This window comes from Bos indicus, chromosome 5, assembly GCF_029378745.1.
Source record: "Bos indicus isolate NIAB-ARS_2022 breed Sahiwal x Tharparkar chromosome 5, NIAB-ARS_B.indTharparkar_mat_pri_1.0, whole genome shotgun sequence".
NCBI classification, from domain to species: domain Eukaryota; kingdom Metazoa; phylum Chordata; class Mammalia; order Artiodactyla; family Bovidae; genus Bos; species Bos indicus.
Window position 1 is genome coordinate 19173436 of NC_091764.1, and position 121896 is coordinate 19295331.

Here is a 121896-nt window from a genome sequence, read left to right on the forward strand (position 1 = left end):
CAATAATCAGTTTAGTGCTTCAAATGATCTCCCTCTGTCCTTTGACCTAATCTTCTACTCCCACTTCAAAACCTGGATTGGACAACACAATTTTTTTTCTTAGTGGAACTAATTAGGGAATATTTTTAGACAAAATGGAGAAGGAAATGGTAGCCCACTCCAGTATACTTGCCTGGAGAATACCAGGAACAGAGCAGCCTGATGGGCTACAGTCCATGGGGTCGCACAGAGTCAGACAGGACTGAGTGACTAACACTTTAGACAAAATATACCCAGTGTAAAAGAGATAAGCAGTAAGAATATATTATATGGCACAGGTTATTGTACCATTGTCTTGTAAATAGATTTAATGGCATATAACCTGCAAAAATACTGAATTACTATGCTTGAATACTTGAAACTAATATAATCTTGTAAATCAACTAAACCTCCATTTAAAAAAATCCACTAAAACATATAAAGATTCTATAGATGCAAGCTATAAACATTCAAAGAAAACAATGAAATGAAATGCTGTATTACCCATTTGTAGGTATAGTTTTAAGCAGCCCACAAAGTAATTAAGTTTGGTAAAGTTTTATAAAAACCCTGAGTGATTGACATCTCCAGGAGTAAAGCCATCTTCAGAGAATCCAGAACCATGAAACTAAGAAATTCTCTTTTTCTGGGCACTAAATACTTCTGGATTTAACCCAAAGCTGGCACTGAGTCATAAGTAATCTGCACTTTCAAAAGAAACTAGTTACATTATTTCTACTTTGAAACTCTGGTGTGGGGCATGAATGTAATGGGGAGTAAGTCTTTCTCTTTTGTTTTTCATCTCATCATGAAATGTATTTCCTCCCACAATAAAGGTTAAAATTTTAACCAAAGACCTAGTTATAAATTTATACCATCAACTATAAGTTAATCAATTATAATTATGTAAGTTGACAAGTTTTTCAGATCCAGCCTCGACTAAAATTTCTCTTTTTTATATCTTATACTCCCATTTTATATTCTATAATGAGGATCACTGGAAGGACTGATGCTAAAGCTGAAGCTCCAATATTTTGGCCACCTGATGCAAAGAGCCAATTCATTGGAAAAGACCCTGATCCTGGGAAAGATTGAGAGCAGGAGGAGAAGGGGGTGACAGAGGATGAGATGGTTGGATGGCATCACTGACTCAATGGACATGAGTTTGAGCAAACTCTGGGAGATAGTGAAGGATAAGAAGCCTGGCGTGCTACAGTCCATGGGATCACAAAGAGTCAGACACGACTTAGCGACTGAACAACAACAGCAATGAGAATATATTCTTTCATCCCCCCAGCACCTTTTCTTTTTGGTGAGCTCCACCCTCACTCCTGTCTCTAGTTTCTTTCAGGAAATATTCTTCCCCTGATCCCCTACACGGTCCAGACGACAGCTGCCAGTTACAGCACTGCATCCACTGGTCAGAGACTGTGTATGACCTGACCTGAACCTTCCCCAAACTTCTACAAATTAGGAATTAACCAAAAGGGACAATCTCTGTTTGGTATCAAGGCTTAGGGGCTGAGACTGAGAGCGTGATGACCTCATAGAGGAGGCCTGTAGGAAAACATGTGAAAAGGAGTGCAAATGAAAGCTAGAAGAGAGACTTGAAGAAACCTGAGTACTTGTTTCCAGTGATCCTGGAAACCCAGTTATATCCTTGCCCTTCCCTTTTGCTTAGTTAGTTCAGGTTACATTTCTGTTGTTTGTGTTCTAAGTTGCTTCAGTCATATCTGACTCTTTGCAACCCCTGGACTGTAGCCCACCAGGCTCCTCTGTCCTTGGGATTCTCCAGGCAAGAATACTGGAGTGGGTTGCCATTTCCTTCTCCAGGAGATCTTCCCAATGCAGGGTTGGAAATGGTGTCTCTTACCTCTCCTGCGTTGCCAGCAGATTCTTTACCACTAGTGCCACCTGGAAAGCATTTCTGTTACTTGTTTGCAAAGGTCTTACTTCATATGCACCCTCTCATAATTCCGCCATTAATAAGGGTGGAATAATCTTGTCCATTTATCATGTGACTGGCAAATCTGGTTTAAAAAAAAAAAAAAAGTTTACTTCTGGAAGAATCTGAGCCATCAACTAATTGAAATTGAGGGCCAAGAGGGGGCCAGGGAAAGCATCCATACACTTCTGTGGCATCATTGCAATGACATCATGGCATCCTGTGTTCAGCGTTGTGAGCGCTCATGGGCAGATCCTCACATGCTAAAGCTCTTCCCTGCTCTTCTGGCTTCTGAATCTAGATGAGGTCACCAGTGTGATCTCACTTTGGAGAGCATTCAGATGAAAGGAAGTGTGGCGTAGGTGAGTCAAGAGGGGAGACTCCCTCCTCCCAAGTCAAGTTTCCAGGCAGAGAAAGGCAAAGAGCACAAAAATTCCAAAACCAGCTCACTCTTTAAGCTGGTAGCCAATGATCTTCCTCCCCGTAGAAGGAAGATGAGCCTTGAGGCCCCAAAGCCAGCTCCACAAACAGCTCAGCCACTCCCAACAGTGCTTAGGTTTTCATGCTTCCATAACAGCCACTCCTTTCTCTGGTTTGGGTCCAAAAAACATCCCTCCCTTCTCCTTTAATACCAGCCTCTCTATAGTGAGCTCATGTCCCCGCCTCTCCACCTCCTCTCCCTCTGACTCACAGTGCTCAAAGCTTTAAGAAATAAAAACCTGTTAGATCAGTCAGACTAGAACTCTGCAAGTGCCAGCCCTTCCGTGAAAGGGAATCTCACTTTCATTGTTAGCACTAAAGCTCTGAGTTACTTAACTTGGTCATAAAAAACCCAGAACTCCACTCATTCTTCACCAGCAAAAACAATCCTGTTCCATGTCTTTTAAAGGAAAAGAAAATATACCTGTAATAAACAAAATGTTTGTCATTTTAACATCTCAAAAGAGACATCATCCATGGAGTTTAAACATTAGACAAAGAGGTGATCCCTTTACCTTGATTCCTGTTTTTGAACATAGTTTTTTGACTAAGATGCAAAATGATTTAAGGAAGCAAAATCCAGAAAAGTCTCCTCAATAGGGGACTTGCATGTGACTTGATCACATTCATTTTTATACAAGAAGCACCAAGAACAATGCCTGAATCTTTTAATTTTTCAACAGATATTTATAGAATTTATCTTCAAGTGATTTGAAGTAAGAATCACAAATAAATTTGAGTTATCAAATATTTTGAGAGTAAGGAGTCACCATTGTCCAAATCAGAAAACAATTTGCTAGATCTGAAAATTTTCAGAATTTTTCCTGAAAACTTGTATTTTTAATCACCTTTGCAGAAACAAAGAAAAAGATTTCGTCTTAGGTATAAGACAAATGGAAAATATTTTATAAAGGAGCCTTTCTCCCTCGTCTCTAAGCAGTATTCTTAAAATCAAATTGTTGTTTTACAGCCTGCCTCTCCCAGACCAGAGCTGATAAAATCAATCAATTCTCAACAAAGACCAAGGTCAAGCTCATTTTCTTTCCAACTCAACTATGTTCTTTCTCTGAGCCTTGGTACATTCCTCTTGTGCTAAATACCCTTAGATTTGAGCAAGAGAGCAAACGAAAAGAATTTGTTGGGAAAAAATAAACCCTGGCCCTGCATTTGAACCTGAACTAACCACAGGCAGTCTATAAAACAAGGTGTAATCAAATAAATTCAGGATAGCAGTATTTTTAGCATTATTATCCTAACTGGCCAGTGAGCTTCGTGGATGGTTTTAAGTGGTTTGGCTGGTTTTTTTCTGGGGAGTAGTTATCCATGAAAAGATGATTAGCTTTCAATTACATGTAATGAATATTCTCTTGGGTTTCTTTGCCCTACCCCTTTGTCTCTTTGGGGCGAAACATACTCAACCTTTCAGACAATTAACTCTCTATGAACTACTCCAGTATTCCACCAAAAGAATAATGACCAGGAAACACAATCATAGGGCCGGTTCTATTGGTCTTTTGCTGAGTTCCTGGGAAAATGATTCGTACTATGATAGATCTTTTTATTGAAATTGCCCTGGAAACTGTCAGCCAAAGAAAGATCCAGAGAAATTTTATGGTTCACATCATAACCTGAGCCCCCAAATAAAGACACTGTAGAAACATGCTCAGTGAGTTTGCTGAGGGCTCGGTTTTCTTGCCTGTGAAATGAGAAGCTCTTGAATCATCTTTAGCTCTTACTTTAAAATTCACTGGCATAGTTCTGTCTGAGATGGTTCGCTTTTGATGATGCTGCTTATAAAGACAAAACAAGCAAGATCAAAACTGAGAATCAGAGATGTTAGTGTTCCTAAGATTGCACAGTTAGCAATGACAGAGATTGGATTTTAAATCGACATTATTTTGCTGTCTCACCTCTCAAGAGAAAATGTGAATAAAATGCATATATAAATTTTCTAAATATTTGTTGCCCGCGATACATTTTTAAAAAAAGATTAATGAGTATTTCCACACCCAGTGCTCCATGTTTAAATCAAGATCACAGGGCAACCCTTTAGAAGGACCCAAGCAAATGAGTTCCTAACTTGTCCTGGGTCATTCAACTCTCAATTCTCCATAACAAGCTAAAGTGGCAAAAGTCTGGGAGTTTTTTCTTTTTGCTTCTGGAATGTGTTATTGTATTTAGGGAACAAGTACTTCTCAGGTTCCAGTAATTCACACCATCTCAAATGTTTTCAATGAAGCCAAGCTGTGAAGGAACTCAAGAGGAAGTTAAAAACACAAAAACTGCCCGTGATCGCTCCCAGCTCATCCCTGTCACTCCATCTCACAAAGATCTGGCCTGAACATGAAACACTATTTCAAACTTAGTATAAAATTCATTTTAAAGAGCCTTCCCTGACTTCTAATCTGGCTGTATAACAATACAGGCTCTAATTTCCGTTTCTGAAGTTTGACACCATCCAAAAATTAAATCAAAATGTTGCTTCAGAATCTCCCTGGTCTCTTTTTTCATTTGATGAAGCTAGCAGCTTGTGTCCACTCACCAAAGTGGCTAAAACAAGACAGGAAATGATTCTAATGACTATGGATACATAGCATCTCAACATGAGTTATGTCTTCTAGGTCAACTGAAAAGGGTGCAATCTTGATAAAGCATTTACAAGTGTCAGCTGCTTTCAGACTTCCCAATAAAAGTTTTCTGTATGTGATTGTCTTTTGAAGAGAAAGAAAGGGAGCAATTCAATCCCAAGAAAGCATTAAAACATTTGCATACAACATTCTAAGAGGTTCTATTAACAAAAGTTGACGCTAGAATAGTATGCAACAATAAAAGGAACAAACTGTGGATAAAGCAATCACATGTAAGAATCATACAGTCATTTTGCTAAGGGAAAGAAGCCGGAGACAATAAAGTATATGTTACGAGATTCCATGTATACGTATTCACACATGGAACTCAAGACAATGATTATCTGGGAGGAGGATTAACTAGGAAAGGACAGAAAAAACTTCTGGGTGCCAAAAGTGTTCAGTGTTCAATCTGGGTGGTGGATAAGCAGGTACACGTGTACCTGTGAAAAACCACTGGGCTCTGTGCTTAAAAGCAGTGTTTGTCAAGTCCTTCCTCGATGTACGTTAAATTTATTCTTCAATAAAAAAAATTTTTTTTAAGTTTAGCCCAGTTGTATAGATGAGAGAAAAGTTATATAATTCATCCCTTGAATATTACTGATAATTCTGTTTCTGTAGTTCACAAACATTTTTTAATGCTACTTATACCACACAATTCCTTATCTGCAGTGATGAAATGCAAAAAAACTATGAAAACTGAAGTTTTTCAACTGACTTGAACTGAAGTGAAGCTATTTACACCTTTATTCATTTCACCTTCTACCTAGTGTAAAAATATTCACCCGCGTTTCTGTGGATGTGTTTTTTGATTACGGGATGTCACCCACACCCCTCTGTGATGGTTAGAGAACATGCAGTACGCGCCTTATGACCTTTGTGAAACCTACAAATGTTCGACATTTCTAAACACTGCTGGACCCAGCAGTTTCAGGTAAGATACTGTTAAGCTTTATTTATTTGAGGATACATTTGAAGAGTTTTAACCAGCACCCTAGACCTGTGATGTCAGAGATACTTTATTGCTTAAGATGAAAGTGTTAGTCACTCAGTCATGTCCGACTCTTTGCAACCCCATGGATGGTAGCCCACCAGGCTCCTCTGTCAATGGGATTCTCCAGGCAAGAATACTGGAGAGGGTAGCCATTCCCTTCTCCAGGGCATCTTCCCGACCTAGGGATCGAACCTGGGTCTCCCGCATTGCAGGCAGATTTTTCACTATCTGAGCCACCTGGGAAACAAGTTTAAGATGAGGCTGAATTTATTTAAGTAAACTGTGGGCTGAATTATTTTAGTAAATATAAGGTAAATAATAAGGTGGCTCACAACCAAAATTGTAAAAGTGGCATGGAAATGACTTAAATTTAAGGAACATCTTTCCGGCATGCTCAGAAAGATGTTAATATGTCCATACAGAACACCAAGTTGCCTACATAAGACAAAGGGTGGGGAGAGGGGCTTTCTTTACATCTTCCCCAGCCAGCACCCAGCAGGAACTTGCATTCGCTATCCCTCAACAAAAGCTTGTTAGATTGAACCGAATCTCCAGCATTCCTCATCCTTTGATTTCTGTTACCCACCATCCCTGAAAAGAAAAACTAAATGCATTTTTTTAATAAAATAAAGTTTAAGGCCTTAGGGAAATAGTGCTTTGGTTCCTTTTGGTTGATTGGAAGAATTGATTGAACCGCACCTTGGTTTGTACCTTTTAACTTTAGGATGTGTCTCTACTGGAAGCCCTCAAAGACTCAAATCAATCACTAAGTCCCCGCTCTTTATTCTGTGCATCCAAGGACAGAAATCTCACAACCCAAACCACATGAAATTCATCACTGACTGCAGGAAAAGATTTACTCTTTCTGTGCTGACTCGCCTTGGTACCATTGCTCCTGAACAGCTGCTTTCACATTTCTTCACTTTATTCCTCTATATTTTCCCCAAGGAAAAGAACTCATCATAAGGATCCTGCCCAAATATATTCCGGAAGCACTGTAAGTGTTTGCCTCATGCTTCTGTATCAGTTTCAGGACCATCGTAAATCAACAGTTGGCGGATGGAGGTGCTCAGACCAGAAATCATGGCTTTGAAAACACAGCATCATTCTCCTCGAGCAGCTGCAGCCTTTTATTAATGGCTCAGGAGGCTTTCACACCTCCTTTTAAATCCAGTGCATTTGAAGTAATAAAACAGGGAGCAGTTTATAGGCAGGAAATATTAAAATGTTTAATTGCTTTTTTTCCCCTTGGCACAAGGCAGACCGCCTCAAGCATTCTCTAACACATGAAGAAAAAGACACCTGTCCATGCTTGAATGGACATGAAACAGGGGATTGGCAAATTGAACACATCTGTGACCAAACCGCCTTTAAACCCACATCAAGCCTTTTTTTTTTTTTTTTTTTTGCTAGTTCTAACCATTTCCTTCCAACTACTTTTCATTTTCTTCCTTCTCCTTGTCTAATTACAATAAAACACAGAGGAGAATAAACTGATATCAAGTCCAAAATGATTCCCTAATGTATCTCAAAGAGAGACTGAGCACCAATTGAACCTGAACATCTTTCCAACTGTCCAGTCCTATACTTTATCATCAAAACCCTTGAACCCTTCTCAGAGAAAATGGGATCTGAAAGTGTGAGTACGAATGGGATCACTAAACTTTTGACAAGTCTATCTATATGATGGACTAAGGCAACCCGAGATCAAGCTCCAGCTCAGCCAACTGCTGGTTGAATGACTTTGGACAGGCTGGTACCTTCTCTGAGTTTCAGTTGGCTCATGTGTAAAATAAGGATGATCAATAGTGCCACTCACTTGAGGTGGTTGTGGGCATTAAATGAGATGTCCATTGTTATTTATTATAATTCATTCTAAAGAGAATTGTTTCTAACACAAAAGAAGATATGGCTAACACTCTTCCATGAACAACTGACCTTAGTACAAGAGTATCTTGCTGAGATTTGTATTGGTTATCTACTGTATAACAAATTTTCACAAACTTAACTGTTTAAAACATCCCTTTATTAGTGCACAGCTGTGCCATCAGAGGGGCTTCCCAGGTAGTGGTAAAGAATCTGCCTGCCAATGCAGGAGACACTAAAGACATGGGTTTGATCCCTGGGTGGGGAAGATCCCCTGGAGGAGGGCATGGCAACCCACTCCAGTATTCTTGCCTGGAGAGTCCCCACGGACAGAGGAGCCTGGCGGGCTACAGTCCATGGAGTCGCACAGGGCTGGAGAGGACTGAAGCCCCTTGGCACGCATGAAATCAGAAGTCCCTCACGGCACGATTGGGTCCACTTCTTCTGTATCACAGACTGAAATCCAAGGGTAGACCAGGTTGAGTTCTTATTTAGAAATTCTAAGGAGCAACCACGTCCATGCTTGCACGGGCGCTGACCGAGTTATTTTCTTGTAGTTGTAGTTCTGAGATCCTGTTTCCTTGCTGGCTCTCAGCAAGGAACCTCTCTTAGCATTTAGAGCGTGCACTCAGCTCAGACAGTTCCTCCATCTCTAAAGTCAACAGCAGAGGGTTTCCTTCACACCAAATCCCTCTAAATGCTTCAATTCACTCTGACTTCTGCAACCAGCCAGGGAAAAGTCCGCTTTTAAAGAGGTCATCCAATTGAGTTACTCCAGCCCACATATTTCCCTATTCTAAGGGAAACTGATAAGCTTAATTTCACTAACAAAAATCCTTTTTTGTCATGCATTGCTACATAATCATGAAGTATTGTAACACCAGGGAGCTGAGGACCTGGGGGCCATGGAAGGATTCTACCGTAAAAATTTAAGATTAGTAGTTGGGATGAAAACCATGTGTTATATTTTAAAGCAGAACCAGAAAGCAATGTGCAGCCTCCTAACCACTTTTTCTGCTCTCCATTTATATATATATATATATATATATATATATATATATATATATATGTATGTATTTGGCTGTGCCAGGTCTTAGCAACATGTGGGAAACCTGGTTCCCTGACCAGGGATTGAACTTGGGGCCCCTGCATTAGAAACACAGAGCCCTAGCCATGGGACCACCAGGGAAGTCTCTGGTCTCCATTCCTGCTACCTTCAAATTCAATCTTCATAGAGCTGCCTGGACTAAATATCCAAAGGCAAAACTTGTAAGCTCCTCATTGCCTACAAGAGCAAATCTAAACCTCTTAACTAGGCCCACAAACCCTCCATAATTTTTTTGGTATCTCAAAACTACCTCTGAAACTCCATGCTGCTGCTGGCTGCTAAGTCGCTTCAGTTGTGTCCGACTCTGCAACCCCATAGATGGCAGCCCACTAGGCTCCCCCATCCCTGGGATTCTCCAGGCAAGAACACTGGAGTAGGTTGCCATTTCTTTCTCCAATGCATGAAAGTGAAAAGTGAAAGTGAAGTCGCTCAGTCGTGCCCGACTCTTAGTGACCCCATGGACTGCAGCCTACCAGGCTCCTCCATCCATGGGATTCTCCAGGCAAGAGTACTGGAGTGGGGTGCCATCGTCTTTTCCTCTGAAGCTCCATACTAATTCCATAATCATGTAATGAAATACCGAACTGCTTAGTTTCCTTTATCCACCATGATGTTGCTCACTTGCGTCTTTATTCAAGCTGTCCTCTCAGCCCAGAACAATCTCTCTGTTTTCACCACCCCTTTGTGGTGGTGAAATTAAAGAATGAATAGCTCTTATTCATCCTTTAATTTTGCTTATCACTTACCTTATTCATTCATCCAATAAATAACTTCCAAATATCTACTCTATGACAGAGATAAGGCTATAGTGATAAAATAGACTCATGCAGTCTCTACTTCACAGAACAGACACTGTCTTTGGGGAAAAAGCACTTAAACAAGTACAGCCCAGTGACTGGAGGAGGGCTGATGCACCCAACAAAGACACTTGACCAAAGTCAGAAGTTTCTGGAGGAAGTGACATCCAAGTCAAGACTCTGAGTATGAGTAGGAGTTAAATGGGAGTAAGCAATGGGAGTGTGGAAGGGGAAAAAGCTCCAAAGGCAATAGCATGAAAACATACAGGTATATACACATTAGAAAGAACACGGTTCCTTTGAGAGACCAAAATATCTCCATTTCACTGAAGTATGGAGTTCTGGGGCCAGTACAGGAGTTGTGCTAGGGTAATGAGGAAGCATTGAAGCTTAAGACTAGATTTCTGTTTAGTGACATCTCCCTAGCTGGCCCTACAGATAGAGGATGGGCTAACAAGAGAGAGGAAACTGGAAGGGAGTTCAGAGCAGTCATCCAGACCAAACATGACCGGAAGTGATTTTATGTAGAGGCAGAAGGGATCAAGGGAAATGGAGAGACCTGAGAGATGATGCCACCTACAGAAACTTGGTGATGAATCTGCTACTGGGGATGAGGGAGGGTGATGCCCTTGTCTCTGGCCTGGGAAACAGGGTGGATGTGAGAGCCTGTCACAGTCAGCGGGAAGATGGGTGGAGAAGCGGTTTTGTGGGGGAAGATAATTGTTTCCAAATGGCTTCTGGGATAGCCAGCAATTTACAGAGACTATTTTAATTCTTCCTAGCCCACCTGTATGATTCAGCTACATTAAGCAAGAAAAGGTCATCTGTTGAGTATAAGGGGAAGAAGGGAAAATATAGAAGTGACACTAAGTCACTTGTTCCCCCCAATTATCCCCCTCTAGTCCCAGGGTAGAAGAGTCTCATCATCTGGGATTTCTTACTCATTCTAGGTAAAGATGATGGAGAATGATTGTAATGATCTTCCCTCTGATGTTGAGCTCTTCCCCAAATATCTGCGTGGCTCACCCTTGCCCTCTCTTAATCTGAATCTCTACTTCACTGTCATCTGATTAAAGGGGGCTTGCTGATCGCCCTTCATAAAGAGCAAAATCTCCTATTCACACTCCAGCACTTGCTAGCTTGCTTTTACTCTATAGCACTTTTGACAGAATGTGTGCGTTTGTGTATAAGTGAATCGTCTCTTTTAGTAGAGTATAAGTACCACAAAGGCAAAGACTTTGGTCCATTTGTTTGCTGTTGAATCTCTCTTTCTAGAACAGTGTTTGGACACAGTGGGCACCAGTAAATAATTGTTGGGTAGATGAATAAATGTAGGAATGAAAGTCTTTGTTCAGAAGACTAACCTTGGCTGGAGAAAATCACATGGGAATCTTCAGGATAGAAACAGTATTAGAACCATATGAGTAGATAAATTTTCTCAAGAAGAGAATACAGAGTTAGGAAAGATCTCTGAGAAATTCCAACATTTACCAACCTTTAAACAATAACCTGTAAGAAGAGGCAGTCAGGAAAGCCAAAGAAAAACCAGGATTTGGGGATTGAGAGATGCCGAGGAGGAGGAGGATCATAAAAGAGGTGTCAATCGTGTGGCAAATGCAACCAAGAAGATAAATAAGAGTTCTAGAACATCTACATTGGGTTCTTCAACCCAGATGCCATTTGTGGCCCTTACTGAGAACAACTTGAGAGAAAGGTGAAGAGGAGGGCCAGAATTCAGTCAGCTTGGAAGTAAAAGATAAGAGAGAAAGGATAAAAGTAGTTGAGAGAAGAACTAGAGGGATGCTGGAGAGATGCCCAGGAGAGTTGCTTTTCAAGATTAAACAAGATTCAAGGTTGGTGGGAAAGAGACAGCAAAGAGGAAGAGGTTTAAGATAAGAGAGAACAAGATAATAATAATAATAGTCAATACCTGGAGATCTCTGCAGTACAGGAAGTGAGGCTTCCTTCTTCTGGAACCCTCCTCTGACCTCTCCCTGCCCCTCCTCTCCCTCCCTGCTACAGCCTGTGTCAACTGTGCTGTTATTAATAACAGCCTGTGTCTGTTATTAAGCTTATCCAGTGAAATTGTAACTCTGCTTATGTTACTGTTGGGTCACTAGTTTATGAGCTTCATTAGGGAAGGGACAACTTCTGATTCATCTTTTTATCCTCATGAACTGGCACAGAATCTGCTACATAACAAATACTCAGTAAGGTATCCAATGAGAAAATGAACAAAGGAATTGATGGAGTAGACTTCTGACCCGATGGACTCAACAAGTATATGTTGAATCCTCACTCTGCTCCAGGCTCCACTGTGGGCTCTGGTCTTTGAGCAGGAACAAAGCAAAGCCCACGAGCAAGAGAACTGAAGAAAAAATACAAACATGTGGCGAGAGAAATAAAAGTAGACTTGAGGTAAATGAAACATCATGAACCAGCACTTCATATATTCAATAATGTTGATACTTTAGAAGGAACATCATGCCTCTTCACAGCCAATTTTTTCCATGTGTGAGGGGAGGATTTACTTACCATTTATTAGGATTGATTATAGTCTTGCTTCCTCATTTCCTGTTTTTCATGATACTTTTAATCTATGAATCACTTGCCTGAATTTGTCTTTCTCCATAATCTCTCAAAAGTGGATTGAACTGGTTTTCCAACTCTTTACTAAGAGAAAGACCAAGATCCAAGATCACAGAGTACCGTGGGTTAAAGCCTTCACCATGCCTTCTTCCAAAGTACCTTCTCACTCAGGACCACAGTCATCATTATGTTCTTCTACAGGAATTAAATGGAAAACATGAGAAAGAAAGAAAGAAAAAAAAAAGCAGGGCTTTAGGAGATGTTACTCAAACATTCCCAAATGGGAGTGCCTATGTTTGAGTCATTACTGCACTTTTAGGAACACCCTAAGCCTCATAGATAGGAGGAATTGAGGCATGAATACACAACAACATTACTGTGATGCCAACAAGCCATTCTAGATCACTTATGCAAATGATGCAAAAGTTATCCAAACAAACATAAGGGAACATGGCAGTCACTGTGGAACATTTAAGAATCCACAGCCTCAAGGTTCTTGGATATTGGTGTTAATCAAACACTCGTGGCCATATTTTCAAAAGTAAGATTAAAATCCTCCGTTGACTCTTTCTATTCTGAAAACCAGTTTCTAGTCATGGTTGACCCTTTCACCTATTCGCCCAATGATATCATCCAATTGAACAATCACTTCCCCATGGATTGCACCCAATTCTTAAGAAAAGGGCTCAGACTTCCGTTGTAATCTTCTAGCCGGATATCTGGATGTCCCTCCAATATCACAAAACAAACATCTTTAAAACCAAACTCACTCTCTTCCTCTGCAAAACTAGTTCTTCCACCCAACTTCCCAGCTTCCATTAACGATGCCACTGTTCCACTAAATGAAAACCTTCCCTTTATTAACCTTTCCTTCTCTCCCGTTCTTCATTTCTGTTGAGAGATTTTCTAATACCCATTTCCAACATATTATTCCAACCCATCCTCCTTAACATTCAATTCCTTTTATTTTCACTGCATCCAACCTCGTTCAAACTCTTTATCTTCTCACCTGGACTTAGCAAGCACTGTTAGTGGGGCAAGAAACTTTTACCACCAGAAGATTTGTATTCAAATCCTGGTTTCATCTCTTCCTAGTTGTGTGATTTTCAGGATTTTCCCAAACTCTCTAATCCTCAATTTGCTCCCTTAAATTATGGCTCATTTCATGAGAATATAAACAATGTCTGTTAAAGTGCCTGGCACATCACTGCTCAAAGATCAATGACTCTTTTCCTCACTCCCAAAGTGTTCTTGTCGTATTTTTTCCATACTCATAAACTTCAAATGATTTCCCTTTTTCTACAAAACCAAGATCCAGCTACTTATTTGCCCTCCACAATAGCACCCAAGCTACTTTCCCAGCTTCCATTTCCCAAAGTCAGTCTCTCCATCAACCTCAAACATGCTCACACTTTCACAATGCTGATCTTTCCACTGTATTTGACTTTCCCGTTACTCCCCACCAGTCAAAAACCTACCTATCCTTTAAGAAACAACATAAATGCCATCTCCTCCAAAAGGTCTAATTCTGATATTCAAGTATGTGTTCTGGGGGACTTCCCTGGTGGTCCACTGATTAAGAATCTTCCCTTCAATGCAGGAGACATGAATTCAATCCCTGGTTGGAGAACTAAGATCCCGCGTGCCTTGGAGCAACTAAGCCCATGCACCTCAGCTACTGAGACTGCAAGCCATGACTAGAGAGGCTTTGTGCCACAACAAAAGCTCCCGCGTGACTCCACAAAGGTGCTAGATGCCAAAACCCGACACAGCCAAAAATAAATAAATAGATATTTTAAAAACATATGTGTTCTACCTTTGAATGCCCACTTTACTTACTTAATATCTACATTATGGGATTTATCATATTCTGCTTCATACTATGATCTCAAGCATCCATATGTTTGGAAATGTGAAGTAACTTCTTATTCATCTCCAAAGCTACTGCTTTTCACTTATTTGAGACTCAGGAAATGAGCAGAATTGATTGTAAGTACACATCCCTAGAAGAGTTGCTTTTTCAAATTTGATGCAGGCAATCATTTTTGTCTATTTTAACCAATGATATATTCTGATGCCTAGAAGAGTGCTTAAAATAGAGTCAGTGCTCCCAAACTATCTCCTGAATGACTTTAAAATCCAAGATTAGTTTTTGAGCCCCCACAAAAAAAAAAAAAAAATCCCATATAATCCAATTTTTTAAATCATGCCAATGATGAATAGCAACACCTAAGTTCTGCACAGTCTCCTCGTCTCCCACCAAGGACATCCTGTCCTGTGTGATTGACATGAAATGGGTGCCAGCTGTCCACCCAGGGAGAACACACAGAGGAAGAGAGCCTGGTCTCCATGCCCTCAGGTGCCCTTCACTAACCAGGCCTCTAGACAGCTGCCTGGTGACATGCCATTGCTCCACACGCACCTTTCTCTCTGGCCGAGACACCCAGCCTGCCTTTTAGCAGGGCCCATAAATTAAAGCCTGAGAGAACAATCACAGGAACGCTGGCCTCTGAAGTCAAGGCCAGCCAGCAGTATGATTCAGGCGCTGAATGTCGCCACCCTCTGCTTTGGTCAGAATCCCGAGAGAAATCACTTGCCAGCCCAGCCAGTGTCAGAAAAACACCACTGAGCTGCTGGCCAAGCTCCCCCACACACAGGCTGTGGACCCCATCTTGCTAACTGACAAAGCTTTTAGCTGTGCCTGCGGAATCAGCCTGTTTGCTCCCTGCGGTGGAAGGTGGAGGAGGGAGGGAGCGAGGAGACAAAAGCTTTTCAAGTCAGAGAGACCAGGAGGTTCTGAATACTGGCTCCCCCACTGACCCGAAGCACAGCTGTGGGCATTTTATCAGCCTCCTGGACTGCAGATTTCTTATATCTAAAATAACATCTACCTGACAGCACTATTGCAGAAATGAATGGGGATCTATGTAAAGCACCAGGCTCTAGGATTGCTGGTGGTATTATTGCTATTAATAGATTAGAGCATCAGAGAAACAAACCACAGGAGATGAAGCCAACCTTCCTAACACAATCCCAGAAATTCACCTTTACTAATTCACTAGAATATGGCCCATTTTGTCCCTTGGAAGGATAATGACAGATTTCTGAGAAAAATAAGCAAGTATTAATCCTAAGCATTCTGAAACCCAACTGACAAAAACTTGCAGATGGAATTTTGGAACTTAACCTCTGGCAGAAAGTTCACTGGCTTGACCTCATTTTCCCTCAGCCCTGAACCTTAAAACCCAGCGAACAGTGCCCCCGTGCCTCGAAGTCCTGCCACCCACAAAGATCGCCCGCTTCTCAGCAGTTTGCCTGCTCTACTCCCACCCTCTGATCACCCTTTCCTCTCAACCAACACACACACACCAGACCTCCTGGGTCATCCTGACCCATCCTCAGAACTCACATTCACTCTCACCTTCATTCACAGGACTTCGAGGCTCCAGAGAGAGGAAGTGCAGGAGAAGGGACTTTTTTCCACAGCAGCCATAATCTGAGAAACTACCAGCACGTTTGGCAATCACAGGAACTTACTCAACTGTCACTTGTTGTTCTTACTCGTTAGGTAAGTAAAGTCCCTAGGCTGATTGCATCAGGAATACATCCTTTCTAAGGTTTATCTTGTATCCTGCATCTTATACAGGTCTTCAGTGCATGAATCACACAGACTGCTAATGTTTTAAGTCCCTTCTTGTGAGCCATCCTGGGTGATGGAGACATCATGTGCTGCACTGTATGATTTTCTGCTGAGCTCCTTATCTGATTCTGTGATACCCAAACTGACACTAATTCTGGAACTTTCTCCCCACTAGCTAAGGAAGACAACATCTTTACTTTTCAATTGTGGAGCTGGCTCCTGTATCTAAAACTGAAACGGAGGAGTCTTTTGAGAATTACCTTAGGCCCCATGTTCTATGCGCTGTGCTCAGTCTCTGTCGTGTCCAACTCTTTGAGACCCCATGGACTGTAGCCCACTCGGCTCCCCTCTGTGGGGATTCTCCAGGCAAGAATACTGGAGTGGGTTGCTATGCCCTCCTCCAGGGGACCTACCCAACCCAGGGATCAAACCCAGATCTCCTACATTGCAGGCAGATTCTTTACCAACTGAGCCACCAGGGAAGCCCAAGAGTCCTGGAGTGGGTAGCCTATCCCATACTCTATAGCACCCACCTTATTTGCTTATTCTCAACTTTCATGGGGGGTCTTCAAAGTTGCCTAGCTTCATTCAATCATCTCTTCTTCTCCTAGCCTCAGCCCACATCATTTCTCATCTATCTGTTGCAATCATCTATTAACTCTTGTATCTGCCTCCAGGCCAACTCACTTTAGCCCTAGTCTCCTCCTATATCTTCACAGCAGAGTGATCATTCTGGATGGCAGGTCTTCCTAAATTACTACATTGCTCTACGCAGACACTTAAAGGTTCTCATTGCCACAAACAATCCAAACTCCTATGAGTAGCAGGTGAAGCTCTTTATGATCTCATCCCCGCCATCTTATCTCTTGCCACAGGCTTGTTCTGTCCTATGCTAACTACCAAACACATTGCACTGTTTTCCACCTCCATGCCTCCTACTAGGCAGTCCTCTGTGCCAGGGAAAGGAACATCCTTTCCCACCTACCTTCCAAACCTGGAAAGCTCTGAGTCCTCTTTCAAGAATCTGCTGGAAGCAGACCTCACCAGTTAGAGATGCTATCTTCCTCCTTTTCATCCGCACTCTTCCTCATGATCTTATTTGTGCTCCTGTATCTCTCTGGGGCTTCCCAGGTGGCACACTGGTAAAGAAACAGCCTGCAGTGCAGTAGATGCAAAAGACACGGGTTTGATCCCTGGATTGGGAAGATCCACAGGGGTAGGAAATGGCAACCCACTCCAGTATTCTTGCCTGGAGAATTCCATGGACAGAGAATCCTGGCAGGCTACACTCCATGGGATCTCCAAAAGTCAGACACAACTGAGCACACACACAGCAGCTCTCACTCTGAATGAACTTCTTGGTTTGTGCCTCAACTACTAGCCTGCTGCTGCTGCTGCTAAGTCACTTCAGTCGTGTCTGACTCTGTGCAACCCCATAGACGGCAGCCCGCCAGGCTCCACCGTCCCTGGGATTCTCCAGGCAAGAACACTGGTGTGGGTTGCCATTTCCTTCTCCAATGCATGAAAGTGAAAAGTGAGAGTGAAGTCACTCAGTCGTGTCCAACTCTTTGGGACCCCATGGACGGAGGAGCCTACCAGGCTCCTCCGTCCATGGGATTTTCCAGGCAAGATTACTGGAGTGGGGCACCATCGCCTTCTCCGAACTACTAGCCTACAAGCTCTTTAACAGTAAGAATTGCATCTCATTTACCTTTGGCTCCTCAGTGCCATGAAATGTCCAGCACATAGTAGGTGTTCTATAATAATTGATTACATTGACCTTTTCTCATTCCTTTAGCAAATCTTTGGGCAAAATCTATCCTAAAATGACATCAGCTAGAAAAGAGCAATACTGAAAGATTTCTTCCCCGCCCCCCCAATTGGTTGGCATATCATTTCATGTTCCAGGAACACCTTAACCATATTTTCTTTTGATTCAAATAGTTTTTCTTAGAAAGTCATCTTATTTTGCCAGTTTGAACAAGCCTGGAAACTTTGGTGTTTGTTTTAAAACTGAAAAATGCCTTAAGAGGTACTTCGTGCACTTGGACAGGGTTGAGAAGAGACCCACAGAGATGATTAAAGGCTGGAAAACAGACTAAGAGAACTGGAAGGAAAAGCTAAAGGCAATTTAGGAGTCGACGTCAAGCATATGAAGGGCTGTTATTACTGCGGAGACTGACAAGCTCATCGTGTCCGTATCCTCTTGAGGGAAAGCAACAGGAAGTGAGGTGAGCTGCAGCAGAGAAAACATGGGTGAGACAGAGAGGAACATTCCTGGCAGAACATTGCTAAACACTGAAGGATCCAACAGGAATGATACTTCTTAGTCTTTTTTTTCTTCAGAGGTAGAGAGACATAGGAAACGTTCCCAACTGTCTGGAATGTTCCACATACACTATTAACTACATGCAGGGATGGAATGACACTGTTTTAAGGAGTTGCCTCCAGATGGCATATAGATTTCTGGCACTTCAGGTACACGTAGCCTGACAGAGTTTATCCCGCTCTAAAATTTTGGAGGAAGTATCTCAAAGGAACTGAACTCAACTGTCACTTTTTTCCCATTGAACATGTACTAATCCCTTCTCTTCACCTAACACACAGCCAGCCCTTGTGTTAGGTACCATCCAATGACAAAAGACACGTTTTTAATCTGATGGACAAAAGAGCTGTGAAATGGAGTATTTCCTGCCATATCAATAAACAAGGATGTCACAGCCATCAGGGATTCCAACCCTCCAAATGGGAATTTCTGAGCCCAGGAAGAACGCCTGCTACATGACTGCCACCACCCCTATGGTGAGCCGAGAACTAAGGATGTGAACAATCAAATCGTGGGATTTCTGGCCCCAGGTAGAAGAGATGCACGTGAAATGAACAATTTCAGTATGCCCAAACTCTTGCGTCTTCCCATACATAGAATAGTGCTAAGTTCTATTACTTGAAATATCTGGTTTTCCGTAGTTAACAATGATGTTCAGACTACCTGCCCTTTGTTGCAAGCATCTGTATAACCTGACTCTCCCCCTCCCACCCCCCACCTTCTCAGAACAGCTCTCTCAGGGCTACTTGAGAAGAGATGTCTCCCGAGCTTGAAGTCCTAAAAATTCCCACTCCATAAAACATAACCCTCAACTTCGAGGTTGTGATACTTCTTTCATAGGATGTCCCGGCCTCAGCTCTCACCTACACACTACTTAGCAATCACCAAAGCTGCCTGCATTTCTCCAAGTACCAGGTGCCACCAGGTCTCTCAGCCCCAGCCTCGCATATGCCGTTTCCTCTTTGTGTACCTCCCTTCCTCCTCCCGTCCAGCGGAAACCCCTTCTTGTTCTTACGGCACAGCTCAGCTGTTAATTCCCTCCAAGATGTCATTTTGTCAAAGCCACTGTTCCTTTCACTACCATTTTAGATTATGACAATATTTCTTCATTCCTGACTGCATGTATTAGAAACTGGCTCAAATGAATGCTAATAAAGCAGAATTTACTGGAAGTCTATCGGGAGCTCAATAATAGCTGGAGGAACAGGCTTGGAAATGCCCCAATCCAAGGGAGTGAACAGAAAGAAGCAGGGAGTACATTTGATTCTTATCCAAGAATTAAAAAATAATCTTTCCATCCTAGAGTCAAAGTCCTAGAAGAAGGTCTAATTGGCCAAGCCTGAGTCCCAGCTATAGGCCTGAACAGTCTATAGCTGCCCTAGAGTAGGGCAACTACAGAATGGAGAAGGAAATGGCAACCCACTCCAGTGTTCTTGCCTGGAGAATCCTAGGGACAGGGGAGCCTGGTGGGCTTCCGTCTATGGGGTCACACAGAGTTGGACATGACTGAAGTGACTTAGCAGCAGCATAGGAGAATAAAAAACAAGAAAAGTAGTACCATATGGTTGGAAACAAGTTCTAAGTATAATAAAGAACTATCATGAAATAGCATTTGAGTATGTCTATGGTTCACTGGAAGGACTGATGCTGAAGCTGAGACTCCAATACTTTGGCCACCTCATGCAAAGAGTTGACTCATTGGAAAAAACCCTGATGCTGGGAGGGATTGGGGGCAGGAGGAGAAGGGGACGACAGAGGATGAGATGGCTGGATGGCATCACCGACTTGATGGACATGAGTTTGAGTGAACTCCAGGAGTTGGTGATGGACAGGGAGGCCTGGCATGCTGCTATTCATGGGGTCGCAAAGAGTCGGACACAACTGAGAGACTGAACTGAACTGAACTGAACTGATGGTTATCATCAGGCAGGTAAGCGTGACTGGCCTGGTAAATTCATTTCAACACCATTGGAAGTGTCTATGGCCATTCAAGCCTGTGACTTTGCATGACTTGCTTAATCCAATTTCAGTTTCATTTTGAACCATATTTGGCCCTGTACTAAGTTTTGCTTTCATTGAGAAGAATAACTGTATACCTTGCTAAGAAGAAAATAGCCTTTGGGAATTCACTTGCAGGATTTCAAAAGTTTAGGATTAAGATTTTGTAGATGACCAAGAGGTAAGTTTATCTTCCCTTGAAGATACATTGTTATGAACATTGAGAATAATAGTCAGGAGCTTGGCTATGAATCAACAATACATTTTGCCCTTATGTGGTATCTATTGCTTTAGGTTCCAAGTCATCAAGATCATATCAAAGAAAGAAGCTAGTTTTGGACACCAAACTTATATATCTCTACAGAATTGGCTCAGGAATCAGGCATAGGTCCTTCTTCAATAAACCTTTCACACGAAGCTAGCTTATTATTCACATTTTCCACATCACTAAAAAAGGCAAGTCATGTAATAAGAATTCTGCTTAATTCAGTTGGCTGGATTACGTTTAGGTGTCTGGAGAAACAATATCTTCTAATATTAAGCCTTAAGACATTAGCAAGAATGTTACACCAATTCTCATTTTGAAGGGCTTGTCAATTCAGATATATTTTAAATTCAAGTATAAGACTAAACTGGTGTGTGTGTGCAACGTGTGCCTCTTTATAACCGTGATTGCCCCCATCCCACTCCATAGGATTCTGCTTAAAAATCACTGAACACCAAGAGAGTTAGTACTCATTGGTCCAGATCTGGATTTTATGGGTTAGCTGCACTCTGGATATGAAGGACTTGAAAGAAACTACAAACTACCCCCAAAGAACCTTGAAGCTGCCTTTGCTGATGGGAATCTGTGATGGTGGACCAGTACAGCAATCCTGAATTGTTTCTAGTGCAGCTGTGGATTACCTGTGGTTTCAGTGGACTACTGTGTACCCTTTGTTTATTTTATCCCTCCTTCCTGTTGGAAAAACAGCTGGAGAACAGACATCCTGCTGTTCAGAGCCTCAGGTTTTGGAATATTAACAGGAAGCCACAATAAGCATCTTCATTACTTCACCTGTGGCAAAAAGAGCAGAAAGAATGGAGCCCATCAGGAGGAACTGATTTAAAACAGAATGAAGCAGTTTGTGGACCATATGTCTGAACATCCAAGTAACTGCCACTGGCCCAGTAAATCGGCTTCCTTCATGTAGAGTTCAACCAAAAGGAAGAGGAAAAGTCAGTTTCCTATAGAAAGAATAAAGGCAATCCTCGTAGCCTGTAGCAAGAGATGGGGAAAAAAAGTATTTGGTGGTTTAGACCAAGAAGTTGTATCACATAATTTATATCAGTTGCTTTTAACTTTGAACAAAAGGCATGGGAATGGATGGTAGGGGTATGTGGATGGGAGAGGAGGGAGCTAATGACCTTATAAGATACTTTCATGTGTTTTCCATCATGCATAATTACTCATCCTAAGGCAAGAAGGATATTGCTTAAGCATCACTTCAAATATCTTCCAGAGTTTTTTTTTTTTTTTCCAGGATGGGGGAGAGGTACAGAGTTGCACAAAAAGGAGAAGCAAGTATAAAGTGTCTATGACCCTGTTCTCCAAATGAAGAGACAGGGCAGAGAGGTTATATGAGCTAGAGGTCTGTGTAAGGTTTACATCATAATGGGTCAGAAATACTTACTCCTGGAAGTGGAATTCCTGGAGGTGGATTCATCTTCTCCACTGTAGGCTGAGGCTGTGGGGGAAAAAATCATTCCAGAAAAAACCTTTACCCTTTAAGTATAAAAAGGAGCTACTGAACAGAAGGACCAAAGAGGGAATGATAATCTTAACATTGATTACTGAGGACACACTGGAACCCTCCCTCATTACTGTACCTAATAAACATTTATAGGCCTATGGGGCATTAAATTTCTTAGAGCCTTGATATATTCCATCTACCAACTTTGGTAAAAATACAAATAAGAAAGAAAATTTAGAAGCACAAATAGACAGACAACAATCCTCAGAATCAGTTCAGATCAGTTCAGTTGCTCAGTCATCTCCAACTCTTTGCATCCCCATGGACTGCAGCATGCCAGGCTTCTCTGTCCATCACCAACTCCCAGAGCCTGCTCACACTCATGTCCATCTGGTCTATCTCATCCTCTGTCGTCCCCTTCTCCTCCTGCCTTCAATCTTTACAGCATCAGGGTCTTTTCCAATGAGTTGATTCTTTGCATTAGGTGGCTGAAATATTGGAGTTTCAGCTTCAGCATCAGTCCTTCCAATGAATATTCAGGATTGATTTCCTTTAGGATTCACAGGTTTGATCTTCTTGCAGTCCAAGGGACTCTCCAACACCACAGTTTAAAAGCACCAATTCTTCAGTGCTCAGCTTTCTTTACGGTCCAACTCTCACATCCATACATGACTACTGAAAAAACCATAGCTTTGACTAGACAGACCTTTGGCACTAAAGTAATGTCTCTGCTTTTTAATATGCTGTCTAGGTTGGTCATAGCTTTTCTTCCAAGGAGCAAGCATCTTTTAATTTCATGGCTGAAGTCACCATATGCAGTGATTTTGGAGCCCCCAAAAATAAAGTCTGTCACCATTTCCACTGTTTCCCCATCTATTTGCCATGAAGTGATGGGACCAGATCCCATGATCTTAGTTTTTTGAATGCTGAGTTTAAGCCAACTTTTTCACTTTCATCAAGAAGGTCTTTCATTCCTCTCTGCTTTCTGCCATAATGGTCATGTCATCTGCATATCTGAGGTTATTGATATTTCTCCCAGTAATCTTGGTTCCAGCTTTTGCTTCATCCAGCCCAGCAAATTACATGACATACTCTGCATAGAAGTTAAATAAGCAGGGTGACAATATACAGCCTTGATGTACTCCTTTCCCAATTAGAACCAGTCCATTATTCCATATCCGGTTTTACCTGTTGCTTCTTCACCTGCATATGGGTTTATCAGGAGGCAAATAAGGTGGTCTGGTATTCCCATCTCTTGAAGACTTTTCCACAGTTTGTTGTGATCCACACAGCAAAGGCTTTAGCGTAGTCAGTGAAGCAGAAGTAGATGTTTTTCTGGGATTCTTTCTTTTTCTATGATCCAATGGATGATGGCAATTTGATCTCAGGTTCCTCTACCTTTTCTAAATCCAACTTGAACTTCTGGAAGTTCTCAGTTCACGTACTGTTGAAGCCTGGCTTGGAGAATTTTGAGCATTACTTTACTAGCATGTGAGATGAGTGCAATCGTGCAGTAGTTTGAGCATTCTTTGACATTGCCTTTCTTTGGGATTGGAATGAAAATTGACCTTTTCCAGTCCAGTGGCCACTACTCAGTTTTCCAAATTTGCTGGTATATTGAGTGCAGCACTTTCACAGCACCATCTTTTAGGATTTGAAATAGCTCAAGTGAAGTTCCATCACCTCCACTAGCTTTGTTCATAGTGATGCTTCCTAAGGCCCACTGGACTTCAAACTCCAGGATATCTGGCTCTAGGCAAGTTATCACACCATCACAGCTATCTGAGTCATTAAGATCTTTTTTGTATAGTTCTTCTATGTATTCTTGCCACCTCTTCTTAATATCTTCTGCTTCTGTTAGGTCCATACTATCATCAGAGGACAGACAGATTGAAAGCCACAATCACAGAAAACTAACCAAACTGATCACATGGATCACAGCCTTGTCTAACTGCATGAAATGATGAGCCATGCTGAATAGGGCCACCCAAGATGGATGGGTCATGCTGGAGCTGCTGCTGCTGCTGCTACTGTTGCTGCTAAGTCACTTCAGTCATACCCAACTCTGTGCAACCCTGTAGACAGCAACCCACCAGGCTCCCCCATCCCCAGGATTCTCCAGGCAAGAACACTGGAGTGGGTTACCATTTCCTTCTCCAATGCATGAAAGTGAAAAGTGAAAGTGAAGTCACTCAGTCATATCCAACTCTTAGAAACCCCATGGACTGCAGCCTACCTGGGTCCTCCATCCATGGGGATTTTCCAGGGAAGAGTACTGGAGTGGGGTGCCATTGCCTTCCCTGGTCATGTTGGAGAGTTCTGACAAAATGTGGTCCACTGCAGAAGGAAATGGCAAACCACTTCAGTATTCTTGCATTGAGAACCCCATGAACAGTATGAAAAAGCAAAAGGATATGACACTGAAAGATGAATTCCCCAGGTCAGTAAGTGCCCAATATGCTACTGGGGAAGAGTGGAGAAATAGATCCAGAAAGAATGAAGAGGCTGAACCAAAGCAAAAACAATGCCCTGTTGTGGATGTGACTGGTGATGGAAGTAAGGTCTGATGCTATAAAGAACAAGGTTGCATAGGAACCTGGAATGTTATACCCATGAATCAAGATAAATTAGAAATGGTCAAACAGGAGATGGCAAGAGTGAATGTTGACATTTTAGGAATCATGGAACTAAATTGGACTGGAATGGGAGAATTTATTTCAGATGACTGTTATATCTACTACTGTGGGCAAGAATCCCTTAAAAGAAATGGAGTAGCCCTCATACTCGACAAAAGAGTCCAAAATGCAGTATTTGGGTGCAATCTCAAAACCAACTTCCCTGGTGGCTCAGATGGTAAACCATCTGCCTACAATGTGGAAGACCCAGATTCAATCCCTGAGTTGGGAAGATCCTCTGGAGAAGGAAATGGCAACCCACTCCAGTACTCTTGCCTGGAAAATCCGATGGATGGAGGAGCGTGGTAGGCTACAGTCCATGGGGTCACAAAGAGTCGGACATGACTGAATGACTTCACTTTAACTTCAAAAATGACAGAATGATCTCTGTTCGTTTCCAAGGCAAACCATTCAATATCATGGTAATCCAAGTCTATGCCCCGACCAGTAAGGCTGAAGAAGCTGAAGTTGAACAGTTCTACGAAGACCTACAAGACCTTCTAGGACTAACACCCAAAAAAAGATGTCCTTTTCATCATAGGGGACTAGAATGCAAAAGTAGGAAGTCAAGAGATACCTGGAGTAACAGGCAGGTTTGGCCTTGGAGTACAAAATGAAGCAGGGCAAAGGCTAACAGAGTTTTACCAAGAGAACACACTGGTCATAGCAAACACCCTCTTCCAACAACACAAGAGAAGACATGGACATCAGTCTACACATGGACATCACCAGATGGTCAACACCAAAAGATTGATTATATTCTTGCAGCCAAAGATGGAGAAGCTCTATACAGCCAGCAAAAACAAGACTGGGAGCTAATTGTGGCTCAGATCATGAACTCCTTATTGCCAACTTCAGACTTAAATTGAAGAAAGTAGGGGAAACCACTAGACCATTCAGGTATGACCTAAATCAAATCCCTTACGATTATACAGTGGAAGTAAGAAATAGATTGAAGGGATTAACTCTGATAGACAGGTGCTTGATGAACTATGGATGGACAGAGGTTCATAACACGTAGGCCGTGATCAAAAACGTGCCCAAGAAAAAAAACTGCAAAAAGCCAAAATGGTCATCTAAGGCAGCCTTACAAGTAGTTGAGAAAAGAAGAGAGGCGAAAGGCAAGGAAAAAAGGAAAGATATATCCATCTGAATGCAGAGTTTCAAAGAAAAGCAAGGGGAGAAAAGAAAGCCTTCCTCAGTGATCAATCCTCAGAATAGGATTCAGGAAATCCATTATACCACGTAATCACTCTGAGTCCATGAATCAGATTCAAGCACAAACTTTAGCCATTCTACCTTTAGTTACAAGAACTAGGATAATGTACTGTACATTCCTGATTATTAGGCATCCTCCATTCTTCTGAGGAGAAGGTTAAGATATGATGATCTTTTACCTTTACCTGGTTTGTTTCACTTTTTCTATTTCACATTCAATGCTCCCATTTCATTTAGTTTGTGTTTTCCAGTTTCTCCATCTCGTCTTTATTTTTTTTGATGTTCTTTCTCAAGCATTGATCAAACATAGTAGAAAAACTTTTGTATACATATATATAAATAATATGTATAATACATATATTTTAGAAAACTTATGAATTTTTGCCTAACTAAAAAATTTATGACATTTGAGTCTATTTGCTTGACTTAATAGAATGCTAAATTTCTAATAAAAGAAAAAAGATATGCATCAAGCAACAAAGGTTACTGTATAGTACAGGAAACTATAGTCAATATAGTATAATAACGTATAATGGAAAATAATTTCAAATATAATTTATGTGTATATGTATAGCTGAATCACCTTGCTGTGTACCTGAAACATTGTAAGTCAACTATATTTCGATTATATATATATATATATATATATATATATATTAAGGGGAAAAAAGTTTTCTCCCTCTCAGGAGTGTGTAAACTTTTAGAAATATAGATGAAATAATCAAATGTCTGCTTATAATATTTAATGTATTAATTTAGTCATGTTAGTGCTTAAAATCATAGAAACCTCAATTTAGGATTTTTTTTTCCATTCTCATTTTACAAAACAGTTTTCTTCAACTTCTTGATGTACAGGATCAGCATCTGCATCACCACCATTTTTATTTTCTGATGGGCTGTTGGATGCTGTCTTGGAAGAGGAAGTGGCAACCCACTCCAGTATTCTTGCCTGGAGAATCCTATGAGCAGAGGAGTCTGCTGGGCCACAGTCCATGGGGTCACAAACAGTGGGATAACTGAGTGACTGAACATACACACGTGTCATCAGAAATCTTATCCCAAAACACAAATACCCGTGCACATGACATGAAGACAGTTGCTTTGTTCATTCATCCTGCAGGTGAACATGTGTGCTGTTGTGTTCACTTAATGTAGTCTAATACCTGATTTCTTGCTTTTGAAAAGCCTCTTTTTTTTTTTTGAAAGGCCTCTGTTTAAAGGCTGCTTATGATGACATTCAATCCTTGCAATAATGAGGTCACCACTCCACCCACGCCCATCACAAAAAACTGATTAAATCTCTGTTGAATTTCTTTGCCTCCTTTTTTAAGTGTTCTGCAGGTAAGATCTATAAGTTTTGAGACCAAAATTTTCTGAAGTCATGTTAGGCCTATGTGACTTAATTTTGTTCTCATTTATTCTATTATTTTCATTTTTATTATTTTGTATTAATTTTTTGAAGTATAATTGCTTTACAATGTTGTATGAATTCCTTGCTGTACAGCAAAGCGAATCAGTCATATGCATACATGTATCCACTCTTGTCAATTGCCTTCCCATTGAGGTCAACACAGAGCACTGAGTCAAGTTCCCTGTGCTATACAGTAGATTCTCATTGGTTATCTATTTTGTACACAGTGGTGTATATATGTCAGTCCCAACCTCTCAATTCATCCCACATCCTGCTGTCCTCCCTTAAATTTGTTTACCTGTAAATTTGTTCTCTACATCTGTGACAATATTTCTGTTTTGAAAATAACTTCATTTCTACCATAAAATTTTTCTGGATTCCATATAAAAATGATATTTGTTTTCCTCTTTCTGACTGATTTCACTCTGTATGACAGTCTCTAGGTCCAGCATGTCTTTGCAAATGTTACTTTTTAATTCCTTTATATGGCTGAGTAATATTCCATTGTATATATGTGCCACATTTTCTGTATTTCTCTGTTGATGGACATTTAGGCTGCTTCCGTGTCCTGGCTATTGTAAATAGTGCTGCAGTGAGCATCAGCATACATGCATCCTTTCAAATTATGAATTTTCCCTGGATATATGCCTTGGAGTGGGATTGCTGGGTCATATGGTAGTTCTATTTTGTTTTTTTAGGAACTTCTATACTGTTCTCCTGGAGAAGGCAATGGCACCCCACTCCAGTACTCTTGCCTGGAAAATCCCATGGACAGAGGAGCCTGGTGGGCTGCAGTCCATGGGGTCACGAAGAGTCGGACACAACTGATCGACTTCCCTTTCACTTTTCACTTTCATGCATTGGAGAAGGAAATGGCAACCCACTCCAGTGTTCTTGCCTGGAGAATCCCAGGGACGGGGAAGCCTGGTGGGCTGCCATCTATGGGGTCACACAGAGTAGGACACGACTGAAGTGACTTAGCTGCAGAATACTCTTCTCCATAGTGGGTGTGGTAATTTACACAGTGAAGAAGTGTTCCCTTTCCTCCATACTCTTTCCATCACTTATTGTTTGCAGAGTTTTTGGTGATGACCAACTGGCCAGTGTGAGGTGATACCTCATTGTAGTTTTCATTTGCATTTCTCTAATGAGTGAAGTTGAGCATCTTTTCATGTGTTTGTTGCTCATCCATATATCTTCTTTAGAGAAATGTCTATTTAGGTCTTCTGTCCATTTTTTGATTGGGTTTTTTGTGGGGTTTTTTTGTTTTTCTTCTTAGCTGCATGAGCTGTTTGTATGCGTTAGAGATTAGTTCCTTGTCACTTGCTTCATTTGCAAATATTGTCTCCCAATCCAAGTGTTGTCTTTTCATTTTGTTTGTGATTTCCTTTGTCGTGTAAAAGCTTTTAAGTTTAATTAGGTCTTATTTGTTTATTTTTTTTTAATTTTTGTAAAAATAAACAAATGGAACCTAATTAATTTTCATTACTCTAGGCAGTGGCTTGAAAATGAGCTTGCTCTGATTCATGTCAGGCAATATTTTCCTCTAAGAGTTTTATAATGTCCAGCCTTGCATTTAAGTCTTTAATCCATGTCGAGCTTATTTTTGTGTATGGTGTTAGGTATTGTTCTGATTTCTTTCTTCTACATGTAGTTGTCCAGTTTTCCCAGCACCACTTATTATAGAGACTGTCTTTGCTCAGGCCTATGTTACTTTATTTATTTTTTAAAATTTATTTGGCTGCATCGGGTCTTTGTTGCAGTATGTCGGTTTAGTTGTCCCATGGGCACGTGAGATCAGTTTGCTGACCAGGGATGGAACCAGTGTCTCCGGCATTGGAAGGTAGATTCTTAATCACTGGACCACCGCGGAAGTCCCAGGTCTGTGCGACTTTAGAAGCTGAAGAAAAACCACATAATTCAAGAGACTTTTTGAAGACTGAACTAAAGGTGGTCCCCTCCTTTCTGAGGGGTACATTTGCAGATGATCTCCTCTCATATTTTAGCAGATACAGTACTAATATCTGTAAGTGTCTGTTTCCTCCATTATAGAATAGAGCTAATAATATGCTTTGCTCACAGAATGGTGGGGAGGGTTAAACAAGATGGCATACTACCACGACACTTTGCACCATGTAAATACCTAGAAAGTAACAGACATTATCAATTGCTACTGCCCCAGTCTTGGGTTCCACAAATAAAAAATGCAAAATTTGAAGAGTTATGTCCAAACAAACCCATAAAGATCCAAGATGAAGAAAATGAGGACAGGTTAAAGGAACTTGGATTATTATGCCAAAAGAGAGGAAAGGGGTGATGTAACAAATAAATTTCTAAAACAGAAAGGACTCTCAAAGAGCAGTAAGTATTTCTGCTCTTCCTTGCTCTGTAATATGGTCACGGGATGCATCCAAATTACATCATAAAGAACTCATGTCACATCGAAGGAAGAATTTCTATTCAGTGAAGTCAGTGAAAGAATTGAATCACTCTGCTAAGGACTGAATCATTTGGTATAGTACTGTCTAAAGGCAGTGTTATTAAAGGAATGATATTGCAACAGCCTAATTAGCCCCATGTTTCTAAAAATCAAGACGAGCTAATCTATGAAAATAAAGTATAGTGGTACTTCCCTGGCAGTTTAGCATTAAAACCCCACGCTTCCATTGCAAGGGGCCATGAGTTCGATCCCTGACTGGGGAACTAAGATCTCACATGACACACAGTGTGACCAAAAAAAAAAGAAAGCATAAGAGTGGGACACCAGTAGGAGAGCATATAAACCAGGCAGCAGTGGAGACCAAAGAAATAACACTTTTTGCTGAGTTCCTGGGGATATGCAAACTTATTTTTTAATATCTCTAATCAGGGGCTTTCTTTCCTTCCATAGACTGCCACTACTATTAGAAAAAGCATTTCCTTGGACCTCTAAAGTCTTGACTTCAAGTCTCAGCTTTTCTTCTTACCATGTAACTTTGAATGAGCTTCTCAATTTTTTGGACAGTATGTTTCATCATCTGCAAACAATGAATGAAAACATCAGTTAGCGGGGATTCAGTGAAACCTTTACGAAATGGCTACTACGCTTGGCATTTGGTACCCCCTGGCTACTTTGTTCTTTAAATGTTCATTTATTCATTGTGGCACACAGACTCTCCAGTTGTGGGCTTAGTTGCTCCAGGGCATGTGGGCTCTTAGTTCCCTGATCAGGGATCAAACCCAGATTGTAAGGCAAATTCGTAACTACTGGACCACCAGGGAAGTTCCTGTGTTGGCTACTTTATTTTTTTTTTTAACTTTTTATTTTGTATTGGGGTGTACCCAATTAACAAAAAATGTTATGATGGTTGAACTCTTCTCAGGTGAACAGTGAAGGGACTCAGCCATATATATATACATGTATCCATTCTCCCCCAAACTCCCATTCCATCCTCTCCCATGGCTACTTTAGATATTGATTTTCCTCACCCCCAAATCACTTCTAAACATATACCAGTTTCAGAAGCCATTACAGTATCATCAGCTGAGAGGCTTACAGCCTGAGGAAATACTTAGGCCTGGTTTACTTTAGGTAACAAATTCCTTGACTTAGTGACTAAAGAGCAAGATCAAATTCCTCAAAGACAGACCTGGAGAGAGGTGAACTTCTGGGAGTGTGTGGAGTTGTTATCCGGTTTCCCATTCAGCAGTTGTGCTGGGAACAACTGTGTCTTGTAGATATCCTCTTCAAGGGTACTTTATTTTTCCTTATTGTTGCTACAAATGTTTCCACAGCCTCCTATTCATTCAGGCATAAATGGTTTGAAATGGTTTTAAACACTCTAACAAGATTTATTTGGAGAAGGCACTGGCAACCCACTCTGGTGTTCTTGCCTGGAGGATCCCATGGATGGGGGAGCCTGGTAGGCTGCAGTCCATGGGGTCGCTAAGGGTTGGACACGACTGAGCGACTTCACTTTCACTTTTCACTTTTATGCATTGGAGAAGGAAATGACAACCCACTCCAGTGTTCTTGCCTGGAGAATCCCAGGGACGGGGGAGCCTGGTGGCTGCTGTCTATGGGGTCGCACAGAGTCGGACACACCTGAAGCGACTTAGCAGCAGCAACAAGGTTTATTAATTCAGTTCAGTTCAGTCGCTCAGTCGTGTCCAACTCTTTGTGACCCCAAGGACTATAGCACGCCAAGCCTCCCTGTTCCATCACCGACTCCCGGAACTTGCTCAAACTCACGTCCATTGAGTCAGTGGTGCCACCCAACCATCTCATTCTCTGTCGTCCCCTTCTCCTCCCGCCTTCAATCATCCCAAGCATCAGGGTCTTTTCCAATGTGTCAGTTCTTTGCATCAGGTGGCCAAAGTATTGGAGTTTCAGCTTCAGCATCAGTCCTTCCAGTAAATATTCAGGACTGATCTCTCTTATGATTGACTGGTTTGATCTCCTTGCAGTCCAAGGGACTCTCAACAGTCTTCTCCAACACCACAGTTCAAAAGCATCAATTCTTCAGCGCTCAGCTTTCTTTATAGTCCAACTCTCACATCCATACATGACTACTGGAAAAACCGTAGCTTTGACTAGATGGACCTTTGTCGGCAAAATAATGTCTGTGCTTTTTAATATGCTGTCTAGGTTTGTCATAGCTCTTCTTCCAAGGAACAAACGTCTTTTAATTTAATGGCTGCAGTCACCGTCTACAGTGATTTGGGAGCCCAAGAAAATAAAGTCTGTCACTGCTTCCATTGTTTGCCCATCTATTTGCCATGATGGGACCAGAAGCCATGTTCTTAGCGATCCCCAGGAACAGTATGAAAAGGTACATTAATTAGGACAAGGCTTAGCTGACATAACAAAAATATACAGTGACTTAAATAAGACAGAAATCATCTCTTTTCTCACTTAGTAGTTTGGAGGGAGATGGGGCAGGGCTGACAGAACAGCTCGGCCTTCATCATCAAGACATAGCTTCTGCCTCTGAGTTCTGGGCAATATCCACGCAGTGAGAAGGGCAGGGCAGGGAACACACCAGACTCCTTTGAGTTGCAAAACTCATCAGTCATACATTCTTCAGATCACAGCTCATTAGCCAAATTTAGTCACATGGTCAGACCAGCTAGAAGGGAGACTGGGAAATGCAGCCTCGTCCTGGAAGCCACGTGTCCAATAAAAGCGTGGGAAGAGAGAAATAGTGAATATAAGGCAGGCCCACTAGCAACGTGTGCTCCACAAAATTGAGGAGGGAAAGCTGTCCAGACAGTTTGCCTCTTTATTCAGAGGCCAGCTAAATTTTTGAAAGTCCAAACAACATAGCTTTTAACATACAGCAGTGTTAAATGGATCACAGTATGGATCAAAATGCCATGAATAAAGACCCTAGCAACACAAATTGAGGCTAAGTACAAACCTTGTTTATACAACAGAAACTTGAGTCATTGACTCTTACTGAGGCCAAGCGATGTCTGGGAAAAGCTGAATATGCTGACCCAGAAAAGAGTTGGAGAAAAGAGCTGTGTTGGAACAGTGACAGCGCTTAGCCTCAATCTTTTAAAAATTCAAAAATTATGGGGGTGGCCCCTGGAGCAAGCCTAGGCTAGCCTGAAGAACTCTAGAAGAAGAAAGAGTCCCACTCCGACGCAGAGTTTATGATTTATGAAACATCAGGTCAGATGAAGTGGCAACACCCCCTATTTGACTGTGAGAAAATACCTCTTGGGCCAAAGGATAGTAATTCCTATTTGTAGTCAAGAATGGGTTTACCACACACTGTTTTGCAAAGTCTTATGGAAATCTTTTCCAAAATATTTAGGAGAATTTAATATGCTATTTTATTTAATTGTCTGCACTTCTTATTTATCTCCCTCCTGCAGGAAATGCAGAATATTTTGTTATTAAACCCTTATTCATGAATTTAAGAGTTTGTCTGATCTCACAAATGTTCTCATTTACAATTGGGTCTTCTCTCTGACTCTAGAGAGATTTCCCCATTTTTCTAACAAGTACAAGAGAATCCACAGGAATTTTTAGATCTTTCAAGAATAAGAAGAAAACCACCAAAACACAAGCAAACCAATGTTTAAAATAGACAAAACTAAGAGGAAGTATATCCTTGAAATACTCAACAGGGGAAATTTGCTATGAAATTGAAATAATCTCTACCAGTTGTTTTAAATTTTTAGATTTAAAAAAATGAAATCCTGGACTAAGGCCAAAAAATTCAGTTCGGGTTCCAGAAAACCCAGTAGCTAATGGTGAACTTGGACAAATCCCACACTGTCTTTGGACTTCCAATTTCTCATTTGTAAAATCAAGAAGCTGAAAAACATTTCTAAGATTTTTTTCTAATTTTAATCATCCATAAGTTTATGCAATGGTTACTGAATTTTTTTAAAATTCCCAAATCACAAATGTCCCAGAATCACATTAAATTTTTTCCTACTTCACACCCAAATTAGCAAATGATAAATTCCCCCTAACAGTTAGGGGGAAATCCAGATTCTGAAGACATCTTGTAAAGTTAATATTTGTAAAGGGAGAACTAAACCATCTTCTCAGGAGCTTTCTAACCCTTAGAGACGTGTGTAGCATTTTATTGATTTCTTTGTGCCAAAAGGGTATTTGGATAATATGGCTGTTCCCTCCAAATCTGGCCTATTTATGATTCATATCCTGCTGCCAGTAAAATGTTTATAGCGAATGATCTCCTCATGAACATTAGTTTCAAAGGATTAAAGCTAATTATGGCATTGGATCCCACGTTGAATTTTCCCCAATGACATTACAGTGAACCCCTGACTTCAGTCTCACCTCCTGAAGCATCAGTCCCTCTATCTTCCATGTAACTACCAGTGCTCTGCCTTAAGTGACGGTGCTTTGACAACTCCTGAAGTCCCACTCTGTGCCTGGTAAGCTATGCCATGACATTTCACTCCGCCATGGCTTTACAAGTGCTGCATTCAACACCTCGAGTGTCATCCTTTTCATGGCTGCAAGGAAACATTAGTGCTAATTCTCAATAGACCTTCCCTCTAGGCAGGCACAGCCCCAGAAGACAGATGTATGTACGTTGTATAAGTCCCTTTCATCGTGTCTGATTCTTTGCGACCTCATTGACTGTAGCCCATCAGGCTCCTCTGTCCATGGGCTTCTCCAGGCAAGAATACTGGAGTGGGTTTCCACGCCCTCCTCCGGGGGATCTTCCCAACCTAGGGATCGAACCCAGGTCTCTTATGTCTCCTGCATTGGCAGGTGGGTTGTTTACCACAAGCGGCACCTGGGAAGCCCTCAAATACAGAAAGAATAATAGAAGAAAATTGTATGCCAAGAAAAAGATGCCACCTTGTCAAGGGGGAAGCAGATGTACCTCAGAGTGTGTGCTGGGTTCCAAGGCAGAAACTAAACAGCTGTGCCACATGCTCTAGTCTTTCTCATTCCCTAAGTCCCCTCCTCCACCTTCTTATTGCCTTCCTTACAGTTCCTGATAATGGGTAAAGAAGATGTGGTACACATACACAATGGGACCCCACTCAGCCATAAAAAAGAATGAAATTATGCCATTTGCAGCAACATAGATGGATCTAGAGATTATCATACTAACCTAGAGATTATCATACTAAGTGAAGTAAATCAGACAGAGAAACACAAGTATCATACCATATTATTCACATGTGGACTCTAATTTTAAAAAATGATACAAATGAATGTGTTCACAAAACAGAAAAAAATTTGACTGATACTGAAAACAAACTCATGGTTATCAAAGGGGAAATGTGGTGGCGGCGTAAATCAGAAGCTTGGGGTGAACATATACACACTACTGTATATAAGACAGATAACCTACTGCATAGCACATGGAACTCTACTCAATATTCTGTGATAACCTATTTGACCAAACAATCTTAAAAGGAATGAATATATATATATTCACATATATGGGCTTCCATGGTAGCTTAGCAGTAAAGAATCCGCCTGCAATGCAGAAGACCTGGGTTCAATCTCTGGGTCGGGAAGATCCCTGGAGGAGGGAATGGCAACCGCCTCTAGTATTCTTGCCTGGAGAATCCCATGGACAGAGGAGCCTGGCGGGCTACAGTCCATAGGGTGGCACAGAGTTGGACACTACTGAGCGACCAAGCAGCAGCAGCAGCATTCACATATACATGCTATGTACTTGAAACTAACACAACATTGTAAATTAACTACACTCCAATAAAATTGTTTAAAAAGAATTGATAAAATCTCACCTTCTCTGGAAAGCCGTCACTGTCTTTTCTACCTGCTCCATAATGACAGATGTTTTCTCCTCTGTACGCCCATGGTCCCCTACACCTAGCTGTACTATATCCCCTTCTGTTGTCACTGATCCCCAGTGTATCCCTTAATGCCCTCCGATTAGGACTACTGCTTTGCTGACTGTTTCTCTCCAGTAAACTGTAGTTCTCTTATGGGTAAAAAAAAGTCATAGTTCATCTCTACCTGGGATGCCTAGGACAAGTTCTGGTCCCTTTAAGTACTCAGTAAATGCCTATTTAAAGAAAGTTTGTCTTACTGATGTTAAAGCAGTTACAACATTTAATATCCACACACCAAACTGCCTAGGAGTAGCATCAAACGTTGACTCACGTTCCAAACATACCTATTATGCATAGCCTTTTCAAAGAAAGACAGCAGATAATAACTTATTTCCTTTTGAATTAGGATGAAAGTTTCATTTTCTGTTAAAAATTTCAGAAGTGCAACCTACAAAATAATTACTTTCTAGATTTCTTTTGCATTCTCTTTCTGTAAATTTCCCTGCTCCCACATCTCCAAAAATTCAATATTTTCCCCCAAACCAGCTACACTCAAAAATGAAGAACTGATCCCTCTTGACGAAGAAAATTTTAGCCCTTTACACAGGAATGGAAATTCCCTGTTTCCAGAGATTAACAATCTAAATGGATAGAAATCATCTGCTATCCTTTAGTAATGACAAAGGCATCTACTAAATGGGAGGTAATGGGGCTTAATTCAGGATTTCTCAACTGCGACACCAAAGACACTTTGGCCAGATAATTCATTACTTAAAGGGCCATCTTGTGCATTGTGGGCTGTTTTGGCATGGTCCCTCTCAATGCCGGCAGCAGTCTCCCAGTTGTAACAATCAAAAATACCTCTAGATATTGCCAAAACAGCCCTGGTGGGAAAAATTGCCTCTTGTTGAAAACCACTGCCCTTAGTATATAGTCTCAGAAGATAGACATATCAGGCTTTAGAGCCACTCATACACGTAACAAATCCCAACTCCATCACTTAAGAGCCATGTGCTCTTATTTGAGCAAGTCACTTAAGCCCTTCAAGCTTTAGTCTCTTCATGTAAACAATGGTGCCAGCAAAACCCATTTTCACAGCTTTTGGAAGACTAAATGGAAAAATGTACATGAAATGCTTAGTATAGTACCTAGTATGTGGTGAATTCTTAATAGATAATATTTATTATTTAGTTATTGCTTACAAAAAGTATCAATTTTAATGGAATTAAAATATCACTAAATGCACCCTTCAATTGAGTCAACCATAACAGATAGTTTTTTGGTCTTGTTTTGCTTGTTTTTAATAGAGGACCATATTTTTTTTTTCATTTTTTAGTAAGATTAGTGATAATAAGGCTTTCCTAGTGGCTCACACAGTAAAGAATCTGCCTGCAGTGCAGGAGACCCAGGTTCCATCCCTGGGTTGGGAAGATCCCCTGGAGAAGAGAATGGCAACCCACCTCAGTATTCTTGCCTGGAGAATTCCATGGACAAATAGCCTGGCAGTCTACCATTCATGGGGTTGCAAAGAGTCAGACACAACTGAGTGACTAACACACACACAAATGTACCCTAATACAAATGTAACCCCAAACACATTTGATTTTTAAAGAGTTCAAAACAGATTCAGGCTCTTACTCTTCCTTCATGGCCTCACTGTGAACATCAAGAGTTACTGCTGTACAGTTAAAGAAAGCACAGAGAAGCATCAGAAAGTAGGATTAGAAAGAGAGAAAACTTTTCCAGTTCTAGGAGAGAATCCAGTTGTGCTCCAATATCTATGCTCCCCCACTTCTCCAGTGATACCAATTTTAAAAAGTTAACAACTTCCAATATAGTCATGTTTCCTAGACTCCTTCCCAAGTAGGAGCAAGCCATGTGACAAAGTTCTGGTGAATGCAATATAAGCAGAACTTGTAGGAACAACTGCTAAGATGTGTCTTTAAAGGAAGAGGACCTGCTCCCTTCTTTATCCATCCTGCTGCTTGGAAGACTGATGCAACAGCAGGAGCACCAGTTAGGACCATGTTTGCAAGAACCACTCCCAACAGATGATCAAGTGGATAATTGGACACAGCTTGGGCCCCAGTATCTGTAGTATGGTCCTGTCATGGATGTGTGCTCAGTCGCTTCAGTTGTGTCCAACTCTGTGACCCCATTGACATAGCCCACCAGGCTCCTCTGTCCAGAGGATTTTCCTGGAAGAATACTGGAGCAGGTGGCCAGGCCCTCCTCCAGGGGATCTTCCCAACCCATGGATGGAACCTGTGTCTCCTGCACTGCAGGCAGATCCTTTACCACTGAGCCACCAGGGAAGCCCTCTATCAACTCTAAGCTAACTACACCTTGACTTTAAAGAGAGAAAGAAAACTTCAATCTTATTTAGGCCACTATTATTTTTGAATTGTTATGAGTCATAGCCAAACAGATCTAATGTTTAGCACTGAATTAAAAGCATGATACCAAGCAGTGAGCAAGTTACTCTACAGTTTGATGTTTGATAAAACTCTTCTTCTGATACCCAGCCAATCCAACCTGTATCCCTTGACCACATGACTGAAAATTCAAAATGCTCGTCCATGACTCTTTTAGTAAAGAATTTTGGATGAAATTAGCTCCAACTAGAACTAACCAGGGCCTTCTCTGGTGGCTCAGATGGTAAAAAAAAAAAAAAAAAAAAATCTGCCTGCAGTGCAGGAGACCCAGATTCAATCCCTGGGTCAGGAAGATCCTCTGGAGAAGGGAATGGCTACCCACTCCAGTATTCTTGCCTGGAGAATTCCATGGAGAATAAGCCTGGTGGGCTACAGTCATGGCTAGAAAAGCCTGGTGGGCTGTAGTCCATGGGGTTGCAAAGAGTCAAACAGGACTAAGTGATTAACACTTTCACTTTCAGAACTAACCAGTTGCAGAAATGCGAGTGAACATAGTTTTACCTAAAGTTTGCAATCTAAGCTTTTTTGTGAAAGCCTATTAAATCTTAAACCTTTTAAGAATGTAAAGGTCAACTGCTTCTGTGCCCAAACTGAACTCTTTTTAAAGGGAATTGTAGATGTAGCAGGAGATAAGTCTGCTTTCAGTTTCCCTCATATGAAAGTTTTCTGACAGGGGAAGTCAGCCTAGTAACAAAGATCACATCCTAGGTGTTGCCTTCCCAACTAGCCCATTTTCTAGGTAAGTAATAGGGATGGTTAGCCAAGAGGCTGAATTTTCTCCCCTACATTTATATGCTGAAGTTCTAAACCCCAGTATGTCAGAATGTGACTAAATTTGGAGATAGGATATTTAAAGAGGTAATTAAGTTAAAATGAAGTCATTAGGATGGTCACAATTTAGTATGGCTGGTGTCTTTATAAGACGAGAAGATTAGGATATAGATATGACCATGGTGCAGGAGGGAGGCTTCCCAGGTGGCACAGTGGGTAAAGAATCCACCTGCCAATGCAGGAGGCGCAAGAGGTGCAAGTTCAATCCCTGGGTGGGGAAGATTCCCTGGAAGAGGAAATGGCAACCCACTCCAGTACTCTTGCCTGGGAAATCTCATGGACAGAGGAACCTGGTGGGTGACAGTCCATAGGGTCGCAAGGAGTCAGACATGACCAAGCACACACACACACATGACCATCGGGAAGACCATGATGGAAGACACAGGGAGGAGACGGCCATCTAGAAGCCAAAGGGAGAGGCTGCAGACACCTTGATCTTAGACTTCTCAACTCGGGAATTTCAGAGAAACAAATTTCTATCGTTTAAGCTGCCCTCTCTGGAGTGCTTCCTAATGGTCACCCAGGCAAATGAATACAGGTAGGCAGAGTGGTAAACAGAACACAGCAGTACGTAAGTAAAAGACAATCTTTAGTTTCAAAAACCGTGAGTACATGAGTCCTTCAGCTCTGCTTCTTCAAAGGGATATTCACCAGAAACAAATAGACCAGATGCTTACTTGTTTGGAGAGGGAATTGTATTGCCAAAGAAACCACGAGCTTGGCCTGACAAAGCTTGTGATCATTTGAGCCCTAAAGCAACCCCTGGAACCCCCATCCTCCACCAGCAGGAAGGAGTCGGAGAAAGAGGGCACACTGCAAGAGTCTTCTTCAGATGTGGTCAGGGAGGATCACGGAAGAAGAGAGCTCCTCCCCGAAAGTCAGAACCCTGAGCCACCAGATGCGCTACGTGGGAGACGGACTCCTCCTCACTCCCTCTTTCCTCTAGTCCAGCAGGATCTGATAACTGCTACAGCCTGATGACTGAGCAGAATTTGCATTCTCTCTTTTTCCAAATCAGAGTTTTTGCTACAGTTATAATGTAACTAACTACTGATGAGCTGAGACCAGAAAAGCAGGGATCTGAAAGAAACCCTATTCTGATCTCATAGAAGGGACCAAGCATCACCCAGAGATTCTGAACCTGGACTTCTATTACAATAGAAGGATGGGACTTTTCAACTGAATCTCTTGGCAGAGGGAGGGGAGAGTGTACTCTGTGTGTGGAAAAGATGCATGTAACATTTTAGATTTCCACCTGGACAAACCACAATAGAAGATTTTTGGATGTCTCTTAATGTGTCCTCCACTTCTTCCTTATTATTCAGTTCAGTTCAGTCGCTCAGTTGTGTCCAACTCTCTCTGACCCCATGAATCGCAGCACACCAGGCCTCCCTGTCCATCACCAACTCCCAGAGTTCACCCAAACTCATGTCCATCAAGTCAGTGATGCCATCCAGCCATCTCATCCTCTGTCGTCCCCTTCTCCTCCTGCCCCCAATCCCTCCCAGCATCAGAGTCTTTTCCAATGAGTCAACTCTTTGCATGAGGTGGCCAAAGTACTGGAGTTTCAGCTTTAGCATCATTCCTTCCAAAGAACACCCAGGACTGATCTCCTTCAGAAAGGACTGGTTGGATCTCCTTGCAGTCCAAGGGACTCTCAAGAGTCTTCTCCAACACCACAGTTCAAAAGCCTCAATTCTTTGGCGCTCAGCTTTCTTCACAGTCCAACTCTCACATCCATACATGACTACTGGAAAAACCATATTATTAGAAGCCCGAAATTTTAGCTAGGTACATGGCTGCCCAAACATCTCTCGGCTTCCGCTGCAAATAAGTGTGACTGTGTGATTAAGTCCCAACTGTGGAGTATAAGCAGACATGATGTTTGTAACTTTGGAGGTGTGTTCTTAGTGGTAGTAAGCATGTCCTTTCCTGTTTGTCTTTCCTATTTCATGGAACCTGAAAATAAGGGCTATGCTTCACCCATGAGGATGAGGGTCACAGACCCAGTTCACCAACTTTGATGAGATGGACAGCAACCTGTGTCCCTGTGTCACTGATGACTGAGAATCCATCATTTTGGCCTCTGTTTCTAAACTTTTATATCAGAGAAAAATTAATATATATCTTCTTTAAGCCAGTGATATTTTGGGGTTCCTATTATTCATGACAGAACCTAAGCTCAAGTAGTACACTGACCTTATGGGTTTCCTTCTAGCTGTAGACCTGAAAAAAAAAGAAAAGAATAAGAACTCAGGCAGAAAACTATTATATGATTCTTAACTTCAATTCCCCTGAGCCCTTGAGGAACTATGTCACTTAGGCTCTGCCTATGTGTATTGCACATGAGTCTGAGAAAAGCAAAGGAGACAGAGTAGGAAAGTGAATCAAAAATGGAAGAGATGTTACAGAGGCTGGGTGATTCATTCAGAAGCAGACCAGTGTGACTCACCTCCCTGAACACCTTCCTCATAAGGAAGTCAAAGGAAAGAGGCTTGAAAAAGATGGAAAAGAAACCCAGAGACGCATCCTGAAATGGGCTGTACCAGTTTGCCGGGTTAGCCAGGTCCGTCTTCATCCACAGGTCATCTCAAAGTGAAACGATGACTTGCCTAAATTTTACATGTGGTTCTGAGGTAAAGGAAAGGGAAATGTCATTTTGTCGGTAAAGTATTCCTTGAAGCACACACGCTCACCCGAGAGGGCTATGGCTCTCGCCCACACGATTCCCGTGGCTACTGATGAGAACTGTGTTGTAAAGCCTTAGCCATCATAGCGCATCTTTTAGTGACTCCACTGGCCTGTACAGTGTTTAGAAACTGTCCTGGGGATCCCACAGCTATGGTTACCACAAATAAAATGTGTCCTCATCTGCATCGGAACTGCATGATCATTTTCATAGACCCCAGTAGCCATAGACACATATTGTTTAGCCCAGCAATTTGGAAATCGTAACTACGTAAATCAGGAACTGTTTGGATCTGGAGTTTTGGAGCTGGAAGTAGACAGACGAGAAGCATGAACTCTTTTTCGAAGAAATTACCTGAATTCAATTACAAGTCACTGCAGTGACCCAAATGAACCCACTTCTCATTCTAGCCTGCTATATTAACCACATTACTTTTTGCCCCTAGCAGCAAGGCTGGTTACAGCCTAATTTAAATTCCTTACACATTATAATTCTCTGCTAAATGGGATAAAGAGCACATGGTCTCAGTCACCTGCTAAACATATGACATGGAGTGTAAATTCATTTATTTAAATCTTAATATTAAAAGACATTCTTGAATTTAAATCATCCGATACCGAGTTATGACTTCAATCCAAAACAGACATGCCCTAGAGAGTTAAGAGACCTTTTCAAAGACAAAGAAGGCTTCTAGCCTGCTCACAATTAGCTATTACATGCTACTAGGGGTTGTTTAATTGGGACTGCCACTCTCAATTAACCAGCGACAAGTGAATAGAAGAGTGAGTAATCAAAATTAGGTACACATGTTACTAATTATGTCCTAAGGAGTGTAATGAAATTGTATGTTTTGCTTTGCTTTTTCTTTCTTCTCTAGCTCCAAGAAGTTACATAAATTAAATTTGTGAGGGAACAGAGCTCAAACATAACGTTTTTCTTCTAAGTGTAAGAAAACCACGTGCATCAAAGCTCCTACAATTCTCCAGCTATATTCCAGCGTTTACTCTGTAGTGAAACTGATCAGGACTCCTGAGGCCACCAAAATGACCCAGTGAAGCTCTTCTGTGATTCATATATAAGGCTCATTGTTCTTTTCTTCACTGAGCAATACCACAGATCATCTAGCCAAAAGACAAAATTCCCCTTCCGTTCACTAAAAAGCAAGAATATTCAGTTTCTCGGCTGTGATTCACTAGGTTTCTGATTGATAGTGTGTTATTGGGGAAGTGGAAGGGAAAGAAAGGAAAGCTACAGTGATGACGCATTGAGCTGAAGAGATCTTCAACTTAAATCTCCATTTGGAGCTGGTTAAAATAGCCATTTCCCTAGAATTGCATTTTATATTTGAATTTCCTGGACTGTACAGCTTTAAAATTTATATTTAAATATACCTACATATTTAAATATAGATCATTTTAGATGAGGGGGTTGTACCAAGCCCTTGATATAATTTAAGCATGAATGAAAGATATAAAGAGAATGGGTCCCGTTAAATATTAATCCTGTGTCATATCTTCATTTGTAGTAAGAAAGAACTACAAGAATCCAGATACATTTGGAAACTATAATTTTTTCCCCTACAAATATCATCCAGCTCTTTCTAGATTCAGTTAAAATAACTGTCTTCCTATGGCTGTGTTTCTGGTTGTTCCACAGATTATGAGACAGTAGGAGAATTTGCATGACTCTAAACTAACCCATGGAGCATGGAGATATCATAAGGTGCAGCTGATCTAAAAGTGAAATGTTTCCATGACTGACCTTTCTTACACTTACCAGGAATGCTGAGAATTTGAGTCTTCCACTTATGGGAGAGGCCAAATCAAGAGTTCCTAACTTTTTCAAGCAGAGACAGGCATGTAGATCAGCAGTAAGGGCCAGAGAGTGAATATAACATCACTGTTGCAACCATCCAACTCTGCCGGTATAGTGGAAGCAGCCATAGATAATATGTAAACCAGAGTGTGACTGTCCCAATAAAACTTTATTAATATTTAAAAAAACAGACTGAAGACAAGATTCAGCCCTTGGGTCTAGTTTGTTAATTCTGTTTTAGATCTAAATCCTCTGATTCTCTCTGATCATTTTTAATTTTCCATTTCATCACCCCAGAAAATAATTAGAGGGACTTTCATGTCGTAGAGTAGAAGTTCAGATTTGAAAGAAGTGTCTAGAATTATTGGGGAGCTTGATTAAAAAAATGTTGATTCACATGCCCTCCCCATAAATTTTAACTTAAAAATTCTTACATGGGTCCCAGAAATGTGAATTTCCTAAAACTCCCCAAGTTGATTTTGATTCAAAGTCAGATTTGTGATTTCTTAATCTAGATAATATTCCCAGCTTTTCCAATAACTTTCTAACGTAAGGAGTATCACATATTCTATTAGGGTAATTAATGCTTGTAGTTCAGTTGGTAAAGAATCTGCCTGCAGTGCAGGAGACCAGCATTCAATTCCTGGGTAGGGAAGATCCTCTGGAGAAGGAAATGGCAACCCACTCCAGCATTCTTGCCTGGAGAATCCCATGGACAGAGGAGCCTGGTGGGCTATAGTCCATTGGGTTGCAAGAGGCGGATACAACTTAGCGACTAAACCAATGCTAGCTACTACAATAGCAAATTCCAAACCTCAGACTCTTTACCCAGTAAAAATGTATTTCTGTCTCACAGTCACTCTCCTCTGTCTTATAGTTATGCAATCTGGAACTGTGTATGTGTGTGGTGGTGGGGTGTAAAAAGAAATGAAGGAAGCAAACCATCTCAATTTCTTAGCCCTAATGTGACACAAGGAACTTCTACTCACATTTCATTGGCCAAAACTAGTCATGTGTCTTTAACCTTAATTGCAACAAAGGCTGGGGAAAGGGCAGGAGTATATTAATACTTGGTGAGCTCTACATGTCTCTGACACACCTGCCATATTTTTATCTGACTCATTATCTGTGATTCTAGGATCCTACCTGCCTTCTCCAGACCACACAGAAAGAGCAGATGCTCAGAAAGCACTGGGCCATCTATTAAAGTCTGAGCAATTCTGAATAGACAATTCATAGTTGTTACTTGCATCTAGCTTTTTGCAAAGGTTAGACTCTTGAAATTCTGGAATGGAGCTTATTTTTATAAATCAACTATTGGTTTTTTGGTGTGTTTTTTTTAATTAGCTGGAAATTCGCTGTGGGAATCCAAGGCTGTTGTGATCTCTGCCTTCTGAGTTAGATACACAGAGATAGGTGTCATGGCAAAAGAAAACAGCAATTAGCAGATTGTCCTCATGTTTGCAGTTACAAAGGTTGGATGTTGGTTTAATTTAAGTAGTACTGTATGTTTCCATGATACTCAGTGTTAGAAAATTAAGAAGAGATGTAGAGATGGCCTTCTCCAACTCAGTAGCCAGAGCAGCTAATTCCCCATTTTCAAAAGTGGGGGTAAATATCTAAATGGGAGGAATCTGCTTGAATATTTAGAGACACAGACATTATTTTTAAAGTTATAGCCCTCTTTAAAAAAACAACAGAAAAAAGAGGCTTCCTGGCTTCCTTATCAAAAAGGAGGGGAAAAAAAAATGCTATCAATCTCTAAGCTCTTAGAAGAGAAAATGGGGATTTCTACTAAAGTGATACAGAGTTCAACTAGATATTTGAAAAAGTCCCAAAATATTTAGGGAAACTAAGTCTTTCCTGCATAGAAACTGAGAGAACATTTGAAACTCTTAGACTAAGGAAGGTTTATGGTTTATGGGTCTCTGTGTTTGAGTGTGTCCTGTGGAGGTACAGGTCAGCAGTGGACTGCCACAGGGGCAGGAGCTCTGGGTGCGGCAGACTCGGGTATGGCATAAGCCCCCCTTGGAGGAGGTCGCCATTAACCCCACCACAGAGCTGTCAGAACTTACACAGGACTGGAAAATAGACTCTTGGAGGGCACAAACAGAACCTTGTGCACCAGGACCCAAGAGAAAGGAGCAGTGACCCCACAAGAGACTGACCCAGACTTGCCTGTGAGTGTCCAGGAGTCTCCAGTGGAGGCGAGGGTCGGTGGTGGCCTGCTGCAGGGTTGGGGGCACTGAGTGTAGCAGTGCACGCATGGGATCGTTTGAAGGAGGTCACCATTATCTTCATTACCTCCATCATAGTTTAGAAAGTGAAGTTGCTTATTTGTGTCTGACTCTTTGCAACCCCATGGACTGTAGCCTACCAGGCTCCTCCGTCCATGGGATTTTCCAGGCAAGAGTACTAGAGTGGGTTGCCATTTCCTTCTCCAGGGGACCTTCCCGATCCAGGGATTGAACCCAGCTCTTCCCCCATTGCAGGCAGATGCTTTACCATCTGAGCCACCAGGGAAGTAAATAGCAGGGAAGGAACACAGCTCCACCCGTTAACAGAAAATTGGATTAAAGATTTGCTGATCATGGCCCCACCCATCAGAACAAGACCCAGTTTCCCCCTTAGACAGTCTCTCCCATCAGGAAGCTTACATAAGCCTCTTATCCTTCTCTATCAGAGGGCAGACAGACTGAAAACCACAATCACAGAAAACTAACCAAACTGATCACATGGACCACAGCTTTGTTTAACTCAATGAAACTATGAGTCACACAGTGCAGTGCCACCCAAGACGGATGGGTCATGGTGGAGAAGTGTGACAAAATGTGGTCCACTGGAGAAGGGACTGGCAAACCACTTCAGTATTCTTGCCTTGAGAACACCATGAACAGTATGAAAATACAAAAAGATAGGACACTGAAATATGAACTCCCCAGGTTGGTAGGTACCCAATATGCTACTGGAGATCAGTGGAGAAATAACTCCAGAAAGAATGAAGAGATGGAACCAAAGCAAAAACAACACCGAGTTGTGGATGTGACTGGTGATTGAAGTAAGATCTGATGCTATAAAGAGCAATATTGCGTAAGAACCTGGAATATTAGGTCCATGCTGCTGCTAAGTCGCTTCAGTCATGTCCAACTCTGTGCGACCCCATAGACAGCAGCCCACCAGGCTCCCCCGTCTCTGGGATTCTCCAGGCAAAAACACTGGAGTGGGTTGCCATTTCCTTGAATCAAGGCAAATTGAAAGTGGTCAAACAGGAGATGGCAAGGGTGAACATTGACATTCTATGAATCAGAGAACTAAAATGGACTGGAATGGGTGAATTTAACTCAGATGACCATTATATCTACTACTGTGGGCAAAAATCCCTTAGAAGAAATGGAGTAGCCCTCATAGTCAACAAAAGAGTCCAAAATGCAGTATTTGGGTGCAATCTCAAAAATGACAGAATGATCTCTGTTCGTTTCCAAGGCAAACCATTCAATATCATGGTAATCTAAGTCTATGCCCAGACCAGTAAGGCTGAGGAAGCTGAAGTTGAATGGTTCTATGAAGACCTACAAGACCTTTTAGAACTAACACCCAAAAAAGATGTCCTTCTCATCATAGGGGACTAGAATGCACAAGTAGGAAGTTAAGAAACACTTGAAGTAACAGACAAATTTGGCCTTGGAGTACAGAATTAAGCAGGGCAAAAGCTAATAGAGTTTTGCCAAGAGAACACATTGGTCATAGCAAACATCCTCTTCCGACAACACAAGAGAAGACTCTACACATGAACATGACCAGATGGTCAGCACCGAAATCAGATTGATTATATTCTCTGCAGCCAAAGATGGGGAAGCTCTATACAGTCAGCAAAAACAAGACTGGGAGCTGACTGTGGCTCAGATCATGAACTCCTTATTGCCAAATTCAGACTTAAATTGAAGAAAGTAGGGAAAACCACTAGATCATTCAGGTATGATCTAAATCAAATCCCTTATGATTATACAGTGGAAGTGAGAAATAGATTTAAAGGACTAGATCTGATACACAGAGTGCCTGATGAACTATGGACGGAGGTTCATGACACTGTACAGGAGGCAGGGATCAAGACCATCCCCATGGAAAAGAAATGCAAAAAAGCAAAATGGCTGTCTGGGGTGGCCTTACAAATAGCTGTGAAAAAAAGAGAAGCAAAAAGAAAGAAGAAAAGGAAAGATATATGCATTTGAGTGCAGCGTTCCAAAGAATAGCAAAAAGAGTAAGAAAGCCTTCCTCAATGATCAGTGCAAAGAAATAGAGAGAAACAATAGAATGGGAAAGACTAGAGATCTCTTCCAGAATACTAGAGATACCAAGGGAACATTTCATGCAAAGATGGGCTCAATAAAGGACAGAAATGGTATGGACCTAACTGAAGCAGAAGATATTCAGAAGAGGTGGCAAAAATACACAGAAGAACTGTACAAAAAAGATCTTACAACCCAGGTTATCACAATGGTGTGATCACTCACCCAGAGCCTGGAATGTGAAGTCAAGTGGCCCTTAGGAAGCATCACTACGAACAAAGCTAGTGGAGGTGATGGAATTCCAGTTAAGCTATTTCAAATCCTAAAAGAGGATGCTGTGAAAGTGCTGCACTCAATATGCCAGCAAATTTGGAAAACTCAGCAGTGGCCACAGGACTGGAAAAGGTCAGTTTTCATTCCAATCCCAAAGAAAGGCAATGCCAAAGAATGCTCAAACTACCACACAATTGTACTCATCTCACACGCTAGTAAAGTAATGATCAAAATTTTCCAATCCAGGCCTCAAAAATACGTGAACCGTGAACTTCCAGATATTCAAGCTGGTTTTAGAAAAGGCAGAGGAACCAGAGATCAAATTGCCAACATCCTTTGGATCATCAGAAAAGCAACAGCATTCCAGAAAAACATCTATTTCTGCTTTATTGACTATGCCAAAGCCTTTGACTGTGTGGATCACAATAAACTGTGGACAATTCTTCAAGAGATGGGAATACCAGACCACCTGATCTGCCTCTTGAGAAACCTACATGCAGGTCAGGAAGCAACAGTTAGAACTGGACATAGAACAACAGACTGGTTCCAAATAGGAAAAGGAGTATGTCAAGGCTATATATTGTCACCATGCTTATTTAACTTATATGCAGAGTACATCATGAGAAACATGGGCTAGATGAAGCACAAGCTGGAATCAAGATGGCCAGGAGAAATATCAATAACCTCAGATATGCAGATGACACCACCCTTATGGCAGAAAGTGAAGAACTAAAGAGCGTCTTGATGAAAGTGAAAGAGGAGAGTAAAAAAGTTGGCTTAAAGCTCAACATTCAGAAAATGAAGATCGTGGCATCTGGTCCCATCACTTCATGGCAAATAGATGGGAAAACAGTGGAAACAATGGCAGACTTTATTTTCTGGGGCTCTGAAATCACTGCAGATGGTGACTGCAACTATGAAATTAAAAGATTCTTACTCCTTGGCAGGAAAGTTATGACCAACCTAGACAGCATATTAAAATGCAGAGACATTACTTTGCCAACAAAGGTCCATCTAGTCAAGGCAATGGTTTTTCCAGTGGTCATGTATGGATGTGAGAGTTGGGCTATAAAGAAAGCTGAGTGCCGAAGAATTGATACTTTTAAACTGAGGTGTTGGAGAAGACTGTTGAGAGTCCCTTGGACTGCAAGGAGATCCAACCAGTCCATCCTAAAGGAGATCAATCCTGGGTGTCCATTGGAAGGACTGATGTTGAAGCTGAAACTCCAATACTTTGGCCACCTGATGCGAAGAGCTGACTCATTGGAAAAGACCCTGATGCTGGAAAAGGTTGAAGGGTGGGAGGAGAAGGGGATGACAGAGGATGAGATGGTTGGATGGCATCACCAACTCGATGGACATGAGTTTGGGTGGACACTGGGAGTTGGTGATGGACAAGGAGGCCTGGCGTCCTGCAGTCCATGGGGTGGCAAAGAGTCAGACACAACTGAGCAACTGAACTGAACTGATCGTGCTTGAAGGAGGAACTAATGTAGCATTTATGAAAATCCAATTTCATTTACCAGTGATGAATTATGGTTTGCAATTGTCCACACACACAATCAGCTTTTTCAAAGTAAAAAGAAATACTAATCAGTAAAAAGATATTGTTTTTCAGCACACAGCCCTTATTCAGTATAAACTGGGATCTTTAGTATGCACAGGATGGTTTTCTGTAACAGATCTGCGAATTGTCACTAAAGTTGGTATTTAAACCTTGTCTGTTAACCTTTCATCTCAGAGCCCGTATCTGAATCCCTCGTTTATTATCCTGATATCTCTCTCACCACAGCTATGTTTCAGTTGATACAGCAGTCTCAGTCTTTCAGAATAATGTCACCTTGGAGAAAGCGAAAAGCGTTATATTTGTTTAGCCAGTGTGATAGTATTTGGCTGTGTCATCATTCCCAAAGGATCTTGGTTTACATACAACTAGAGATCCAACCAGTCCATTCTGAAGGAGATCACCCCTGGGTGTTCTTTGGAAGGAATGATGCTAAAGCTGAAACTCCAGTACTTTGGCCACCTCATGCGAAGAGTTGACTCATTGGAAAAGACTCTGATGCTGGGAGGGATTGGGGGCAGGAGGAGAAGGGGACGACAGAGGATGAGATGGCTGGATGGCATCACTGACTTGATGGACATGAGTCTGAGTGAACTCCAGGAGTTGGTGATGGACAGGGAGGTCTGGTGTGCTGCGATTCATGGGGTCGCAAAGAGTAGGACACAACTGAGCAACTGAACTGAGCAGATATGACAAGATGGTCTGCAATAATTTCAAGTGTTAGACTTTTATCTAAATGCTGAAAACCCTTCCATAATTGTACAAACACATAAAACCTGGCAAATAAACAGCCTTTTAAAATATAATGGAGTTAATTCAATGGCTCCATTCCCCAAGAAACTTCCTGTTGCAAACAACTGTTGCAGCACTATGGTTTAAAATCAGTGTCTCTCTCAGAATCTTCAATCCAACAACTTTTAAAGAAAATAAAACAAGATTTCTAGGCTATTAAGCTGGGAAGAACATCCTTATGTATATGGAAAGAGTGGAGGTTTTTGTGGGGGCTTTTTTTTTCTGTATTTTCTTTAGAATATTTATATGCTTGAAGACTTTATGTCTCACAGTGACAGAAAACTTACATACAAGATTCATTCTCAGTAGAAAATAGATCAATAATCCTTCTATAGATAAGAATTGCAGACAGAACAATTATCTAATAAAAGTACTTAAATCGCCAGCTGAAAATGATTTAACATGCAGAAATCAGGAGTTTATCATTCACACATCACAAAGCCTAGAACAAGTATTCCATAACTACATAGTTTACAGATAGAATTTTTTTTTAATTTATTACAAACAAATGCTCTTTCCCCTGATTTCAAGATCAACAGGAAGATTCTGAGATTTTACCACCTACTTAGGGCCAGTGGGTTCATAAGTCACAGATACTTAGAGCAGACGTGATCTTGAGGGATTATCTAAAATAGCTTCACTTTACAGATGAAGAAAGGGGCTTGTGAAAAGAGTGAAATTCAGCCTGGATTTCCTCCAGTCTGTATCTGGCTCTACTCCCACATCCCCCATTTTCCAGCTGCACATCAGCAGCAGAGGGTCGGTTTCCATCTACTCTTTGGAAAACTAGTAACTAGAAAGTGGTTTGAGTGATAGGCGTTTAGGGCACTCCTAAAGGAAACAAGGTCTGTTAGTTTCAAAATAACCCAACTGTTATTCATAATGTGTGGAATGGCAACTTTTTGCTCATCTGTTGAAATGTAATTGCCTTAAAAATAACAAATATTTTCCATTTGTCCCTAACTCATTCTTGTTAACAGTGAGAAATGACTCATTGAGAAATGACTTTTGACAGCTTCCAGCTGCCTAGTGGATTTTTATCACTGCCTTTTACTGGGTCAAGGAGCAGCCATGTGTAACCCTTCGGGACCATTATTGGCTATAAACTCTGTGGCAACTGCACTTGCTACATCATTCATTTAATTGGTTCAAGCCAAATACCAGGGAGACCAAAGTTAACATGCTCACAGACAGGATGCCTCATCACAAGCAGGAAAGAGAAATATTAATATCATATCTGCCATAGAAGAACATGTAGATGGACTGAATCAAATCCATTACTGACACCACAGCTTAATGCCAAGAGCATGACCTACTGATAAGGAGCCTGTTGCACTTTTATTTCTATATTTAAAAGCCTGCATATATATTTCAACAGAATTATACAAAACTGAATCTTTTGAGTCATAAGATTCTGGAGCTTTAATGTATTATTTCATAAGTGAGAAAAGGGATCAAATTTGAAGTATTTGCTCAAGATCACACAACTGGTTACCAGCAGAACTCAAGGGAGAACTCATTTCTCCTGATACCTGTTCTAGTGGGTTTTTTTGTTACATTTGTGGTTCAGGAGGCTGACGGGCTGCAGTCCATGGGGCCACAAAAAGTCAGACACAGCTGAAGACACACACACACACACACATACACACATAATTCTTTAATACTTCTAACAAGTTCATGCAGTAAAATTATCTTGCATGATAACCACATTTTAATTATATTCTAATCTGGTTGTAATCTATCCCTGATGAGTCTCTTCTGTTGAAAAGTACTGTGATGGCTTATTGCTATAACATCTCTTCCTTTTCTCTTCAATGAAAATCTAGCTTAAAACAGAGTGGCAAATTTATTGTTCTGGTCAATTGTGTTAATAATGCCTGAAATAAATATCATTTTGTCAGGGTGGAAGGAATATAAGAAAAATAGTTTAAATTTCCTTTTGTAAGGTTTTAATGTTGATCCTGCAATGATTACCTTTTGAAGCGTGGCTCATGCTTTCACTTTGAAAATGCTTATTATGGAATCTGAGGAAAAAGAATGACCTGAATTTAAGGTTAAACTTGAGTTAAAAAAGAAAAGCAGAGAGATAAGATCAAAGGCAGAAGCATCCCTCGGGGCCTCAGGATCTCTCAGGAAAAACAGTTCTCTTCCCCTAAAATCTCATCAGGCAGAATGAAGCAAATGTACAGCTCTTTGCTCAGCCAGATACAATCAAAGCATTACATTCTAGTCAATAGAACAGGAATTTCCACAAAATTGATAAGGACAGACTGATGGACAGAGGTCAAAGGAGTCCTTTAGAACTTCTATTAGTACAATTTTCTCCCCCTCTCTCTTTTTTTTATTTCCAGAATATAGTGATTAAGACTATAGTATGAAATAAAAATGTCCCACTGAGTCACAAAGCTAAGAACGTCTGCAGCCACTGTCCTAATGTAAGTTTCTTGTGGAGACTTATAGCTGTGCTGATTCACAGCTTCCCACACACACTGACGGGATAGCAGAAAAGAGCATCTCCCTCTTCCGGTTAATTATAAAAATGTGTGCATCCAAAAAAAAAAAAAAAAAAGAAGAGTCATATGGTTGCTTCAGACAAGTTGGATTTTTTTTATATGTATTTACAGAAATTAAGATTCTCTCAATTAAATATATTTTACAATGAGTCATTTTTGGGTGGAGGAAGATAGCATTGTGGAAAGAAAAGACGACTCCCTCTGGTTTGATATTTTTAAAAATCACGAAAGCAGCTTCAAATTGCACAAAGATTCTTCCAATGGATGAGCTAAACTCACAAGTCGTGAACCAAAGAAATGAATGGCACAGGCAAGGAGACCCTGCTGTGACAGTCAGCCACACAGGGTACTTCCATGGGTGCTATGTTCTTCCCTACACTTTCTCTCAAGGGGAGGGGAGGGAAACGAACATGTATTTAGTTCTCACTACATGTTGTGCCAGAGGCAATCATCTCCTGGATGCCTTTCCACCTCAGTGTGAGTCTGTGGTATATGATGCCCTCCTCTGTATACAGAGAAGAAAGGTCCAGCCAGGGAAAAGTGGACTAAGACATACTAATTACATCATGTACATTCATTCAACAAACATTCATTGATTAATCAAGCCCACCTGGAGCCAGGAGAATTTAAAATATCCTGAGTTTGCTTAAAACTAAAATAAGAAACCCAACACACATGACTCAGAGATATGAGGACTTCAGGAAGTATGAAACACCCATTCCAGTTTGCCAGCTACATCATCAAGGACCAGTGATCATGCCTAGAATATATAAAGGTGAACCAGTTGTTCAGAATTCGTATTTGTGTGTGAAACCGTCTAACATTATGCACTGCGTGTTAGAGCAACCACTAGCAACATGGAGCAACTTGATTGAAACTTAAACTGGTTAAGTGAATACAATTTATAATTAGGTTTTTCAGTTGCAGTAGCTACATGTCAACTGCTTGATGGCCACGTGTGACAAGGAGCGTGTCCTAGGCAGCACAGATATGGAGCACCATCCTCGCATCCCGTTCTTCTGTACAGCACTGCCGGATTGTAAACATTCTAAGTTGCAATAGGGATTTAATACATAACCTTGTTTCAGAGATTTTTTTAAAATACTGCTTTCTTTGTGTAACACTTTATGATTTTTGTTCAAAGCCTGGAAAAGAAGAAATTCCCTGGCTTTTCGGTGGTTAAGATTTGCCTCTTTCACTGCCGTGGCCCAGGTTCCATCCCTGGTCAGGGAACTAAGATCCTGAAAGCCATGTAGCATGGTCAAAAAAAAAAAAAAACAAGAAGAAGCCTGGAAAATATTATCTATTGGGCTTCCCTGGTGGTTCAGTGCTTAAGAAACCAGTGTGTAATGCAGGGGATTCCGGTTCAGTCCCTGGTTCGGGTTTGACCTACTGAGCTGACACAGCGCAACTTCTGAAGCCCAAGCACCTGGAGCCTGTGCTCTGCAAGGAGAGAAGCCACCGCACTGAGAAGCCCGCACACCACAACTGGAGAGTAGCCGCAGATCACTGCAACTGGAGAAAGCCTGCACACAGCCATAAAGACCTAGCACCGCCAAAAGTAAAAATAACTTAATAACAGAAATCATCTTTAAAAAAATTGATCTGATCCATTCTGAGATTACTCCCATTCTGTGGTGAAGGCACGTGATACCTCGGGAGACTAGGTGACAAACAGGGTCATATATTAGTATCCAGGAGCAGGCGGCAGGGGAAAGCTGCTAACCCAGGTGTTCAGGGCATGCTGCAGAAGTGCGACACTCAGAAGGCAACTGTGGCGTTGAATCCCAGCTCCAAGACCTACCAGTTGAGTGACATGGAACAAGTATGAAACTCTTCTGGGCTTCGGGTTCCTCATCTGAAAAAATGGGGGTGATAATGACAATCTTCTAGAAAGAAGCATCCATCACCAGATGGTTAACTTGGTATGCTACCCAGTGTGACAGTGGTCCTCCTCCTGCAAGCAGGATTTTTCTTTTTAATCTTAATTTAAATTTTTTTCAATGTTATACTCTACAAATAGGATCAACAGAAGTGGTTCATAATTTAAGAAGCTGATTTTGAGTACGTTGACATTTCCAACTGTTATATATACTCTCCTCCCAGCTGCTATATTTGTGTTATTTCAGAATAGTTATCAAGATTATATGAGAGTTTAAATAGTGCATAAATCTGACATGTCGACATTCAATAAATGCAAGTCCCCTCTTCACCTTCTTCCTCTACCCAAACTTTTTTTAAGGCTTCCTGGTATCCACCTGTCACATAGTTTAAAAGCCTAGATCCTATCCTCCATGGAAAAATGACTCAGCAAGCTTATTTACAATCTGATAATGTAACACATAGTTTCCACAAGAATCTGTGTCACATATGATATCAGAAATCAGCAGTAAAATAGGATTAAACACTCAGAAACTTGTTTTTCAGGAAGTTTTAAGAATGTATCTATTCCTATATTGATTATCCAGCTAATACCTCCAGAGAGGTATATTCTAATTGTTTCTTCTGTTTGGCTTAGAAAAACATCATGGGATGACTCTAAAATGAACTTACCTTTCTAATTATTTTGGGTTCAAGATATTAAATTTAATTTACATATATGAAGTCAATGATTTATAATTCTAGATCAGCTCTGAATTTTTCAAGCTACTCTATATTTTAATTCATTTTAATTTTTCAAAAATATACCTGTACGGTATTCTCCACCAAGGTCTTCCCTCGTAACTCAGTTGGTAAAGAATCTGCCCGCAATGCAGGAAACCAGGGTTCAATTTCTGGATCAGGAAGAGCCCCTGGAGAAAGAAATGGCAACCCACTCCAATATGCTTGCCAGGAGAATCCCACGGACAGAGGAGCCTGGCAGGCCACAGTCCATGGGGTCTCAAGAGTAGGACACGACTTAGCAACTAAACCACAATTCTCCACCAAAGAGTCCTGAAACAAAGAAGTGAAAGGAAGTCTCAAGTAGGTGGATGCTTTAAGTATCTTCTGGCTGGTACTGGTGCTGGGACCACTTGGCCTGAGAATAGGCCGACATATGTGAACTTTAAAGGTGCCTGCTAACACCCTGTCGTGGGTAGCTAACATTTTGCCTTTATAGAGGCTCCATGTAAACCTTTTCTGGAATCCGAAACCAAGTCTGTGAAACCGGAAGTAAGGAAGGCATTATCCCATTTTCCCAGGTGAGAAGCTTGAGAAAGCAGATACTGTACTGACATGGCACAGACCACTGTAAAACCAGTACTAGAACTCAAGTCATTTGACTCCTCCTCTGATGTTTTTTGTATTATCCCAGGGGGCTCAGTGGTAAAGAATCTGCTTGCAGTGCAGGAGATGTGGGAAATGCAGGTTCCTGGGTTGGGAAGATCTTCTGGAGAAGGAAAAGACAACCCACTCCAGTATTCTCTTGCCTGGAGAAGTCCATGGACAGAGGAGCCTGGTGGGCTATCGTACATAGCATTGCAAAGAGTCAGCTGAGCAACTGCGTGCACACACACTAGTATCAAAACCATTGAATCAAAAGAAGCTCTCTTTCAAATAGACCTGAACATAGCACCTTTATTTCATCCAATAAATCAAAATTAGTATGCAGAGAATGGCCACATGATCAAACCAGAGAGCCAGCCAGTGACGACCAGGAAAACCAGGGTCAGACAGGCAACAAGAGGAAAGGAAATTGGATGAGCTCGTCTAGCTAGGTTTGTCATGGCTTTTCTTCCAAGAAGCAAGTGTCTTAACTTCATGGCTGCGGTCACCATCCTTAGTGATTTTGGAGCCCAAAAAAATAAAATCTGCCACTGCTTTCACTTTTTCCCCATCTACTAGCTCTGAAGTGATGGGACTGGATGCCGTGATCTTAGTTTTTTGAATGTTGAGGGTTTTTTTTGAATGTTTTTTGAACGTTGAGCCAGCTTTTTCACTCTCGTTTTTAACCCTCATCAAGAGGCTCTTTAGTTCCTCTTCATTTTCTGCCATTAGAGTGGTATCATCTGCATATCTGAGCCTGCCATGGAGAAAACAGGAAATGAAGGTCACTGCCCTTTGTCTTACTATCATCCTCAGCATCACTGTCAGAGGATGAGGGTCTTAACTGTTTGGTGATGATCAGATCACATTTAGTATCAGTTTTGGCTCTTCAAGATCTGCTCAGAAAACATGGTGATAATAAAAAACAACAGCAAGTATCATTTATTTGAGTGTCTGCTCTGTGTCAAATGTTGTCTTTCAGCTTTGAATTTAATCCTCACAACTCCTCTTTAAACTATATGTCATTATCAACATTTTAAATAAAGAAACCAAAACTGAAACACATCAAGTCCCTAAGTGGTGCAGGCAGGATTCCAAGCTGGGTGTGTCTGACTTCACATGATTTTCTATTCCCCTTCCTGTATGCTCAGAGCAGGGACACTTGAAACAATAACTAATACGATAAACGACTTGGGGATGAATATGAAGAGCACGCCTGAGAACACAGCATTGTGTTTAAATATTGAAACTCTGTTATTGAAAAGAGGAATTGGGTTTCACATAATCAGTAGAACCAAAACTAGGCATGGAAGTTATAGAGGCAAGAGGGCACCTTGACATAGAGTTTTCTAGTAGAATAGTCAAAAGATGGAATAGATTTTTCAAGAACATTCACATCACCATTTGACAAGGAAACTGCAAAAGTTATTTCAAGTATCAGCCAAGTAGTTGAAATCAGTGTCTTCTGGGTCCCTCCCAGACTGGAAACAATCTATGAATTTATATCTAGTCATCATTGATGTGTAGGTGAAAAGAAAAGAGAAGAAGAGATCTAACAACATGTAATTACTGAGAGTCCAAGAAAACAGTACTAGACACTCAACCACAGGGACTAAAATGTGTGAGCCCGATCCCAAAAGAATTAGAGAGCCAGGCAGGGAAAGAAGGACTGCCACAAGAAGAAGAAGCATGGTCCATTGTTTTGACTATTGAACTACAAATCGTGAGCAGAGGAAACAAAGCAAGGTCCTGTCCGAAGCATGATAGTTTTGCAAGAGATTTAAATTCTCGTATCACTGGCAAGATGTGTATCTGTGGCCAAGTTTCACAGTGAATTCTCATTAAATGTTGGTTTGGTGGTGGTTCAGTTGCTAAGTTGTGTCCAACTCTTTGCAACCCCATGGACCATAGCCTACCAGGCTCCTCTCCATGAGATTTCCCAGGACAAGAATACTGGAATGGGTTGTTGTGTTCTTCTCCAGGGGATCTTCCCAATCCAGGGATCGAATCTGGGTCTCCTGCATTGCATGTGAATGCTTTACAGACTGAGGCACCAGGGAAGCCCAAATTTTGGTTTACATTATTGTTATTCCTAAGTATAGATTTTTTTTTTCCCCCAGGATATGGGGCAAAGCCAAAGCTAATCAAAGCTACCCTTTCTCAGAAGACTGCTCCGATACAGAAGGACTTCAGTAAACCATGTCATCCTCTACTTTTAAACTAGAAAATATGAAAAAGCTCTACTTTTGAGAACCAATACCTACCCAAGGAAGTTTCTAAACTTAACAGAGGATTAAACTTAAATTGTGGTTAAAGTTTCCTGTTATGGTTCTCCTGCTATTGTGAACTAGTTTACGCAAAGTTCCGTTCAAAATGCATTTACCAGTAGCTTCTGTGGGTGTATGTTTGCAGGCTCCACAATCGTGTTTTCTGTGTTCAAATTCCACCTGGATCCACTGAGCTGTGAAATCCTGACAAGTTATTTGAGCTCTCTGGGCCTCAGTTTCCTCATTTGTAAAATGGAGCTAATCAGAGTCCCAACTTCAGATGATCATTAAAAAGAATTTGTAAAGCAGTTACAACATTGCCCACCTGCATAGCAAGGTTACCTATTATAATTTCGGTTATTTCTCAGGCATCATGATGGGAAGGAGAAATACAATGATAAATAAGGCAAGGTTTCTGATCATAGAGGAATTTCTCAGCCCGTGAAGAAAGATTCAAAAGCAGAATCCCCTAAAATGTGCCAAGTACAGAGAGGAAGGTACAATGGAAGCAGAGGGGAGATGTAGCTAACTGAACCTGGGAAGACTTCCAGGAGGAGGGAATACTCCAACTAATTCTTCAAGGAAGAGTAGATGGCAAAGTTCTAATGGAATCCTTGGAATCTTTTGGCCAAAAAATATTTCACCCAAAAGCTTAGCAGATGAAAAACCTTTCCAGATGTCCTAACTGATTTAAAACAATAATAATAATCAACCAACATATTAAGAACTTGGTCATATCAATTGAAATATGACAATTTTGGGGTCTAATTTCCAACTATGTGCTTAATCGCTCAGTCATGTCCTACTCTTTGCCACCCTTTGGATCGTAGTCTACCAGACTCCTCCGTCCATAGGATTTTTCAGGCAAGAATACTGGAGTGGGTGGCCATGCCCTCCTCCAGGGGTTATTCTTGACCCACGGATTGAACCCAAGTCTGTTGCATCTTCTGCACTGGCAGGTGGTTTCTTTACCACTAGGGCCACCTGGGAAGCCCCTATAATATAATATAATATAATATAATACACATGTCTCTTATTGGATTCCTTGGGAATCTAGACTGTAGACCGCGAGGGGAGCGAAAGAAGAAAAACTCAGCAGCGGGAGAAGCTGGGCTGTGATTCAAGCTGGAAAAAGTCCTCAGCCAGTCCCTGCAGGGAGCTCTCAAACTGGGATGACCTTAGGTCTCTGGGCATCTGGGCCTTTTTACCTCCATAGTGACCAATCTTCAGACGCAGGCTGACTGAGATGAGTCCATGACCTTTTATGAGGCCAAGGCCAATTCCCAAAGAGGGCTGACAACTGAGGACTGAGCTGGCAACACTCCCAATAGCTGGAGATAAGTCCCTCAGTCTTAAGTACGATGTTCTTGATTTAATGTCAGACTCTTGCCCACTAGAATGTAAGCTCACAAAGGCAAGGATCTGATATTTTTTCTGAGGGGTCTCAGGAGCCCCAGAGTATCTGCACATGACAGGTACTTCATAATGTTTGTTAAATTAATGAATTAATGGTAGAAAATTATTATATCATACAGCATAAACCTAAACCCAAAGTTTCTAAAGGATGAAGTCCACTTGGCACACAGAATACTTTCAAATAACTTGTACTGGGACTTCCCTGGTGATCCAATGGTTAAGAATCTGCCTGCCAAATTATATGTAACTTTGTTCTGTATTTTCCAAGTCTCCTGTAAATGTGTTATCATACTTTCATAATTTGAAAAAAAGCTTTAAAAATATTTAAAAATAAAAAGAATCTGCCTGCCAATGCAGGGGACAGGGGTTCCATCCCTGGTTGGGGAAGATCCCACATGCCGAGGAGCAACTAGGCCAGTGGGCCACAAAACTGAGCCCACATGCCTAGAGCCACTGAAGAACAAGAGAAGCCACTGAAATGAGAGGCCCTTTCACCACAACAGAGTAGCCTCTGCTCGAGGCAGCTAGAAAAAGCCCATATACAGCAAGAAGACCCAGTGCAGCCAAAGAGAAATTTAATTTTTTTTATTTATTATTGGTACAAAAGTTTGAAAAGTATGCTTCTTTTTAAAATCTTGGTTTAATGTATATTATCATATGTGAAACAGATCGCCAGTCAAGGTTCAATGCATGAGACAGGGTGCTCGGGGCTGGTGCACTGGGATGACCCTGAGGGATGCAATGGGGAGGGAGGTGGGAGAGGGGTTCAGGATAGGGAGCACATGTACACCCATGGCTGATTCATGTCAATGTATGGCAAAAACCACTACAATATTATAAAGTAATTAGCCTCCAATTAAAATAAATTAATTTTTAAAAATAAAATAAAATCTTGGTTTAAAATCTGTGATCAGCGATTTGAAAATCTGTTTATAAGTTCAGTTTAATACTTTTTAATGGCTGGTGTTATGGGCTGAATTATGTCTCCCCAAAATTCATATGTTAAAGTCCTAACCTTCAGCCATTCATAATGTAATCACATTTGGAAATAATATATTTAAATGGGTGATTAAGTTAAATAACGTCATCAGGTTGAACCCTAATCTTATATTACTGGTGTCTCTGTAAGAAGAGGATATTTGGACAAAGACATATATGCTCACAGAAAAAAGCCATGTTCGCACAGAGGAAGAAAATAGCCATCTGCAAGCCAAGGAAAGAGACCTCATAAAAAACCAAGCCTACAGGCACCTTGATGCCATACTATTCAACCACTAAAAAAGAAGGACATTTTGTAATTTGTGAAAACATGGATGAAGGTGGAGGGCACCAAGTTAAGGGAAACAAGCCAAAGAGAGACAGACAAATACCATACTTGTATGGTATCACTTGTATGTGGAATCTGAAAAAAAAAAAAAGATTGAACTCGTGAAAACAGACTAGAAAAGTGGTTACTAGGTGCTGGGGAGTGGGGAGGATCGGGAGAGGTTGGCAAAATGTACAACCTTTCAGTTATAAGATGAGTCAGTTCAGAGGATCTAATGTATAAATAATATGGTAACTAAAGTTTTCGACACTGTATTGTAGGATTGAAATTTGCTAAAAAGTTAGAACGTAAATGTTCCCATCTAAAAAAAAGGTAAATATGTAAGATAACGATGACTCGGTTAACATTTATTCAATCATCACATTTTACATCTTAAATATCTTACCATTTTATTGGTCAATCATATTTCAATAAAGCTGAAAAATAGTGGATGTGGGTCCATATTTTAAATAATACTATTGATGAATGAAAAGAAAGGTTCTTAATTTTTAATAGACCAGGTTCAGTCATTGCTTTTCCCTGGTCAGGTGTCTCATGTAAGGAGTAAGCAGAAAGCCATCTCCACAACATTAGAGATGTGCCTACATTATGAGTATCTTTTTAATCTGCAGTTTCTCTGCAAGGGGCATTTACAAGCCACGTGTCTATTTGGTAAGTACGCATTTGGTGAAAACAATGTAATCTGAAAAGCCACTTACTAAATGCTGCTTTGAAAGATACAAAAAGCAAACAAAAGAGTGAGACTAACAGCCCTTTCTCATCTCTATTCCTCACTCAGGGAAAGCTCCACACTGTTCAGGATACAAGGTTACACAACGAACTCACCCAGAAAGGCTGCCGGGGACTGTTGGCACCAGCCATTCTACACGTGCTAGTAAGCTAAATCCCTTTCTTACATTTTTAGACAGAAACAAGTAACAGTTCCAGTATTTTCTTCCCAGACCCCGTTGCTGCCTTTAGCCAACCTCTGGGATGCATGAACCTCCACCTTGGAGACCAGACTACTTGAATAAACAAAGAGAACAGCTGGTTTTTGAATTACTCCTTAGACAAAAGCCGTCTCTGCCCTGGTTCTATTATGTGTAGAATTATTGGGGCCCAGAGTGACCTGCCATTCTCTGAAATGCCTCTCTAACAACAAATGCCAGCCCTCACACTTTTCATTCAAGGGCATTCACTCTTCTGTCTGATCTGCCACCTGATTGCCCTGCAGTGTGTCCCTCTAAAAGCAGAGACAAAATCATGAAATCACTCGGCATTCCCTAAAGGAAATCTAGGGTCGAGTGTTATTCTTTGGTATTTCAATCTCTGAGTTCAACCCAGAGGATGCACAGTTCAGAAGCAATATAATTGAATTTCCTTTCACCAGCCTGCCTGGGCTTGTTGTCTGTCACTCACCAGAGCCAACGTCTTTGTAAAGGGCTTTAGGAGCCGCATCTTAATGTCACTGAGCAGATAACATATTAACTGTTAATTGACACATGGAAATGCTCCATAATTGTGTTCCTGTCTTTGTTAGAGGATGAAAAGTGGCATGATTTACCACTGCTGTTTTTTCTTCCAGTTTTCAGAGAGGTTATAATCTGAACACCCCTCATCCCCTAAGGTCAAGTCACAGTGTCTCTGTTTCTGTGGCAAGATTGGTCTTCTTATTAAATTATTCTAATATCTTTCAGAGTTTAAGCGATTGTTAAACTAATTTTCCCTCGTAGTAATGATGTTTTATTTTGGTGGGTTTTTTTTTTTTTTTAAATCATACTGACAAAATTCCCCTCAAGGGTGTCATTTTCTTCTAGAAGTTGTGAAAGGTATTATGATATTAAAATGTTTAAATATTTAGTTCTAAGCCATTTCTATTTCTTCAAATTGCCTTCCATTCTTTATAAATCCTCATAGACAATCTTATGCAATGTTAAGTAAAGTGTATATATACAGTCTTTTTTTCCAGCTTTTTTCAATTAAATATATTTCTTATGTCAGCCTACTAAATGAACTTAGGCATTCGTTTTCCCATGTTTAAAATATGAAAAATAATGTCTACCTCTTGAGACTGTTTTGTGGATTAAATTATGCTAACGTGGTAGAATCAACCAACAAGATGAGGGAAGCACGATTAAATCTGAATTTAATGTGAATATATTGATATAGCCCACAAAATTATAATTTTAATAGTAATCAATTCCCTCATATTATTTGAGACAGTTTATTTCGTCAGGTCACTGACAATGTCTAAAAGTGAAAATGCTAAATGCATTTAGCATAAATTTATCCTACTTGCCCCTGAAATGAATGCAAAGTAACTGGAATCTGTCACCTTTCTTATTAATCTGTTAATAAAAACAGGAATAAAAACTTATATTTATGCAATGCTTTACCATTTGAAAATTTCTCCCACTCACTTACTTGAATCAGTTAGAAACCTTATAAGGTTGATAGATATTATTATTCTCACTTTACAGATGAGAAAAGAAAATAAGCTTCAGAGGTAAATAACTTATCCATCATTGGGGTTAGATTGAAGTCTCCATATTCCAAATGCAATATTCTTTTCACCACAGCACACAGCCAAGACTCACTGCTCCCCGGAAAGAATCGAATTTCAGGGTTTTCTCATTTTTTTAATGTGGGTTTAATCAGTTTTCAAATATGTCACAGCTTCTTTTAATTTGTATTTTGTTATTTGCAAACAAAGCTATATGATTTGCTGCAATGTGAGCCTACCAAATGTTCTGTTATGTAAACACTTTGAATAGACAGGAAGTAGATCTTTTACCACATCCTCCTGAGCCTGCATCTTTGGCCTTACAATAAATTAAAAATCTTTTGCATTCCCTATCATCCTCAGTTAGTTGACAATAATCCCCCAGTTAAATAAGCTTGTTGGAAAAGACCTTGCTTTGTGAACATAAAGCCTGCAACAGAAGTTATGGGAATCAATGTAACTCAGTAACCTTTCCTGTACACTAAATTTAACTGATCAGTGCCCCTTGGGGGTTGGCTCCTTTGGAAGCAGAATGTTTTTGTCTGTACAGACCCAGCACACCAAGTCAGTCCCACTTCTTACTATTTCAGCATCCAAACTTTAGATACCCAACCAGGTTAACCACGAGTCTTTCAGAGGGGGAATTTCCTAGCACCACAGCTGACCTCCACTAACCCAGACTGCCTGCTGTCTCAGGGTTTGTCTGGAGCCCATTTGGCCTTTGAGACTGGGGAGGTCAGTCAGTTCCCCAGGGCATTCATTCCTTGCTGTCTGTCTCAGGAGGGACTTTTCTTTGTTTGTTCCGGACTTGTAACCCTGAGGCTGCCCCATTGGTTCAGTGGTAAAGAGTCTGTCTGCAATGCAGGAGACACAGGTTTGATCCCTGAATCAGGAAGATCCCCTGGAGAAGGAAATGGCAACCCACTCCAGTATTCTTGCCTGAAAAAAAAAAAAATCCCATGAACAGAGGAGCCTGGCGGGCTACAGTCCATGGGGTCACAAAGAATCGGACATGACTGAGCACAGCACAAGCCCTGCCAACTTCAACATGAAGGCAGTGAAGCAAAATGATGTTTCCCAAAGGGAAATGAAGGAAAGACTGTATCAAGAAAATCTCTTTTAAACTCCTGACCTTATGAAACATTTGAGTGAACAAAAACTGTTGACAGTCTTAAATATGTTGAGTATGAGATGCCAAAATTTATTCTCAGAGCTATATCTTGGCTGTCTAACTTAAATGATTTGGTCATTACCTTTTGGGAAGGCCAGAATGAATGGCAGAGTTTCAGTTGTTCAGGAAGGCCTGGAAAGAAACAAGGAATTGTTCTAGCAGTAGAAACCAGCAGTGTAGAGCAACATATTTCTGCCAATCATTGTAAACTTCTAGCACAGAAATAATGATTGTTGTTGTTCAGTCACTCAGTCGTGTCTCTTTGCGACCCCATGGACTGCAGCACACCAGGCTTCCCTGTCTTTTACTATTTCCCAGAGTTTGTTCAAACTTATGTCCACTGAGTCAATGATGCCATTCAACCATCTCATCCTCTGTCGTCCCCTTCTCCTCCGGCCCTTAATCTTTCCCAGCATCAGGGTCTTTTCCAATGAGTTGACTCTTTGCATCAAGTGGACAAAGTATTGGAACTTCAGCTTCAGCAACAGTCCTTCCATTGAATATTCAACGTTGGTTTCCTTAGGACTGACTGATTTGATGACAAATGTCCCTCTAGTCAAAGTTATGGTTTTTCCAATATTCATGTATAGATGTGAGAGTTGGGCTATAAAGCTGAGTGCCAAAGAACTGATGCTTTGTGTGGTGTTGGAGAAGACTCTTGAGAGTTCCTTGGACTGCAAAGAGATCAAACCAGTCCATCCTAAAGGAAATCAGTCCTGAATATTCATTGGAAGGACTGATGCTAAAGCTGAAACTTTGGCCACCTGATGTGAAGAACTGACTCACTGGAAAAGACCCTAATGCTGGGAAATATTAAAGGTAGAAGGAGAAGGGGAAGACCTACATGAGTTTGAGCAAGCTCAGGGAGTTGGTGATGGACAGTGAAGCCTGGCATGCTGCAGTCCATGGGGTTACAAACAGTCAGACACGACTGAGCAACTAAACTAAACTGGACTGGTTTGATCTTGCTGTCCAAGGTTCTCTCAAGAGTAATCTCTAGAACCACAGTTCAAAAGCATCAATTCTTTGACACTCAGCCTTTTTTATGGTCCAAATCTCACATCCGTACATGACTACTGGGAAAACCATAGCTTTGACTAGATGGACCTTTGTTGGCAAGGTGATGTCTCTGCTTTTTAATATGCTGTCTAGATTGGTCTAGCTTTTCTTCCAAGGAAGAGGTGTCTTTTAATTTCATGTCTGTAGTCACCATCTGCAGTGATTTTGGAGCCCAAGAAAATAAGTCTGTCACCATTTCCATTTTTTCCCCATCTATTTACCATGAAATGATGAGACTGGATGCCATGATCTTAGTTTTTTGAATGTTGAGTTTTAAGCCAGCTTTTTCCTAATTGATATTGGTGCAATACCAATACATTCACCATGTGCTGATAGGCATCATCTTATCTGAAGCCCATAAGAAGTGTCAGAGGAAGTATTATGATTCCTCTCCATTCTGTTAAGTGAAAAAACAGTGGTTTAGAAAGTTAAGGTGGTTTGCCCAGGGTCACCAGCTAGGCAGGTACAGGAACAGAAATGAATGCTATGACTCCCCTGTGGTATTCTACTTCATTTTCCACCTACGAAAGGGAAAAATGGCACATATGCGTATGAAGAAAAAGTGAAAGTGTTGATCGCTCAGCCGTTTCCGATTCTTTGCAACCTCATGGACTGTAGCCTGCCAGGCTCCTCTGTCCATGGAATTCTCCAGGCAAGAATACTGGAGCGGGTAGCCATTCCTTTCACCAGGGAATCTTCTCGATCCAGAGATTGAACCCAGGTCTCCTGAATTGGCAGACAGATTCTTTACCATCTGAGCTACCAGGGAAAGTTATACCTATGAAGATGTGTCCTTAAACCTATAAAGGCTCCATTTTAATAGCAGCTTATTTCTGTACAGGTAGTGCTCTTGTCAACTTAATGCTCTGCTTTTGCTATTCCTCTTAGGAGCTCTTTTTTAAGAAAATTTCTTTGCTGCACCAGGTCTGTTAATACCATTTTGCAATGCTAAGAGCCCCCAGTGAAAAGCACCCTTATTAGTTAAATAAACAAACAATTTGATTCTAAATCTAAGAGCAAAGTCATAATTGATGAATACGTAGTGACCCAAGGGTTTTAGCTGGTTACTGTACACTAAGCACACACATTCATCATCTCTATTTGAGTTAAGCATGAATTACTAAGTGTATAAGTTCAGGAGCCACTTTTCCCCTTTTCACTGTCATAGGTCTGCTTTTACAGTCCTCCATGTTTTATTTTAAATGCAGTCATTTCAGCTGCACTTTTCTGTTTTTCTCCATTTCCATATGAAAAACTTACAGAAAGTTACAAAGCCATCTGAGTCCTTCCACCTTGGAAATTAGAGAACTTTGTTCCATCCTCTAGCATTCAAGTTTTGCTCCTTCCTGTTTAGGTTGGATGACTTTTCCCGTAGAGGAACTGAATGTATTCCACCGAGTTCCCTTCACAATCTCCGCCATGTGTGGTCAATTAAATCCCAGCAGAACGTAGGAGTTTCCATTGAAACTACTGCACTTCCTGGGAAGCAGCAGGGTTTACTTCTAGTTTCTAAATATCACTGGATCTTCACAGGGACGATTTCTTCTCTATAGCCTCGACACAGCACACATGGAGTTAGACATGACCCCACCTACATCTAATTTGGCAGCAAACCACTCTTTGAAGAAACCATACTGTTTACATTAAAGATCTTGGTCATTCCTACTCTTCATAGGTTTATCTTTATTTTCTCTAAGTGCTTTAGTGCAAATGTGCACCTGGATTTTAAAGTGGATGCACCATTCAGAAAAGCCTATATAAAATTATCTCTAGCAAAATAAAATTGGAACACAAAACAGATGCCTGGAAGACAATTATGGAAAAAATGATGAGAGTCAAATGGTGAAAATATATTTTGAGCTTATTTTAGTAGAGGTTTTGTTGGTGGTGGTGCTGATGGTGGTGTAAAAATACCAGGATCAATTTTTTAAATGTGATAAAGTAATACAATACTTTGTGGTTCTTTTGGGGGAAATGTTCCTTAAATCTGATAGTTGAAAAGTGTTTTCCTCTGGTTTTAGATACCTATGTAAATGTGCCTGAGATAAACTAATCGTTGTTACACTATACCTAGAGGAAGACCATATGTAGTTCATATTGGAGAGGATTCAAAAATCTTTTTACAATAAAATTACATTAACATGGATTTACTCTTTGGTTACTGTTAGCCATTCATCTTGGAGATATGAGCAGTTAACAATAGGTAGTTTCAGTATAAATCAGGTTTCCGGGGCTATGTTTCCCTACTTAAAAGAATGAACTGTGTTTTAGACTCTAGGGTAATTTTTATATTTACATTTACTTATATTTAATCTTATTTGTTAATTTTGTTTTTATGCAGAGGAGTTTTGCTCTTTATAGCTGAGGCTCTGTGAATTGCAACCTCCACAACACCACCAGCACATTGTATACACATACATGTCATATACGCATGCAATTTCAGGCAAAATTATTTTCTCTTAAAAATCACATAATTTCAATAATCCTTCCCCTAAAGTATTTCAATTAAAAAAGATACATCATACGTGTTTTAAAATGGCAAGTTATCAAAGAAGTATAAAGCCAAAACAGGAGAAACATTACCTTGTAACATAATTCCCAAAAAAAGGCCAAATTACTTGGCTCAATTACGATTGTATATGTGCCCAATGCTTAGGTTAAAAACATTCAAATAAAAAAGGTTAAATTTGGACTGATTTTCCCAAGCAGTGGCAGAGCCTCTGAAAGCCCCTGCTCCCTCATACAATGCCTGAAACACAAAGGAACTGCCTTCAATACAGCCGATCTGAAAAAGGTCTTTCCAAAATAAACGTTTGCAAGAAGCTGAAAGAATCAGGGGTTTTGAAAGGCCCTATTGCTCGCTATGGTCCAGCAGCACTGGCCTTCATCTGTTCCGCAGACAGGCCCGGCTCTGCCCAGCTGGGAGCTCACAGGCCTATTCTCTCGTCCTAGGACCCTGCTGTCCTCTCCGCTCACCCAAGCAGGTTCTCCTCCTTCCCAAAGCTCAATCATCAGCTTGTCCAGAGGTCTTCCCACACCAAACAACCCAAAGTAGTTTCCCAGCTGGTCTCCCTCAGAATAGCTTTGCTTCATAATTCTTCACAAAACACATATACATACATACACACATATATATGTATATATACATACACACATACATACAATACCTCATCAGATTTTGAATTCCAGCAATTGTTAGACATGCCACTGTATTCCATATCACAAAGAGAAAGAGAAGGGTATGATACTCTGTCAATCTTAGGATGTGTCCTGATGTCAGATATATTGAAATATAGGGGAGGACGCGTGTACCTTAGAACCAGTGGGATATACATATGTTTTTCTATATAGATCAGTGTCCCCAGCTGCTCTCAAGGGTCACACTCGAAGATAAGGACTACATCTGCATTGTTTACCCTGAAGGCCTAGCAACCAGCGCCTTGTCTACATTTGGTATATGTATACTGAATATGTAAACAAGTTGATGGCCAGATGGTCAAGAAGATATTTCGTTGTTAAATACCACGCTGTGTGAGAAGGTCTGAGTCTTATTCGTGCGTGTGTGTGCTCAGTTGCTTCAGTCGCGTCCGACTCTCTGTGACCCTATGGACTGTAGCCTGCCAGGGTCCTCTGTCCATGGGATTCTCCAGGCAAGAATACTGGAGCGGGTTGCTATGCCCTCCTCTAGGGCGTACCTTTTGGACTCTGGGTGGTGCAGAAGTTAACATCATACAGAGAGCAGGTTTGTTATCTATTCCACACTGTCTGCATTGTCTTGAAAAATAAAAAAGGGAGAAAAAGATTATTCAGCCAGTCAATATTCAAACCCACTCTGGCCTGGATTTAAGCCATTTTTCATAGATTAGATACATTTCCTTACTTGGATGGCTGGAGAAGAAAATGACAACCCACTCCACTATTCTTGCCTGGAAAATTCCATGGACAGAGAAGACTGGCGGGCTACAGTCCGTGGGGTCACAAAGACTCAGACACAACTGAGAGTGCACTCCATTTATGTTTTCCCTGAGAACTGAGTATCCAGTATTACTGTAGCCATAGAAGAATTCTCCGTGAGAGCCGAAAAGAAATACGGCTACCGATTTAGCTCCTACCGTTATTGCTTGTGCAAAATAAAAATGCTCTTGGTGAAATCCAGCTCTCATCAACACTATCATTAGTGTTCTTGAGCCTTCAGTACTATTCAGGTATAAAAATACGTATTAATAGGAGATTAAGTCATAGTAACAGCAGAAGGTGTTTGTTTTGGCATTCTCTGCAATGATGTAGTAATTAATTCGTGGCAGTGTGCTTCTCTTTCTCCTTATTTTCAGTCTATAAACTATGACCTCAGCTGATCTAGGATAGTAACAGAGGCAATGCCTTGCTAACATAATGAGAACAACACCAGTGAAGTTGCTTAGAAAAGACTCCAATTTACTGGACTGGTTCAACTTAACGCTGATTTAGGCATATGATTATTTTAAAGTTCTTTGGTATTTTTAGCTGAAAAGAAAGATGACAAGTACAGCAAGTGTTATTGCTCCATTGCTTTTTTGCTAGGTGTGAGACAACGTTTTGCCCCATTAAATCAAAGCAAATAATGTTACAAAGTCGTTTCCAGATTTCTAGCTCAACCCAGAAGGTTGATGCTTACTGTGAAGTCTCCGGAATTGGATCAAATTTTCAATTCAAATGAATAGAGCAACCATGCATCCGATGCCTCATAGATCTCCAAATTTAGCTTGAAACCTGTTCCCTTCTTCCAGATGACTGGCAGGGAGGCAAGGGGGAATTCACAGAATTAGCGAGCAAAGCCATGGAGACATGATATCTGTATATTCAATGCTGTCTCTCTTTCACCAGTTTGTATTGAAGCTGGCATTACTAATAGGAATTACCCAGGTAAGGAATAGATTTTAGGTATGTGGAAGTTAACCCTTTAGGGATTTCCCTTTATAAGGTCATGAAACTTGATTTTTTTTTTTTCAAAGCTAGAAGACTAGATGGGCAGAGCAACAATAAGAAATCATTTTCCTAGAAGTTATCTAGTCTCACCTTACCTCCATTATAAGCCAATAATATCCTTTAGCATCTCAGGGATGGCTTGTGTCACCTCCCATCAGGGACTTAGTTCAGATCTTTGAGATTTTACAGGTGGTGAACCACTTCTACCATTCTACCTTCACGCCCCAGAGGAAAATTGTGTTAGGTAAAGTGGAAGAAAGTATGAAGGGAAAGAGCAAGGAAAGAAGAGGAAGAAATCAGAGATTACCCTTTTACCCCTTCATCTCCAAAATTTTTAATATCGAAAATATTCATAAATGGGACTCCCCTGGTGGTCCAGTGGTTAAGAATCTGCCTTGCCATGCAGGGGATGCAGGTTCGATCCCTAGTCAAGGAACTAAGATCCCACATTCTGCAGAGGACCTAAACTTGCGCACCACAAATTCTGAGCCAGAGCGCCACAGCTAGAGTCCATGCACAGCAACGAAAAATATCCCACATGATGCAGTAAAGATCTCCCTGCTGCAACTAAGACCCAGTACAGCCAAGTAAAAGAATATTCCATAAAGGTATAGGGTATATGTATTAGATGGAAGTAGTAAACATGGAAAATATGCAAGACCATAGACCACAAAGTATTTAATGATAACTTATTATTTGCTTTCTAGACTCTTCCAGTGATTGATATTTAGGTCTCACTTGGAGAAGCTCTATTGATTTTTTTCCCTACATTTGCTTACTGTATCTATTTTTACTTTTCCCTTCATATCTTCATAAGCCAAGAAAGCAGAGCTTCAAGTCAGATGGAAGAAATTTTCTTCCAAAAGAACTGAATTTCACTGTTTTTTTTTTCTTCTCAAGCCATCAAAATGCATAAGAATTCCCTCTTTCTCCGTAGTTCCCTCTGTCATTTGGTCATTAGCTGGGGCCAATCAGAAAGGGGCCAGTGGGATGGATTCTAAAGGAGGGCAGCTGAGGGTCTCCATCAACTTTTCTCCACCAACAGGTCCTCTTGAAGGAGATGTCAATGGCAAATTTCCACAGCCATCACAGTACTATACTGACAAATACACAGGAAAGTATTCACAGGTATATACATCTCCGTCATTTCAAAGCTGTCATAGTAATCCTATTCAAACAAATTATTTCTCAAAACCTAACATTCTGTTGCTTTCAGGTTTATAACAGATCAGAATCACACATCGGGATTTCTAGTGGCTGAAACATGGTAAATGAACCTCCTTAGCAACAGACCAAAAACTGCAGGCTGTGGAACCGTGCCTTCCTGACACCTGGGATATTGGATTTGCTACAGCACATAATTGTTCTCAGCTATTTCCACTGTGGTTATTTTTCATTGTGCCACCCGGCAAGATAAAAAGGAAGGGAATATCAGGTTTTGCTTTCCCTTCTGTTTCCATGGACACGGGTTTATAATTTTATATGAAAGTCAAAATCTGTCACTCTTACAAAGTCTGTTCTTGGAGCGACTTTGCTAACAGCTTCGACTAATGCAGTAAAATAATTAGGAATCGGCAAAGAAAACACACAAAGGAAGGGAAATGAGCCCCTTCTTAAGGATGAACAAGGCAGGGTAAGGAGATGACTGTGGAGTGAGCCCGTGGTTTAGGAAAGGGATGAAATGAATAGAAGGCAATAAAGTACTTAATGAATGCGGATGTTTTGGAGCACTGGATGGAATCTCAGCATGCAACGTGAATATAAGTTCACTTTTAAGCCAGAAACAATTGAATTAATGTTCCTTTTAAACATAATAGAACCTAATGGTTAGTACTACATCCGCCTCCTGCTGTCTCTTATGCAAATATGTGAGTTTGTCAGCAGAACAGTTTCAAGACTCTTTGCCATCAAGACATTATTCATTCCAAAAAAAAATTCATGCTGATCTTCAGCCTACTTGATTTTGGCCTAGTCTACTCTCTTGCAGGCCCCAGGTCTGTGGAGTTGTCATGTGGTTCTTACCACATAAAGTTTAAAGAGGCCTTACAGTGTGTGAAGGACACTGGCAGACTGTAATTGGTATAAAAAAACCTGAGGGATCTTTGTTTTGAGGGAATAGTATATACAAAAATATACATTTTAAACAGGAAAATTAGGGATGAATTATCAAATTATAAAGAATTCTTCATTTTTCTGGGAGGATTTATTGCACTAATACTGTGAAATTAAAATAGATCAATTTGTGTACTACTCACGTTCGTTCCTGAAGTGTTTGATGTGGCTGTGGTCCTTGTTCATATCAGGCTCTGAATATGGAGCTGCCCGTCTGATCAGGTCAGACCCACCCAGGATAATCTTATCGAGTAACTCAAAGTCAATTAATGTGGAACTTTCATTGCATTTGCGAATCCCTTCAATTTTGTTATAATACATAATGTAACCTAATGACAGGAATGAAATCCATCACATTCACAGGCAAGAGTCAGGCATGATACAGGAGATGCTCAGAGGCCATGTTATTGAATTCTGTCTGATGCAAGTGAAGAGTAAATCTTCATTTGATAGATAGTGGTAGATTTTTAATATAACTGGATTTAATTATTAGTCAAATTCTATGCCAGATGAATATCATTACACATTTTTAGCTAGATGTAGGAACTCCCATACATATATAGACTCTGATTAAATGTAGCCATGGTAACTAGAAATTTCATTATCATCTTAGCACCAGTATTTTTTCCTCTGAGTACCATCCCAATCCTGAGAGAATGTGCTTATGTGTATGTGCAGTACTCGGAGATGAGGGTTGGGGGTGCCTTTTACCTCAGTAGAAATGTTACTATTTAAAATTAATCAGAAATACATCATCAGCTACTTGACAGAGGGCAAACACTGCTCAGAAAATATTTTTAATGAGATTCACTTCCAAATTTCTTCTTCAGAGTATGTATGATCTCATTCTTCCATATGAATATATATGTCTCCTAAATGTCATATACAAAATAGATAGATAGATAGACGGAAATAGATGAATAGATGGATAGATCAACCTTCTAGGCAAATTTGAACACTGAGGAATGATCTTCATTTTTAAGTTAGACATTTAATACCCTTTAGGCCAGACTTTTTTAGACTAGAATTTTTCAGACATAAAATTTGCTGACCCAGGAAATGAAATGTTCTATTAAAATAACTGACATATTCTTCAACAACCTTTCAAATATCACGTTTGAAAGCTCATCAAAAATTATTTTCAAGACCCACTGTGCGAAAGGCACTGTTCTAGACTCCTGGAAATGGGCAGAGGCCTATTTTCTAAAGAGGACATAGAACATCAAGAAAACAAAAAGACAGGATGATTGCAGATAATAACACATGCTTTGAGGAAAAGGAAACAAGCTGATTGAATGGGATTGAACCAGAGGCAGCAGAGATGAGGGGAGGTTAATCTAGACCATTTGTGAGATACATTCTCATTGAGGAATTTACACTGTAACCTGGACAACAAAAACAAGGCAGGCTAAGACGAAAGCTAAGCTTCTAGGTAAAGGGGCCAACATCAGCAAAAATTTACAGTAGAAACCATCTTGGTGTATTCAAGGAATACAATAAGAGTCAGGCAATAAAAGAGTCCAGTGAAGGAGGGGAGAGAGAGTGTGGAGGTCAAATCACAGAATTTAGATAATTTCTTGTAAGTCATATGGTGTTTGAGTTTTTGTTTCTAGGTGCAATTGATAACCATTTTAAGGTTGATTTGAATTGCGTTGTTTAAAAAAAAATCACTCTGGCAGATACATCTTGAATGGTATTTGATAGAACCTCATCTATATCCATTTTTCATAACTGGAAACAAAAATATATTACTAGTTCAAATGAAGAAATCAGTCAATTATTTTCACTTTCAGTATTTATATCTGAATTTAATGTATCTCTCACTTAACCAGATACCTTTCTATCTGGCATAAATCTTGTCCATATTTATTTCTGATAAAAACCTTAAAAAGTAACTTTTGAAGAAATGTTATAAATATTTTTTCTCCACTCACTGTTATTTTAAAGAATCCAAAGGAACTGTGAAGCCCAAGTTCAGTTCAGTTGCTCAGTCGTGTCCAACTCTCTGTGACCCCATGGACTGCAGTACGCCAGGCTTCCCTGTCCATCACCAACTCCCAGAGTTTGCTCAGACTCATGTCCATTGAGTCAGTGATGCCATCCAACCACCTCATCCTCTGTCGTCCCCTTCTCCTCCTGCCCTCAATCTTTCCCAGCATCAGGGTCTTTTCCAATGAGTCAGCTCTTCACATCAGGTGGACAAAGTATTGGAGTTGCAGCCTCAGCATCAGTCCTTCCAATGAATATTCAGGGCTGGTTTCCTTTAGGATTGACTGGTTTGATCTCCTTGCTGTCCAAGGGACTTTCAAGAGTCTTCTCCAGCACCACAGTTTGAAAGTATCAATTCTTTGGCACTCAGCCATCTTGGTCCAACTCTCACATCCATACATAACTGCTGGAAAAACCATGTCTTTGACTGTGTGGACCTTCGTTGGCAAAGTGATATCTCTGCTTTTTAATATGCTGTCTAGGTTGGTCATAGCTTTCCTTCCAAGGAGCAAGCATCTTTTAATTTCATGGCTGCAGTCACCATATCAGTGATTTTGGAGCCCAAGAAAATAAAGTCTGTCACTGTTTCCATTGTTTCCCCATCTATTTGCCATGAAGTGATGGGATCAGATGCCATGATCTTAGTTTTCTTAATGTTGAGTTTTAAGCCAGCTTTTTCACTCTCCTCTTTCACTTTCGAGAGACTCTTGAGTTCCACTTCACTTTCTGCCATTAGGATGGTGTTATCTGCATATCTGAGGTTATTGATATTTCTCCCTGCAATCTTGATTCCAGCTTGTGCTTCATCCAGTACATTCGCATGATGTACTCTGCATATAAGTTAAATAAGCATGGTGACAATATACAGCCTTGACGTACTCCTTTTCCAATTTGGAAGCACTCCGTTGTTCCATGTCTGGTTCTAACTGTTGCTTCTTGACCTGTATACAGATTTCTCCAGAGGCAGGTAATCAGTTCAGTTCAGTCGCTCAGCTGTGTCCAACTCTTTGCAACCCCATGAATTGCAGCACGCCAGGCCTCCCTGTCCATCACCAACTCCCGGAGTTCACTCAAACTCACGTCCATCGAGTCGGTGATACCATCCAGCCATCTCATCCTCTGTCGTCCCCTTCTCCTCCTGCCCCCAATCCCTCCCAGCATCAGTGCCTTTTCCAATGAGTCAACTCTTCACATGAGGTGGCCAAAGTACAGGAGTTTCAGCTTTAGCATCATTCCTTCCAAAGAAATCCCAGGGCTGATCTCCTTTAGGATGGACTGGTTGGATCTCCTTGCAGTCCAAGGGACTCTCAAGAGTCTTCTCCAACACCACAGTTCAAAAGCATCAATTCTTCAGTGCTCAGTCTTCTTCACAGTCCAACTCTCACATCCATACATGACCATTGGAAAAACCATAAGGTGGTCTGGTATTCCCATCTCTTTAAGAATTTCCCACAGTTTGTGGCGATCCACATAGTCAAAGGCTTTAGTTGTAGTCAAGGTAGAAGATGTTTTTCTGGAATTCTCTTGCTTTTTCTATGATCCAATGGATGTTGCCAATTTGATCTCTGGTTCCTCTGCCTTTTCTAAAACCAGCTTGAACATCTGGAAGTTCATGGTTCATGTATTGCTAAAGCCTGGCTTGGAGAATTTTGAGCATTACTTTACTAGCATGTGAGATGAGTGCAATTGTGCAGTAGTTTGAGCATTCTTTGGCATTGCCTTTCTTTGGGATTGGAATGAAAACTGACCTTTTCCAGTCCTGTGGCCACTGCTGAGTTTTCCAAATTTGCTGGCATATTGAGTGCAGCACTTTCATAGCATCCTCTTTTAGGATTTGAAATAGCTCAACTGGAATTCTATTACCTCCACTAGCTTTGTTCATAGTAATGCTTTCTAAGGCCCACTTGACTTCACAATCCAAGATGTTTGGCTCTAAGTTAGTGAGCACACCACCGTGGTAATCTGGGTCATTAAGATCTTTTTGGTATAGTTCTGTGTATGCTTGCCACCTCTTCTTAAATATGTTTTGCTTCTGTTAAGTCCATACCATTTCTGTCCTTTATTTTGCCCATCTTTGCATGAAATGTTCCTTTGGTATCTCTAATGCCCAGATAGCTCAGTCAGTAGAGCATCAGACTTTTAATCTGAGGGTCCAGGGTTCAAGTCCCTGTTCGGACCTCTCTGTTTGCTTCTCTGGTGGCTCAGATGGTAAAAAATCTGCCTGCAGTGCAGGAGACCTGGGTTTAATACCTGAGTTTGGAAGATCCCCTGGAGGAGGGCATGGCAACTGACTCCAGTATTGTTGCTGGAGAATCCCCATGGACAGAGGAGCCTGGCGGGCTACAGTCCATGGGGTCACAAAGAGTGAAACCCAAATTTGTCTCTAAATCAATTTGCTCTTTTTCTTTCTTTAATTAGCTATGATTTGTTATTTCAGAGTTGCTGAGGAATAGAAATATCTTGATAGTATGGTCTTTTTCTAAGCAGAAAAACCAACATTGATATACCTATTTTGGAATGAAAAGGAACAAAATATTTTCATGATACAGAAAAATCAAATATGACAGACACTTTTCTTTTTAATAGCCTGTTTTCAACACTTGTCTTATAACTAGTTTTTCCAGCTATATTTTTGGTACATGTGAACATGTCCAGTCACCTCTACAGCAAGCCCTCAACATTTTGTCCACTTTAGGTAGCCAGGGTTTTAGATATCCAAGCAACTTACTTCACAGTGCTAAAAAAAAAAAAAAAAAAAAAAAAAGGAATATGCATAAATTTCAAAGGATTCACTCCTTCAAACAGTATAGAGAGCTGAGCACAAAAAATTTACAATCAAAAGTCAAGAACACAGAGACATCCTGATTCCAGTAATAGCAGACTACATAATGAGGGCAAGTTCTATGGTATAAATACTTCTATTTGAAAGCATTGAAGAGCCAAAGGAGCATTGAAAAAAAGGACAAAGATCCAGGAAAAGGCAGAAACCCAGAAAGAAAACTTTTCTATTTGGGGCCACTTTTCCCCTTGGAGACTTGTGCCAATTCCAGTTAAAGTGGCTGGGAAGCTGAGAAACTGAGCCAGAGTACTTTTGACAATCTGCCAGAGTTAGGGGGACACAGTTTGGGGCCAGGGTCTACCAAGAAGGAGCGCTCACTCTTTGATCTCTGTTGAGACCTGAACATCACATCTTAAGGATGAACTCAGAATAGACAGGCTTTTTAAAGATTGCAGGACACCTTTACAACATCTCTACATGTGAAAATTAGCATATCACAAACACAGTCAGAAGCTTTGCAGAGCAAATATTAATTCTCTTTTAAAAAAGGTAAGATTATCCTAGACCTCAGATTATTTCTAAAAACAGTTGTGCACAATGTACTAAACACAACAAAAAATAACCAGGCACAAGAGAAATAAAATTATATAAACTGGAAACAGCAGAAAAAATAGACAATAAGCTAACAACAGTTACTTTAAGGTATTAGATTTATCAGATACAGACTTTAAAGTGTAATATTTTACTATTTTACATTGTTGATGAAGAAAAAAGCCAAGATTGAGAAATTCAACAGGGAACTGGAACACTAGTAATAAACAGCCACATAGAAGCTCCAAAAACTTTGTTGAAAAACACAATAATTGAAATTAAGAATACAATGGATGGTTTAACAACAGATTAAATGAGTTGAAGAGGAAATTTGTGAAGTGAGGGTTAGATCAAAAGAAACATTCAGAATAAAATGAGACATAAAAGGATGGAAAGACACTCAGCTGATGCAGTGAGAAACTCTACCATATAATAGGGTTCATGAAAAATAGAGACCAGTTGGGACAGAAGCAACATATAAAGGATAATGATTATAAACACCAAACCAAGGATTCGGGAATTCCTCCTTAATGATGCAGTATGAAAGCTTTCCATCTGAGGCAAGGCATAAGACAATGATACCTCCTCTAACCACTTTTATGGAAACTTTAAGAATAAAAAGGAAGAAATATAGTTGTCATTATTCTCAGACAATATGATTACATGAATAGGAAATCCAAAAGAATCTATAGTTCAATTATTAAAATTAATAGTTAAAATGAAGAAAATTACTTAATTTTGCTAACCCTGAAAATAATGATTCATTCAAAACAATTCCTTAGTAAGTATTCTTAACAGGCAAATAGGAAATATAAATAAATAAGAAAGTACAACTAATAAAAGGGCAAAATAAGTCTTAATCTCTGAAACCAATGAGGCAAAGTGATAGTCAAAAAAAAAAAAAGTTCACATCTTTTCCATCATGTACGTACTCGGCGCTGAGCTGCAACAAATACAGCACATGTTGTGTCAGGCACTTGGGGAATGGAGAAATGGTCAAAGTTGATTCTTCTTTGCCTTTTTTTCAATCTGTGTCTGATACGTTTAATACTTTGAAGTAACTGTTACTCGATTTCTACTGTATTTTTTCTGCTGTTTCCAATTTATGCGATTTTATTTCCTTAGTGCTTAGTTATAGCTTATAGTCTATTTACAGAGCTAAGACTACTGCAGTTGGCAATCAGTTGCAAAGGAGTATGCTATGCTATGCTATGCTGAGTCACTTCAGTCGTGTCCGACTCTGTGTGACCCCACAGACGATAGCCTAACAGGCTCCCCGTCCCTGGGATTCTCCAGGCAAGAACACTGGAGCGGGTTGCCATTTCCTTCTCCAAAGCATGAAAGTGAAAAGTGAAAGTGAAGTCGCTCAGTCCTGTCCGACTCTTAGCGACCCCACGGACTGCAGCCTACCAGGCTCCTCCATCCATGGGATTTTCTAGGCAAGAGTACTGGAGTGGGGTGCCATTGCCTTCTCCAGCAAAGGAGTATAAGTCTTATTTATTCATTTGGGCATATCCTCACTCAACAAAAGAATATTGACTTCCTATCCTCCATGAATCAAGCATTTTTCCCGAGACATTAAGAAAGATAAACAGAAATAAGACAAAATTTTAGCATTAGAGAAAAGACCAAAGAAGAGAGATCGGAAGCAAGGTCTGAAGATACAGGAAATGTTTTGTGGAGGACCCAAGAACTAAGCTAACCTTGCAATAGTGGAGAGAATTTGGGAATAGCCAGGATTTGGCTACCCAAAAACGAGGGACTTATCTGGTGGTCCAGTGGTTAACAATTCATCTGCCAATGCAGGGGACACAGGTTTGAGTGGAAAGATTCCACACGCCATGGAGCAGCTAAGCCCTGCACAACAACTATTGAGCCCTCTCTCCTAAAGCCTGTGCTCTAGAACAAGCGAAGCCACAGCAATGAGAAGCCCGCTCACCGCAGCGAAGAGTAGCCCCTACTCTCTTCAACTAAAGAAAGCCCGCGCCCAGTAATGAAGACTCAGCACAGCCCGAAATAAATAAAACTTATTTATTTAAGTTTAGAAAAAATAAAATAAAAAGTGGGAATAGACATGGGATGGTCATGCATTCCATCTCATAGACCAAAAGTTCAAATAGAAATTGGGAGAAATAAGGATGGATTTTTCTTAGTTTAAAAAGCCTACCAGAAGAATCCAGAATTCAGGCAGTTCACCAATCAGGATGAACTCTGGGCTTTTTGTACACGAGAAATGTCAAGACATACCCCTAATTACCTTTACTCTCTGTTTCCTAGAGTTAACAAGTATTTATTGCGTGTCTGTTTTAGGTAGATGAGCATGGTGTTTAGAAGCATGGATTTCAGAGTCAGATTGGCCATGTTTGAACCTGCCTCCACCACTTACTAACCCTAAGTGACCTAGACACTCTCATCATATGGAAAAGGGATCCTGATAATATTACTTCACAGATCTTTTACAAACGCTAAACGAATTAATCCACGTTACAACTTGCCCGATGCCTAGCACAAAATAGACACAGCTGTAATAATTATTGTTACCTCTTTTATGTCAAATGTTACCCCAAACACTGTGATAGATTTATTTTTTTTAAGTCTCTCCCAGCAAAGACCTTTAAAATTTACTTGGAGTTTTCGTGGGGGAAGTTGCCACTGAAGTGTATAGTGAAGGATACTTAATATCATGAAGAAATATTCAAATATATTGTGAAAAGAAAAAAACAAAGGAAACTGCAGTAGGGAACTGAAAGTATAGTCTCAAGTATCTTTTTTTGAACTCAGATTGGGTTTCTAAAATTCCAGAAAATAGGAGCAACTCTCTCTGGGTACTAGAAGTATGAGTGCTTTTTTTTTTTTTTTTTTCAGTTATTTTGTTTTTTGAAAATTTTTATTTTGTGTTGGGATATAGACGATTAACAATGTAGTGATAGTTTCAGATGAACAATACAGGGATTCAGCCATACATATACACGCACCTATTCTGCCCCAAACTCCCCTCCCATCCAGGCTGCCGCATAACATTGAACAGAGTTCCATGTGCTGTACACAGTAGGTCCTTGATGGTTACCCATTTTAAACATAGTAGTAGGTACAGCCAACAGTCTGTGAGTCTCTTTCTGTTTTGTAAGTTCATTTGTATCATTTCTTCTTTGATTCCACATTTAAGGGATGTCATATGACATCTCTTCTCTGATTGACTTCACTCAGCATGACAATTTCTAGGTCCATCCATCTTTCTGCAGGAGTGTTTTTAAGAAACATTATTGGATTATAAACTTGAGGGAGAGACAGTGGGTGTAGTGGGGTTCACAGGCTTTGGGATCATAAAGAAGTGGGTAGATATCTCAGCTAAATCTCTGCCTGTGCAACCTCGAAAGAGTTTTTATTCCTTTTATCTGTTCATTTTAACTTTCTCAGCCTCTGCTTCTTTCATCTACAAAATGAGAGTGCCTAGCACTTGTAGATGATTTACACACAGTGATTATTTCAGCAAGGCAAACTAACTTCCCCACAGCATTCATTCACAGCCTTCATCACCAGCCGCACAACTTCACCACAAGCCCAAGTCCATGCCATTGGCCACTCAGTGTAACCAGAGCTACAAGGTGATCATATTGGTCTCAGACCCTTTTTAAATACTCAGTGATGTCCAAGGCAATAGAAGTGTGTATTTGTTTCTTCATTCATCTGGCAAGAATTGATGTTGAATACCAGAATTTGCAGTAGTATATGCTAGGTGCTAGACTTTGTAAATATCTTGCTGGTCACAAAGTATGAAATTAAAATCCATTTTCATTAACATTCATTCAACGACTATTCATGAATTGTATTTACTATGCTAAGCAATGAGTAAGAAATTAGTTTATCCCCAATCCATTTCTTCTAGCCTCTTAGAGAAACTACAGTTGGTTCTGCTTGTGGTTTCAAAAAGAGAACTAAAATTATATTTACCTTTGACTATAAATAGCATTGGAATAAGCACAAGTCAAATAATTTCTGACTGATCGAATCCTAGCAGCTCCTATATGACATTTCAATCTTTTCATGCTGTTTTTGAGCCATTTGAGTTGAGATATTTTGAATTTACTTGTTTCAAAAGTCAAGATCAGATGCTTTCTCATATTCTATCACAGTTTCAGGCAACACTGGAAGTTTAAAAGGTTTAATTTAATCTGAAAGTCTCTTATTTCATAATCGTCAATGCCAGGTAACCAAAACTTGAATGAAGGAAAAAAGAAAGAGCAGCAGAGCCTCTTCCTTCACAGCAGTTTTTCATGCAAATCTATCTCTGAAATCCATGCAGAATTAGATTCAAGAAATGGTACTCTTATGAAAAGTGTGCCACCCATCCCTATTGTTCACAATAGTTGTCACAGCAAAAAGTTTAAAGCAATCTATAGTAATAGAAGACTAGTTAAATAAAGTATTGTATTTTCACAGAATGGAATATACAGTCATTGAGATATCATAGACAAACGAGACATGGAAAATTCTACAAAATAAATTGCTATATAAAAATCAGATTACAAAATAATAGTTATAGGACATTTCAACCTCACAATTTTGACCCAGCTATTTTTGTCTCTAAAGAAATTTTGACCCTGAGGATATTTTACAGTACAAACATTTTGATAAGATTAGGCTAATATTGAACAAATTTTCAAGAAATTGGGTCCCAGAGAGTTCTTGAGTGGTCCAGTGGTTAAGGCTCCATGCTCCCATTGCAGGGGGCATGGGTTCAATCCCTGGTTGGGGAACTAAGATCCCACATGCTGTGAAGTCCAGCAAAAAAAAAGAAAGAAATTATGTCCCAGACAAACACCACTGAGCAATTTATTTCTTGATCAAAATAGTACTGTAACCATTTTTAATTTTTTTTTAAATTTTCTTCTTTATTTAACTGAGCTCATTTCATTGACATTAGTTGTTTTCCACCTAAATTATAAAATCATAATTTCATTCATCAACAAGGTTTTTGTCACATCAATTTTTTTTTATTTCTTTCAATCTTTGTGAGTTTTTCTTTTGTCACCATTATATCTACCAAGTTCAACATTTCTGGGTGCGAGTTTGCAAATCTAAATATTGTTAAGATCTTATTCTTCTATTAATTTTAATCAATGACAATTTTTACCACGTGCAGTTTAAGACATTGTCAATTTTATCCCATGGAGATTATTTGTACCAGTAACATTTAATGCAAATGTTATTATTTCTCAATTAACCCATATGAAAACTGAAAGCAAATAATAAAAAAAAAAGGGGGAAGGGAAAGAGGCCAAGAAAGGAAAAGAAAATGAGTGAATGAAAGAGAGAACAGGTGAATGAGGAAGGCAAGAAAGAATAAAGAAAAGGGAGACAAAAAGAAACATGTGAAGAAAGAAACAGGTCAACACATAAGAGTAGTCAAAGCAGAGGGATCAAAATGGTGGGATAGAATATGACTAAAATATAACATAATAATGCTATCTTTTCAAGCTTAATCTGGAGAAGGCCATGGCACCCCACTCCAGTACTCTTGCCTGGGAAATCCCATGGATGGAGGAGGCTGGTAGGCTGCAGTCCATGGGGTTGCTAAGAGTCGGACAGGACTGAGCGACTTCACTTCACTTTTCACTTTCATGCATTGGAGAAGGCAATGGCAACCCACTCCAGTGTTCTTGCCTGGAGAATCCCAGGGACAGAGGAGCCTGGTGGGCTGCTGTCTATGTGGTCGCACAGAGTCAGACACGACTGAAGCGACTTAGCAGCAGCAGCAGCAAGCTTACTCAGACCAGTGCTTGCCCTTGATAAGACAAATTCCTGAAAAACTCCTCCAGAACATTTCTGTAATTCTTGGTTTTGGTCTCCCTACCTATTGATCTGCATGAGAGAAAGGATGAATTCACCACATCAGTGAAGGATGTTTTTCTGTTCAGTTCAGTTCAGTCACTCCATCGTGTCCAACTCTTTGCGACCCCATGGACTGCAGCACGCCAGGCCTCCCTGTCCATCACCAACTCCCAGAGTTCACCCAAACTCATGTCCATTGAGTTGGCAATGCCATCCAACCATCTCATCTTTTTACATGACCATATAACAACCAGTTAAAACATGTAACATTTTATTAATATTTTGTTTGTTCTACATGCTAAACAGTTAACCTAAGGTTGTTCATCAACATGAACACTAGGTATTTGGACATCAATCTGGTTGGGGTACACAGAGGTTGTGATATTTATAGCACAAAATAAAATATATTGATCTCCCTGGTATCAAAGATAAGGCTAAGATCAAGGTAATGAATGTATCAAATGCTTGGTGTTGGTCAAATGCTGGGTAAGGGGCATGAGGGAAAGCACAAAGTAGAGCAGATGAGAACAATGCTGGCATCTTCCCAAATGATGTATTTGCATCCTGGGGCCACCCTTAGAGCCAAGCGAGGTCTTTATTTCTGCCCTTCTTCATCTCCAGCTCCCAAGCAATTAACTTTACTGCCCCAGACCAATAGTGTTCAAACCTCTCACTTCTTTTTTGGAGGCACAGACTCCAAAAATGTTATGCAAAAGCCTAACTTTTTAAATCAGGAAAAGTTACTCTTCTGGAGCCAGAAAGAGCAAGAAAAAAAGCAGGGCTGGTAGAGGGGTAAATCTCACACACTTGGTTTCTTGCTCCTCCCCACTCCAATCACCCCACAGCAGGAACCCTACAGAACCCAGTTTGAACCCCACCGACTTAGACTTCATAAACTATATTCTAGAATCTCTGAAGATAAATTTTACTAGTAAGCTTGCAAGGGTAGAGATGCCACAGCTTTGACAGAGCCTTGAAGGTTGAACCAAAGCATTACTTTTTTTTAGCTGCACCCCAACCAGTCCATTCTAAAGGAGATTAGCCCTGGGATTTCTTCGGAAGGAATGATGCTAAAGCTGAAACTCCAATGCTTTGGCCACCTCATGCGAAGAATTGACTCATTGGAAAAGACTCTGATGCTGGGAGGGATTGGGGGCAGAAGGAGAAGGGGATGACAGAGGATGAGATGGTTGGATGGCATCACTGACTCGATGGACGTGAGTCTGAGTGAACTCCAGGAGTTGGTGATGGACAGGGAGGCCTGGCGTGCTGCGATTCATGGGTTTGCAAAGAGTCGGACACAACTGAGCGACTAAACTGAGGGATTTTAGTTCACCAACCAAAGATCAAACCTGTGCCCCTAGCCTGCATTGGGAGATTGGAGACTTAACCACTGGACCACTGGGGAAGTCCAACCTATTAAAAACTTAAAATTTAAACATCTCTTAGAAGTTCACTGCTGATTTTAAATTAGATTATTAAAAAGAATAATAATGATAGCCCACAATGATATAGCACCTTCTTCTTTCCTGAAAATATTTTAGGTGTTCACACATATTAATATATTTAATTCTCTTAACTCTGAGAGATCAATATTATTATCTCCTACCTAGAGATGAAGAAGTCAAGCCATGGAGAAGTCACTAACTTGTCTGAGGTCATATACCTTGTTAGTGAAGTGGAAAGGTATTAAAATCAAAATCTGATGCATGTTTCATTTGCAAGAGCAAGAAATTATATTTGAACACAATCATGGAAAAATCTTCAATGATTCCAAACCATATGGCAGTATCTTAATAGTTCATTTCAAACAATTTCCATGGAGTCACGGAAATTAATTCTCTAGGCTTAAGTCATAAAAGGTCATGAAAATTTGGCCTGAGTGATTGAAGATCTTTTAGGAGTCTTTGACTCGATAAATTCACTTTTGATGTGAGTAATCTATGACAATAATACCACTGATAAGATAAAATCTACCCAAAAATATACTTTTTCCAAATTTTTGTTGTGTCAAAGGGGGAATTAAAGTAAAAGATACTGTTATCATCAGGGGCATAACATATACCAATAGAAAGAAAATGAGAGAGATCATAACCAGATTCAAAAATTCTAAGTATTATGAAAGACTGATAATGTGAGTGGAAATTATCAATGCAGGATGAGATTTCAAATGGATTTTGGAGATCTCTGGAGTTTTACTAATTTATTTTAAGATTATTAAATATGTATTGAATGCTTAACAACAATAAAAGCTTTAATTTTGATTCTTGAAGGACTACTGCTGCTGCTGCTGCTAAGTCACTTCAGTCGTGTCCGACTCTGTGTGACCCCAGTCATCCAAGCCTATGCCCCAGCCAGTAATGCTGAAGAAGCTGAAGTTGAACGGTTCTATGAAGACCCTCAGTAGCCTTATAGTTCAGTTGGTAAAGAATCTGCCTGCAATGCAGGAGACCTGGGTTCGATTCCTGGGTTGGGAAGATCCCCTGGAGAAGGAAATGGCAATCCACTCCAGTATTCTTGCCTGGAAAATCCCATGGACAGAGGAGCCTGGTGGGCTATAGTCCATGGGGTCGCAAGAGTCGGACACAACTTAGCGACTAAACCACCACCACCACCATGAAGACCTTCAAGATCTTTTAGAACTAACACCCAAAAAAGATGTCCTTTTCATTATAGGGGTGGTGGTTTAGTCGTTAAGTCGTGTCCGACTCTTGCAACCCCATGGACTATAGCCCACCAGGCTCCTTTGTCCATGGGATTTTCCAGGCAAGAATACTGGAGTGGATTGCCATTTCCTTCTCCAGGGGATCTTCCCAACCCAGGAATCGAACCCAGGTCTCCTGCACTGCAGGCAGGTTCTTTACCAACTGACCTATGAGGCTACTGAGGGTCATTATAGGAGACTGGAATGCAAAAGTAGGAAGTCAGGAAACACCTGGGGTAACAGGCAAATTTGGCCTTGGAATACGGAATGAAGCAGGGCAAAGGCTAGAGTTTTGCCAAGAGAACGCACTGGTCATAGCAAACACCCTCTTCCAACAACACAAGAGAAGACTCTACACATGGACATCATCAGATGGTCAACACAGAAATCAGATTGATTATATCCTTTGCAGCCAAAGATGGAGAAGCCCTACACAGTCAGCAAAAACAAGACCAGGAGCTGATTGTGGCTCAGACCATGAACTCCTTATTGCCAAATTCAGACTTAAATTGAAAAAAGTGGGGAAAACCACTAGACCATTCAGGTATGACCTAAATCAAATTCCTTATGATTATACAGTGGAAGTGAGAAATAGATTTAAGGGACTAGATCTGATAGACAGACTGCCTGATGAACTATGGACGGAGGTTCATGACCTTGTACAGGAGACAGGGATCAAGACCATCCCCATGGAAAAGAAATGCAAAAAAGCAAAATGGCTGTCTGGGGAGGCCTAACAAATAACTGTGAAAAGAAGAGAAGTGAAAAGCAAAGGAGAAAAGGAAAGATATAAACATTTGAATGCAGAGTTCCAAAGAATAGCAAGAAGAGACAAGAAAGCCTTCCTCAGTGACCAGTGCAAAGAAATAGAGGAAAACAACAGAATGGGAAAGACTAGAGATCTCTTCAAGAAAATCAGAGATACCAAGGGAATCTTTCATGCAAAGATGGGCTTGATAAAGGACAGAAATGGTATAGACCTAATGGAAGCAGAAGATATTAAGAAGAGATGGCAAGAATACACAGAAGAACTGTACAAGAAAGATCTTCATGACCCAGATAATCACGATGGTGTGATCACTGACCTAAAGCCAGACATCCTGGAATGTGAAGTCAAGTGGGCCTTAGAAAGCATCACTACGAACAAAGCTAGTGGAGGTGATGGAATTCCATTTGAGCTATTTCAAATCCTGGAAGATAATGCTGTGAAAGTGCTGCACTCAATATGCCAGCAAATTTGGAAAACTCAGCAGTGGCCACAGGACTGGAAAAGGTCAGTTTTCATTCCAATCCCAAAGAAAGGCAATGTCAAAGAATGCTCAAACTACTGCACAATTGCACTCATTTCACATGCTAGCAAAGTAATGCTCAAAATTCTCCAAGCTAGGCTTCAGCAATATGTGAACCATGAACTTCCAGATGTTCAAGCTCGTTTTAGAAAAGGCAAAGGAACCAGAGATCAAATTGCCAACATCCGCTGGATCATGGAAAAAGCAAGAGAGTTCCAGAAAAACATCTATTTCTGCTTTATTGACTATGCCAAAGCCTTTGACTGTGTGGATCACAATAAACTGTGGAAAATTCTGAAAGAGATGGGAATACCAGACCACTTGACCTACCTCTTGAGAAACCTATATGCAGGTCAGGAAGCAACAGTTAGAATTGGGCATGGAACAACAGACTGGTTCCAAATAGGAAAAGGAGTAAGTCAAGGCTGTATATTGTAACCCTGCTTATTTAACTTCTATGCAGAGCACATCATGAGAAACGCTGGGCTGGAAGAAGCACAGCTGGAATCAAGATTGCTGGGAGAAATATCAATAACCTCAGATATGCAGATGACACCATCCTTATGGCAGAAAGTGAAGAGGAACTAAAAAGCCTCTTGATGAAAGTGAAAGAGTTGGCTTAAAGCTCAACATTCAGAAAATGAAGATCATGACATCTGGTCCCATCACTTCATGGCAAATAGATGGGGAAGGAGTGGAAATAGTGTCAGACTTTATTTTGGGGGGCTCCAAAATGTCTGCAGATGGTGATTGCAGCCATGAAATTAAAAGATGCTTACTCCTTGGAAGAAAAGTTATGACCAACCTAGATAGCATATTGAAAAGCAGAGACATTACTTTGCCAATAAAGGTCCGTCTAGTCAAGGCTATGGTTTTTCCAGAGGTCATGTATGGGTGTGAAAGTTGATGCTTTTGAACTGTGGTATTGGAGAAGACTCTTGAGAGTCCCTTGGACTGCAAGGAGATCCAACCAGTCCATTCTAAAGGAGATCAGTCCTGGGTGTTCTTTGGAAGGACTGATGCTAAAGCTGAAACTCCAATACTTTGGCCACCTCATGTGAAGAGTTGACTCATTGGAAAAGACCCTGATTCTGGGAGGGATTGGGGGCAGGAGGAGAAGAGGATGACAGAGGATGAGATGGCTGGATGGCATCACCGACTTGATGGACTTGAGTTTGGGTGAACTCCAGGAGTTGGTGATGGACAGGGAGGCCTGGCATGCTGCCATTCATGGGGTCACCTAGAGTTGGACATGGCTGAGCAACTGAACTGAACTGAACTAGCAGTAATATGGATTTCTCTGGTGGCTCAGACGGTAAAGCGTCTGCCTACAATGTGGGAGACCCAGGTTTGACCCCTGGGTCAGGAAGATCCTCTGGAGAAGGAAATGGCAACAGTCCAGTTCTCTTGCCTGGAAAACCCCACAGACGGAGGAGCCTGGTAGGCTACAGTCCATGGGGTCGCAAAGAGTCAGACACGACTGAGCGAATTCACTCACTCACTAGTAGTAATACTGACACTATTCTCAGTAACACATTTATAAACAGAACTGAAAGTTTCTGCTCTCTTGGAGTATATTCTAATGGAGGGAGGCAGGTGACAAACAAATGGAAGACTAAGAAAAGTCCTGGACAGTGATAAGGAGCATGCAAAGACAGCATGATATGATAGTCAAAGTCTGGGTGGATACTATAGATTCAGTACTTGAGAAAGTCATCTCTAAGGAAGTGATATTTAAGCTGAAACCAGAATGATAAAAATGAACCAGTATTTGAAGATAAGAGAGAACAGGCAACAGGAATGGATAGTGAGAAGGCACTAAAGGTGCCTGAAAGAAAGGTGACCAGTGTGGTTAGAGCATCAGGGTCAATGGAGGACAGTGATGGGTATTGAGGCTGCAGTTGTGGGCCTCCCAAGACAATGACGAATTACATATAATGAGAAAACTGACGAACAATACATACTTCCATAGGATAAATGTTATGGAAACAATAAATATGGGCAACCTTCTATTAGAGCAAAGAGGCACCTAACCAAGATAGGAAATGTGATACTGACTTTAAGCCCTACAGGATGAGAGGAGTGAGCCAGACAAGACAAGGCTAAAGGTATTTCAAAGAAAGTTCTAGAATAGCAAATAGTTCATTGCAGCCAGAGCCTAGAGTCCAAAGCAGGAGTGTGGTGAAAGATGAACCTGAAGATAATAGGCAAGGACAAAATGATAGTCATAAAAATGCCACAGTTTGAAGTTATTTTTTTAACTGAGTAAATCAAACAATAAGCACAATGAATATAGATACAACATATATGTTAATACATTAGAAAGTGACCTTCAAGAGCCTAGTGTTCTAAGCAATGAGGACTTCTATCTTATTTCTAGCACCCCAAAAAAAATAAAAGTTAAAAAAAAAAGATACTAGTTCTTTGCCAAGCTCAACCTCAAGATTCAGTCCTCACCTGGAAAGTTCTTACTTTCTATTGACTACTGTCAAACGAAAGTCAGTGACTCCCCACTGCGATAGTTCATTCACCAAATATTCTGGGGCCCTCTCTACAGCATCCGTCCCTGAAGGAAGATTACATATCGCTGCTCTGATGGACTCAGAAGCGCTCATGTGACCTGTTTTAACCAATGGAATGTAAACAGAAATGACGGGTGTCACACAGAGGCTTTCAGAACCGGCAAACTGTTCATGTTTCTTTTCCCTCTGCTACAACCACCAAGGGGTCCAAGTACAGCCTGCTCCATCAGATGACAGGACGTGGCGCAATGGCCAACATGGAAAGGCATGGTGAAGATGGGTTTTGTTTTGTTTTGGTGCTCAGGCATGTCCTACTCTCCTGTGACCCCATGGTCTATAGCCCACCAGGCTCTTCTGTCCACTGAATTTTCCAGGCAAGAATACTGGAGTGAATTGCCGTTTCCTTCTCCAGGGGATGTTTCCAACCTAGGGATCAAACCTGCATATCCTCCGTTGCAGGGGAATTCTTTACTACTGAGCCAATAAGATAATAAATCAGCCTATAAATCCCTGAGGTTGGGGGTGGGGCAAGGCTTGTTTGTTACTGCAACATAAACTGGCCTATCCTGACTAACAAATTCACAAATACAGACTTCCAGAGCAGAAGAGAAGAGACAAGAGACACTGAGTAAACCACGTACCTGCAACCCTTTGGTCTGGTTACTCCACTCAGGGATTTCCCCCATAGATTTCACACCAGAACCATGAAAATGAAAGGTATTTAATTTTACATTTTCACTCTCTCCCTGCTCGTGACCAAACAATTCAGTACTAATGACTAACTACTCTAACCAAAAAAAAAAAGTGTGACAGGGGATGTAGGCAGCGTGTCTGTGCTTCGTTTTCACAGCCCACAGCTATAAATAATACCATTTAGGAAAGCACACATTGCCTTAGATGGAAGGCAGAAAGAAAAGCACTTTCTCTGATAGTTTAGCAACACATTCAGATTTCATGTCTCAAGGTAAAAATAGGCCTAACAAATGAATTAAATTTGGAAGCTGAGCTGAAGTGAAGAGCACTGGCATTATAAAACATGCCGTAGGAGGAAAGAAAGACTTATAAGGTGCTGTTTTCTCTCTGCTGGTGAGCAGGATAGAAGGGTGGATAAAAGAATTGTCCTGAGAAATAAAAATAATCACCAAGAGTTTGAAGTTAAAAATATCACTCTTATAACATGGGTAACTGAAAGGAACTCTGAAAACCATGTGGGCTTCAGCAAAGGATAAAACTTGAGAGATAGGGTTTTCTTCTGAGTACTTTCAATATTAAGGGGAAAAGAGATTCACAGAAAATGGATGTCAAAGAATGTTTAAAAAACACATAAAATTCCAATTCAACAAAACTCATATGTTTGATCTGTTTCAGTAAAACCCACCCATTTCTATCATGCAAATTTTAGTGCTATATTTAATGGCTTTGGTACTTGAGCAAAGGAAGAGTAAGGAGATGCTATAGGTTCCAAAAGATAAGAAAAATAATCATTCATCAACCTTTCTTAATGCTGCAGTCTAAGGCAATTAAACGTCAATCCTATACCACATGCAAACAAAAAACACTGAATTGTCTTCCTATGTTAAAATATGCACTATTTGTCTAAAAGCATAAATGTATCTAACATTAGATATATTCATGAGGGTAAGAATTGTTTCTTGCTCTTCTTTTTACCTCTCTCAGGGCCTACTAAGTGCAATGGCTAATACCCAATAAGTGCTTGATACTCATTTTGTAATTGAATTTGTTGTTGTTGTTCAGTCTCTCAGTCGTGTCTCACTCTTTGCAATCCCATGAACTTTATCACATCAGGCTTCCCTGTCCTTCACCATCTTCTGGAGTTTTCTCAAACTCATGTCCATCAGGTAGGTGATGACATCCAACCATCTCATCCTCTGTCGTCCCCTTCTCCTCCTGCCTTCAATCTTTCCCATCATCAGGGTCTTTTCCAATGAGTCAGCTCTTCTCATCAAGTGGGCCAAAGTATTGGAACTTCAGCTTCAGCATCAGTCCTTCAGTGAATATTCAGGGTTGGTTTCCCTTAAGATTAACTGGTTTGATCTCCTTGCTGTCCAAGGAACTCTCAAGAGTCTTCTCCAACACCACAGTACGAAGTATCAATTCTTTGGGGCAAAGCCTTCATTATGGTCCAACTCTCATATCCATACATAACTGCTGGAAAAACCATAGCTTTGACTGTATGAACCTTTGCTGGCAAAGTGGTATCTCTGCTTTTTAATATGCTGTCTAGGTTGATCATAGCTTTCCTTCCAAGGAGCACATATCTTTTAATTTCATGGCTGCAGTCACTGTCCCCAGTGATTTGGAGCCCAAGAAAATAAAGTCTGTCACTGTTTCCATTGTTTCCCCATCTATTTGCCATGAAGTGATGGGATGCCATGATTTTAGCTTTTTGAATGCTGAGTTTTAAGTCAGATTTTTCACTCTCCTCTATCACCTTCATCAAGAAGCTCTTAAATTCTTCTTTGCTTTCTGCCATACAGGTGGTATCATCTGGGTATCTGAGGTTATTGATATTTCTCCTGGCAATCTTGATTCCAGCTTGAGGTTCATCCAGCCTGGCATTTCACATGATGTACTCTGCATAAGCAGTGTGTATAATTGAATAGAGTGACTTTTCTCCATCAGCCCCTCTTTGCTTTAAGTGGCTTACCAGGTATGAATCATATACTATATTGATGGAAAACTCATGTGACTTTTATGCCAGCAAAACATCAGCAGACAATAACAGCACCATCTGACTCTATGTCTAAATCTGTGTTCCCCAAACTGCACTACTGACATCATAAAAGTGAGTTAGGATAACTCAATTTAATCATTTCACTGAACTACTAGAGAACTGGCTGAATATGCCGGCAGTCCTGTGGCCATGGTGATTTGGCCAGCTCTCGGTTCCCCAAGCCTGGGCCCTAAACACAGGTGAGGCCTTTCCAAGAGATCCAAATGGCTTGGGGTTGCAGCTGAGATGACTCATAGCCATGAGTACTAGAAAGCAGAGGGCTCGTGTGTTCATTGTAGAAACAGGCTTGGAACAACTTATTCTTGAATTTCTGGACAGTTCTTGTAGTCAACCCCTTCAAGTGTAGGAGATCTAACTAATCTGTCATCTCAAGCGCTGAGCAATGATTGTGCAAATCCTCAACCTCCATAACAAGTGTTTCTTGATTAATTTGTGAAAAATTGTGTTCTGCTGCTTTAAGATCAGCTAGTGTGCTCGAACCAAGCACAGTGGAACTGTTGGGACTAACGTGTCAATGGTAAAGAACTTACTGATAGTGACTTTTTCCAGCTGGCTGTGAAGTATCTCAATAGCAGGACCTAAATTAAGACAAAATGAAGCAAACTAAATTTACTATCAATTTACAATAGAATGTACAATATTTGTGTTTTAGAGTAAACATATCTTGAATGGTATTGTTTTATCTGGGGTTTAGGGACTTCAGGGTAATTTATGCAGACTTAAAACACAATTGGAAGATTTGAACTCACATTTCATACTGAACCAATTCAACATACATTAATGAATGTTTACTATGTGTCAAGTAGTGGGGTTTGGTCCCAAAATATAATGATGAAAAATAAATAGAGTGTTATCAAGAGTTTATAGCATTTGTTGACTGTTGCATAAATTTATCTTCCATTGATTTCCGCAGTCAGAATACTACTTCTCCAATTCCAGAAAACACTCCCCATGGACCAATGAAATTTTCAGGCTCAAAACATTTTGCAATAAAAACACAGCTCAGAATTAACTTCAGTGAATATGATTGCTTAGTCATCTATAGTAATGTCATTGGCAATCAGCCATCATTAATGGGCATATGCAGAGTCCTTGAACCTAGAAGGAAAAGCAAAGTCAACTGACTGTAGAATTTGGTTATAGATTCATTCATTCATTTGTAAATTTGTTCTTTCAACATATGTTTATTGAGTCCCTAATATGAGTACATCCTATTCTAGGCAATGGAATACCATAGTGAACAAAAAAGATAAAGCCTTCCTCTCTTTGAGCTTATATTGTAGAGAAAGAGAGAGAAAATAAGCAGGCAAGCAAATAAAAATGTCAATATATATTAATAATTTCACTGTGACTAAGTGCTTTAAGGGAAAAGAAGGATAAGTTAATAGAAACTAATTGATGGGCTGGGAGATGAAATAGATGGTGAACATCTCAGAAGGCTATATTTTGGCAGAAAGAAAATACATACATTATAAGGATGCATTTAGTTTCCATTTAAATTAGCAAAATATCAAGAATATTGCTGAAGAAAGGAGCTGCAGAAAAAAAAAGAACTAACCCAACATAGCTCAACTCCCCAAGACTCTCCAAAATCCTCAAAATCGCAGCTGCCTATGATACAGTCCATGCAAGGTAAACACTTATTTTTTGCAGAGCAAATTCATGGTGTAGTAAACTTATAAGTAGATTCTGAGATGCAAAAGTACCAAGACAACAGCCGTGCCAGACATATCGTTGCATAGAGAGAGGATTCCGGGTCACTTCAATATTTCCGTTAGGATACCAAGAATTTAGATCCTAGAGTTCTATTGCAGTGTGGAAGGGATGCCTGTCCTCTCACAGCTAAGCCATCGCTATGGCAGACAGAGGATTCGACTTAAAGGAAGTAGAAGGAAGATTGTCCTTTTATGTATATAGATGGTGAAAAGGAGAGAGAAGAGAAGACAAAAGACCAAAGGCAAGTAAATGCAAGCTTTCAACTTTTTCCCATCTTGGCTTCCACCAAGAAAGGCAGTAATATGTCACACAGGCAGTGCCAGTGAGATTCTCTACTCGCAATTTAGAGTCTGAAATAGGACCACTTAGTAGAGCCTCCAGTCTAAGATACAGCCACTAAAAGAAACCTTAGTGTGGTTAGGTAAAGAAGGCTTGAGATTTCGTGTTCCCAGCCCACCTGCATTTCCTGTTTCTTGGATTCACAGTGAAATCCAAGAGCCAACCATGGAGCCCATCACAGCAAAGCATAAGGTCTCCACAGCTATGGAGGACCCCCAGAACAGAAGGCCATAGGGAGGAACTGCCAGAGACTTGGTGGTTGATTCTAAGCAGCCATAGTCTACACCGGTAGCATTTCCTGAGCCAAAAGAATAGCCCATAGCTTATCTTTTGCAGATCTCAGCTCTGAAAGCTGGGAGAGAATTCAGGAACCAGTGGCCATGACCTTGGGGCTCAGAAGACATCACACCTTAAAGACCCTGAATCTTGTTCACTTCAGTTGCACAAGTTTGAGCAACACTCCCCTTTCTACTCACACCAACTCAATGTTAGAAACAGGGAGGGAGGAAACAGAAATTCTCTGAGACTGAATATTTTTATTCATAGGAGAGACTGAGGACAGCCTAAAGGCGTGATTTAAATTGTCAGACTGAACTAATTTTAAAACATACTGGAAATTTAATTCATGTTTCCTACAAACCAGCAGGTGGGAACTGAGGAAGGGGACAGACTCTAGACAAAATAAAGAAGCTGTGTTTCTCTACACATCTCAATCATCGTGAGTTAAGTCCTGAACCCTGCCACACAGGTCACACATTTCATCCAGCCTCTTTCTGACTACCTGTGGGACCCACATCTTTGGGTTGGAGAAAGAGCTGCTGCCAGACACTTGGGTTCAAAATATATAGAACTGACATAATTCTTTTGCAGGCTAGTCAATCACTGTATTCAGAATTAAATTAAGAAATTCTTTCTGAAGAGATAAGGCCAGAACTACTTTCTCAGGCTTTTTGTTTAATGGGTGTTGAAAATTTTCTCCAGAGATCAGAAACTTGCCAATGCAAAGAGACAATGCCTTCTAGAATATGATAGATTCAGATGTGCTTGCTTATGAGGAAAAAAAGATGGGATTAATCACAACTCCCATAACAAATATCTCGTTATAAATTTGTACCTCAAATTAATTTAGTTTCAAAAGATCACAAATGAGTCCAAATTGTAAGCAAAAAATTTACACATAAATATCAAACCTTTTTTTCTCCCTTGAGAAATTCAAATGTAGTAATGAATAGGAATTAGAGATGTAGGAGTAATTTTAGGAAATCTCCTGACTTTATAAAAGTCCAAATATTGAGATAAAATAAGATGAAAGTACCTATATGGAAATAATATAAAACAAAATTTTTTCTAAATGAAGATATTCTTCTTCTGAAGAGGAGAGATAAAAAATAAAAAAACAGATTCATTGAAAACATTAAAAAATACTTATTTCCATTTATACTGTTTTCTAGGGCTTCCCAGGTGAAAAAGAACCCACCTGCCAACACAGGAGACATAATGAGATTTTGAAGGTTTCATCCCCGGGTGGGGACGATTCCCTGGAAAAGGGCAGGACAACCCACTCCAGTATTCTTGCCTGGAGAAACCCATGGACAGAGGAACCTGGGGGGCTATCCATAGGGTCACAAAGAATGGGGCCCGACTGAAGCAACTTAGCTATCCTGCATACTATTTTCTAATTTGTTTAAAATATATTGCTGCTAAAATAATTGAAAATTAGTTTGCTGACAAGAAATTCAGCTTAGAAAGGAAAGGAAACATTATTCTGCTACAATTTCTGCCTAGTTTAAAAACAAATTCTGTCTCCATTGTTCTTCTGGCATCTTTTTATAACCAGCTTTAATGTGCTATTCTCTTACATCTTCTTAAGTGAAATCATATTTTGATCTTTTATTCCACAAATCAATCTGGTATAACATGTAGTTTAAACTTTTCCTTTGTAAAGATACCCAGAGTTTTCCTAAGAATCCTATGGAGAGTGAGAAGGCACGATTTGTTGTTAAGAAAGCCACTTGAAAGAGCTTCCCGATGACGTCTTTTGAAACGCCCTCTCACCCAGCAAAACTTTCCACACTTGTTAAATCTTATAACCTCCGGTAACCCGTAGTGCTTGGAGGTGAGGAGGTGACTGATCCCTCACACTTTCCCAAAAGAGCCCCCTGCTCCTACTTGCCTGTAATCACGGTTTCATATTGAACTTAATCTTCTTGCTCACAAATTGCAAGCCTGTAACCATTAGCTCAAGAGTGGCACCAGGAAACAAGAGTACATTATTACTGCACCATCATCCCTTAATATTTCCAATTTACTCCTTTCATGCCGGGCATTTGCAAGAGGCCTCATTTATTCTTAAATTCCAGGAACACAGGAGGTAAGAAAAGATTTGTTGTGCAGCAGAGTGCTCTAGATCGGGCATTCATGAGGAAGGGGAAATCAAATGGGGCCATCTATGAACAGCTCAGTCCAAATCCTTATGAAACCCCCCACCTCTTCAAATGATCCATGGTCCCCTTGTCCTTTCTTGGCCTGGGCCTCTCAGACTGCAGGCTGTTTGCATTCAGTCAACACTTCGATTTTATAGGCCTGTGGAGCCAAAGATTACAAGACTTTTGAACTCCAGGCTTCCTTCTGTCTGGCTCTGTTTCTGGAGCCCAAATCTTTTTTAACACTCTACAAAAACAAGCAATTAGGGTAAGGTCTGTTAATCTTCGCCTTTGGACCTAGAGGTAATTACAGATTTGGAATCAAGCAGTGAGGAAGCAGAGTGACCGCTACCAAAGCTGGGAGCTATTTACGAAGGATCAAACTGTACATCAAAGGCAGTGATAAGGAATGAAAATGTCCAACTGTTATTTCATAGGACGTTCCATACAACACTAGGCTAGATTTTTTAAGGAAAAGAAGAAATGTATAAATTAACATGAATGAAAAGTGGGAAGATATTGGCTATACTCCCTGCACCATATATCTTTGTATCTTACTTCTTTTATACATGATAATCTGTACCTCTTAATCCTCTCCCCAATCTTCCCCTCCCCTCCTCTCTTCTCTCCCCACAAGTAACCACTAATTTGTTCCCTATACCTGTGAATCTGTTTATTCTTTTTTGTTGTTGTTGTTGTAGTCACTCATTTGTTTTAATTTTTAGATTCCACATTTAAGTGATTTTACACAGTATTTGTCTTTCTCTGTCTGACTTACTTCACTAAACATAATACCCTTTAAATTCACCCATGTTGTTGCAAATGGCAAAATCTCATTCTTTCTTATGACTGAATAGTAAATCAACTATACCTCAATTAAAAAAAAAAAAACTAAAAAAGCAAATGTAAGGACTTCTCTAAAAAATGAAAATAAAGAGATATTTTTAAAGGCTCAAAACATGCTACAGCACCCACTGCTTTTTCTGTTACCAGATGGGTAACTGCATATCTGCTCTCTCCACACACAATAGCAGGCACCTCTTCTTTCTTCCTTAACTCACACTATTAATGTACTTCAATCTATTAACAGCTTTGAGATTTAGTCTAGGTAATTGATGTTACATTAAGAGCAGGATGGTCTTTTTAGTTACTCAAAATAAAATGCTAAACACTTGATACAGGAAAAATCATAGCATTTCTTCCAAAATCTGACTTTTAAAACTGCATTTTACCACTCATCTAAATGATGACAGGCGTCCTTAGGGAGAGATAAGGAATTCATTTCATTCCTATCAACAAATATTTTGCTATAAAATGTGTCAATGGTCAACTCAGCTGTGCTAACCTGGCATCTTTTCAAACAAGTCTGGAGTTTTTCTATAAAGATTTTACATGGATGTGCCAACTATATACTTCTTGAAACATAAACCTCATAAATGGTAGTAGGGCTATGACTCAAGAGAACAGAGAGTTTCCAATTTACTAATGGGTTGAGTTTCAAAACTTCTTTTTTTTTAATTATTGAATACTTGGAATGCAGATTGAATTTTCCCATATAAACATTGTTGTGATTATTCCATCCAAATGGACCTGCCTAAGAGCATTTCACTCCTCCAAGCCCTGCTCATCTGACTTGCCTCTGCAGTTCTCTCCTCCTAGACTGCCCTTTACTGTTCCTCTCCTCCATATCCAAAGCCAACTCATGCCCTTGACAACCATCAGAAAAGCTACTCCACCGAGATTCTCAACAGATGAACCAGTGACTGGATTCACAGAACTAACGTGTTCTTCCTGACCCCTCTGCAGTGGACACTGTGGTCATTCCCCCCGTGCACACACATCCATTCTATGCCCCACAATCTATGGTAACAGCCATAGGATTTGGGTGAGATTGAGCCCATCCCTATTTCCTGAGTGGGGTCTATGTCAATGGGGATAATCTCATCTCTCTTGATCTTTGATCCAGGTAATCTAGTTGTAAACCAATAGGTATTTGACAATTTCCTGGCCCCATGGACTGGTTCACAGTCAGCACAAGTCTTAGAACTTTTGGCCAGTGACTATGGAAGTCACTTGAAGTCATTCTCTTCTTGAACTTGAAAGTTAGAGATAATATGGCTCATGTTGCTAGGAGAATAACTGTTGATCCCATCAAGCAAGCCAGGGTGAAGTTGACTCCCAGAGAAAGGCAAGAGAAACAGAGCTGGGATCCTGATAGAACAAGCTCCCCAAGCCTGACCTACTTCTGAACTTTCCAATTACATAAGCCAATCATTCCCTCAAGCCACTTTGAGCTGGGTTTTGTTACCTCCAGTGAAAGCTATTACTAATCCAACCCTTATCTCCTTCTATGTCATATAATATTTTTGTGTACCAGTTTCGTATTTCCTAGTATACATATTAATTTTCTGAGACCAATACTGCAGAGAACACATCTTTGTATCTGTCAGTCCTAAAAGAAATCAATCCTGAATATTCACTGGAAGGAGTGATGCTGAAGCTGAAGCTCCAGTCCTTTGGCTCTCTGATGCGAAGAGCCAACTCTTTGGAAAAGACCCTGATGCTGGAAAAGATTGAGGTCAGGAGGAGAAGGGGATGACAGAGGATGAGATGGTTGGATGGCATCACCAACTCAATGAACATGAGTTTGAGCAAGCTCTGGGAGTTGGTGATGGACACGGATGCCTGGAATGCTGCAATTCATGAGGTTGCAAAGAGTGGGTCACATCTTAGCGACTGAACAACCACCACAAAGGTGTATATTCACATATACATAACTATAGATTGAGTTGAGTCAGTTAAGTTTAATTTTCTCAAGTGAAAGACAGCTATGTGTGTTGCTAAAACAGTTTATAGAAGAAAATAATTCTATCTTTAAATAAGATTGACAAGCACTGGACTTTTAAAAGAAGGAATAACTTCTTTACTACAGTTATTTTTTTTTTTTAACTTTTTGGCCTCCTGGCACATAGTTCCCCAACCAGAAATTGAACCACACTCCTTGCAGTGGAAGCACACTGTTTAATCACTGGACCACCAAGGAAGTCCCTGCTGTAATGTTTCTCAAAGTCCTCAAAATACTATCAGATCAGATCAGATCAGATCAGTCGCTCAGTCGTGTCCGACTCTTTGTGACCCCATGGCGCAGCACGCCAGGCCTCCCTGTCCATCACCAACTCCCGGAGTTCACTGAGACTCACGTCCATGGAGTCAGTGATGCCATCCAGCCATCTCATCCTCTGTCGTCCCCTTCTCCTCCTGCCTCCAATCCCTCCCAGCATCAGAGTCTTTTCCAATGAGTCAACTCTTCACTATGTGCATTGACAAAAAGTAGGCTTTAATATATTTGTCAGACTTATTTATCTTCTTATCCCTTTTATGCTGACCATCTTGAGGAACTAATAAAACAAAGAAAATATTGGGGGAAATGCTATTATATGTCATAATGTAGCTTAACTATGCTAAGAACTCCAAACTTGATGAACTTTGATGAATAGGAAAGAAGGGGATAAGGAAGTGTTCTTCTTAATTCCTGAAGTCAAGACCTCCATACACTTTTGACACAACTCTTATACATCTTTTTGCCAGGAACTTGTCACCTTTATGCTGATCTCTTAGATGTGCCCACTATGTTCTGATCTCTTAAAATGCTCCCTCTCTTTGTTCTTATGTACGATAAAAATCCTTTCTCCCTTCAAATAGTTGAGCCATCCAGGGGAAAGCAATCTGATTAAATTGTGAAAAGTCAACCAGTTCTCCATATGTCCAATTCCTATAGATACTACACTTTATTATATTTCTACTAACACTATCCCCTCAAAAATATCTTCAGGAAACATAAGAATATATGCCAATATTACAAATGGAAGTATAGAGCAAACATTTTTTAACAGAGTGTACACCTTTAAATGAGATCATTCTATGAAAGAACTTTGACCTTTACTATATTTCCTTATTATAGCAAATGAGATATTTCCATTGTCAGGATGATCATCATCATTGTTAGTTTTAATAATACAACTTTTAATACCTCTGGAGATTACTGGAAGTGGAAGTTGGGGGTAGGTACGATGAGTGAAGATGGTCAAAAAGTACCATGTTTTAGTTATAAGTTAAATAAGTCCTGGGGATGTAAGTTACAGCATGCTGACTATAGTTAAGACTACTGTGTAGTGTGTAAATCTTAATAGTTCTCATCATAAGAAAAAAAAAGTAACTATGTGTGGTGGTGAATGTTAACTAAATGTATTCCAGTAATTACCTCACACAATGTGCATATATCAAATCATTACATTGTACACCTAAAATTAATGAAATATATGTCAATTATGTATCAGTGAAAAACAGTAATTTTTATGCTGTCCTTATTTGGTAGACACTGGCATTGTTTCCATAATTAGTGATATTTTCTAAGGGTGTTGTGTTCCAAACAATTCTTCTGAAGTTCTATAGTTTTCATTGCCAGACAAACCACTCCAAAACTGAAAGGCTTTAGCTTTTCATGACCCGGGAGTCTTCTGACCCACCAGTCCCAGTGCTGTCCCTGTGGTAGTCCTAATCTTTACGGGCTCCTGTCCCGTAAGTCCAGCCCCACTGTGTCCCGGGAGCTCCCTCAATCCCCAGCCACGGGTGGTACTGGGGGGCAATGCCCCCACTTAGTGCTGGCCTTGATCCTGAAGCCAGGCAGCCACCAGCGCTGTCTCAAGGGGCATGGGAGCAGACCGGCTCTAAGTCAGGCAACAGTATCAGTGACACCATTTTGTAGGACAAAATTTATTAAAACTGCCTTAGATTGCTAGGTACTCATTCAGGCTCTTTAAGCATGCAAACATAGATTTTTTTTTAAATCACTGTAGTCGGGACTTCCCTGATGGCCCAGCAGTTAAGGATACGCCAGGCACTGCAGGGGACGTGGATTCAATCCTGTCGGGGAAGTAAGATCCCACATTCCTTGGAGCAACTAAGCCCATGAACCACAGCTACTGAGTCTGCACTCTGGAGCCTGTGTGCCAGTGAAAGACCCCACATGCTAATACTCGACACAGCCAAATAAATAAATAACTTTTTAAAATTACTATAGTCTGTAAGACTTTTGATATGGGCAGTAAATGTGATATTTTAAACAGACCAACCAAAAAGTGAATAATAAGTGGATTATAAAACCAATGATTTATCTCTCCCAGTTCTTTTGTTCTGGGGCAGCTTGAGAGAGATTGAAAGGTCTAAGACAGCCTCACTCACATCTGAGGCCTCAGTCACAACAGAAGAGATGGTTGAGTCTGTCTCTCCCTGAGGTTTCTCCTCCAGGAAGTTCATTTACGCTTCTTCAGAAAGTGGTCTTTCAGTTTGCAGCAGGAAAAGTGCAAGCCCCCAAATGCAAGTCCTCTTTAAATGTGTGCTGCCTCATGTTTGCTAATATCCTCTCTGGCAAAAAAGTCACCGTTAAATTCAGATTCAAGGGGCTAGAGAAATACAGTCAGTCTCCTGTGTACAAACCTTCGCGTTTCGAACTTTCAAAGACGTGAGCGTGCCGTCATGTAAGTTCACGGGTCAAGTCAAGTGGACATTGGTCCTTGCGTGCTCCTCTACAAGTGGCTGTGCTTTTGTATACTTTACTGTCAGCTTCTGTATAGGGCACAGGAGGACAGTTCCTTTATTTCAAGCCCTGGAGGCCTGGAAGCAAGTGTAAAAGTGGCAGGGACATGGCTGGCACTGCTAAGAAGTGCCAGCTGCTGTACTGTAATGTACTTTTCAAGATACAGTACTATCAGACTGAAAACGTTTTATTTCTTGTGTTTGTTTTTTATATATTTTTCATGTGGAAAGTATTATAAACCTATTACAGGAGAGTACTTCCAGACGATTGTGTTATTTGAATACCGCGGCTTACTTTGTTGGAGTCATGAATACGAACAAATTGGGCTTATGAATGTACTCACTGCATGGAACTCATTCATACGTAGGGGCTTACTTTAGACTCCCCTATTTGATGAGAAGAGTGGCAAAGTCATGTTGCCAAGGGACCTTTGTGTAGGAATGAAAGGAACTGTCATGAACACCTTTGCAAACCGTCTGTTTCATCCCCACTCTGGCCACAGTGAAACCTGAGATGAGCAGTCACCACCGAGCCCTGCACAGACTGCTACCCAAACGACTGTGAACAAATAAATGCGTTTTGGGAACACTGGTTCTACTGCCAAAGCTGACAGAAACAACTTCTGAATCCATACGGCAGGTTAAAGTTCCAACAGTTTTTGTTTCCTTTTTTAAACTCATTTTACTTTCCTGTGCAGAGGCATTTAAAAGTAAGTTAGAGACATCGTGTGACTTTTCCCCACAATTTCTATCCAGCTGGATGGAGAACAAAAGTTGTTCACACATGAAAGTCAAGTATAAATTAGGTACTTGAAAATGGGGGCATGTTTCTCCTGACTTCTACATCCTGCTCACCTAGGAAGAGAAGGAAGCAGTTTTGATGAAACAGCCACAAAAACAAAATGCACGTTTGGCATAGAAACATGCAAGAGAAGCTATCATGTACCTTTATCCCTGGGCTTCCCAGGTGGCACTAGTGGTAAAGAACGTGTCTGCCAATGCAGGAGACAACAGTTCAACAGGGGTTGGGAAGATCCCCTGGAGAAGAGCTTGGCAACCCACTCCAGTATTCTTGTCTGGAGAATCCCATGCAGAGGAGCCTCTGGAGGGCTACGGTCCAAGGGGTTGCAGAGTTGGACAAGACTGAAGCAACTTAGGACACACACACCTTCATCCTTAATATGACATATTAAGGTTCAGCCATAAGCAATGCCTTTCCGTGTGAAAGCTCTCAGAATTCATAGCACAGATTGTAAGGCAGAGAAAAAGCAGGGGATATAAGAGAGCCTGGCAACTCTGCTCCAAGTTTGAATTTTAAAAAGAAACATTTCCACTTTCCTCACCTACTATTACTCAAACTGTGTTTTCAAATGAGTCCCTCATCAGAATGTAGCAGAATAATTGCCAATACAGAATTTCTGACACCTGAATTTTGTTTTTGGCACTAACAAGCTGATTGATCTCAAGTACGTCATTTGACCTCTCTGGATCTGTGCTTTCACAACTATTCACTGAAAAGGTCAGACTAGGTGACATGTCGAAATGTTGCTCTTCTAGAAATTAAGTGAAATAATTGACCCAATCTCATATCACATATTGGAACGCTGGGCAGTGTAACATCAAGGTCAAGGAGATGAATTTTGTTGTCAAAAAGAACCAGTTTCAGGCCCGGTCAGTAACCGACTAGCTCTAAAGTCTTGAGCAGGTATCTTAAATTCTCCATTTCCTCATCTGTAAAATGAGAAGCAGTAATTGTATTAGAATCTTCTAATTATGAGATGATGCTTATCATATGTTCAGCATATGTCTGGCATCTTAAGTGCTCAGAATATGTTGTCTTCATGTTGTCAACAGGAATCTGTCTGTTAAAATCTTGTCCGTACTGTTATAAAATATACTGGCCATGTCACATGTTCCACAAAAGAATCTTAAAGTTCCCCCCATCACAACCGAGTCAGCCCTGCTGACTCCATGTCCTGGAGCCAAAGCAGAAGTTGAACATTCAAAATCAACAGAACATTCTGGGCCTACTGCTCTCCTTGCCCAAGCTGTTTTACTTCCCTGTTTTTAAACTCTTAATTTTAAGTCTTAGAAAGAACAAGAGAGTCAGGATCTGAGTTTAAAAGAGAGAAAGAAAAGCAGGCTGTACAGACTCACTCTGGCTTCCTCCCTGACTCGTGGAGGAACTCCTAAACCTGGTTCCCTGGAGGAAAGAATGTCTTGCAGTCATCTGCTTGAAATAAGATACTCAGTTTAACCAGTAATTCTGGTCTCTCCATTTTTTCCCCTCATGTTCAAGGTATCAAAGGAACAAGTGATGCCTACAACATCAAAATGTTTTTACTCTTCACCTTAAAACAGCTATATCCATTCACAAAATGAGAAGTAACTCAGAGTAAATTTAGGCAGGAAGGATCTGCTAGTCCACCTTGAAAGGTCTCCATCTTAATTGCTAATGATAATAACAAGACAACAACAATGCGGGGGAAACGGAATTTTATCACCCTTCACCTTCACCTAAGCCTCTATACCCCCACAAAGGATTCACAGGGAGGCAGGGCGAGGGCTGGAGAACAAACAGATGCCCACAAACCAAGTGAATAAATAATTAAAAGTTATAAAAAGAAGAGAATAAATGGGCAAATAAAATATATTCTATCCTCCTGGTTGGACAATTCTACTTCTTAATAGCAAGGAACCCCAGGTTCAAATTCAGTATTTTTGGGTTCCTCGGAGTTCCACACTGAAACAGAGACGTGGGGAGAGAGCCCTGTCCACGCCGCTCCACCCCCCAGGTCCAGCCAGCACCCATTCCAACCTCAAAGGCAAGGTGGGAGCCAATCCAGCACGTACATCCAAGCAATCCAAACCCTGCCTGGCAGCTAGCCCTTGGCAACCCCACCTGCCTACAAATGCACAAGAGTCTGCAGCTAGGAGGATAAGCTCAGGGCAAACGCCCACATAGGCATTGAAATCAGGCCTGGAGAGTTCACAGAACCTAGGCACTCGGACATGGTCTTGAAAAAGAGAGCTTGAACTTCAGACGAGTCTGTCCCCTTGGCCTTGAAGACTCCTTGTCCAGTATATTCCCAAGACAGGATCCCTTTAGGCTGGGGGCTCAGGACTCTAACACCTCTTGCCTGGCTCTAAGGGCAACACCAACTAGACCACAGCCTTCTCTTCAGGATCTTCTCTTCAGGACCTTCGCCCCAGGGAAATTCCACCTGGTATCTTCTCCCACAGACAGACGGCTTCTCGAGAAGTTTTCTGAGCTTCAGCTTCTTTTAAGTGACACCTACGCTCCCACAACCTTCTCTGTAAATCACAAACAAATGTCAGGCAACCAGCTCCTTCCTAATGTCTCATTCCTGACATTATTCTTTAGTCTGAAACTGAAGCCCACGGTTCTCATTTTCTCCAAATTCAGAAAGCTTGTCTTTTCTTGACATTTTATCCTGTCTGAGTAGTTCTACTCATTCATCCTTCCTCCAAGGGAGAGGGAAAAAAAGACATATGCATATGTGTGTAAAGGATATATATGCAATGAAAAGATATATATATATATGTATGTATGTATAAATATAGCTCATATACACACAATGACTATCTTAAAGTCATTGCTTCTCTCTCACTTCCTGTAAAAAATCAGGAGACTAATGCCCAGTCTCTTTTTAAAATTTAAAATTAATAGTTACTTATATCCAAACTTTGCCTCTTTATTCCTTGGCCCTGATTATGTCCTGATTTTATTAGTGTGAACTTCTCTTTGAGGTTATCCTATCAATAGTTACTGGCCTGGTGCCCCTCTCTCTGGGGCTTCCCTTGTGGCTCAGCTGGTAAAGAATCCGCCTGCAATGCGGCAGACCTGGGTTCATCCCTGGGCTTGGAAGATCCCCTGGAGAAGCGAATGGCTACCCACTCCAGTATCCTTGGGCTTACTTGTGGCTCAGCTGGTAAAGAATCTGCCTGCAGTGCAGGAGACCTGGGTTCGATCCCTGGGCTGGGAAGATCCCCTGGAGAAGGGAATGGCAACCCACTGCAGTATTCTGGCCTGGAGAATTCCATGGACTGTATAAGTCCACGGAGTTGCAAAGAGTTGGACACGACTGAGCCACCCTCTCTCTGAGCCCCGTGTCCTCACTCTTCCACACGAAAGGCTGTCAGAGAGCCTCCCTGGCTTTCCCTTCTCCACCTGCTGTCTCTCTTTCAGCCATCTTAAGTTGCCTCTCCCTTGTTCATTTTTCTCAGATTCCTCTGTGCTTTCTGGAAGAATTCTCTCTGTTCCAAGCAGGCACCATCTTCTCAGGCAGGACTGGTTACATGCCCTCCTCACGAGCAGTGTGGATTGCCACGAAGGCACGGGGAAGGCACTCAGGCAACCCCTTACTCTCTCCTACGCAAAGACTAGCCAAGTTCTAGAAAGATTGGGATGAAAACCAGGGCCGGTTTCATGTGCCATGCTCTTGGTTTAATGTCCTGATGTCACCATCCTAAAACTCTTAATAACGTCTTTGAATGTCTTACATCAGGTCCAATGGTATGATGGGGAAAGAAGTACACACACTATATCTGGCCAGCACTTCCCGCCACCCCATTCACACCGAGCGTTTTTGAGGCCCCGTGAGCACAGAATCACGTGACCTGCAACATTTGAGAGTTCAGTGAGACTCAAACCAAGTAGAAAGTGTGTTACATCTGTGGCTGCAAAAGTAGGGGTGTCCCACCTAGGGACCACGTCTTCTACTCCGTTCAAAGCTTGCTCCAAATGCACAAAGACCACGGCATTCTAAAAACTTAAATAGCCAAAGAACTCTATCTTATCTTTGGTTATTCCTAGTACTTCCCTGCACTGGTGGTGGTGGTTTCGTCGCTAAGTAGTGTCAACTTTTGTGGCCTCATGGACGGTAGCCCCCCAGACTCCTCTGTCTATGGAATTTTCCAGGCAAGAATACTGGAGTGGGTTGCCATTTCCTTCTCCAGGAGATCTTCTTGACACAGGGATCAAACCCAGGTCTCCTGCATTGCAGGCAGAATCTTTACCTGCCAAGCCACCGGGGAAGCCCTGTATTAGCCAACTACTTATCCTGAAAGCTCTGACATAAAATAAAGGGAGGAGAAGAGGAAAACCAGTAGTTCCTTTTGCTTTTAGTCTTTCCTTACCCATCAGCAAGCAAAGGGTGGACTGTTGGTAGATGTTACATATCAAAGAATAAAAATAGTTGAATTAGTTTTGTATAGCATTTCCTTCACTTTGGCAGAAACAAAATAATATACATGCATCAACTATAAAACCTGAAATGTATAATTTTAGTGATTTCACATACAAGTAAAATGCTCTTACATTTGCATTTAAAACTGGCATTTATATTGGCATTGCACAATATGAAGATGAGCGGTAAAATTAATGCTGATAATTTTAAATGTTAATGTCCCTTTACTTAGAACTACATTAAATGGCAAATTTAAACCACTATGACAAGTTGAAAGAGGGGCTGCAGAAGGAAGGAAAAGGCTGTATATTTTAGCACCTTTAACTATACCTTTTTTTCCTTACTGTTTGAACACATGTCCCCACATTTTTTTTTTTTTAATGAGGCCATGCAAGTTCTGTAGTCACCTCTGGTGAATAACAAAAAGAGATTGAGTGGGACAGAGGCTAGGCTGGGAGAGGTCAGAGCTGGGCCATCGCCCAGCAGGATGCAGACATTTGTCGAAATGCCCTCTTTGACACCAGAATTCCATCCTCAAACCCCTCCAGTGGTGACCCATCTCATTCAGAGTTAAAGCCAAAATTCTCACTATGACTCTATCCCACTGCCACTTCCCCTGCCCACCTCCCTGACCTCATTTCCCACCACTCACCTCCCCTCTCAGCTGCTGTCAGCTACCTCATTGCATTCTCCCACACCAATGGCACCCCACTCCAGTACTCTCGCCTGGAAAATCCCATGGATGGAGGAGCCTGGTGGGCTGCAGTCCATGGGGTAGCTAAGAGTCGGACATGACTGAGCGACTTCACTTTCACTTTTCACTTTCATGCATTGGAGAAGGAAATGGCAACCCACTCCAGTGTTCTTGCCTGGAGAATCCCAGGGACGGGGGAGCCTGGTGGGCTGCCGTCTATGGGGTCGCACAGAGTGGGACACAACTGAAGTGACTTAGCAGTAGCAGGGCCTCTGCACATGCCATCATCTTCCCTACAATGCTTCCTCCTCATCCAAATATCTGGAGCTCCCACTTCCTTAGATCTTCAGATATCTCATCAAATATCTCTGTAACAAAAAACCTTCCCTGACCATCTCATATAAATGCACAATACTTCATTGACCTTGCTTTTCTTTCTTTTCACTTCTTACCACCAGACCTATCATATATATACTTATTTCTTTATTTAAATTCTTGGTCTCCTCCACTGAAACATAAGCACCAGGAGGGTAAAGAATTTGTTTGTTTTTCACTGCTATATGCTCAAACTAAGTCTGTGTAAGTATTTGTTGAATGAATGAAACTAATACACCTCCGAAAGCATGAAGTCATTCAGATTGAGACAAGAAAAGCCTCTTTAATATGGAGGCATAAACCTGGAAGAGCTTTCACATTACAAAATAATATCTAACTTGGATCCACAAATAGCGTCTAATGTCCAAAGTCAGGAAGCATTCTGTTTAGGGAAAACCACCCAGCAAAGGCGCCAAGGAGCCTGGGACTGAAGAGGGGAAATGGACTCTGCCGTTAATGAGCTGTGCGATCATAAGCCGTAACCAGAACCTACGAAAGCCTCAGGTCTCTATGAAGCAAACATGATTTAAAAATTCCTGCCCTCCTTATCTCACAGGGTTTTGTGTGTAATCAGTGAGATAATAAACATCTTTTTGCAAAGCTACAATGTTGAAGAAATGCTAGGGAATCACACTTATCCTGCTAATTAAAGAAACAGTGGCTGAAAAGAGGGGTCTCAGGGAGGGGATAATGGGCTGTTAGGCCATTTAACTAAGCCTGGTATTTAGAGAGACTGGGATGAAAGAGGGATGCAGAATAGCAGATGCCGGGAGTGTTGATCTTTCACGGGATGACACCCATACATCTCCCATTTGACAGGAATGTCCCTGAGCCCAGTTAGAATTAGCCTTTCACATAACACTCAAATTCCTGGACTTCCGAGAACAGCCATATAAGGGAGGAACAGACAGTACAGATAGGAGGAGAGGCAAAAGGTTGGGGGAGAAAACAGAGATTTTTGTATTCCCGCACACACAGGACAAGATGTTTCAACCAGTCCTATCATTTTGAAAAGATTTTGACTAGAGAATATTTACCCAAGTCGGAAGCCCCTGTTCTCTTTCCCAGCATTTCTATGTGGGGTGGTTTTGGGGTTTGTTTTTTCTTTTTTTTTCCAGTTAATCTGTTTTTACTTCCAAACCTTATTTTTATTTGCTTTGTTTTTATTTGTTTTGTCTTAGGGCTATTTGTTTAACTTTTTATCTCCCTTTGCTGCACTCAGGATGCAAGCTGATCTATTCTCAGCAACAAAGCTACTTCATGCTCCCAGCCGAGTCTCCTTCCACACAGAACAGAACTCTTCATGTCAGGATGCCCGCCTCCGCTAGAATGTATTTTTAAAATTCATTTTCATGCTAACAATGCCCCTGTAAAGATGGCGAGGCGTAGAAAATCAAATTGTGCATAATTCTTAATCAGGAAACTCAAGCATTTTTTTAAGACACCCTTAGATGCTTCGGATGAACCTTTTTGGTAATTTTAGGGCTCCAGTTTACTTAAGCACAACACTTTCCTTTTTTTTCAAGATAAAAATGCTCTGACATGTACCAAAGAAGGGAGGTAGAAGTGGCTGTCAAAAGTGGGCAGCCTGACAGCATTCCCTGCCGAGGGAAACCCTGCCATCTATTTTTAAACCAACCTGTGTAATTTCAGAGAGAAGTCACATCTCCTGATAAATGTTTTGGGGGCGGCTGGAGGATAAGTCTGCAGCGCTGGAAATGGCAGGCCCGCCCACACTGAGAAAGAAGAGCCTTGAGATTCTGCCTTTTCGCAGGACCCCCAAAAAAAAGAATAATAATGAAAGTTTCCCAAAAGTGTGCATTTCTTCAATAAAAAGGAAGCAGCCTCTAACAGAGAAAAACAGAAGGCCCAGAGCTTCAAAAACTGGTATGAAATTCGCCTTATTGGTGTTAATAACAGATAAGGGATGTGAGTGACATAGAGTTTGTGTGACACGGGAGAAAAGAGGCCATAAATAAATGTGGTTGTTTAATGTGATGACAGTGAGAAGGATGGAGTAAATACGACAGAGTTTGAGCGTGAGTGCTTCCAATACTTCAATAACTGGTCCTCAGAGAAGCGTAAGGATGGAGATTCATCCCCACAAAGGGGACACGAAATGATTCAGCAGTGAGGGTATAGAGTCTACCTCCGTGCTTTCTGGTTGCATGCAGTCTGCCTTCTCTGAGACTCGGTTTTCCTCATCTGCAATATGGGACTGCTGACACTGTACCATGTAAGACTGTCGTTAAGATTAGGTAACAGCACAGAGTAAGTGGCGCTGAACAAGACCACAGTGAACAGCACACCCTAAGCCTCTAATCTGTTGAAAGGGCCCTTAGTATGAAGAACCAAAAGGGGTTTCCTGGGGGGCTGCATATTTATTCTTCTTGGAAATTCTAAATGGCCAGCTATCTCCTCCAGTTTCTGCTAAGACCAGTGCTTGGTCCTCACTTAAGATCTAAGACCAATCAGTAACCCCATCCCAACTCCTACTCCCCCTCTACACTCACACACACACACACACACACACACACACACACACACACACACGTACTCCCCAGGCCACAGTCAAGAGCACGTCCTGTGCCAGTGCCCAGCCCTGGGCAACTGACCCTGACGCAGCCCTGCAGGGCAGTTGTTTGCCTGAATGGAACCTCTTATTAAAAATTAATTCCTGTCAAACCCGATTACATATGAACATAGCCTCATTGTGATGGTGACTGAGATTTCTGGAAACAAACATAGGCCCTACTGTCGCCAAAAGCAAAGGGCGTCTTAGGACAATCCTGAGCCTTGATCTGTGAACACAGAGACACAGCCAGCGGATTCCCCGAGGCTCACAAAGGCATTTGTCCTCCAGGGACAGCCATTGTCCCCACCCTCTTCCCCATGCTCCTCCCTGCCCCACACCCAGGCCCCCACTCCCTGAGGCCTGTGTGTCAGATGACAAAACTGATCCTTAAGGCAGATACCTCGCCACCACCACCTAATCCAGATTCTATGCTTCTGATAGCGTGGATTTACCCTCTGAGAGCTTAGGGTCCCTGCTCTGTAAATACAAATTAAAGGTGATAACAGCACTACCCACTGGGGTTGTTGTGGGGGATTAAATGAGACGATATATGTAGAGCACCTGGAATATAGAGGGCTGGCCCTCAATAAATTTCCCAACACATCTCCACCCTACCCTATGCATTCCTGTACTGAGATACTGTCTTCTGCAATGTTTCTCCTATTTAGGGAACAAAACTGGGGGGCTCTTGTTTTTCCTGAGAAAAGTTGAAGAGTACAGAGATCTGAGGTAAAAATACCCTAGACCAGATTTACACATTTCTCTTGTGCATTAATTTCTTCTTCCACTTCCAGCTCTTGAAATCAAGGAGAAACCAAAGTTGGAAGTAGAAAATTCATTGCGTCCTCCTCTTTCTCCCTACTTTTCATATCTTTAGTATTTTTGCCATCAGAAAGTTTGATCTGACATTGTATGATCTTCTAACTGTGGTGGAGAGAACCCCAGCTTCTAAAATAGGTGCCACCTTACTGACTGAGTCAGGGTAAAAAGAGTAACAATGTCCAGTGAGATAACGGCACAAGTCTGAGGAGGCAGAGGGCAAGCAGGCAATATGAATCAGATATAAAATGTGTGAGGTCACTGACCCAGTCATTCCACTTCCAGGAATTTATCCAAAGGAAACAATTAAGCCAGAATAAACCAATGATTTTCATTATAGTACTGCTGATCATAGTGAAAAATTGTAAACAAGCTAATGTTCCTCAATAACAGGTCAATCACACAAATTATTGCACATTTGTATCATTGAATACAATGTAATAAAAAAGTCTTTTTTAATGAAACAAAGCTATACTTAGGGAAGATGAAAGAAGTTCTTAATAAATTATTGAAGTTGGAAAAGCTGGTTGTGGAAAAATATGTGACGATAATCCTGTTTATGTAAAAATGCAAAAATCCATTATGCATACTTTTAACACCCAAAGTATGTTTTGTCAAACTTTTGACTGGTTTATAATGTTTCACTATAGTTATACTAAAAAACAAGGGCTAATCTAGGACGACAATTCAGAGGATTGCTAGCTGAGATCCAAAGTAATAAGAAAAACAACGTTTGGCTTTTAACCCCCGTGAGAAGAAAACAAAACAACCAAACCAGCCAAACAAAACAAGGAAAACTGTAAATCAATCAATCACCCTTAATCCCAAAGAGCCTGCCTGCTGGGGAGGGGGATGTGGGCTATTACCCTTAAAGATTAGAAAAACAAGAAAGGTAGTGGGTAGGATTGCCAAATGAGTAAGGTTCGGAGGAGCCATTAAAGCAAAACGAAAACCAGGTCCCACCAACGTGTAGATTTGAGCCCTGGAGAGAACTTAAACAAAGTGGGTGGAACTCTTCAGTCATCAGAAAGTCGCAAAAAGACAGAAGAAACAGCTCAGGCAGCCTCAAGTCCCATTCCCAAGAGAAACTAAAGTTGGGCCGCTTGTTTTACTTCATTGAAAAACGTGAATGAATCAACTTGTAGGGAAGATAGGAGGAGAAGTGTGGTTTAAGGAAAGAGATTTTGAGGTTTGGGTTTTTTTTGTTTTTTTTTTTAATGCTTTGAACCCTATTCCTTAATCTGAACTGATAAGCATTTTATTAGGATTTTATTATTTTATTTTAGGTGGGCTTGCCGGTGGGTACACCTGTGATTTATTTCGGTGGGAAGAACAAACTTCTTGACAGGTGCCTAAATAAATGGATTTTCTCTTTTTCTTTTCTAAAGTGAGCCTTGTCTTTAGAAGCCAAGTCTTATGTTTTGTTTGGTTGGCTTGGTTGTTTGGGTTTTGGTTTTGTGGTTTTTTTTTCATCTCACATGGGATTAAAAAAAGCCAATTTTTTTTTTCTTTTAGTATCTTACAACTTCGGGTCTCAGCTAGTAATCCTTTGCCTTCTCTTCCTACATTAGCTTATTTTTTGGTTTAATTATAAGCTTCACTGCATCAGACAATCAAACTTTAGATCAGTCCCATCCTGAGGCTGGAGAAATCATCTTGAAAAATTAGACTCAATATAAGAATCCTGCTACTGGGTGCCCCAAACCACTGCTCTGGGACAACCCAGAGGGATAGAGTATGGAGGGAGGTGGGAGGGGGTGTTCAGGATTGGGGGACACATGTATACCTGAGGCCAATTCATGTTGATGTATGGCAAAAACCATCACAATATTATAAAGTATTTATCCTCCAATTAAAACAAATTCATTTTTTAAAAAAAGAATCCTGCTACTAAATTAACATCACTAAGGCCCATCATCTGGTGTTGGAGAAGACTCTTGAGAGTCCCTTGGACTGCAAGGAGATCCAACCAGTCCATTCTGAAGGAGATCAGCCCTGGGTGTTCTTGGAAGGAATGATGCTAAAGCTGAAACTCCAATACTTTGGCCACCTCATGCGAAGAGTTGACTCACTGGAAAAGACTCTGATGCTGGGAGGGATTGGGGGCAGGAGGAGAAGGGGACGACAGAGGATGAGATGGCTGGATGGCATCACTGACTCCATGGACGGGAGTCTGAGTGAACTCCAGGAGTTGGTGATGGACAGGGAGGTCTGGCGTGCTGCGATTCATGGGGTCGCAAAGAGTAGGACACGACTGAGTGACTGAACTGAACTGAACTGAACTGAAGGCTCATCATCAGAAAAGGAAATATAAAGAAAGAAGAGATATTTTTTAAAAAGAGAAAGAAGAGGGAAAATTTTTTTAAACTGTTTGACTCAGCTGGCTCTGGCTCAAGCATCCAGCCTTCCAATCTGTTCTCAAAGTGGGGAGGAAAAAGCCTTTGGTTAGAATAACCAGCAGCAGAACCTTGCGATGTTGAAATGCAACCACACAAAATGCAAAGTGTATTTAGAACAATGGAAACTGCACACGTAGAAAATTGTGTGGTGGTGCAAGGAATTATACAGATTTAAACTACAAAGAATACATTTAACAAATTTTACTGCAAGCTTTCAAAAGCCACTCACACAAGGGGCTTCCCTGGCAGTCCAGTGGTTAAGACTCTGTGCTTCCATTGCAAGGGCTGAGGTTCAATCCCTGCTTGGAAAACAAATAACCTACATGCCTCGAGAACTGGCCAAAAAATTTAAAAAAAAAAAAAAATGAAAACAAAAACCTCGCACAGGTCTCAGCAGTCTCCAATGTAAACACATCACCCAGGCAGTAGCATCTTTTCCTATAGATTTGAGTTACTGCTCTGAAATTATGTAATCTCCCATCTGGAGCAGTTTCCAAAAGCCTTTCCCAAACGATACAGAGACAGAATTCAATCTCTTCTTTCTTCCACTCCTCAACTGCCATGCAGGGCTGCACGTTAGAGTCCATCAACCAGGAAATATTTAGTAAACAGAATTTGTAGTCCATTTATTCTGAGTTTACTTTAAGAAGCCACTTATCTCTTTCAGAAGGACTTGCCTTGCCCATCACCTTTTGGAAATGACCTTAGAGAGAGACACTCCCTGAGGACGTGCAGAATCCAAGGTCAACAGCATGTGTGATAGAAATAAACAATTCAACTATTGACGTTTTAAGATCTTCCCTTTTCCTTCCAGCGACAGTCATTCTTTTCAGAGCAACTGATGCTGAAAGCTCAGCCTCTGTGCACCAGGTGCCAAACTGAATCTCAGAGACAGAGTTTTGGATGAAGTAGAAAAAATGGCTTTATTGCTTTGCCAGGCAAAGGGGGACACAATGGGCTCTTGCTCTTGAAAACTGTGTCCAAACCCAGGAGGATTTGATGAGGAGTTTTACAGCAGCAGTTCAAAGGGTGGGATTTAGAGATTAAGATAAAATTAGGGTATGTGCAGGGCCTCCAGCCCTCTAATCTAGTCTCAGGTCATCTTCTTGAAAAGTTTCTCTGGTTCCTTTAATGTAGCCTTAAGTGGTCTTTCTCTGATATGAGGAATGTTGCTATCTTAACAAGCTTAAAGATATCCTTATGTGTATCCCTTGAGGTGGAACCAGGACCCTGCCCCAAGGTTGCACTGTGATTTCCTGGCTACCCTTTCCTTGTGTTAGCATCCCTTCCTTTCCTGAATTAGCAAGTGTTCAAATCTGCCCTTTGGAACTCAGGGAAAGTCATGGAGGCTGGGGTCAAGAAAGGTCAGGACAGAAAACTTCTGTGCCCAGAAGCCTCACAGGGTCTTTCCTGCTCAGTTTCACAACTGAACCACATCCGTAGGTGTACCCACACGAGGAGACTACATGAGCTCCCAGCTTGCAAGCTCATGAGCCTGCAAAGTGTCTCCTCTGCTATATACGATGACACATCAAAGTATCTCCTCTGCTATATTCTTAGAAACATGACCATAATTTCTTCTCCAGTGAAAGGTTATGCTACAACACCTAAAATCAATAATAATTTTGAGGTAGGGAGGCCTTGCAAGGTTATATTATTCAAAACCTCATTTTGCAAAAATGATGAAGTTGAAGGCCAGGTATGTCAAATTCATTTGAAAAAAAAAATTTATATTTTCTAAGAATTTTGCCACGAGATTATAGTTTCTCCATCTTTGATCATGCACAGTGGAAAGATCAAAGGTCTTTGATCTTTGATGAAAGATGAGGTCACATCAACCTGAGTTCAAATCCCAATTCCACCCTTTATGGCCTTGGTTGTTGGTGTTCAGCCACTTAGTTGTGTCCAACTGTTTGTGACCCCATGGACTGCAGCACTCCAGGCTTCTCTGTCCTTCATTATCTCCTGGAGTTTGCTCAAATTCATGTCCATTGAGTCAGTGATGCTGTCCAACAGTCTCATCCTATGTCATCTCCTCCTCCTGCTCTCAATCTTTCCCAGCATCAGGACTGTCTTGGTGGTCACAGGTAAGTAAATCTCTCTAAGCCTCCATTTGCCCATCTGTAAAATGGACTCGATAAGAATTAAAGGAATCCAGAATATACCACTGGGAAGAGTCTGTTTCCGAAACTCCCTTTACCTGCCTAAAAGCAGAGCTTCCCAAAAGAATTCAGCTGTCATAAATGCCCTGCCCAGACTTTAACCACCCAGGGAAAATTGACGTCTTTTGCTGGAGAGAAGTCAGCATTAGGACATGACCTTAACAGACATTGTCACGAAATTACCATATCTCCTATTTATTCTCCTAAGGGCCCATTTTTCTTTCTTAAAAGTCTGTTTTCCCATAAGTGCCCTTCTCTCCCTCCTCTTTCACTATTAAGATGGTAAAAAAGCCCTAAATTTTAACCACTTCCTTGAGTCATATTTTTCTGTGAACTACTGCAAACGTAAGTGAATATAAGTTTGTCTTTTCTCTTGCCAGTCTGTCTTTTGTCCATTTGATTCACAAGCTTCCAATCATTAAATTTATGAAATTAGAGGAAAATTTATTTCCTCCTCAAAAGTGCTAACTGCTGCTGCTGCTGCTAAGTCTCTTCAGTTGTGTCCAACTCTGTGCAACCCCATAGACGGCCCACCAGGCTCCCCCGTCCCTGGGATTCTCCAGGCAAGAACACTGGAGTGGGTTGCCATTTCCTTCTCCAATGCATGAAAGTGAAAAGTGAAAGTGAAGTCGCTCAGTCGTGTCCGACTCTTAGCTACCCCATGGACTGCAGCCCACCGGGCTCCTCCGTCCATGGGATTTTCCAGGCAAGAGTACTGGAGTAGGGTGCCATTGCCTTCTCCGAAAGTGCTAACATGTATTAGTTAATTAAAACAACCAAGACACTATCGTGTGTTAATTAGTTCGCTTCCCACCATATCTCTATAGTATTTTTATTTTCCAGGGAAGAAAACAGAGACATGGAGAAGTTAATCAATTTTCTTAAAGTCAGACAGCTGGTAAGTGATGGAGTCAGGATTTGAACCCAGCAATCTAATTTGAGAGCTCTTGTACTTAACAACTGTACATGCGTGCTAAGACTCTTCAGTCCTGTCCAACTTTTTGTGACCTTATGGACTGTAGCCCGCCAGGCTCCTCTTTCCATGGGATTCTCCAGGCAAGCATACCAGAGTGGGTTGCCATGCCCTCCTCCAAGGGATCTTCCTGATGGAACCCATGTCTCCCACAGCTCCTGCATTGCAGGCAGATTCTTTACTGCTGAGCTATCAGGAAGTTGGTACTTAACCACTTCATAAGAGTAATATCTGCCTCACGAAGAAGTTACCAAAGATTAGAGGAGATAGTCTGCAAATAGCACACAGCCTAGCCCAAAGGAAAGGCTCAAAAAATGCAGCTTCTGTTTTTACTATCAGAAAATGGTCTGTCAATGTGCTGTTGCTGAAACTAGAGCTTTTCCTGTCCCCCATCAAGGAATTAGGATAGAACAAGGAATCTAATCTGAAAGTAATATAACTAATTTGTGTTTGAATTAGCTGTAGTTTCTAGCTTGACTGATGCGTGGAGGGTGTTGGAGTTCCTGAAAATAGACAAGGAAAAGGCAGCCAGAGGAGAGGAATTTGTCAGGATCACTCAGCACCATTCAACGGACTTCAAGATTCAAGTGACTGAAAAGGTGTAGGTTTGGTCTGGTTTGGTTTAGTTTGGGTAGGTTTTGTTTCGTTTATCTTACCACGAAGTCGGGATATTTGTCTTGACCCTAATATGACCTGGATAAAATAACCCACAAGCTTCCTTGAGTCTGATTAGCTGCTGGTCAGCAGCCTTGCAGTGACGGATTCAGCTCTCCCAACGTCCTGATCCCTGAGCTGGGAAGGAAGTGGACCAGTGAGACATGCAATATCCACATTGCTGTGGAGGACGAAACAGATGTTAACAACCTGGGCTTCGGAGTCAGACCCATCTGTGAAGAAATACCAGCAAAAGACTCAATTTAAATGCTCTGATTTCTGCTTTCTCATCTGAAAGACGGGAATTTAAAATCTCTATAAAACCTACCTCAAACGATAGTTGGACCAACCTCATGGTAATAGCTCAATATGCATGTCCGTGCTCAGCTGTGTCTGACTCTTTGTGACCCCATGGACTGCAGCCCACCAGGCTCTTCCGTCCATGGAATTTTCCACTCCAGGTGATCTTCCCAACTCAGGGGTTGAAGCCCCATCTCCTGACTCTCCTGCATTGGCAGGAGGGTTCTTTGATCCCTGAACCACCTGGGAAACCTGATGCTGGGAAGCTCAATGTGTATTCTCTGGTAAATTTTTAAATTGACTTTGTGATCCAGCAGCAATTTCAGGAAGTTTTTCATGAAGCTTCCCTTCCCCAAACAGGAAAAAAAAAAAAAAAAAAAACCATTCCCCTCTTCCTCTCAATTGCTGTAGTACTGCTTCTGGATCTCTTTGATGGAAATAAGTGACATCAGTTTCTATGTGCCAGCCAAAGTGCTGAGCACTATCTCCATTTTTTCACAGAAGAGAAGAGGGAAAAACTAATGAAGTGAAGGAACTGGTCTCAGGTTATACATCCAGCTAGTGATGAAGCTAAGATTTGAACCTGCAGGAGTTTAAATTCAGAATCTATGTTCTTAACTTGAGGCTATTTGTTGCTCTGTACCCACAATGACTTAGGTTCCTTTTAGCTTCATTTCAAGGCTAAAAGGTCAAGATTTGTATCTAATTTATCTTTTTATAGCCCCCAAAATATTCTTTGAACAAACACTTTGTCTATTATTAAATGGACTCCCCTGAGGCTTACAATCATAATTCATTTTTACTAAGTGCTCTACATCATTTTCTCATTCAATCTTCACAAGTCCATCAGCTAAGTGTTGGTATTATCCCCATTGTTCCAATGAGGACACCCAAGGCTCAGAGAGACTAAGTAACTTGTTCAAGTTCACAGGGAAAGAAAGTGACAGGTCTGGGGTCTCATCTGGGAAGATGGAATCCATTCATCGAGCTTGTAATCTTCATTTTACAGCTAAGAATCATATCTGATCTGAGATATTCTATGGGTCCACTCAGCCAGCCTCTTTTTTTTTTTTTTTAACTTTTTAACTCTAGATTTCTTTCGTCAAGGTGTTAGGAGAGCCTGAAAAATATGAAGCTTTGTATAAAAGTCAGTGGCAATTCCAAAATGTCCTTCTGAGAAGGATTTGGGAGTAGAAATTTCCAAATTTCAATTTGGAATTGGACAGAGAGCAAGAATTGTTTGAAATTATATATATTTTATGAGGCTATATTTTCATAAAAGACTCACTACTTTTAATCAGATTCTATTATTACCTGTGAATTGCTGATGGATATTATCAGGGCACATTAAAGGGATAATCACTCTTCTGTTTGAGGATATATTAAAAATTCTGTGTTTCATGAAGCTGTATGTGGACAAGTTATCATTTACCAAAAGCAATGTAGACATCAATTAAGTGAAATCTCAAATTTATAAATGATGCCAAGACCCTCTGGCAATTGAAATACCAACTCAACAAGAATAAACACGAGGAAGATCTCACAGAGATGTGTGAGTGGGCAGAGAATATTGACGCTCAGTGGAGGGAGCCACAGGTAGTGCCCGCAGGAAAAGGCAACCCACCTTGTTCTCAGGAGACCAGGGCCTCCGAGTGCAGACGTGATCCAGGAAAAGGATGATGGCATCATCGCAGCCCATTCCCCGAAGAAGGAGGTCCAAAGTATTGTGGCAGTCACAAAAGCAAGCATCATCAGGAAGGATGTTAAAAACAAAATAGAAAGCACAATCTCATAAGTGCTTGCACACACGCACACACACATACACACAGAGATGCCAGAATTCATTTGCTACAGAAATACGGGGTCAAGTTCCAGTCTTTAAACCTCAAAAATGTCATAACAAACCTGGACGTATCCAAAGGGCACTTAAAATTTTTAGAATTTTTAAAGAAATCAGAGAACTTTAAACCAGAAAAGACAAAACACAAGAGTTGATGGCTCATAACATCACAGAAGTTTCTTTTTTTTTCTTCTTTAAGATCAGATGGTTCTGATAAAGTGAGCACAGTCCAGTGAGAACAGCAGACCTATAAGTCTTGGTGAAATTAAAACAAAGTATTTCTAAGATGATTTATATTTTCAAATGCTATTGTATAGGGCAAATAATAAACTAGAAAAAATCATAGTTCTAAGAGAGTCTATCGTCAGGGGCACCTAAAAGCTTACTGTGCAGTTAGAACTAAATTATTA

The 121896-nt window shown here is 40.8% G+C and overlaps 1 long non-coding RNA gene and 1 other non-coding gene across 3 annotated transcripts; one reads left to right on the forward strand and one right to left on the reverse strand.

The window, feature by feature from the left end:
• Positions 1-19156: 19156 nt before the first annotated feature.
• Positions 19157-120137, reverse strand: LOC139183060 (uncharacterized). Of its 2 annotated transcripts, XR_011566522.1 has the most exons (3): positions 93943-120120; positions 30392-30442; positions 19157-29325 (listed from the first exon to the last, which is right to left on the reverse strand). It is a non-coding gene; the product is annotated as an uncharacterized lncRNA (long non-coding RNA). The 2 variants fall into 2 exon arrangements; XR_011566521.1 differs by lacking the exon at positions 19157-29325 and having other exon boundaries at positions 30252-30442; positions 93943-120137.
• On the forward strand, positions 77046-77118 carry TRNAK-UUU (transfer RNA lysine (anticodon UUU)). Its single transcript has one exon. It is a non-coding gene; the product is annotated as a tRNA-Lys (tRNA).
• Positions 120138-121896: the final 1759 nt, after the last annotated feature.